The following is a 144,179-nucleotide window of genomic DNA, read 5'->3' on the forward strand; positions in this document are numbered from 1 at the left end:
AGAAACTATCTACCTCCGCCTTAAAAATATTCAATGACCCCACCTCCACAACTTTGAGGCAGAGAATTCCAAAGACACACAACCCTCTGAGTGAAAAAAACTCTCATCTCTGTCCTAAAAGGATGACCCCTAATTTTAAAACAGTGCCTCCTAGTTCTGAACTCACCCACAAGAGTAAACATCCTTTCCACATCCACCTTGGCAAGACCGTTCAGAATCTTATATACTTCAATCAAGTCTCCCCTCACTCTTCTGAACTCCAGTGAAAACAAGACTAGTCTGTCCAACCTTTCCTCATAAGACAACCCGATCATTCCGGGTATCAATCTACTAAACCTCCTCTGAACCGCCTCCAATGCATTTACGTCCTTCTTTAAATAAGGAGACCAAAACTGCACACAGCATTTTTGAGATTTGGTCTCACCAATGCCCTGTATAACTGAGCCATAATATCCTTACTTTTATTTTCAATTCCTCTCGTAATAAAGGATAGCATTCCATTAGCCTTCTTCATGACTTGCTGTACCTGCATAATATGTGACTCATGCACTAGAACATGTAGGTCCCTCTGCACCTCGGAATTCTGTAGTCGTTCTCCATTTAAGTAATACTCTACTTTTTTTATTTTTCCTGCCAAAGTGAACAACTTCATATTTTCCCACATTATACTCCATCTGCCAAATTTTTGCCCACTCACTCAACCTATCAATATCATTCTGCAACCTCCTTTTGTTCTCTTCACAACATACTTTCCTACCCATCATTGTGTCATAGTTTGGCAAGATGGCTCCTGGGCTGGAAGCTCCCGAGGAAGCTCCCTTGCTGTTCAACTCTATCCATGGCCATCTGCTCCCATCCCTAACGTTTTCTCCCCCAATCTGCCCTCTTAAACTGTTTAAATTCCCCTGGCTCTTTAAATCAGTTCATTTTAGCCCTATCTAAAAGTTAACAGTTAGTTTAGTGTATGTTACCTGGGCCCACTGCCCTCCCCCAGCCACACCTGCTCTTTGTTTTCTCAATGAAATTGATCCGGATGAAACTGACGAGCACAGCTGCCGATACTTCAATCTCCGATCCTGCTGTCTTCACAGTCCAGAGTGTCTGCAGCCACGGCATGCGGTAAGTCCATTGAGGTGAAGAAGGAGCTGCGGGACCCGAGAGAAGTCCTGTGAAAAGGTGCCCCGAACACCCAAAACATCCACGAACGGCCCCCCCGGCCGCAACTTCAAAGCGCCCGCGGGAGATGGCTCGGAGAGCATCTGCAGCGCACTGTCGGCAACGCTGCATGCCTTTATTTAAACCACTGCAAAAAAAAAACCCTTAGCAAATGTAATCACCTCTAAGTCTGCCAAATGATGCTTCACCTCCCGAAGGACGTGGATGAGCTTTCCGGACGTCGATGGTGGGCACTGAGGAAATGGCTTATTACCTGCACCAGATTCCACCCCCCCTCCCCCCCCCTTACCCCCCTTCCACCCCCCCCCACCCCCGTCCCCTTCCCTGCTCCACCCTCTCAGCTCACCCCCTCACAACCCCGTCCCAGCCCGCCCCCCCCCTCACCATCTTCACCCCCCCCCACCCCCTCCCTCTACCCCTCCCCCTTGCATCCCCTCCTCCCACCGGCACCATCCTACACCTGTGTAGGGGCCCCAACAACCCCACTGCCTTGTGGGCGTCTTGGGAGAGACCAAGGCTAAGGGAGTAAACCCTAACAGAAAATCCGGAGCGGAACCCCGTAGGCGGTCATGTGTCACCTTTGGCATGTTTCCGGCAGTTCCTGCAGCCATACTGGTGCCAAACGTCGTGTCCTGCACTCCTTTGGACCCCACCAGAAAGGCCGAGAGGGGGGTTTTGACGACTGGGCAACTCTCAACCTCCATAAATTTGCCCAGGCATGCGCCATGGAGAGGTCACTCCATAGTTGCCTCACAGCGACTGAAACAACACGGAAGGCAGCAGTTACGGGTTATAAGTCCAGATAAATTGGCGTAGAAACTGGGCGCCACGGGTTGCCTTTGTCGGTGGGAGAGGTCATTGCACCTCACTGGACAGCTACCGCCCGCCTCAAACCGGGCAGCCCCCGGTCAATAAGGTTCTGTCCCGCCACAGTCTGCCTGCTTCAATGGGTGCTTGGAGCTCAGGGTCATTGCCCGAAAGGTGGACTGATACACCGCACCAAACAACATGAAAAAAGGAAAGAAGGTACCAGCCCTTCGCTTTGCAAGCTGGAACGTCAGAACTATGTGTCCTGGCCTGTCGGAAGACCTTACACAAATCAACGATTCTCGGAAGACCGCCATCATTAACAACGAGCTCAGTAGATTCAATGTGGACATTGCAGCACTTCAGGAGACTCGCCTCCCCGCGAGTGGCTCTCTAGCAGAGCAAGACTACACCTTCTTCTGGCAGGGCAGGGATCCTGAAGAACCAAGACAGCATGGAGTGGGCTTCGCCATCAGAAACTCCTTGTTCAGCATGATAGAGCCTCCCTCAAATGGCTCAGAACGCATACTGTCCATCCGACTGCTCACCACCTCTGGTCCAGTACACCTACTCAGCATCTATGCTCCAACACTCTGCTCCGCACCTGAAGCTAAAGACCAGTTCTATGAACAACTCCATAACATCATTAGCAGCATCCCCAACACCGAACACCTATTCCTGCTGGGGGACTTTAATGCCAGGGTTGGGGCCGACCATGACTCATGGCCCTCCTGCCTTGGGCGCTATGGCGTTGGAAGGATGAATGAGAACGGGCAGAGACTGCTTGAGTTGTGTACCCATCATAACCTCTGCATCACCAACTCGTTCATTCACACTAAACCCTGTCACCAGGTTTCATGGAGGCACCCAAGATCACGTCGTTGGCACCAGCTAGACCTCATTGTCACAAGGCGAGCCGCCTTAAACAGTGTTCAAATCACACGCAGCTTCCACAGTGCGGACTGCGACACCGACCACTCCCTGGTGTGCAGCAAGGTTAGACTCAGACCAAAGAAGTTGCATCATTCCAAGCAGAAGGGCCACCCGCGCATCAACACGAGCAGAATTTCTCACCCACAGCTGTTACAAAAATTTCTAAATTCACTTGTAACAGCCCTTCAAAACACTCCCACAGGGGATGCTGAGACCAAGTGGGCCCACATCAGAGACGCCATCTATGAGTCAGCTTTGACCACCTACGGCAAAAGTGCGAAGAGAAATGCAGACTGGTTTCAATCTCATAATGAAGAGCTGGAACCTGTCATAGCCGCTAAGCGCATTGCACTTTTGAACTACAAGAAAGCCCCCAGCAATTTAACATCCGCAGCACTTAAAGCAGCCAGAAGTACTGCACAAAGAACAGCTAGGCGTTGCGCAAACAACTACTGGCAACACCTATGCAGTCATATTCAGCTGGCCTCAGACACCGGAAACATCAGAGGAATGTATGATGGCATGAAGAGAGCTCTTGGGCCAACCATCAAGAAGATCACCCCCCTCAAATCTAAATCGGGGGACATAATCACTGACCAACGCAAACAGATGGACCGCTGGGTTGAGCACTACCTAGAACTGTACTCCAGGGAGAATGCTGTCACTGAGACTGCCCTCAATGCAGCCCAGCCTCTACCAGTCATGGATGAGCTGGACATACAGCCAACCAAATCGGAACTCAGTGATGCCATTGATTCCCTAGCCAGCGGAAAAGCCCCTGGGAAGGACAGCATTACCCCTGAAATAATCAAGAGTGCCAAGCCTGCTATACTCTCAGCACTACGTGAACTGCTATGCCTGTGCTGGGACGAGGGAGCAGTACCCCAGGACATGCGCGATGCCAACATCATCACCCTCTATAAAAACAAAGGTGACCGCGGTGACTGCAACAACTACCGTGGAATCTCCCTGCTCAGCATAGTGGGGAAAGTCTTTGCTCGAGTCGCTCTGAACAGGCTCCAGAAGCTGGCCGAGCGCGTCTACCCTGAGGCACAGTGTGGCTTTCGTGCAGAGAGATCGACTATTGACATGCTGTTCTCCCTTCGTCAGATACAGGAGAAATGCCGTGAACAACAGATGCCCCTCTACATTGCTTTCATTGATCTCACCAAAGCCTTTGACCTCGTCAGCAGACGTGGTCTCTTCAGACTACTAGAAAAGATCGGATGTCCACCAAAGCTACTAAGTATCATCACCTCATTCCATGACAATATGAAAGGCACAATTCAACATGGTGGCTCCTCATCAGAGCCCTTTCCTATCCTGAGTGGTGTGAAACAGGGCTGTGTTCTCGCACCCACACTTTTTGGGATTTTCTTCTCCCTGCTGCTTTCACATGCGTTCAAATCCTCTGAAGAAGGAATTTTCCTCCACACAAGATCAGGGGGCAGGTTGTTCAACCTTGCCCGTCTAAGAGCGAAGTCCAAAGTACGGAAAGTCCTCATCAGAGAACTCCTCTTTGCTGACGATGCTGCTTTAACATCTCACACTGAAGAATGCCTGCAGAGTCTCATCGACAGGTTTGCGTCTGCCTGCAATGAATTTGGCCTAACCATCAGCCTCAAGAAAACGAACATCATGGGGCAGGATGTCAGAAATGCTCCATCCATCAATATTGGCGACCACGCTCTGGAAGTGGTTCAAGAGTTCACCTACCTAGGCTCAACTATCACCAGTAACCTGTCTCTAGATGCAGAAATCAACAAGCGCATGGGTAAGGCTTCCACTGCTATGTCCAGACTGGCCAAGAGAGTGTGGGAAAATGGCGCACTGACACGGAACACAAAAGTCCGAGTGTATCAGGCCTGTGTCCTCAGTACCTTGCTCTACGGCAGCGAGGCCTGGACAACGTATGCCAGCCAAGAGCGACGTCTCAATTCATTCCATCTTCGCTGCCTTCGGAGAATACTTGGCATCAGGTGGCAGGACTATATCTCCAACACAGAAGTCCTTGAAGCGGCCAACACCCCCAGCTTATACACACTACTGAGTCAGCGGCGCTTGAGATGGCTTGGCCATGTGAGCCGCATGGAAGATGGCAGGGTCCCCAAAGACACATTGTACAGCGAGCTCGCCACTGGTATCAGACCCACCGGCCGTCCATGTCTCCGTTATAAAGACGTCTGCAAACGCGACATGAAATCGTGTGACATTGATCACAAGTCGTGGGAGTCAGTTGCCAGCATTCGCCAGAGCTGGCGGGCAGCCATAAAGACAGGGCTAAATTGTGGCGAGTCGAAGAGACTTAGTAGTTGGCAGGAAAAAAGACAGAGGCGCAAGGGGAGAGCCAACTGTGCAACAGCCCCAACAAACAAATTTCTCTGCAGCACCTGTGGAAGAGCCTGTCACTCCAGAATTGGCCTTTATAGCCACTCCAGGCGCTGCTTCACAAACCACTGACCACCTCCAGGCACGTATCCATTGTCTCTCGAGATAAGGAGGCCCAAAAGAAAGAAAGAATTGTGTCATCTGCAAATTTAGCTACCAAACCATTGCTCCCCTCATTTAAGTTATTGATATAAATTGTAAGAAGTTGAGGCCCTGGCACAGACTCCTGCGGGACTCTACCTCAGCACATCCTGCCAATCAGAAAAAGACCGATTTATGCATATTCTGTTTTCTGCCAACCAGCCAATCTTCCATCCATGCTAATATGTTACCCCCTCCAGCATGAGCTCCTACTTTGCGCAATAACCTTTTACGTGGCACCTTGTCAAATGCCTTCTGGAAATCCAAGTACACTACATCAACAGGCTACCCCTTATCCACAGTTACTCCTTCAAAGAACTCCATGGTTAAACAGGATTTCTCTTTCACAAAACCATGCTAACTATTCCCGATTACCTTGCGTTTTTCTAAGTGACCAGCTATAGCCTCCTTAATGATCGATTCCAACACCTTCCCCATGACAGACGTCAAGCTAACTGGCCTATAGTTACCTGTTATCTATCGCTCCCCACCTTCTTAACTAGAGGGGTTATATTAGCTACTTTCCAGTCTGGTGGAACCTTTCCAGAAGCCAGCGAATTTTGAAAAATTAACACCAATGCATCTACTACCTCAGTAGCCACCTCTTTTAAGACCCAAGGATGAAGCCCATCAGGACCCGGGGACTTGTCAGCTTCGCAGCTCCATCAGTTTGGTCAGTACCACTTCCCTGGTGATTGTAATTTCACCAAGTTCCTCTCTCCCTCCCACCTCTTGATTTTCAGCTATTACTGGAATGTTTTTTGTATCCTCTATAATGAAGACAGAAGCAAAATATTTTTTTCATTTCATCTGCCATTTCCTCACTATCTACTACTAATTCCCCATTTTCACTCTCTAGAGGACCAACCATCACTTTACTTACTCTCTTTCTTTTTAAATACCTGTAGAAACTCTTGCTATCTGTTCTTACATTTCTAGCTAGCTTCCTCTCATACACGGATTTCTTTCTCCTGATTAACCTTTTAGTCATGCTCTGCTGCTCTTTATATTCTGACCAATCATCTGAACTGCCACTCATCTTTGTGCAATTATATGCTTTTTCCTTAAGTTTGATGCTTTCCTTAACTTCTTTAATCACAGATGGTGGGTCCTCCCCATAGAATTTTTCTTTACAGTAGGAATATACTTATTCTGAGTATTCTGAAATATCCCCTTAAATGTCTGCCACTGCTTCTCTATTGATCTATCTTATAGCCTAGTAACAGTTCACTTCAGCTAGCTCAGCTTTCATGCCCACATAGTTGCCCTTATTTAAGTTTAAAATATTAGTCTTAGACCCACTCTTCTCTCTTTCAAACTGGATGTAAAATTCAATCATATTGTGATTGCAGCTACCTAGAGGTGTCTTTACTCGGAAGTCTGTCACATTACACAATACCATGTCTAACATAACCTGCTGTCTAGTTAGTTTCTTAGACCAACACTTTCTGGAATCTTCTCGAAAGCATTCTATGAACTCATCATCATGGATACATCTGATTTTTTTTTCAGGTTATATGTAGATTAAAATCACCCATGTTTATTGCTGTCCATTTATCACAAGCACCCAATATTTCTTCTTGTATATTTTGTCCTACATTGTGATTACTGTTAGGCAGCCTGTAGACCACTTCCACTAGTGACTTCTTTCCCCCAGTATTCCTCATCTCCACCCATACTGATTCTACATCCCGATTTCCTAAACCAAGGTCATCTCTAACTATTGCACCAATGCCATCCTTGATTAACAGTGCTACCCCTCCACATTTACCTAGCTTCCTATTCTTCTTGAATGTCATATGCCTCTCAATATTCAGGACCCAATCCTGGTCATTCTGCAGCCACGTCTCCATAATGGCTATCAGATCATATTTATTTACTTCAATGTGTGGTATCATTTTGTCTAATTTGTTATAAATGCTATGTGCATTCAGATAGAACCTTTAGTTTTGTCTTTGTAACATCTAGTCTTGACTGTTTGTGTGGTCTTAGGTTTTTTCTCTCTGTCCATTCCTGCCATTCTCTGACCTTCATTTCCCTTACTATTCTGCTCTCCTCCCTGATTCTACCCCTTGATTTGCTACATCTACCCAATCTTGATCCCTCTCCACTTCCCTAGTTATACGGTTTGCTAGAACACTGTTCCCAGCACGGTTCAGGGACAAACTGTCCCAACGGTACGGCCCCCACTTTCCCCAGTACACGTGCCAGTACCCGGCGAACCAAAACCCACTTCTCCCACACCTGTCTTTGAGCCACATATTCATTTCACTAATCTTACGTGCCCTCTGCCAATTGTCATGTGGCTCAGGTAATAAACCAGAGAATATAACCCTTGAGATTCTGCTCTTCAATTTGGTGCCTAGCTCCTCATACTGACTAAGCAGAACCTCTTTCCTTGTCCTACTTATGTTGTTGGTACCTACATGGACTGCAACAACTGGATCCTGCCCCTCCCACTCAGTTCCTGTCCAGCCCTGAGTAGATGTCCCGAACCCTGGCACCGGGTAGGCAACACAACCTTCTGGATTCACTCTCGGCTGCACAGAACAGGGTCAATCCCCCACTACTACTAAATCCCTTTTTGCTCCCCCCACTTGAATGGCTTCCTGTACCACAGTGCCATGGCCAGTGCCTGTTCGTCCACCTTGCAGACCTCACTTTTGTCCACACAGATAAAGAGCACCTCAAACCTGTTTGACAATTGCAAAGTCTGAGGCTCCTCCACTACTGTCTGCTCAGTCCCATTATCTGCCTCACTCATGGTCACAGCCTCCTGTCCCTCACTGCTGACCAAAAACAGATGACCCTGTTCTAAGAGGTGTGACCATCTTCCAGAACAGGTATTTCTGTCCTCCCTTATGTTGCCCAGAGTTTGCAGTTCAGCTTCCAGATCAATACTCCTGACCCAGAATTCCTCTAACTGCTTACACTTTCTGCAGACACGTTTGTCCTGGATCGCCTTGGCATCCAAAAGCTCTCTCACACCACAGATGCAACATAATATCTGTCCTGCCATTGTTACTTATGCCACTTTAATTACTTTCTTCATTAACTTAGAATAATTCCTATGTATAGCAGAATTTACTGGGTTTATTATATGCTAGTAACACCTACAAGTAAAGTTAGACTTTTCTTGAATACACAGATATGTAAACCTTCCTACTGGGAATAAACCTTGCTAATAAAGTTTTGCCAATACTAATAAACCTTACTACTACTAGTATAGCTTACGAATACTGATAAATCCTAATAATTGAATTTTATATTTGATTGCTTTAGATGAAATTAAATTAAAAGCTTACCGGTATACTCACCCCAACCAGCTTTCAGTCTTACTGCTCTCTCTCTTGATTTTGCCATCACTCTGCTGTCACTTTTCGATTTCATTTTCCCTGCTTTGCTCAGCTGCTCTCTCTCTCCAACCTCTGAAATTTTGGTGCACTTTTTAAATCTCTGTTCTGCCTCTCTCTCCCTATTGCCTATGCATTCACAGGTATAGGCACTGCTGGCAAGGCGAGCATATATTGCCCATCCCAAATTGCCCTCGAGAAGATGGTGGTGAGTTCCCTTCTTGAATTGCTACAGTCTACGTGGTGAAGTTACTCTCAGTGCTGTTTGGGATGGAGTTTCAGGATTCTGACCCAACAATGAAGAAGGAATAGAGATATAGTTCCAAAGCAGGATGATGTATGACTTGGAGGGGAGCATGAAGATGGTGGTGTTCCCATGTGCCTTTTGGCCTTGTTCTCATCTTTCCAGGAGGTAGAGATCCTCAGATTGGAATGTTCTGTCAAAGAAGTCATGGTGAGTTGCTGCAGTGCATCTTGTAAATGGTACACACTGCTGCCACAGTGTGTGCCTATGGTGGAGGGAATGAATGTTCAAATCTGTAGCTGGTGTGCAAAGTTGGAGCTGCACTCATCCAGGCTCCTGATTTGTGGCATGTAGATTGTGGAAAGGCTTTGGAGAATTAGGAAGTGACCTGCTCTTGTAGCCATAGTATTTATATGGCTGGTGCAGTTACATTTCTGGTTAATGGTAATTCTGCACCACCACCCCCCCCCCCAACCCCATTTCAGGATGGTGAGCACAGGGTATACAGCGATGGTAATGCTTTTGAATGGCAAGGGGAGATGGTTAAACAAATAGATCGTTTTAATCAATTTGGGGTCTGTGCTTACTCGTCCTTGGTATTTTTTTTATTTTGCATTTGACAAGTGTTTTTAAAAAGATGCTTAATTTATTATTAATTTTTTTTTTCAAATACGTTTTCAGTTTAAGCTCATTTCTCATCCCTTTGAAGTTGGCTCTATTAAAAGGTACACATTTGGTTTCAGGTTGATCTTAGATTTATTTTGCTTATACAGAGTATAATAGTTAATAATTGGATGATTAGTTGTCTTTTCTCTGTCAGAAAGAGCTGGCAAATTTGATCAAATTTGATTCAAAAACACTTGGCTTTTGCCAGTTTATATTTGGATGATTGAAGTATTCCTTTAAAATAACTTTCCAGTTCCCTCACACTCTCCTATCTCTTCATAAAAGCAAAAGGTGTAATAAATACCAATGCTAAAAATCATGAGTTTGTCATGTACACACTGTCCTCACTTGTCATTTATTTAAACAATCCCAAATGAGCTAAAGCACAAATAAAACTTCAGACATCCATCACCATCGTTATTAAAACTTATGTGACACTGTTGAGTACATGCAGACCTGCAAATGTTGTCCTGTGATGGAGAGCATTCACCTATTCTGTAAACTCATACAGACATGGACCTTTATTGAGTAAAGGAATTGATGAATGGGGTCCATCTGCCCACCATGAATAGAGACATCCATCCATGCCTAGCTCACTGAACAGAACTGAACTCAGGGAGAAAAGAGACAAATGTTGGCCAGCCTCCCCTGCTGCTCGGACAGGGAAAGGAAGTGGGAGAAGATTTTTTTTTTAAAAAAGTGCTGAAGAATGCATTTGGAGGAAAAATATGACCATGGGACCAATACACCTGCTAGCCAGGGGAACAGAAAGAATGTTGCAATAAATTGAATCGACCCACAGAGCACAAACATTTTTAGGACAACATCCTCATAATGCTGTTTTTGTACTAGGAGGCAAACATGGTCAACCCATGCACATAACACACACATTTCACTTTATTCTAAACACCAAATCATCCAAACAAGCCTTAAAAATAAAACCCTGATCTATCCCTACGGCAGATGTGGTGACATGGTCATCGATATTAACAGGGAATCAGGGAGACTGTAATCAGCCAAAGCACCTGGTAAGGCTGGGGATGTGGAGACCAGACAGGAGCAGAAGAGTCCAAGCATAGATTGGGACTACTGGGACCGAAGCCTTTTTTGAGAGACATGCGGCGAGCATTCCTGCTTCTCTTGGCCTACGAGGAGTTCTAAAAGAGCAAATCTTCAGCACTTCCCTTTGGGAGCTGGCAGCTCCTGCCTTGTATCAGCTACCAGCAGCAAAAAGCTTGGGTCTCCGCCTCACCTCCTTAGTTTAGTTTAGAGATACAGCACTGAAACAGGCCCTTCGGCCCACCGAGTCTGTGCCGACCATCAACCACCCATTTATACTAATCCTGCACTAATTCCATATTCCTACCACATCCCCACCTGTCCCTATATTTCCCTACCACCTACCTATATGAGGGGAAATTTATAATGGCCAATTTACCTATCAACCTGCAAGTCTTTTGGCTGTGGGACGAAACCGGAGCACCCGGAGGAAACCCACGCAGACACAGGGAGAACTTGCAAACTCCACACAGGCAGTACCCAGAATTGAACCCGGGTCGCTGGAGCTGTGAGGCTGCGGTGCTAACCACTGCGCCGCCCTGTTCAATTCAAGTTGCAATGCCAATGACGTCATCAGGCCATAACTTTGGGATGTTACTTAAGCCTCCTATCTGTGTTTTGTGGGAGCCTAATCAATGGCCTTATCTCTGTATGTTAAAATTTAAAGGGATAGGAATGGGGTCAGGTTGCTCAATTCTGATATTTTAACCCACCCACCTCACTAACCCTCTCCTACACATGGTGGTTGGAGGGGGTAGGCAGAGAGTTGTTAAAAATCAAGGCAATGGAATTTTTAGAGATACATTACCAAGTCTGGCCAATGTCATGAGAGATTGGGTAGGCCAAACACTTACCCCACTTTCCTCAACCAAGAGCAGAGGAATGGCCATGTGTAACTGGAACCTCCTCTCTACTCTGGAGCAAAAAAGCCACAAGAGAATATTAAAAGTCCCAGCCAAAATATTCTAAGACTCAGACCATTTCATCTCCAAGATCTTCTTGCAGGCAAAAGACTGCAAATAATTCAGGTATCTTCAGTTCTAAAAGCAAGGCACAATCTCTCAAACATAAGACACCAAGGTATTCCCACCAACTCTTCTACACAAATATACATTCCCAGAAAAGACACGCATGAGCCTATATCTCCCCACCAGCTTTCTCCTCAATGAGATTGAACAAGGAACATTCACTTCAAGTGTGTTCATAATCTGGTACAAGAATGCATGCGACTTACTCTCAAGGACCCACTAGACAGAATCCACTGCCTCCCAAAACCACCTGATGAGAAGAAAGGAGACTAGCATATAGGAGGAATAAGCCAACAATCTTAACATGACCCCCACTGGGTAGAATTTCCATATTCCCTGATCCAACAAAACCACAGGCTCTGATAAACAAGTTGCTGCAATCCTAGATCCTGAGCTGCTCCGCATACAAGAACAACCACACTAAGGTACTTTAAAAATATCACCACACATAAATGTACTCCTGCCATGACTGTAATCCAAATGTACAACTGTTTCATAGTACAGAAGAAAAAAAAAACACAACATATTGTACAATGATTATAGCTTCTCAAAGTGTTGAATGCCATTTTTTCAATTTTCACGAGCAGCACTGGAAGCAAGGGGACTTGGACAGGCTAAATGACTGGGCAAAAACAAGGCAGATGGAGTATAATGTGAATAAGTGTGAGGTGATCTATTCAGAAAGGCAGAGTATTTCTTAAATGGGGAGAGATTGGGAAGTGTTGCTGTCCAAAGGGACCTGGGTGTCCTTGTTCCTGAGTCACTAAAAGGTACTATGCAGGTGCAGCAAGCAATTAGGAAGGCAAATGGGATGTTGACCTTCATTGCAAGAGGATTTGGAGTACAGGAGTAAAGATGTTTTGCTGTAATTGTACACAGCCTTGGTGAGACCGCACTTGGAGTTGTGTACACAGTTTTGGTCTCCTTATATAAGGAGAGATATACACTTGCTATAGAGGGAGTGCAACAGAGGTTCGTCAGACTAATCTCTGGGATGGTGAGATTGTGTTATGAGGAGAGACTGCAGAAACTGGGTCTGTATTCTCTAGCGTTTCAAAGAATGAGAAGTGATCGCATTGAAAATTACAAAATACTGACAAGGCGTGACAGGATAGATGTGGATAGGATGTTTCCTCTGGCTGGAGAGTCTAGAACCAGGGGACACAGTTTCAGAATAAGGGGCAGGCCATTTAAGACCAAGATGAGGAAGAATTTCTTTACTCAGAGGGTGGTGAACCTGTGGCACTATCTACCCTAGAGAGCTGTGTAAACACTATCATTGAGCATGTTCAAGACAGAAATCGATAGATTTCTAGATACTGTCATCAAGGGATATGGGGATTGTAGGAAAAAATGGCAGAGGCAGATGATCAGGCATGCTCTGTTTCAATGGCACAGCAGGCTCAGCAGGCCAAATGGCCTACTCCTGCTCCTATTTCCTATATTGCTAAGCTTCAAGATTTAAAGTTCAGTAACTGAGTAAGGGCAAGGTGGTTCAAATACAAAATCAGTGCCTCAGGATAAAAAACACAGAATTAGTTACATGAAACTGCCATCAATAGTTCAAAAAGCAAACATGCTTCAGATTCCAAATTCACAGACAATACTTATGATGCCAAGTACTGTACATATTTCAGAATGCATTAATACCTTGCATAGAACTACATAATTTATTGCAAGTGCTGTGACTTATCAGTTGCTATGAAGCTCTGTTTTGTAAAATAAACCACGATGAAAAGTAATTATCGTTGTACATTGTCTAAAAAAAAAGCAAATATTTCTTGCAAGGTATTTAGGCAAAATTCTCTACAATTTTTCTTGAACATTACCCAAAATAGTGTTAAGGCACAGGAGGATCAAGCATGCATTAGTAGCAATAATTACTATGTTTAATTGGAGTACAAATTGATTATTTTTCCACTGGATTAAATGTTAGACAAATATTTAAGCTATTATAAATCTTATTTGAATAGTATGAAGCACAATTTTGGTACATCCAGACAAGTCCTGAAGTACAACAATTAAGAGCAAATAAATGTAGCCCAGAGAACATTGGAAAATGCAAGTCTAATCATATATACATATATAAATGTACATCTTCAGAGAAAGAACATTAAATCATTTGCATTTCATTGGTAATAAAGTTAATGCAATTGTAATTTTCAGATTCAACCTCAGTCTTGTCGATTGAGAACAGAACAAAGAAATTGAACCTAAAAACATCATTCATATAATACGCTGTTGAGAGGGTCATCCAAGTTCTCACTGCCAATCAATTTTCAGCATTTCGCAGCTTACTGCCCATAATTCCTTCACTTTTTCTTCATCAAAGGCATTTCGTGAACAGGTTGCACGATCACAATCACTGGTTTGAAAAAAAAAATTGAATAGGAAGATGTTGAAATTTCCAGTTTATCCTAAACTGGGAAACAACTTCATTACAATTCTTCTTTTAACATCCCTGTAATCCCGATTTCTGAACTTGCTCCCAACCCTCCATCAATGGTGCTCTCAAATTGGAGACAAGGAAGCATATAGTCTGGTCCAGATCTAGGGAGAAAAAGTTCCTGCTTTTTTCCATTACCTTAAAAGGAGATCGCACTATTCAGCTTGGATGCTCAATGTGTGGAACTTCACAATCAAACCTTCACCTCATTGCATCATGGCACAGTGCAGCAAGATACCAACATGCAGTACAAAGAACACGTTAACCTTCCAAATTTGTCCTTTAGATATGCTTTTCCCCATTCTTAGCTACAGTTCCATTCACCCAATTGAAAATGCTGCAGCCCTGCACTCAATAGCTATACTGATTTACCCCGTTAAAACAATATGTATTGCTTTCTCTTACAAAAAAACCAACTGATAATGCGGAATACCCAATTCAATGTGGGTGTCAATTTTAAATCAGTTGCACCTCATTTAAGGGGGAAATTTTTCATCAAAATAAAACCAATTACTATTTTCAAATCAAGTTAATTTTGTATTCATGAACCAGCCCCACTAGGTCAGATAACATACTTAATTTTTTTTTTTTAAAAACAAGAAAAAACAGCTCCCTTAATATGTATCTATTCATTTAAATAGGTAATTATAATTTTCTCCAAGTGTGAGGAAAACCAAAAGTTGACCAGGTACTCCACTTCTCCTCAGCCACCGACTTAAGCTAAACCAGATTGTGCAAAATATTGGCATGCTGTTCGACAACAAGAGCTTTCTATTTATAAATAACATCCAATTCCCAAGACTGCCTACTTCCAACTCTGCATACCCCTTCTTATCCAGGTTTTTTAAAATCACCTCTATTTGATTTCTCCAATGTTCTCCTTGCTAGCCCATCAACCTTCATTTAACTTCACAACTTGTGAAAACTCAGCTGCATGTAACCTGCCCCACATTAAGTCTCACTCACTCTTCACTCCTGCCCTTGCTGACCAGGATTAGCTCCCAATGCATCAAATTTAAAATCCATGCCTTTAAATCCCTTCATAGTCTTACCCATTCTCCCCATCTGTGCAGTCAACTCCAGCCTTGCAACACCTCCTGTATACTATGCTCCAATGATTCAAATTTTGAGATATTCCCCTCCATTCATCCCATCATTTGAGAGATCATTTGACAACCCACCCTAATCTCATCCTCCCTGCTTAAAACTCCCCATCTTTGCAAGGTTCACAGCCTTTAAAAATCTTCTCAAAATCCATCTTTTCTACCAAGCTCTCAGTTACCTCTCCTATCTCAGAGTCATAGAATCATAGAGTTATACAGCACAGAAACAGGCCCTTCAGCCCATCGTGTCTGTGCCAGCCATCAAGTACCTAACTATTCTAATCCCATTTTCCAGCACTTGGCCCCGTAGCCTTGTATGCTATAGAGTTTCAAGTGGTCATCTAAATACTTCTTAAATGTTGTGAGGGTTCCTGCCTCTACCACCTCTTCAGGTAGCACATTCCAGATTCCAACCACCCTCTAGGTGAAAAAAAAATTTCCTCAAATCCCCTCTAAACCTCCTGCACTTTACCTTAAATCTATGCCCCCTGGTTACTGAACCCTCCGCTAAGGGAAAAGGTTTCTTCCTATCTAACCTATCAATGCCCCTCATAATTTTGTATACCTCAATCATATCTCCCCTCAGCCTTCTCTGCTCTAAGGAAAACAACCCTAGCCTTTTCAATCTCTCTTCATAGCTGAAATGCTCCAGCCCAGGCAACATCCTGGTTAATCTGCTCTGCACCCTCTCCAGTGCAATCACATCCTTCCTATAGTGTGGTGACCAGAACAGTACACAGTACTCCAGCTGTGGCCTAACTAGCATTTTATACAGCTCCATCATAACCTCCCTGCTCTTATATTCCATGCCTCGGCTAATAAAGGCAAGTATCCCATATGCTTTCCTAACCACCTGTGCTGCTGCCTTCAGTGATCTATGGACAAGTACACCAAGGTCCCTCTGACACTCTACTTCCTAGGGTCCTACCATCCATTGTACCATACCATCCGTGCCTTGTTAGTCCTCCCAAAATGCATCACCTCACACTTCTCAGGATTAAATTCCATTTGCCACAACTCCACCAATCTTACCAGCCCATCTATATTGTCCTGTAATCTAAGGCTTTCCTCCTCACTATACGACACCACCAATTTCCATGTCATCTGTGAACTTACTGATCATACCTCCTATATTCACGTCTAAATCATTACTGTACACTACAAACAGCAAAAGGTCCCAGCCCCGATCTCTGCGGGACACCACTGGTCACAGGCTTCCACTCACAAAAACAACCCTCGACCATTACCCTCTGCCTCCTGCCACTAAGCCAATTTTGGATCCAATTTGCCAAATTGCCCTGAATCCCACGGGCTCTTACCTTCTCAACCAATCTCCCATGCAGGACCTTATCAAAAGCCTTACTGAAGTCCATATAGACTACATCAACTGCTTTACCCTCATCTACACATTTCGTCACCAACTCAAAAAATTCAAGTTAGTCATACACGACCTCCCCCTGCCAAAGCCATGCTCACTATCCCTGATTAATCCCTGCCTCTCCAAGTGGAGATTAACCCTGTCCCTCAGAATTTTTTCCAATATTTTCCTACCACTGATGTTAGAGTCACCGGCCTGCAAGTATCTGGTTTATCCCTGCTACCCTTCTTAAATAATGGCACCACATTCACTGTCCTCCAATCCTCTGGTACCTTTCCTGTGGCCAGAGAGGATTTGAAAATTTGCGTCAGAGGCCCTGCAATCTCCTCCCTTGCCTCACATAACAGCCTGGGATACATCTCAATGGGTCTGGGGATTTATCCACTTTTAATCCCGCTAAAACAGCTAATACTTCCTCCCTTTCAATGCCAATATGTTCAAGTGTATCACAATCCCCCTCCCTGATCTCTACAACTACATTGTCCTTCTCCATAGTGAACACAAATGAAAACTAATCATTTAAAACCTCACCTATGTCCTCCGGCTCCACACACAGATTGCCACTTTGGTCCCTACTCTTTCCCTGGTTATCCTCTTGCCCTTAACACACTTATAAAACGCCGTAGGATTTTCCTTGATCTTGCCAGCCGTTGTTTTTTCATGTCCTCTCTTCGCTCTCCTAATTACTTTAAGTATCCCCCTACACTTTCTATACTCCTCTAGTGCCTCCACCGTTTTCAGCACTCTGAATCTGCCATAAGCCTCCTTTTTTTTCCCCCTGGTCCAATCCTCTATATCCCTAGACATCCAGGGTTCCCTGGACTACCCTTCACCTTAATGGGTACATGTTAACTCTGAACTCACTATTTCCTCTTTGAATGACTCCCACTGATCTGATGTCGACTTTCCTACAAGTAGCTTCTCCCATGTCAGTTTGGCCAGATCCTGTTTTATTATCTTAAAATCAGCCTTCCCCCAATTCAGTACCTTTATTTTTGGTCACCATTTCTTGGTGACCAGTCCTATAATGTTATTTTTCCATCTGCTCTTTCCCTCACTTTGCACAGCACCTTGGGATTACTCTACATTCAGGCAGCATAAACATGTAAATTGTTGTTGAAACCAGAACAGAAGTTTTAGCTTGCTGCAAGACCAAGACTTGCATCATTTTACAAAATCTCTATGTACATACACACATTCCATTCATTTGCAAGTTCAAGTACAAACTCTCAGCTATAAGGCTCACATAATGCTTTTAATTTACAACTATTGAGAATATTTTGCGTCCATCTTGAGTACTGAACAAATCTTTTTGTAAATGAGTGCTTGATGGTAATAAAAAACTGACTTATCAGAATGCCATTTATGAAACCATCTTTCCCGACAGTCAAAACTAAACACCATCTTGCACAAAACAAATAAAGTATATTAAATTGGGTTTGACCGATGGTCTTGTGCATTTATGTCATCAGAACGTGGTAGAGCTATGCTGTTCTATAAAGTGTCAGCCATGGCTTTGTTGGTAGCACTCTTGCTACTGAAATCACAAGATTCAGGGTTCAAGTCCCATTCCAGGACTTCAGCACAAAAATCTACGCTGACACTCCAGTGCAATACTGAGCGAGTGCTGCACTGTTGGAGGTCCTGTCTTTCGGACAAGATGTTATACTGAGGCTGAGTCTGCCTTCTCAGGTGAATATAAAAAGATCCCATGGCACTATTTCGAAGAGGAACAGGGGAGTTAACCCTGGTTTCCTGTCCAATATTTATCCCTCAATTACCATCACAAAAAAAAAATTATCTGGTCATTATCAAATTGCTGTTTGTGGGAGCTTGATGTGTGCAATTTGGCTGCTGTGCTTCCTACATTACAACAGTGACTACACTTCAAAAGTGCTTCATTGGCTATAAAGTATTTTGAGCCATGCGGTAGTTGTGAAAAGTGCTTTATAAATGCAACTCTTTTTTTGTTTTTCCTTCCAATAGAAGAAAAAGTACAAGGGCATTCTTCAGTAAACACCTAACTTTGCTTATTTCTGCCATTTTCACGACTGATCTATTTCAGCAATTGCACATATCACGAGAGACCAGCAACAATCAGTAATAGCATGGTTACATTAGAACAATTCAACCAGTCAGATTTGTATTTTTCTTCTGCAAATCTTGGTTAATAAAATAAAGTATTGGAAAGGCGTACCACTGAATACCAAGGTGAAGCTAGAGAAAAAGGTATAGGAAACATTGATTACACATCATTGTTTTCGTTCAGCAAAACATTGAAACACGTCTTAGTGGAAAACAACTAAATCAATTGATAGTAGTAGTTGTAAAAATTTAAGAGGCAGAAAAATGTAGGGCTTGGCAAAGAAAGAAAAGATTTCCTTAAATGCCACCAAAATGTAGTAGAATTACATCTTATGGCATAGGAAGAACAAAAAAAATTGACAATGTTATAACAACTTTAGAATCATCATGTGAGGTGATGGATATCGGTGCAATTTCCCCCCAGAACTAAATTAACTTGCTGCAAAGTTGCTTGCTTTAAAGATGTTTTGTATTTTAAAGTCGAGACAGAGCGAAGGAGTGGCAAAAGGGGTGAGGGGTGAGGGGTGAGGGGGGGGGGGGGGGTGGAAGAGGGGTAAGAGACCAGCACATCTGTGATCTGTACAGGTTTGCATTTAACAAAAGTCATTGGAGGAGTTAATGTCATTCTAACATTTTAAGAGCCTTCACAAACATAACAGTCAGGAAATTTTACTGGAAAATGTTTGTTTGCTTTTGAAATCAATGTGAGATCTATGCCTTATGAAGTTTATATATAAAAATTGAGTTATCGAAGTCTACTACTTAAAAGCATTTCATTAGCATCACCACTTAGAAAGAATCTAATACATATTTGATCACATTGCATTTAAAATTAATGGTTTACCTCTTTAAATGTTAACACAGGTTTCTTTCTACTTTTACCTGAAATATTGCCCACTTTCCTGCTCCAATCCATGAGCCACGGCACAATAAATTGTAGTTTCTGCACCATTTGATGGAGATTTGGTAAATGGTCGCAGCATTGCCAGCCCAACCCGAGCTGCAATATTCAGATGTCTGGACAGTTCAGTCCGGACCACACCAGGATGCAAAGTAAAGACCAACACATCTGTCCCTATTAGAAAAGTGAAATTAGGGCACTTGTTCCAAATATACCTTGCAAAATTATTTTCGCTCCCATTTTACAAGCTTAACTCAAATCCAACGTCTTTTTTTTTTCGTTCATGGGATGTGGGAGTCACTGGCTTGGACAGCATTTATTACCCAGCCCTAATTTCCCTCGAGAAGGTGGCTGTGAGCTGCCTTCTTCAACTGCTGCAGTCCATGTGGAGTCAATACACCCACAGTGCCGTTAAGAAGGGAGTTCCAGGATTTTAACCCAACTACAGTGAAGGAATGGTGATATAGTTCCAAGTCAGGATGGTTTGTGCCTTGGAAGGGAACTTGCAGGTGGTGGTGTTCCCATGCATTTGCTGCCCACTGACTGGCCGGCGGCTCTTGGAGGCATGACTTCCTGCCTCAAATGGGCGGAGGTCCCGCCTGAGGCCAATTAAGTGCCTGGGCCATGAAAATCACGGTATGGCTTCCAGGCCCGGTTGAGGCGGGCTCGCGACCGACGTTTTCTGCTAATGGGCAGGGCTTTCGGCCCTCCGTAAATTTACGGCCTGATTTCTTGCCAAACTCACCTATAAATACTCTACTTCAATAGAAAGGATCTCTCTTGGACAAATAAAGTAGAAAATAAAATAGAACACATTTCATATGGGACTGTTCAAATTGATTGGGTTAAGTTGAGAATGGTAAGAACTCATAAATCATTCTACATCAGACTATTGTACTTATATTCACATGCACACAGTTGTGAATTGGTGACTGCCCCAAACCATAAATCCATCATTTGGTACCACATCAAATAAATACAACTTTTAAACTTTCAATTGGATTTTGTACTTCAGCATGCTTTACATATGGCAAACAATATTGTCGTACATAAATAAAAACAGAAAGTGCCAGAAATGCTCAGCAGGTCTGGCAGCATCTGTGGAGAGAGAAACAGTTAATGTTTTGGGTCGGTGACCTTTTTATATTGTAGTACAATATATTGAATCTATAAAGAAACAGGACTTTTGTATCTACAAAAAAAGAAACTAAGAAAAATGCAATTTAACTGCCAGAAAAATTGTGCAATGCTATTTCATAAAAACAGACTTTGAGAACTGGCATATTTTGGTAAATACTGTTTTAAAAAAAGAGGAACAATGCAATTTTAAAAGGACTTTTTTGTAACTAAACAATGGTTTGTTATGACAGTGCTTCTATATTTAAGTTTTTTTTGAGGATTTATGTATTTTAGAATTACGGGCATGTTATTTGGGAAAACTGAAAAGGATTCTATGGATTTATTTAGGGCGGCACAGTGGCGCAGTGGTTAGCACCGCAGCCTCACAGCTCCAGGGACCCGGGTTCGATTCCGGGTACTGCCTGTGTGGAGTTTGCAAGTTCTCCCTGTGTCTGCGTGGGTTTTCTCCGGGTGCTCCGGTTTCCTCCCACAAGCCAAAAGACTTGCAGGTTGATAGGTAAATTGGCCATTATAAATTGTCACTAGTATAGGTAGGTGGTAGGGAAATAAAGGGACAGGTGGGGATGTTTGGTAGGAATATGGGATTAGTATAAATGGGTGGTTGATGTTCGGCACAGACTCGGTGGGCCGAAGGGCCTGTTTCAGTGCTGTATCTCTAATCTAATCTAAAAAAAAATTTCCACTTGAGTCATTGAAAATGGTCATTGGAAGATCTTTTGGGCTTGGTTTGTAAACAACCCTTACTGGAAGTCACCTTTCTTCAGATAAATACCCAGCAGGGGCTTTTTGACTTGGTGGAGAAGTTGAAGGAGAAGTGACAGGTCAAGATTTATAGGGATCAGGAGGCTTGAATCTTGAGATATTGTTCTGGTTTCACTTTGGATAGTCATTTGGAGTTTGGACAGTGTTTTTAAAAAGATTTTTTTTTTTTTTTTTTAATCAATCTGCCAAGGACAAAAGCCCAGCTCAGCCTTTTTCCATCTCTTTGAAAAGGCTGACAGTTTTTCCATCTCTTCGAGAAGCTCTTAGCAGCAAGTGTAAGAAAGAGTGTAATTTATGCTGTATTCCTCCAGAAAGGCCTGCCAGAAATCCCTGTTGCTGCACCTCTCCTGGAACGCCTACCAAACTGATGCTCAACGTCACCAGAAAAGAACTGTTCCAGGAAGATTTCAGTGACAGCTGTCTATGCATATTTGGGACGCCAGAATTAAGGGACAAATGACATCTCTTCAGGGTAGGCAGTGGCGTAGTGGTATTATCACTGGACTAGTAACCCAGAGACCCAGGGTATTTCTCCAGGGACATGGGTTCGAATCCCACCACAGCAGAAGGTGGAATTTAAATTTAATTAATAAAATCTGGAATTAAAAGCTAGTCTAATGATGGCCATGAAACCACTGTCGATTGTTGTAAAAACCCATCTGGTTCACTAAAGTCCTTTCGGGAAGGAAATCTGCTGTCCTTACCTGGTCTGGCCTACATGTGACTCCAGACCCACAGCAATGTGGTTGACTCTTAGATGCCCTCTGAAATGGCCTAGCAAGCCACACAGTTGTACCTAACCGCTACGAAGTCAATTATAAGGAATGAAACTGGACGGACCACCTGGCATCGACCTATACACCGGCAACGACAACGGCAAACCCAGCCCTGTTGACCCTGCAAAGTCCTCCTTACTAACATCTGGGGGCTTGTGCCAAAGTTGGGACAGCTGTCCCACAGACTAGTCAAGCAACAGCCTGACATAGTCATACTCATAGAATCATGAAACCTTACAATGTCCCAGACACTGCCATCACCATCCCCGGGTATGTCCTGTCCCACCGGCAGGACAGACCCAGCAGAGGTGGTGGCACAGTGGTATACAGTCGAGAGGGAGTTGCCCTGGGAGTCCTCAATATTGACTCCGGAGCCCATGAAGTCTCATGACATCAGGTCAAACATGAGCAAGGAAACCTCCTGCTGATTACCACCTACTGCCCTCCCTCAGCTGATGACTCAGTACTCCATGTTGAACACCACTTGGAGGAAGCACTGAGGGTGGCAAAGGCACAAAATGTACTCTTGGTGGGGGACATCAATGTCCATCATCAAGAGTGGCTCGGTAGCACCACAACTGACTGAGCTGGCCAAGTCCTAAAGGACACAGCTGCTAGACTGGGTCTGCGGCAGGTGGTGAGGGAACAACATACTTGACCTTGTCCTCACCAATCTGCCTGCTGCAGATGCTTCGGTCCATGACTGTATTGGTAACAGTGACCACCGCACAATCCTTGTGGAGACGAAGTCCCACCTTCACATTGAGGATACCGTCCATCGTGTTGTGTGGCACTAGCACCGTGCTATATGGGATAGATTTCGAACAGATCTAGCAATGCAAAAAACTGGTCATCCATGAGGCGGTGTGGGCCATCAGCAGCAGCAGAATTGTACTCAACCACAATCTGTAACCTCATGGCCCGGCATATCCCCCGCTCTACCATTACCATCAAGCCAGGAGACCAACCCTGGTTCAATGAAGAGTGCAGGAGGACATGCCAGGAGCAGCACCAGGCATACCTCAAAATGAGATGTCAACCTGGTGAAGCTACAACACAGGATGATCTGCATGCCAAACTGCGTAAACAGCATGCGATAGACAGAGCTAAGCGATCCCATAACCAAAAGGATCAGATCTAAGCTCTGCAGTCCTGCCACATCCAGCCGTGAATGGTGGTGGATAATTAAACAACTAACTGGAGGTGGCGACTCCACAAATATCCCCATCCTCAATGATGGGGGAGCCCAGCACATCAGTGCGAAAGATAAGGCTGAAGCATTTGCAACAATCTTCAGCCAGAAATGCCGAATTGATGATCCATCTCGGCCTCCTCCTGAAGTCCCCAGCATCACAGATGCCAGACATCAGCCAATTCGATTCACTCCGCATGATATCAAGAAACGACTGAAGGCACTGGATACTGCAAAAGCTATGGACCCTGACAATATTCTTGCAATAGTACTGAATACCTGTGCTCCAGAACTTGCCATGCCCCTAGCCAAGCTGTTCCAGTACAGCTACAACACTGGCATCTACCCTGCAATGTGGAAAATTGGCCAGGTATGTCCTGTACACAAAAAGCAGGACAAGTCCAACCCAGCCAATTACCGCCCCATCAGTCTACTCTCAATCATCAGTAAAGTGATGGAAGGAGTCATCAACAGTGCCATCAAGCGGCACGGCTTTGCAATAACCTGCTCAGTGACGCTCGGTTTGGGTTCTGCCAGGGCCACTCAGCTCCTGACCTCATTACAGCCTTGGTTCAAACATGGACAGAAGAGCTGAACTCCAGAGGTGAGGTGCGAGTGACTGCCCTTGACATCAAGGCAGCATTTGACCGAATATGGCATCAAGGAGCCCTAGCAAAACTGAGGTCAATGGGAATCAGGGGGAAAACCCTCCGCTGGCTGGAGTCATACCTAGCGCAAAGGAAGATGGTTGTGGTTGTTGGAGGTCAATCATCTGAGCTCCAGCACATCACTGCAAGAGTTCCTCAGGGTAGTGTCCTAGGCCCAACCATCTTCAGCTGCTTCATCAATGACCTACCTTCAATCATAAGGTCAGAAGTGGGGATGTTCGCTGATGATTGCACAATGTTCAGCACCATTCGTGACTCCTCAGATACTGAAGCAGTCAGTGTAGAAATGCAGCAAGACCTGGACACTATCCAGACTTGGGCTGATAAGTGGCAAATAACATTCGCGCCACACAAGTGCCAGGCAATGACCATCTCCAACAAGAGAGAATCTAAACAACTCCCCTTGACATTCAACGGCATTACCATCACTGAATCTCCCACTATCAACATCCTAGGGGCTACTCATTGACCAGAAACTGAACATGTGCAGCCACATAAATACCATGGCTACAAGAGCAGGTCAGAGGCTAGGAATCCTGAGGCAAGTAACTCACCTCCTGACTCCCCAAAGCCTGTCCACCATCTACAAGGCACAAGTCAGGAATGTGATGGAATACTCTCCACTTGCCTGGATGGGTGCAGCTCCAACACTCAAGAAGCTCAACACCATCCAGGACAAAGCAGCCCGCTTGATTGGCAGCCCATCTACAAACATTCACTCCCTCCACCACCAACGCACAGTGGCAGCAGTGTGTACCATCTGCAAGATGCACTGCAGCAATGCACCAAGGCTCCTCAGAACGCACCTTCCAAACCCGCAACCTCTACCAACTAGAAGGACAAGGGCAGCAAATGCATGGGAACACCACCACCTGCAAGTTCCCCTCCAAGTCACACACCATCCTGACTTGGAACTATATCGCCATTCCTTCACTGTCGCTGGGTCAAAATCCTGGAACTCCCTTCCTAACAGCACTGTGGAGCTACCCACCCCAAATGGACTGCAGCGGTTCAAGAAGGCAGCTCACCACCACCTTCTCAAGGGCAATTAGGGATGGGCAATAAATGCTGGCCTAGCCAGCGACGTCCACATCCCTAAATGAATAAAAAAAATCTTTTTTTTTCAAGAATTAGTATGTATTTGGCCTAAGTATTCTTTTAATTTTATTTTGTAACAGAGCTCCCAGGAGAAAATCGCTATTTTTATATTAACCAGTGTGTGTGCGTGAGGGACCAAGGTAAAAAGGAAACTCTCATATTTCAATCTGTGTGTTAATGTTTTGCTTCATTACTGGTTTTATAATAAACTGATTATTGAAGAAACTAACAAAAAACTTAGTTGGTCTACTTTTTCTGGGATAAAGAGTAGAGTCTATCATTGACTGTATTTTTAACTGGGTAAACATCTCAATATATGTTGTGACCTGTGGAGAAGTGGAACTAGAAAAGACAGTGCACTGCTTAAAGCTTGGTTGTAACAGGTTACAAAATCCGACTGCTTCCATTCATGCAATTCAGTAATTTCTTAGACTACTTTAAACTGGGCTTTACCTTGGAGTTTTCGAGCCAGTTCCCTTGTAAACATAATATTGGCTAGTTTGCTCTGTGCATAAGCTTTTACTGAATTGTAACTCTTTTCACTATTTAAGTCATCGAAATTAATGCTTCCCATTTTGTGCGCAGTAGAGGAGACATTGATGATACGAGAGGGAGCAGATCGTTTTATCAAATCAATCAGTAAATAGGTTAATAAAAAGTGACCTGAAAAAAAAAAATACAAAACATTCAATTTCACCATTTCAAAAGCACTTGGGAAACTGATATACAAACTCCTCACAACAGCAGTTTTTATTTACATAGTGCCTTTAATGTAATGAAATATCTCAAGATGCTTCACAGGAGCATTGTAAAACAAAGCAGGACTCCAAGCCCATAAAGGAGCTTTAGGACAGATGACCAAAAGCTTGGCCAAAGAGGTAAGGTTTAAGCAGCGACTTATAAGGAGGAAAGAGAGGTAGAGAGATGGAGGGGTTTAGAGTGGGAATTCCATGGCTTAGGACCTGCACAGCCACCAATGGCGGAGCAATTGAAGTCGGAGATACTCAAGAGGCCAGAATTAGATGAGCGCGGATATCTTGGAGGGTTGTGGGGCTGGAGGAGGTTACCAAGATAGAGAGGGGTGAGGCCATGGAGAGCTTTGTTACAAAAGGATGAGAACTTTAAAACTGAGGCGTTGCTCAATTGGGAGCCAATATATATCACTGAGCACAGGGGTGATGACCGAATGGAATTTGGTAAGAGTTAACAGTTTTGAATGACAAGTTTACAGAGGATACAATGTGGGAGGCCCATCAGGCATACACTGGAATAGTCAAGTCAAGGTCACAAAGGCACAGATGAAGGTTTCAGCAGCAGATAAGCGGAGGCAAGGGCAGAGCAGATGACGTTACGATTTCACGTTGCCATTTGGCACTTCGAGGTTCTCTCTTTTATCCCTCTCCTAAAAGAGCATGTACACGTTTTTTGTACTTTTTGATTCTGCAATACATTTCTTTTTAAGTAACAGGACCCATCTCTTTTCCTCTTCAGAAAGCAGCTCATATGATCGCGATCGCTTTCAGTCTGCTCCAGCCAAACCAATTTTTTCTTCAATACTATTCAGGGTTTATGACAAGGTGAAACTAGAACTAAATCAGATCTTTTGATGAAGAAAAATGGTAAAGATCATTTTTAAACATTTTGCCTTTGCAAAAATGTAGGGTCCAGCACTCAACAGACAGAAGTAATAATGCAATAACACCCATAAAACTGCAAATCCAAATTTGTACTATGAGGGAGATAAAGGGAGATAATAAGTTTTTGCTTCTTTGATTTATCAAACTATTTATCAAAGAATACTTTAGAAAACCAGGATGATTTTCTGTACTTAAACTCACCTAAATGATTGACCCCAAATTGCAGCTCAAAGCCATCTGCTGTTTTGGAATAGGGGCACATCATTACTCCAGCATTGTTGATCAAAATGTTAAGCTCTTGGTATTCTGATAGAGAAAGAGAGGAAATGTAGTCAGAAGCCACTGTATTATCTTTTAGAATTTAACATTAACCTACTGATTATTGTAATGGAACATTTTACTCAATATTTTAAATCTGGTTACCCCTTTAAAAAAAAAAGCATGCAGTGGAAACATTTTTTGATGTACTACTCAAAAGCATGCACATGAAGAAAGTGTAATGTGGAATGATAATATCTAAATATTGTCAGTAATATACTTACACATTCACAACTAATTAGAGATGATTCTGATGAGAGGACATCAACCTGAAATGTTGGGCTGAATTTTCCCAGCCCTTTGAAGACAGTCTGGGAGGCGGGAGGGCTGGCAATTGGGTGAGTGAAGGCATCTGGAGGGGAGACAGATGTGTTCCCACTGCCATAGTATATTGCCAGCGGGTTTACTGAATTTCTGCCTTCTTCTTGTGATTTCTAACGCCCCTATGGTCAATATCAGCCTGTGACTGGAACATGGAGAGGTGGGGGTTGGGGGCAGTATCAGCTGCACTGTCAGGCAGCACCTGTTGGGAGCTAGATCCTCCGCCAGAGAGGCTCTGCAGGTTAAGTTTGAAATTGATTTTTCAGGTTTTCGCGTGGGCCAGGAAAAGCAGATGTATTCCTCTGGGCCTCGCAAGGAAGTTCAGGGACTGCCTTGAATCAGTCTAAAGGCCATCCCTCCACCGCACCGCCACCAGCCCCACCACACCGCCAAATTGTTGACACTTACTTTGCACCATGTGCCATCCAAGCACTGAGATCCACACGGCCTCCAAATCCCTGGGTTTGCTGGGTTTTACGGCCTTGCCCACAGCTTCCTTGCAAATATTGAGATGTATGACTCTATGAGGATGGACTCCCACTCGTAACACTATAAACCATTGTGTTCATTCTTCTAACTGTGCAGATTTGTAATCTGCACTTTTTTTTGGAGGGGTGGAAACTTTTCACAAAATGGCACACCGAAATAAAATGAGAATGTATTACAATGACAAAAAAAAAGCATACCTTCGTTGATTTGTGCAGCAAACTCCCGAATAGAATTGGTGTCAGCTAAATCCAACCTCTTCACTGTTAGTTTACTATTTCCTGTTTCCTCCATTATTTCTTTAACTGCAGCCTCACCTTTCTCTATGTCTCTGCAAGCCATGATAATCTGGGCTCCTATGTGTAAAAGAACATATAATACAAGGATAAGAATAGAAAATAAAACCAAAGATGGCCACTGAACTTCTGCTCAGGATTCCCACAGATATTATCATCATGTTTCAGCGAACAATTTATATCGTTGTTCGATTCAAGATTTATCTTTTTAATAAAATACAAAATTAAGTACAACAAAAACAAACAAATACAAGTCCAAATTGGGAAAAAAAAAGAAATAAGAACCTATCCTTAATGGGTTTGACTTTAACTCTCCTTGCCTGGTGAAAACCAGGCTGGGCTCAATGGGTTAAGTGGGGAAAATGCCCACTCTTGCCCCAATCTAGCCAACTACAATTCTGAACTGCAATTGGCAAGGACATCCACCCCAAGTCAGAAGAATCCTATTTTTATATGGCCTCCAATGACATAAGTGGGGGCCTGATAGGTCATTTTAATCTGAGGCATGAGTGGGGGAGCAGCAATGGTCACACAATACCGGTCAACAGCAGCCAGCGCCATTGGAGATCCAGGAAATAAACACTGGGAATACAAGATAAATGGTTCTGAGTTACAGAACAACACTGAGGATCTGGGTCAGTGGCATGTTGGTGTTTGTGGGTAGTGTACTGAAACCAACTGCAGTGTGGCAGCAGTAAGTAAGGCTTGTGGGATGTATCAACATAGGGATAGAACACAAATTCCAGGAGGGGAGAAGCAGTCCAAGCATTAGAGACAGTACAAAAAAAAGGGTGATCAAACTAACACTTAGTTTAAGACACATGAACTAAGAGAGGTTGAAGAGCCTGGAATTGCTTACCCTGGAGAACAGATGGCTCAGAGGAGCTATTGCCCTAGTATTCAGCAGTAGTAGTGGAACAGCTAAACTGAAATTCTGTTATATGTTTGAGATTGCCATAAACTCAATCTGGGGTAATTAATTTTATTTTTAACCTACAGTTGAAATTTGAGTCACAATTTATGCTTCGCTGACAAACATCATCCTTTATGCAGCAACTCAAAAGTCACAGTATAACTCCACCAAAATTTCCTATCGTGGCACTTAAATTATGTTTGAATAACCCTATGAAATTGCCTCCAGCTCATTTCTTAGTAGATTTCAAACATTTATCTGCAAAAACATTTTTTGATGCCTGTTCCATTACTGCAAATGATCATTCCTCATGTTCATTCATCTAGAAATTCACCCTATCTCTTCCAGAAAAATCACAAACATCTTTATCTGACTGGAAGGATATTTTGATGAAGGTAAAGTTAGATCAACTAACAAAAATTATTTCTACAAATATTACTGTGCAGTGAGATGATCTCAACATATGATTTTAAGGAACTACAGATTTTGAACTGAACTACATCTATAATCAGAATTCTTCATACAAAATGCAACAACCCAAATTAACAATAATTCACTTGTAACTGTATTGCTCACGAGTTAGCAATTTATTGAACTAATCATATCCTCTATATTTTACAATAAAATTAGTTACCATATTGTAGCTATTTTAAATATTTATATGTTATGCAAGATATGTAGGGTTAGGAATAAAAACAGAAAATTCTGCTGACAGGTCACAGACCTGAAAACTTAACTCTACTTTTCTCTCCACGGATGCTGCCAGACCTGTTAAGTATTTCCAGCATCTGTAGTACTTTGCTTTTGTATGCAGGATTAGGATTTGGTTTAATCTCATATGATTTAAGTCTTTTTTCTTTCTTTTTACTTAAGAGTATCTTGTAAATTTGTATTGAAATTAGAAGTACTGAAATGATTAAAGTTGTTCTTTCTCGGAATGCTTTAGGGTCTCATTTATAAGGGTACTGTTTAGTTGACACTGTGCTTTAATTATTTGCTGAAACATAGGATATAAGATTTGTCTTTTGAAGCAGTTGGCCAGATGGAACAATGGGAGAAGAAGCTAAAAACAGCTGGTATCTGTTGTTTTGTAGAAAATACATCCTATGAGCCTTGTTCAAAATAACCAGGCCATGTCATAATCATGTATCAATGACAATGTTTTGTGAGAAGCAGACTATAAGATCTCAAGCTTTACTTTAACAATTTATTTATTTATATATACAGCACTGAAACAGGCCCTTCAGCCCACCGAGTCTGAACCGACCATCAACCACCCATTTATACTAACCCTACAGTAATCCCATATTCCCTACCACCTACCTACACTAGGGGCAATTTACAACGGCCAATTTACCCATCACCTGCAAGTCTTTGGCTGTGGGAGGAAACCGGAGCACCTGGTGAAAACTCACACGGTCACAGAGAGAACTTGCAAACTCTGCACAGGCAGTACCCAGAATTGAACCCAGGTCCCTGGAGCTGTGAGGCTGTGGTGCTGTGGTGCTAACCACAGCGCTGCCCGAAGGTGATGCCAGGAGTGGTGAGTGCAGAGAAGAGCAGAACTGGAAAGGTAGAACAGCAACAAATGTTACTTCTCTACTGAGGAAAGCGAACACATGGTCGTTTAGTTTTATTTCTCTTATTACTACTGTTTAAAAAAGGTACCAAGCTGAACTTTCCTAGACCCGTGGAGGCGGGTTAGGTGGCAAAAAAGGGAGCAAAGTTGGAAAGTAGCCAAGAAATCTTGCCACAGCTGGGGGTCAATGCAGCACAGGCTACCTACCCATTAATGGGCCAATTGGAGGCAGATCGATGGTGCCAGTGGGATCTTCCTGACAGCGGATGGTGGGGGCCATCAATGCCTCCTCTCAATCAGCCCAGCATGGACCCACTGGGAAGCTAAGTTGTGTGTGCACCACAGTACCACCCACAGAGACAGAAGACACAGAAGTGATCAGAAGATGAAACATCAGAGAGAAAAAGAAAACAAAAAGCAATAGAGGCATCAAGGACAAAACTTCCTTGGACTCACTACGAACAATGGCATAGAAGCTTCACTAATGCAAAAGTACTGGCAAATAAATGTGAAAAATACAGTGTACAACTATTAAAAAAGTCTACCAAATAGGGGTCAACCACTCATATTTCTGCATGTAGAATATTTATTCAATTGAATTATTCTTTCCAGAGTCAATTAAACAATTACTGGTTTTCTTGCAAATCTTTACCAACTGCATGAAGCATGGTTAACAAAACATTCAAAAATTCTCTCTTTCTGCAAGCACAGTAATTTTGAAAGAAAAACAGCAATGAAACAATCTATGCTGACCGATTCTTCTTAGTCATCTTGTTTTAAGTTTAAAACACATTATAGTCCCATGTTGTTCAGCATTGGCACTGAGAACACCTAACTCTATCACTCCACCAGTGTCGTGATCCCTCTACTGCCTCCACTTGTCCAACATCGAATAGTGAATGAGCCAAAATTTACTCCAGTTGAACACTTGGAAAATTGAAACCATTGGGCTGAATTTTGTTGAGGTCCTGGCATCAGGATCCATGGTGGGGGGTCCGGAATATCATACTGGCAACGGCCCACCAGAAGCCTAAAGCTGGGAGTGCTGGCCCCGATCTTCCTTGCGGCAGCGAGGCTCCGTGGTGGTCCCACCCCCGGCCACTCAGCGATGGGATCCGATTTTAAATATTTAAAATTAAGCAAATGAATACATTTAAATAAAATTGACACCAATCTTGTTGGCCGCCTGGGATCTTCCGTGCAACAGCTGGCACTCACGTGCCTTCACTTTCCCGTCAAGACGCCAAGGTGGGGAAGGCGGGAGCTTAGGACTTTTAGTGTAGTGTGTGTGGGAGAAAAACGGGGTCAAATCAGCATTTATAGTGTGTGGGGGGGGGGGGGGGGGAGGGCGGGAAAAGGGGTGACCTCTGCACTTTGAAGAGTATGGGGATGGGAAAAGGTCAAATCTTGCATGCAAGTCCTTTGGCAGGTGAGGGAATGAGGGTAACTATTACATACAAGTGTTATTGGTTGGGGGGAGAAAGAGAAAGAAAAAAAGGAGCGATTTTTTTTGTGGTGCACTGGGGGAGGTACGGTTTTAAAATATTTACATTTAGCGGCAGGTCTGGCTGCCCTTTAAAAATGCGCCTGCAGAGGCAGCTGATGCATTGCTGGTGTCGCAGAGCCTGCCCCCACCATGTGATTGGTGGGGGAGGGTGGTGACCCGACCAGTGCATCATCCTGAGCCGCCGTGCGTTAGATCGCAGCCGCATTGTAGAACGCAGGCTACCATTTCTTTCCCTTGCTGCCACTCCTAACGGCAGGAACATTAAATCCAGCCCATTGTTTGTGACTCCCACCATAATCCCCATAGCTTCACCACTGATGCCATTCCTCCTCCTGGCCACAGTCTCAGATTGAATTAGACTCTTCGCAATCTCAACATCCTAATTGACCCCAAGTTGAATTTCCAATCCTATATTCTCTTCATCACAAAGACCATCTACTTCTACCTCTAATATCACCCATCTCAAACCCAGGTTCAGCTGACCATCCACGTTCATCCTGCTTAAACATCAATTCATCCAAAACTCTGCTGTCCATATCCCATGCTACATTAAGATTAGCTCTCCCATTACCATTGTGCTCACCAACATACCTTGGCTCCCAGTTTCCCAATACCTCAAGTTTAAAATGTTCTGTGTATTCATATCCCCTTCATGGCCTAGTCCTTCTCCATCTATGTAATCTTCTGCAGCCTACAAACCCTTCAAGAACTTTGAGTTCCTCAGACTCTGGGCTTGTGCATTTATCAATGGCGGTCATGCTTCCAGCCATCGAGGCTCTAAAATTCCCTCCTTAGACCTCTCTAAATCCATTATTGCCTGAGTCAGAAGGTTGTGAGTTCAAGTCCCACTACAGAATTTGTGCAAAAAAGACAAGGCTGACACTTTAGTGCAATACTGAGGGAATGCTGAACTGTCAGAGGTGCCATCTTTCAGATGAGACATTAAACCGAGGCCGCATCTGCCCTCTCAAGTGGGTTGAGAAAAACCCTTGGCACTATTTCGAAGAGCAGAGGAATTATTCCCACTGTCCTGGCCAATTGTTATCTTGCAATCAAAAAGGTACAAAAACAAATTACCTGGTAATTATCACATTGCTGTTTGTGGGAGTTTGCTGTGCACCCAACAATAACTAGACTTCAAGAGTGCTTCATTGGCTGTGAAGTCTTTGGGATGACCTGTGGCTGTGGAAGGTGCTATATAAATTCAAGCTTTTCTTTTCTTTCCTCCTTTATCCAATCTTTCAGTGATCCCTCCTAACATCATCTACAGTTTGGGAGTGATTTTTGTCAGATTACAATTCTGAGAAGCCCTTGGGATTTCATTTTAAGGTGCTATATAAGCGAAAGTTACTATATTATGGGTCTGATATTCCAACATAAAAATTATACTACTTCGCCTTAGGTGAGCTTTACACATTAAATTTATTCATTAAAACAGATATGAACTTGTATTTTCTGTGGTTACAGATACAGTCTGACAGTTTAAGATATTAAAATGTGTACAATAAATGCATATTACAAGACACAGAGAAGTTAGTCATTTCAGTAGCTTACTACTTAAAACAAGCTGTGCTCAAAGAATCAGTGTAGGGAAATGAACATTTTGCACATTAGTATTAAACATCCCTAGATGTGTTTGTGAAAGTTCAGTGATGATGGGGACGAGCTGCTCCTTGGTCTCTTTTTTCTGCTGTTTCAGCCTCCACTATTTGGTTCTTACTTTGGTAGAGGGGAAGAAGCTGATTAGCAAGTAACTGATAAGTGTAGTAAGTAGAATAACTTATTACACTAACAATAATTAGTTTGTAAAGCTAAGGTACAGCAGGGCAGCTCAGCAGAGTGGAATGTGCCTCCTGTGGCGTGTGGGAAGTCGTGGACACACCATGCGTCCTTGACAATCACATCTGCAGGAAGCATCACTGACTGCAGAAGCTTGAGCTCCGGGTTTCAGAGCTCGAGCGGTGATTGAAATCACTGTGGTGCATCCGCGAGGTAGAGAACTACGTGGATAGCATGTTTAGGGAGGTGTTCACACCTCAGGTTAAGAACGTGCAGGCAGAGAGGGAATGGGTGACCTCCAGGCAGTATAGAGAACCAGGCAGGTAGTACAGCAGTAACCCAAGTCAATCTTGCTTGCTAAATGGTTTTCCATTTTGGATACTGGCAAAGGCGAGGGTTCCTCAGAGAAATGCAGCAAGAGCCAAGTCCGTGGCACCATGGGTGACTCAGCTGCACAGGAGAGGAAGAAGAGTGGAAGGGCAGTAGTGATAGGGGATTCGTTAGTTAGAGGAAGAGACAGGCATTTCTGTGGCCGCAGACGTGACACGTTGCATCCCCGGTGCCAGGGTCAAGGATGTCACAGACCAGCTGCAGGACGTTTTGCTGGGGAAGGGCAAACAGCCAGAGGTCATAGTCCACAGAGGGGTACCAGCAACACAGGTAAGAGGGATGAGATGCAGAAAGCAGAGTTTAAAGAGTTAGGGGAAAAAAATATATAAAAAGCAGGACCTCAAATACAGTACTCTCAGAATTACTCCCAGTGTCATGTGCTAGTGAGCATAGGAAAAGGAGGATTAAGTAATATAACATGTGGCTGGAGAACTGGTGCAGGAGGGAGGGCATCAAATTTCTGAGGCATTGGGATCTGTTCTGAGGTAGCTGGGATCTGTACATGATAGATGGGTTGAACCTTAGCAGGACCGGGACTAACATCCCATTCCCGCAGGGAAATTTGCTAATGCTGTTGGGGAGGGTTTAACCTAAATTGTCAGGGGGTTGGGAACCTAAGAGGGAAGTAAAACTGGTATCAGGAAGTAGAGAAGGAACAAGAAAAACTGGAAGGCAGATGAGATGAAGGCAAACATCAAATGGGATTGTAATGAGGAATAAGGTTAAGAGTACTCTGTCTGAATGCACACAGCATTCACAACAAGATGGATGTTTTGAAGGCACAAATAGAGGAAAATGGATTTTTTAAATATTCATTCATGGGGTGTGGGCGTCGCTGGCTAGGACAGCATTTATTGCCCATCCCTAATTTCCCTCGTGAAGGTGGTGGTGAGCTGCCTTCTTGAACTGCTGCAGTCCATGTGGGGTAGGTATACCCACAGTGCTGTTAGGAAGGGAGTTCCAGGATTTTGACCCAGTGACAGTAAAGGAACGGCGATATAGTTCCAAGTCAGGATGGTGCGACGTGGAGGGGAGCTTGCAGGTGGTGGTGTTCCCATGCACTTGCTGCCTTGTCCTTCTAGTTGGTAGAGGTCACGGGTTTGGAAGGTGTTGTCTAAGGAGCCTTGGTGCATTGCTGCAGTGCATCTTGTAGATGGTACACACTGCTGCCACTATGTGTCGGTGGTGGAGGGAATGAATGTTTATAGATGGGGTACCAATCAAGCGGATGCTTTATGCTGGATGGTGTCGAGCTTCTTCAGTGTTGTTGGAGCTGCACCCATCCAGACAAGTGGAGTATTCCATCACACTCCTGACTTGTGGCTTGTAGATGGTGGACAGGCTTCGGGAAGTCAGCAGACGAGTTACTCGGCACAGGATTCCTAACCTCTAACCTACTCTTGTAGCCACGGTGTTTATATGGCTACTCCAGTTCAGTTTCTGGTCAATGGTAGCCCCTAGGAGGTTGATAGTGGGGGATTCAGCGATGGCAATGCCATTGAATGTCAAGGGGAGATGGTTAGATTCTCTTGTTGGAGATGGTCATTGCCTGGCACTTGTGTGGTGCGAATGTTACTTGCCACTTATCAGCCCAAGCCTGGATATTGTCCAGGCCTTGCTGCATTTCTACAAGGACTGCTTCAGTATCTGAGGAGTAATGAATGGTGCTGAACATTGTGCAATCATCAGCGAACATCCCCACTTCTGACCTTATGATTGAAGGAAGGTCATTGATGAAGCAGCTGAAGATGGTTGGGCCTGGGACATTACCCTGAGGAACTCCTGCAGTGATGTTCTGGAGCTCAGATGATTGACCTCCAACAACCACAGCCATCTTCCTTTGCATTAGGTATGATTCCAACCAGTGGAGAGCTTTCCCCAATTCCCATTGACCTCAGTTTTGCTAGGGCTCCTTGATGCCATACTCGGTCAAATACTGCCTTGATATCAAGGGCAGTCACACTCACCTCACCTCTTGCGTTCAGCTCTTTGTTCCATGTTTGAACCAAGGCTGTGATGAGGTCAGGAGCTGAGTGGCCCTGGCGGAACCCAAACTGAGCGTCACTTAGCAGGTTATTGCGAAGCAAGTGCTGCTTGATGGCACTGTTGATGACTCCTTCCATCACTTTACTGATGATTGAGAGTAGACTGATGGGGCGGTAATTGGCTGGGTTGGACTTGTCCTGCTTTTTGTGTACAGGACATACCTAGGCAATTTTCCACATTGCCAGGTAGATGCCAGTGTTGTAGTTGTACTGGAACAGCTTGGCTAGAGGTGTGGCAAGCTCTGGAGTACAGGTCTTAAGTACTATTGCCAGAATATGGTCAGGACCCATAGCCTTTGCAGTATCCAGTGCCTTCAGTCGTTTCTTGATATCACACGGGGTGAATCGAATTGGCTGAAGTCTGGCATCTGTGATGCTGGGGACTTCAGGAGGAGGCAGAGATGGATCATCAATTCGGCACTTCTGGCTGAAGACTGTTGCAAATGCTTCAGCCTTATCTTTCGCACTGATGTGCTGGGCTTCCCCCCCCCCCACCCCATCATTGAGGATGGGGATATTTGTGGAGCCACATCCTCCAGTTAGTTGTTTAATTATCCACCACCACTCATGGTTGGATGTGGCAGGACTGCAGAGCTTAGATCTGATCTGTTGGTTATGGGACTGCTTAGCTCTGTCTATCGCATGTTGCTTACGCACTTTGACACGCATGTAGTTTCTGTTGTAGCTTCACCAGGTTGACACCTCATTGAGGTTTGCCTGGTGCCACTCCTGGCATGCCCTCCTGCACTTCATAGAACCAGGGTTGGTCTCCTGTCTTGATGGGAATGTAGAGTGGGAAATATGCCGGGCCATTAGGTTATAGATTGTGGTTGAGTACTATTCTGCTGCTACTGATGGCCCACAGCGCCTCATGGATGCCCAGTTTTGCATAGCCAGATTTGTTCGAAATCTATCCCATTTAGCACGGTGGTAGTGCCACACAACACGATGGATGGTATCCTCCGTGTGAAGGCGGGACTTCGTCTCCACAAGGACTGTGCGGTGGTCACTCTTACCAATACTGTCATGGACAGATGCATCTGCGGCAGGCAGATTGGTGAGGATGAGGTCAAGTATGTTTTTCCCTCTTGTTGGTTGCCTCACCACCTGCCGTAGACCCAGTCTAGCAGTTATGTCCTTTCGGACTCGGCCAGCTCGGTCCGTAGTGGTGCTACCGAGCCACGCCTGGTATGATTTAATTGCCATTATGGAGGTGTGGGTGCAGAGTAACCAGGACTGGGAACTGAATATTCAGGGATATTCATCATTTCGGAGGGATAGGCGGAGGTGAAAAGGAGGTGGGATAGCGCTGTTAATAAAAGGGACGAGATCAGTACATTAGAGAGAGAGGTTCTTAGATCGAAAGAGCAAGATGTAGAATCAGTTTGGGTGGAGTTAAGAAACAGCAAGGGGCTGCAAACATTGGTGGGAGTTGCTTATAGGCCAAACTGTAGTGGTAATGTTGGGCGCGGTATAAATTGGAGATTAAAGCTGCATGTAGCATGGGTAATACAGTAATCATGGGCTACTTCAATTTACAGATAGATTGGGTAAACCTAATTAGCATGAATGCTGTGGAGGATGAATTCCTCGAGTGTGTAATCGATGGGTTTCTGGAATAGTATGTTGAAGAATCAACTGAGGATTGGGCTATTCTAGTTTTAGTATTATGCAATGAGAGAGGACTAATTAATAACCTTGCTGTAAAGGAGCCATTAGGAAATAGTGACCAGGATATGATGTAGAATTCTACATTAAGTTTGAAGGAGATATAGTTCATTCTGAAACTAGGGTCTTAATTCTGAACCAAGGAAACTATGAAAGGTATGAGGGGCAAGTTGGCTATGGTGGATTACATTAAAAGATTGGACATTAGACAAACAATGGCTAGTATTTAAAGAGGTATTACATGTTTTATAACAAATATACATTCCTGTAAGACACAAAACCCCAACAGGAAAGGTGAATCAACTGTGGCTAACAAAAGAACTTAATGATTGCATTAGGTGAAAGGAACTGGTTTATTAGAAAGTCAGAAAAAGTGGTAAATCTGAAGATTAGGAGCAATTGGAAGTCCAGCAAAGGAGAACAAATAAACTGATGAAGAAAGGAAGAGATTATGAATGTATGCTAACTAGAAACAAAGGCAGACTGTAAAGGCTTCTTTAGGTTTGTGAAAAGGAAACATTAGCATGGATGAATGTGGGTCCATTGCAGGCAAAGACAAAAGTGTTTGTGCAAGTGGAGGAAGACACAGAAAATGTCCCAGAAATACTAGGGAACCAAGGGACTTGTAATAATGAGGAACTGAAAAGTACTTGGTATCAATAAAGAGGTAGTACTCAAAAAATTAATTAGATTGAAAGTTGATAAATCCCCTGGACCAGATGAGCTACATCCCAGAGTAATGAAAGAGGTGGCTATAGAGAAAGTAGATTGGTTATCATCTTTCAAAATTTTATAAGTTCTGTAAGGGTTCCTGTAGACTGGATAGTAGCAAATGTAACCCCACTATTTAAGAAGGGAGCAAGAGAGAAAATGGAGAACTACTGACCTGTTAGTTTGACATCAGAAGTAGGGTAAATGTTTGTAATAGATTCTAAGGATGAGATAACTGGACACTTGGAAAATAATGATACAATTGGGCAGAGTCAACATGGATTTGTGAAGGGGAAATCATGTTTGACAAACCTGTTGAAGTTTTTCTGAGGATGTTACTTGCAGCATAAATAAAGGAGAGCCAGTGGATGCGGTGCATTTGGATTTTCAGAAGGCTTTTGATAAGATCTGACACAGGAGGTTAGTAAACAAAATTAGAGCACATGGGATTGGGGGCAATATACTGGTATGGATTGAAATTGGTTAACAGACAGAAAGCAGACAGTAGGAACAAATGGGTCACTCTCAGGATGGCAGGCTGTTACTAGTGGGGTACCGCAAAGATCAGTGCTTGGGCCACAGCTGTTTAAAATCTATATAAATGATTTGGATGTGGGGACCAATTGTAATATTTCCAAATTTGCAGATGACAAAACTAGGAGGGAACGTAAGTTGTGAGGAGGATGCAAGGAGATTTGGACAGGCTAAGTGAACATGGGATATAATGTGAAGTGGTCCAGGGGATTTATCAACTTTTATTCTAATTAATTTTTGGTACTTTGGTAGAAAACAAAAGACAGATAGGTAGAGTATTTCTTAAATGGAGAGAGGCTGGGAAGTATTCATGTCCAAAGGGACCTGGGTGTCCTTGTTCATGAGTCCCTAAAAGCTAGTATGCAGGTGCAGCAAACAATTAAGAAGGCAAATTGTATGTTGGCCTTCATTGCAAGGGGATTTGAGGACAGGAGTAAAGATGTCTTGTTTCAATTGTATAAAGCCTTGGTGAGACTGCACCTGGAGTACTGTGTACAGTTTTAGTCTCCTTATCTAAAGGAAGGATATACTTTCCATAGAGGAAGTGCATCAGACTAATCCTTGGGATGGTGGGATTATTTTATGAGGAGAGATTGCAGAAACTAGGCCTGTATTCTCTAGAGTTTCGAAGAAGAGGTGATCTCATTGAAACTTACAAAATTCTTACAGGGCATGACAGGGTTAATGTAGATAGGATGCTTCCTCTGGCTGGTGAGTCTCGAACCAGAATTATCAGAATAAGGGGCAGGCCATTTAAGACTGAGATGAGGAAGAATTTCTTCACCCAGAGGGTGGCAAATCTGTGGACTTCTCTACCCCAGAGAGCTGTGGAAGCTCAATCATTGAGCATGTTCAAGATTTTGGAATACTAACGGCATCAAGGGATATGAGGATAGTGGGGAAAAATTGGTGTTGAGGTAAATGATCAAGCATGACCTGGCTCGATGGGTCGAATGACCTACTCCTGCTCCTATTTCCTATGATCTGGTGATCAGAAGGCAGGTTAGAAACATGGTGAAACTTTCTCTGTTCCATTGTACCTTTTCCAAGTTTTGAGTCAAATTATTTAGACTTTGGTGGAAATTTGTACAGTTGTCCCTTTTTTCCCCCAACCAGGTCTGCTGTGCTTCCCATCACTAAATTTACCAATGGTCTTGAGATCACTTTATTTATGTGCCACTTTTAAACTGGAGTGACAATTTTAAAAAAAATTATTGATAGTAAAGAAACAGCTTGAAAATATTACATTTAATCCCAGAAAATTCAATTCATAAAACCATCACCAGTGAATTTCAAGGCATTAAACTATAAATTAAGTACTTTACTTGTACCTCTTCTTGCCAGCTCTCTTGCAGTTTCTTTGCCAATTCCAGTGTTAGCACCAGTTATTAATATAGTTTGATCATCCAGTCTAGTTCCTGACAATCCATCAGTTTTGCTGTTAAGAAATGAAAGTTCACAATAAAATGAAAAATTATAACTGATATTAGCTGAAGACTAACATATTATCACAAATTGGAGTTTTCACTATGTTTTATTATGCCTCCTCTACTTCTGTAACCTCCTCCAGCCCTGCAATCGTCCAAGAACATTGCATTCCTCCTATTCTGGAAATGTGCACCTCCTTTGCCCCACAATTGACAGTCACGCCTTCAGCCATCTCGTCCCAAGTTCTGGAAATCCCTTCCTTGACCTCAGTCTTTCCAACTCACTCTCCTGCTTTAAGACCAAAAACTTTCAGTCACCTGTTCTAGGATCTGCTCCTTTAGGTCATTGTCAATTTCCATCTTACGTTCCTGTGAAATGCCTCGAGACATTTTCCTACATTGATAAGAACACAAGAAATAGGAACAGAGGTGGCTCAATAGTCCCCTCGAGCCTGCAAATCCATTCAATAAGATCATGGCTGGTTTTCTATATCAACTCCACTTTCCCGCCCTATCTCCAGATTCCTCGATTCTCTCAGTGCCCCGAAATCTATTAATCTTGGTCTTGAGTCTCATCGACTGAGCAGCCACAGCTTTCTCGGGTAGAGAGCTCCAACGAATTAAAAAGGCACTGTACAAATGCAAGTTATTTACTGAATTCCTCATGAGAATAAAGGTTTTCTAACATGAAAAATGAGCTTAGACTGGCTTAAAACCTTTGGGTTGGAGAATGGAAGCAATCCAATTCCATTCACTTCACAACATTAGAGAAAAAAAAAAATTTAAAATGCTGGAATTCTAAAATAACTGTTTTGATGAAGAGTTTTCAACAGAAATGTTAACCCGTCTTTACAGATGCTTAAAGACCAGCCATGATTTCCAGTATTTACTCTTTTTAATCTGTTCAGATTCAGAATTAAGTTTTTAACTCAACCCTACCTTATTCCTTCAACATTTTTTGTATGTTTGGGGGGTTAGTAATGTGAAATGTTAGTAAATTTTGTGCCACTCAAGAGATTTCAGAATTTGAAAACCCAGATCGAGCACACAGTAAAGTGGAAGTTTCCTTACTAAGTTTCCTAACAATCTGCTTTCACCTCAGTAATTATTAAGAATTATCTGAATCAAGAAGGCAAACTATATGGACACATGTCCTAGATGTCACAAGCTTAACATGCATCTTAATTTTACTGTCAAAAATGAAGAAGCATGCACAAAGCGGTATTTACCTCTTCTCAACATGGGTCTAAGACTGAAGTGGATTCAGGCTGATGTTGCTATCCCCCAAAACACTAACTGCCACTACCAACAACCTATATTTTGTGCCTTGAATGTAATAAAAATCCCTAAGGCACTTCACAGAAGCATTAGAAATTGACACTGAGCCACATAAGGTGATATTAGGGCAGATGACCAAAAGCTTGATCAAAGAGGTAGGTTTTAAGGAGTGTCTTAAAAAGGAAAGTGAGGAAGAGAGGTGGAGAAGTGTAGGGAGGGAATTCCAGAGTTTAGGGTCTCAGTAACTGAAAACACGTTTGCCAATGGTGGAGCGATTAAGATTGGGAATGCTCAAGAGGTCGGAATTATGAGTGCAGATATCTCGGAGAGTTGTGGGGCTGGAGGAGATTAGAGATTGTAGCAGGGGTAAAGTGATTGCAAAGCCACAGAGTGATTTGAAAACAAGGATGAGAATTTTTAAATCAAGACGTTGCTTGATTGGGAGCCAACGTAGGTCAGCGAGCACAGAGGTGATGATGAAAGGGATTTGGCAGGAATTAGGACAAGGGCAGAAGAATTTTGGATGGCCTCAAGTTTATGGAGAGTAAATGTGGGAGACCAGTCAGGATTGCATTGGAATAGTCAAATCTAGTGTTAACAATGGAATGAATGAGGGTTTCAGCAGCAGATGAGCTGAGGTAGGGGTGAAGTTCTGGAGTGGAAATAGGCAGTTTTATTGATGACGTGAATGTGTGTTCAGAAGCTTGTCTCAGGGTCAAATATGAAACAGTCTAGTGAAGTCTCTGACAGTTGCTAGTGGGAGGGATGGAGTCTGAAGGCCGTGGTGGAAACAATGGTTTCGGCCTTGCCAATATTTAATTAAAGGGAATTTCTGCTCATCTAGTACCGGATGTCTGATAATTTAGCAACAGTGGAGGAGTTGAGAGGGGTAGAGCTGGGTGTTGTTAGCATACATGTAAAAATTAACCATTTCTGATGATGTTGCCAAGGGGCAGCACGTAGATGAGAAATAGGAGGGGGCCGAGGATAGATCCTTGGGAGACACCAGAGGTAACAGTGTGGGAGCAGGAAGAGAAGATATTGCAAGTGATATTCTGGATACAATTAGTTAGATAGGAAGGTAACCGTAACAGAGCAGTCCCACCGAGCTGGAAGACAGTGGAGAGACATAGGATCAGAGGAAATAGGAGGAATGGCCATTTGGCTCATTGAGCCGGCTCCGCCATTCAATTAGATCATAGCTGATGATCTATTTCAATGTAACTTTCCATGCTATCCCCATATCCCTTGATATTAGTATTCCAATATCTAATCGATTTCTGTCTTGAACACGCTCAACGATTGAGCTTCCACAGCCTCCTGGGGTAGAAAATTCCAAAGATTCACTACCCTCTGAGCAAGGAAATTGTTCCTCATCTCAGTCTTAAATGGCCTTCCCCTTATCCTGAGACTGTGTTCCCTTGTTCTAGATTCACCAGCCAGAGGAAACATCCTATCCACATCCACTCTGTCACGCTCTGTAAAAATGTTATAAGTTTCAACGAGACCACCTCCCATTCTTCAAACCTCTCGAGAATACAGGCCCAGTTTCTGCAATCTCTCCTCATTCTGATGATCCTCAATCCTGTCATCCCAGAGATTAGTCTGGTGAACCTCCGTTGCATTCCCTCTACAGCAAGTATATCCTTCCTTAGATAAGGAGACAAACTGTATACAATAATCCAGATGTGGTCTCATCAGTGCTTTATTTATACAACTGAAGCATCTTTACTCCTGTACCCAAATCCCCTTGCAATGAAGGCTAACATACCATTTGTCATCTTAATTGCTTGCTGCACCGGCATACTAGCTTTATATTCCCCTATAGCATTGTGTCATCCGCAAATCTGGAAATATTACCATTGGTCCCCATATCCAAGATTTTTATATAAATTGGAAACAGCTGTGGCCCAAGCACCGATCCTTGCGGTACCCCATTAATAAAAGCCTACCATTTATTCGTACTCTCTGCTTTCTGTCTGTTAACCAATTCTCAATTCATTGCAATATATTACCCCCCAATCGCATGTGCTCTAATTTTGTTTACTAACCTCCTGTGTGGAACTTTATCATAAGCCTTCTGAAAAGTCAAATGCACATCCACTGGTTCTCGTTTATTTATGCTACAAGTAACATCCTCAAAAAACACTTAACAGATTTGTCAAACATGATTTCCTTGTCATAAATCCATGTTGACTCTGCCCAATCATGTCATTCTTTTCCAAGTGTCCAATTATCTCATCCTTGATAATAGATTCCAACATTTTCCCTACTACTGACGTCAAACTAACAGGTCTGTACTTCAGTTTTCTCTCTCGCTCCCTTCTTAAATAGTGGAGTTACATTTGTTAGATTCTAGTCTATAGGAACCCTTCCAGCATCTATAGAATTTTGAAAGATAACTGCCAATGCATCCATTATCTCTATAACCACCTCCTTCAATACTCTGGGATGTAGCTCATCTGGTCCAGGGGATTTATCAACTTTCAATCCAATTAAAAAAAAAATTAAGTACTACCTCTTTATTGATACTAATTTCTCTCAGTTCCTAATTTTTTTTTTTAAAAACAAGTCCCAGAAGTATTAGGGAACCAAGGGCCATTTTCCTGTATCTTCCTCCATGAAGGCAGACACAAAATAATTGTTTAGTCTCTCCACCATTTCTTCATTCTCCACCACAAAGTCTCCAGTCACTGCCTGCAATGGACCCACCTTGAAGGAGGATGCTCTAGTCAACTACGTCAAAAGTTGCAAACAGGTCAGGAAGGGATAGTTTACCAATACAAAAACAATTGGAAAAATACCTCCATCTTCAAATGAATGATTCTATGAACAGCTCTGAAGTCTCCTCTCGTAAATTACTCCATTTGGGGAATTCACTAGCACAAAACAAAACCAGGTACCTAACTGAGTCTGCCAACAACACAGTATCATTTGCAATATTTTCAGTAACGATTGAAACAGAGATTCTAACTGTACTCCTTATGGTGCCCAGCAACACACTGTGGATAAAGACCTTGAATAAACCAGGTAGTAGATAACGTTGTCTCACTCTGCTGTCGAGAAAAATAGGTTCAGCTCCTCATTCATTACACCAACCAGAGAGTTGAAGTACACATCTTTTTTTGGCATGAAGGAAAAGAAGATTACCATTTAAGTGTTGACACCAGAATACATAAGTTTGAAAGGGCTAGTTGATAATCTTCATTATGTTTAGATATTTGCATAGTTCAAGTAGATCAGATTTACATTTTTTTTTTTAAACTGTCACTTGCATCATATTTTTTAATACAATACACAAAAGTTAAAAGAAAATATTCTAGTGTGTGTGCGAGAGATATATCTTAAGAGTAGGGAAACCCAAACATTGTAAATATGTATGTAACTTTATAGTTTGTGTCACAGAGGGGAAATTCAAGTTGTTAGTGGGGAGAAAACATTCCTCTAAAAACATAATACACTGACAAAATCATTTTCCAATAAACCGCAAAAGAAAATATAGTTAAAACAATTAAAGCGAAAATGTTCGTCTCCCCATGATTCTGTTCATAAATAAAATGCCTCATGTGGTTCAGTCATACCAACCAAGGACATCCCAGGGCGAGTGGTCATCGATGTGAAATAATTACTGTTTCTCTTCCCACAGATGCTGCCTGACCTGTTGAGCATTTCCATCATTTTCTGCTTTTATTTCAGATATTCAGCATCCACAGTATTTTGCTTTCATTTTTGCAAATCATTGTCTGTGTGGAATTAGCCGATTTCAACCAGCCAAGGGAAGATATTGAAAACCGCCGCCCTATTAAAAGCTCTGCGCTAAACACTAGCACTTGATCAGGTGCTGTTCCACTCCAAGTTACATAAAAGCATCTATTCTGACCCATTGCTTCATTCTTTGACATGATATCAGATAGTACTAAACACGGAGTCTGCAAGCAAATTCAAAAAGTTCCAGAATTAAAATGTTCCATGGTGCTTTGGATTCAAGAGAAAACTGAAGTCTAAGAGGGAAGGAACTTTGTGTATGAACATTAAACCGCTCTCAAAGAATGCGGAAGTCCACATTTTATTAGGTAATTTAACATCCTTCCTCACACTGTGCAAAGCTCAAGAAGGGAGACAAAAGAAACTCTTAAGAAAATGCACAGGCTAAGCTGATCTTCAGTCATACCAAAGTGCCTATCCTATCAGGACAATAAACACTTAATAAAAAAAACCACCCAATTAATTTTAATTAGCTCCTTTGCAAATATAGTGTTGAGAAATCTTTAGCACATTACCTGATAAAGTGATCATAACACAACAGAATTTGCGTTAACTTTTACTACTGGTTCTTGGTCAGCAAGGAGATACATTCTGCAACCAAGTGCGTTGACTTCTACTTAGTCGTGGATTTAGCTAAATTTTTGTTCACGTGGGAATCAATTACCTAGACAGTGGATCTTTTTCTTTATCTTTGGAATAAGTCAACATTTAATTCAAAGTATGACTACCTTTCAAAAGGAAGAAAAATATTGTGCTGGTAAAAACTCAACCAACGCATCTAGACATGAATTGTTTTGTAATTGTTCTATTTATACACTGAGCAACAATAACTTGTATCTATATAGCATCTTTAACATAATAAAATGTCCCAAGGTGCTTCACAGGAGCATTATCGAACAAGATATGACATGGAGCTGCATAAGGAGGTATAGGGTAGATGACCAAAAGCTTGGTTAAATTAGTACATTTTAAAGAGCGCCTTAAAAGGAGGAAAGTGAAGTGGAGAGGCAGAGGGGTGTAGGGAGGGAATTCTGGAGGGAGGGGGAGGTGCCTATGGTGGATACCAATAGTGGAGCGATTAAAAATCAGGAACACACAAGAATTAGAGAAGCGCAGATATCTTGGAGGGATGTGGGATGGAGGAGATTACAGAGATAGGGAGGGGTGAGGCCATGGAGGTATTTGAAAACACAGGGTGAGAATTTTAAAACCAAGACGTTGCTTGACTGGGAGCCAACATAGGTCAGTGAGTACAGGGGTGATAGGGGAATAGGACTTGGTGCGAGTTAAGACATGGGCAACAGAGTTTTGAATGAACTCAAGTTTACAGAGAGCAGGAGACCAGCCAGGAGTGTATTGGAATAGTCAAGGCTAGAGGTAACGAAGGCATGAATGAGGATTTCAGCAGATCATCTGAGACAAGGACAAAATCAGGCAATGTTAGAGGTGGAAGTAGACAGTCTTAGCGATGGCACAAATAGGAGCTCGGAAGCTCTTCCCTGGGCCAGATGTGACATCAAGGTTGTAAACAGACTGGCTTAATCTCAGACTGTTGGCAGGGAGAGGGACAGAGTCAGTAGCTAGGGAACGGATTTTGGAGTGGGGACTGAAAACAACGGCTTCAGTCTTCCCAATAATTAATTGGAAGAAATAACTGCTTATCCAGTACTGGATGTCAGATATGCAGTCTGACAATTTAGAAACAGTGGAGAAATTGAGGGAGGTGGTGAGGTAGAGATGAGTGTCATTGGTGTATGTGAAAACTAACGCTGTGCTTTCGGATTCGGATGATGTCGCCAAGGGATAGCATGTAAATCAGAAATAGGAGGGGGCCAAAGATAGATCCTTGGGGGATACCAGAGGAAATGGTGCAGGAGCAAGAAGAGAAACCATTGCTGGTGATTCTCTGGTTACGATTAGATAGATGGGCGGCGCAGTGGTTAGCACTGCAGCCTCACAGCTCCAGCGACCCGGGTTTGATTCTGGGTACTGCCTGTGCGGAGTTTGCAAGTTCTCCCTGTGACTGCGTGGGTTTTCGCCGGGTGCTCAGGTTTCCTCCCACAGCTAAAGACTTGCAGGTGATTGGTAAATTGGCCATTGTAAATTGCCCCAAGTGTAGGTAGGTGGTAGGGAATATGGGATTACTGTAGGGTTAGTATTAAATGGGTGGTTGCTGGTCGGCACAGACTCGGTGGGCCGAAGGGCCTGTTTCAGTGCTGTATCTCTAAATAAATAAACAAAGTAATTCATGACAACGCTAAGTCATCGCCAACGTCATCAGGATGCGCCGCAGTGCGCACATGCGCAGATGTCTCATGCCCTATGCGCATGCGCTGCGGTCCGGCTTGCCAGGACCGTTTTGCGCGTGCGCAGATGACGTCATCGCGTTACGTCGTCTTCCTCGGGCAACGCGCCAGGTTGGCCTCTGCGCATGCGTCAAAGCTTCGGCGTGACTTTTTGAAAGTGGAAGGAGAAGAGGTTTCATCGGGCATTTTCTCGCATTTTATCTGAATTATTTATTCGTTTTGGAGACTTGCTTCATTTTTATTTGACACAGGAGATTGTTCCAAGGTAAGTTGCTCTGCCTTTGTAAGTTGCTTTGAAAACATTTCCATTGTCTGGGCCACCGCATGTTCTCCGATCTCTGTTGTGAGTTGCTGTGTGCAGGCAGTACATGTGCTGCAACCTACCGTCTTAACGGTCACTTTTGTTTTTGTAACGTTTTAATGGAATGCATTCTGTATTTCTCATCTCATCTTTCCCGTGAGGAGACTGGACTGGCTGCGGCAACAGACTCTCCGCTGGCAGCAAGGACTGGCTGATGAGATGGAGCCATTTACTATGTCCAACAATTGCCCGGATGCACCTTCGGATGGAGGTGGCCACGCGCTGGACATCAGTCATGTGTCACAAACCCTGGATCCTGAGCGTCTCACCCCTTGGCCTAATGATCTGATGGACCATACATATGCCTGCCTGTTCAAAGCTCCACTTCCCCTACCTGCGGTACCCTCTCCTTGCTGCTCAGTTACACAGTCACCTGTTCCTGCACCATCAGGGCAGTGCACATCGACACACAGCCACCTGTTTCCCCATCCGCCTTTGAAACAACCATGCACGGCCTTGTGAGACTCCACAATTGCCAGCTGCTGCCTGTCAAGCAGAGAGGGCGTCCAAAGGGGTCAAGCACTTGGGGAACATTCAGCAAGAAGAGACTGAGCACTAAAAGAAACAAGCATGCTGTGTCCAGTGGTAGCAGAAATGTGAATGCTCTTGCTGTGAACACAACTGGTGATAATAGTAGGCAAGATTAAATGGGAATGGATGGGAAGACGCACGAGTAACATAACCACTAGCAGGGAACTGCTGGGCTAAATGACCAGCTTTATGTTCATAGCCCAAAAGAAATGTGCTTCTTTTCCAGCACCCTCACATCATTCATGTTTTCCCTGAGAGCAGCATTGAACCATCAAGAGATAGGGGCAGTAACATCATCCTGCCTCCTACAGCTGAGGTGGGTACTAAGTGATTCATTGGCCTTTACCGCAGAACACAAAGCATGCTCAACAGTAATTTCATTGGAGGGAGGGAAGCTCTGACACTGATGTTCTTTCCTTATTTCCTTTCATGTAAAACGTGCCCTTGAGAAAACAATCCTTGACGCTTAAGGACGGCATTCAAGCAAAGGAGGCAGTGCAGGAGAGGACGCAAGGATGTGCTGATTCCTGCATCTGAGGTGGGTAATAAGTGCTTCATGAGGAGCTGGCACAAAAGAGGAGTTGAGGTCTGGGGCAGATCAGCCATGATCATATTGAATGGCGGGGCAGGCTTGAGGAGCCAAATGGCCTGTCCCTATTCCTTATGTTCTTGTGTTCCAACAGCCAGGGTGAGAGATTGATCTTTTTATTGGAGATTAGTGCATAAAAGCTGGAGGTGAGGGTGTAGTTGACCAAATTAGTAGCTGTAGAAATGCTGTAGTGAATGGAGAGACAAATACTAGATAATTGAGTTTTTGAAACTGCAGTTGTAAGTGAATAGGGGGGGAAAGTTTTTTCAGGGACAGATACAGAATGAGGTAGGGTTGGGACGCAAGAGGAGGATGTGAGTGGAGATTGATACAAGGAAGTGATCAAAGATGGCTTAGGCAGCTTACGGCATGGCCACTAATGGTGGAACAATTAAAAACATTTTTTTTTTTAAAAAAAGAATGCTTAACAGGTCTATCAAGAGACTGCAGATATCACGGAGAGCTGAGAGGTTGGAGGAAAGATAAGATAAAACAGATAAATAAAAGCAAAATACTGCAGACGCTGGAAATCTGAAATGAAAAAAGAAAGTGTTGGAAATGCTCAGCAGCTCAGGCAGCATCTGCGGAGAGAGAAACAGTTAACTTTTCAAATCTGTGGCCTTTCATCAGAACTCAGATAAAACAGATTAACTAATAAGATATGAAGATGTAGCATAGCTGTAGTCCAAGGAAAGGGGATAATTTCCTCCCTCAAGTGATTTGAGTATCTGAACTAAATGGCAGTATATTTACATGCAGAAGCAGATGACATTGACCAAATAATGATAGACTACTCGACCTGAAGACTTTGATAAAAGAAACTATTAACCAGATGGTCTCCTGACTGAGGGCATTGTATATGAAGTCTTTTGTACTCATTATAGCATGCTACCTTTCCAAGACTCCCACAGAATGATGGCTACAACTTTTTAAAAAGTGTGTACTGATAGATTCCTTTTTCCATGATGTCAATGTAACAAGAGGGAGTCTCTAACTAAAGTGGTCTTTAATTGCTTCAATGCAGTTCTGTTACAGTAAGGTACTTAAGGTTAGTAACTGTTCACCTAAGTGAGTTGCCAGAGAAGTTGTCTATCTGGAAATAGAAGGTGGTGTTAATTTCACACATTTAATAACCAAGAAAGGCACCAGAAAGCAATTTAAGAAGTTGCAATATAGGTTTAGGTTAAATTAAAATGACAGTTTGCTGCAGACACAGGCCAGTGGTGGTTCCCTATAGTTAATGAAAAGGGCAATGCCTAACACCACAGGCTTCTACTCCAAGGAGAGATGATATGATTTTATATTCACTTCACCAAGAGACAGCCTTAACATTGGAAGCCCATCAATGGTGAACTTAAATTCATCAAAGCTGATTGTAATCTTCAACACTGGAAAAGATAGACAGCAGCACGCATCTACAGTTCCTTCAGTTTACTCATCAAAAATACCATCTGACTGGTTAGCAGGAATAGATTTTCATTCTAATGAAAATTGTAAATGATTGTGCTGCCTATTAAGGGAAAGAAAATTCAAAATTTTGTTTCTGCACACTAGATATAAATTCGTGCAGAATCTAACTTGCTTTAGTCCAAGAGTTTAATGAATTTATTATCTCAGATTAGAGTACAACATGGGTAAATAACAGAAATAAAAGCAAAATACTACAGATGCTGGAAATCTGAAAACAAGAAATGCTGGAAATACTCAGCAGGTCTGACAGCATCTGTGGAGAGAGAAGCAGAGTTAATGTTTCAGGTCAGTGACCCTTCTTCAGAACTGGCAAATATTAGAAATGTGAAAGGTTATAAGCAAGTAAAGCAGGGGTGGGGCAAGAGATAACAAAGGAGGTGTAGATAGGACAAGGTCACAGAATAGCTGGCCAGAAGGTCATAGAGCAAAGGCAAACAATATGTTAATGGTGTGTTGAAAGACAAGCATTAGTACAGATAGGGTGTTAACGGACTTAAAATTGAACAGCCGCAAGTACAAACATGAAAAAAAAACGTGGGTAAGCAAACTGAACAAACTAAGATGAAATAAAATAAACACAAAACAAACAAAAAAAATTTAAAGGAAAAAAAACTAAAAATAAAAGTAAAATGGGGGGCCCATCATGCTCTGAAATTATTGAACTCAATGTTCAGTCCGGCAGGCTGTAGTGTACCTAATCTGTAAATGAGATGCTGCTCCTCGAGCTTGCGTTGATGTTCATTGGAACACTGCAGCATCCCAAGACAGAGATATGATCTTGAGAGCAGGGGGGGGGGGGGGGGGGGTTTGGTGGGAGGTGTTGAAATGGCCGGCAACCAGATGCTCGGGGTCCTGCTTGCGGACTGAGCAGAGGTGTTCCGCAAAGCGGTCACCCAGTCTGCGTTTGGTCTCCCCAATGTACAGGAGACCACATTGTGAGCAACGAATACAGTATACTACATTGAAAGAAGTACAAGTAAATCACTGCTTCACCTGAAAGGAGTGTTTGGGACCTGGGATAGTGAGGAGAGAGGAGCAAATGGGCAGGTATTACACCTCCTGCGATTGCAGGGGAAGGTGCCATGGGAAGGGGACGAGGTGGTGGGGGTAATGGAGGAGTGGACCAGGGCGTCATGGAGGGAACGATCCCTTCGGAATGCTGACAGGGGAAAGGAGGGGAAATGCTTTCGGTAGTGGCATCACGCTGGAGATGGTGGAAATGGCAGAGGATGATCCTTTGGATATGGAGGCTGATGGGGTGGAAAGTGAGGACAAGGGGAACCCTGTCGTGGTTCTGGGAGGGAAGGGAAGGGGTGAGGGTAGAGGTGCGGGAAATGGGCCAGACACAGTTGAAGGCCCTGTCAACCACAGTGGGGGGAATCCTCGGTTGAGGAAAACATATCAGAAGCGCTGTCATGGAAGGTAGCATCATCAGAGCAGATGCGTTGGAGACAGAGAAACTGTGAGAACGGAATGGAGTCCTTGCAGGAGGCAGGGTGTGAAGAAGCGTAGTCGAGGTAGCTGTGGGAGTCAGTGGGCTTATAATGGATATTAGGAGACAGCCTATCCCCAGAGATGGAGATAGAGAAGTCGAGGAAGGGAAGTGTCAGAGATGGACCATGTAAAGGTGAGAGAAGGGTGGAAATTAGAAGCAAAGTTGATAAAGTTTTCCAGTTCGGGGCGGGAGCAGGAAACAGCACCGATACAGTCATCAATATACTAGAAAAAGAGTTGGGGGAAGGGGCCTGAGTAGGACTGCGTAAATAACAGCATCTGCATTTCTAACTAAAAGGAATAACTTGTACTGTCCACCTTAGCCTTACATTACATATATTCTACTCTTAGGTGTCAATTTTCACCCAGTGGTAGCGTTCTCACCCCAGTTAAAGGACTGTGGGTTGAGGCCGCACTTCAGGATTTAAGCACACAATCTATGCTTACACTTAAGTGTAGTACTGTTGGGGACGTTTAATCGAAGTCCCGTCTGCCCTCTCAGATGAATATAAAACGATCCCACAGCACAATTTGGAGAACAGCAGAGAGATCTTCCAGGATTATACAATACACGCAAAGAGGCAAAAAGGGCCTGGTTTCAAGTTCCATCCAAAAGACCACACCAACAACTTTTTACTGCTGCACTGAAGTGTCAACCTAAATTTAGGAGCTTAAGTTCTGGAGTAAGCCTTGAACCCAAAAGCAAGTACTACCAATGAGTCAAACGGGCAGAAAAACTAGCATTGCAATAAAACAAATACAAAGCGCTGGAATAGTGTCAAAACTGCAATTAAAAATTGATGTGTTTACAGGAAGTTGTCACTTTGGGAATAATGCGGCGAACTGGTGCGAAGGTAACAAACGTTAAAAAATTCTACTAAAACATGAAAAATGACCCTTTAAATTCCCCTTTAACTTGTGTTAACCTACCACACTGAGACCTCAAGTATTACTGGTGGCCTTTTTAAAAAAAATGAATGTACTTTTCTTAAAGGGATTTTCAAAGCCCCATTGCCACCCTCAGGTTATAGGAATGAAGTGTATCAAAGCTTTTACCTTTTGTCACACATGTTAGCAGAATGAACAGGACGTGAGTAGTCAGGTAGTAGACCTCGGATCGAATCCCCTATAACTGGCAGGAGACGTCTTGCTATTTCACTCTGTCCGTCACGGAAGATGAGAAGATTATCACACTTATGGCTCTCACAATCCACCAATCACATCTTGCCATTAAGGCGGATCCCTGTAGGTTTTTATTCCGAATATGCAAAGTCAGGGTGGGTGGGGTTTCATTTAGTTTGCAGGTTTTGATTTCACGCACTTGTCGTGAACCGTTTAGTTTTTGTGTGTTTCTGTTTTTAAATGTTCTTTCATTCAGCTGTTGAGATACGTGAGTCATTGGAGACACAAAGACGCCTTGTTGTAATTACCCATTTGCCACGTGACCGGCTTTTATTACAAAACAAATTACGGGGTCACAGTTTGCGTTGTGAAAATGACCGAGGCAAATGTTTGGGGAGGGAGTTCAGCTTTGAACGACTGCAAAGTGTCACTCGTCAATTTGCTGGAGATGGATGTGAGCACACCCTGCAGGTATTGCAGCTCCGATTAGATTCGGAACCTTCCGTGCCCTGAAAAACTGCTCGGACAAGATAGATTACATTCCTGTCTCTCCAGACAAACAGCATGTTCGTTCATGATCGCTGGGTCAACATCCTGCAACTCCCCACTGAACAGTTCTGTGCAGACAAGGATTTAAGCATTTTGAGGACAAAGTCAGCCACCACCTCCAGGCAATCCTGGATGGGTGTCACATGCAGCAGAGCCAACATTCTAAGAAAATATTAAAAATAATAATACAAAAGCAAATAATCTGCGTGTGGGTGCTGGACGTACTCAGCAGGTCTAGCAGCATCCGTGGAAAGAGAACCAGAGTTAACGTTTCAGGTCGATGACCTTTCTTCAGAACTGGGGAAAGTTAGAGATGTAATAGATTTTAAGCAAGTGAAAAGGGGGCAGGCAGAAATAAGGACAAAGGGGAAATAATAATGCAGTAATAAAAACAAACTTCTGGAAGTACATAACAAATCTGCTATTATTTGAGGCATACTTTTCTTTTTCTTTTGGGCCTCCTTATCTCGAGAGACAATGGATACGCGCCTGGAGGTGGTCAGTGGTTTGTGAAGCAGCGCCTGGAGTGGCTATAAAGGCCAATTCTGGAGTGACAGGCTCTTCCACAGGTGCTGCAGAGAAATTTGTTTGTTGGGGCTGTTGCACAGTTGGCTCTCCCCTTGCGCCTCTGTCTTTTTTCCTGCCAACTACTAAGTCTCTTCGACTCGCCACAATTTAGCCCTGTCTTTATGGCTGCCCGCCAGCTCTGGCGAATGCTGGCAACTGACTCCCACGACTTGTGATCAATGTCACACGATTTCATGTCGCGTTTGCAGACGTCTTTATAACGGAGACATGGACGGCCGGTGGGTCTGATACCAGTGGCGAGCTCGCTGTACAATGTGTCTTTGGGGATCCTGCCATCTTCCATGCGGCTCACATGGCCAAGCCATCTCAAGCGCCGCTGACTCAGTAGTGTGTATAAGCTGGGGGTGTTGGCCGCTTCAAGGACTTCTGTGTTGGAGATATAGTCCTGCCACCTGATGCCAAGTATTCTCCGAAGGCAGCGAAGATGGAATGAATTGAGACGTCATACAATAGAATGATAATAGCCACATCCAGGTAGAAGACTCTGGAGGGCAGAGTTCCAGACCTGTAAGTATAAAAAACATTTTTAAAAACTGAAGTGATGTCATAGGAAAACTGTGACCTGATTGGCTGGTAGGGAATTTGTACTGAATTTGAAAATAAAACATTGATAAAAATTGATTAAAACCCTAATTAACTAATTAATAAGTAGAGTAACTAAACCAGAGGGAGGAGATTACTGTACTTAGTTAGCATTTAATATTTAACACACTACTGAGTCAGCGGCGCTTGAGATGGCTTGGCCATGTGAGCCACATGGAAGATGGCAGGATCCCCAAGGACACATTGTACAGCGAGCTCGCCACTGGTATCAGACCCACCGGCCGTCCATGTCTCCGCTTTAAAGACATCTGCAAACGCGACATGAAATCCTGTGACATTGATCACAAGTCGTGGGAGTCAGTTGCCAGCGTTCGCCACAGCTGGCGGGCAGCCATAAAGACGGGGCTAAAGTGTGGCGAGTCGAAGAGACTTAGTAGTTGGCAGGAAAAAAGACAGAGGCGCAAGGGGAGAGCCAACTGTGTAACAGCCCCGACAAACAAATTTCTCTGCAGCACCTGTGGAAGAGCCTGTCACTCTAGAATTGGCCTTTATAGCCACTCCAGGCGCTGCTTCACAAACCACTGACCACCTCCAGGCGCTTATCCATTGTCTCTCGAGATAAGGAGGCCAAAGAAGAATATTTATAGTAGAAATCTAGTACTAGGGACCATATAGTTAATTGTAACATAATTTAGTAAGGATTTAATAAGTATTTATTTTAAATTAATTTATTAATTAGTGCTAGAAATGTCAATTAGAGGGGTAAAGTGCTTCACCTGTGAGATGTGGGAGGTCCGTGATGCTTCCAGCGTTCCGGACGACTACATCTGCAGGAAGTGTACCCAATTGCAGCTCCTCACAGACCACATGGATCGGTTGGAGCGGCAACTGGATGCACTTAGGAGCATGCAGGTGGCAGAAAGCATCATACACAGGAGTTATAGGGAAGTGGTTACACCCAAGGTGTAGGCAGATAGATGGGTGACTGCAAGAAGGGGCAGGCAGTCAGTGCAAGAATCCCCTGTGGGGATCCCCTCACTAACAAGTATACCGTTTTAGATACTGTTGCGGGGGATGGCCAATCAGGGGAAAACAGCAGCAGCCAGAGCAGTGGCACCACGGCTGGCACTTGTTCAGCAGGGAGGGACAAAGCGCAGAAGAGCAATAGTTATAGGGGACTCTATAGTCAGGGGCACAGATGGGCGCTTCTGTGGATGTGAAAGAGACTCCAGGATGGTATGTTGCCTCCGTGGTGCCAGGGTCAAGGATGTCTCTGAACGGACAGGGGGCATTCTGAAGGGGGAGGGTGAGTAGCCAGCGGTTGTAGTACACATCGGTACCAACGACATAGGCAGAAAGAGTGACGAGGTCATGCAGGGGGAGTTTAGGGAGTTAGGTAGAAGGTTAAAAGACAGGACCTCTAGGGTTGTAATCTCGGGATTACTCCCTGTGCCACATGCAAGTGAGGCTAGAAATAGGAAGATAGTGCAGCTAAACACGTGGCTGAACAGCTGGTGTAGAAGGGAGGGTTTCAGATATCTGGATCATTGGAATCTCTTCAGGGACAGATGGGACCTGTACAAGAAGGACGGGTTGCATCTAAACTGGAGGGGCACAAATATCCTGGTTGCGAGGTTTGCTAGCGTCACTCGGGAGGGTTTAAACTAGCGTGGCAGGAGGTTGGGAACCAGAGCAGTAGGACAGCAGGTGAAATAAATGAGGGGGAACTAGTAAATAAGATCACTAAGACAAAGAGGAATAGCAGGCAGGGAGATGTTGCGGAGCAGAGCGGGACTGGTGGTCTGAAGTGCATTTGTTTCAATGCGAGAAGTATAACAGGTAAGGCAGATGAACTTAGAGCTTGGATTAGTACTTGGAACTATGATGTTGTTGCTATTACAGAGACTTGGTTGAGGGAAGGACAGGATTGGCAGCTAAATGTTCCAGGCGTTAGAAGCTTCAGGCGGGATAGAGGGGGATGAAAAAGGGGTGGGGGAGTTGCATTACTGGTTAAGGAGAATATCACAGCTGTACTTCACAAACCACTGACCACCTCCAGGCGCGTATCCATTGTCTCTCGAGATAAGGAGGCCCAAAGACTGCGAGAGGACACCTCGGAGGGGGTCATGCAGCAAGGCAATATGGGTGGAGCTCAGGAATAGGAAGGTGCAGTCACGATGTTGGGGGTTTACTACAGGCCTCCCAACAGCCAGCGGGAGGTAGAGCAGCAGAAATGTATGGACAGATTTTGGAAAGATGTAAAGGTAACAGGGTTGTAGTGGTGGGTGATTTTAACTTCCCCTATCTTGACTGGGACTCACTTAGTGCTAGGGGCTTGGATGGGGAAGAATTTGTAAGGAGCATCCAGGAGGGCTTCTTGAAAAAATATGTAGATAGTCCAACTAGGGATGGGGCCCTACTGGACCTGGTATTGGGGAATGAGCCCAGCCAGGTGGTCGAAGTTTCAGTAGGGGAGCATTTCGGGAACAGCAACCATAATTCCATAAGTTTTAAGGTACTTGTGGATAAGGATAAGAGTAATCCTCGGGTGAAGGTGCTAAATTGGGGGAAGGCTAATTCTAACAATATTAAGCAGGAACTGAAGAATTTAGATTGGGGGTGGCTGTTTGAGGGTAAATCAACATCTGACCTGTGGGAGTCTTTCAAACGTCAGTTGATTAGAATCCAGGACCGGCATGTTCCTGTGAGGAAGAAGGGCAAGTTTGGCAAGTTTCGGGAACCTTGGATAACACGGAATATTGTGAGCCTAGTCAAAAGAAAAAGGAAGCATTCGTATGGGCTGGAAGGCTAGGAACAGACGAAGCCCTTGAGGAATATAATGACAGTAGGAAGGAACTCAAGCAAGGAGTCAGGAGGGCTAAAAGGGGTCATGAAAAGTCATTGGCAAACAGGATTCAGGAAAATCCCAAGGCTTTTTATACACATATAAAGAGCAAGAGGGTAACCAGGGAAAGGATTGGCCCACTGAAGGACAGAGGAGGGAATCTATGTGTGGAGCCAAAGGAAATGGGAAAGGTACTAAATGAGTACTTTGCATCAGTATTCACCAAGGAAAAGGACTTGGTGGATGATGAGCCTAGGGAAGGGAGTGTAGATAGTCTTGGTCATGTCGTTCTCAAAAAGGAGGAGGTGTTGGGCGTCTTGCAAAGCATTGAGGTAGATAAGTCCCCAGGGCCTGATGGGATCTATCCCAGAATACTGAGGGACGCAAGGAAAGAAATTGCTGGGGCCTTGACAGAAATCTTTGCATCCTCATTGGCTACAGGTGAGGTCCCAGAGGACTGGAGAATAGCCAATGTTGTTCCTTTGTTTAAGAAGGGTAGCAAGGATAATCCAGGAAATTATAGGCCGGTGAGCCTTACATCAGTGGTAGGGAAATTATTAGAGAGGATTATTCGGAACAGGATTTACTCCCATTTGGAAACAAACGAACTTATTAGCGAGAGGCAGCATGGTTTTGTGAAGGGGAGGTCGTGTCTCACTAACTTGATTGAGTTTTTTGAGGAAGTGACGAAGATGATTGATGAAGGAAGGGCAGTGGATATTATCTATATGGACTTCAGTCAAGCCTTTGACAAGGTCCCTCATGGCAGACTGGTACAAAAGGTGAAGTCACACGGGATCAGAGGTGAGCTGGCAAGATGGATACAGAACTGGCTTGGTCATAGAAGACAAAGGGTGTCAGTGGAAGGGTGCTTTTCTGAATGGAGGGCGGTGACTAGTGGTGTTCCGCAGGGATCAGTGCTGGGACCTTTGCTGTTTGTAGTATATATAAATGATTTGGAGGAAAATGTAGCTGGTCTGATTAGTAAGTTTGCGGACGACAAAAAGGTTGGTGGAGTTGCGGACAATGATGAGGATTGTCAGAGGATACAGCAGGATATAGATCGGTTGGAGACTTGGGCGGAGAAATGGCAGATGGAGTTTAATCCGGACAAATGTGAGGTAATGCATTTTGGAAGGTCTAATGCAGGTGGGACGTATACAGTAAATGGCAGAACCCCTAGGAGTATTGACAGGCAGAGAGATCTGGGCGTACAGGTCCACAGGTCACTGAAAGTGGCCACGCAGGTGGATAAGGTAGTCAAGAAGGCATACGGCATGCTTGCCTTCATCGGTCAGGACATAGAGTATAAAAATTGGCAAAGTCATGCTGCAGCTGTACAGAACTTTAGTTAGGCCACACTTGTGCTCAGCTGTTGACCCCACATCATCACCACAAGAAAGACTGCTTACTGCCACCTCCATAATATCACTTTTCTCTTTCACTGCTGTGTGGTCTATCAGTTGCTGAAAACTCATTCATGCTTTTGTTATCATCCGACTCGACTTTTGGGCCTCCTATTCAAAGCCTTCCATATTCTTGAGCTCATCCAAGTCTTTTCTCTCTGTATGCTATCCTGCACTTGATCTCACTCATGTCATTGCACGGCTTACAATTTAAAATTCTCATCCTTGTGTTTAAATCCCATTTTGGCCTCAGCCCTCTCTATCTCTGTAATCATCTCCAGCGCTACAAACCACCCCAAACCCGCCATTGCTCTGAGTCCGACCTTTTGTACCTCCCCTCTCACTTTACCCCACCATTGGTGGGCATGCATTCAGTGGTCTAGGCTCCACCCCTTGGAATTCTGTCCCTAATTTCTTCTGCCCCTCCTTTAATGTCCTTCTTAAAACCTTTTTAGTCACCCTTCTTAATATCTTTTTTGGTTTGACATCAATTTTTATCTGATTACGTCTCCACGAAGTAAGTACCTCGGGATAAAAGAAGAGAACAGAGACAGTGGTATGGTGGTGATGTCACTGAATTAGTAATCCAGAGGCCCAGGCTAATGACCTAGGGACACAGGTTCAAGTACCACCATGGCAGCTGATGAAATTTAAATATAATTAATAAATTCAATTCATTAATTAAAAAATCTGGAATTGAAAGCTTGTCTCAGTAATGGTGCCATGAAGCTATCTTTGATCATCGTCCAAACCCATCTAGTTCACTAATGTCCTTTTAGGGAAGGAAACCTGTTCATATCCAGTCTGGCTACATGTAAGGTGCTGTAAGTAGGAGCGAGACCCGGAGACCTGTGTGCTTCCATTGTGTCTGAGAACTGACTGCTGGAAACTATGGGGAAAGCCTGGAGGGTTAATCAGAGCACACCCACTCAGTAAAGGAGAAGGGACCCTGTTGGAAAGCACAGCAGAACAAGCTGTGGCTTTAACTGCAGCTGTAGTTAGGCACAGAAAATATACTGCTGTAGCTGCAGGAAAATTTAATAGGGTCCCTGAAGGTTATCAGGATTTTGTGTCTGAAGGGAGAATAACCCCATACCCCTCGAGTGGGGCAAGCAAGCCCATAGTAATCCTCAAGTCACAGGGGCCACGAGATCCCATTTACTGGGAAAAGGTCTGACCTTTCCCCCAGAGAGTGCAGTAAATACCAGAATGATGGTGAATGGTATTGGAGGGCAGTGTACGCCTGCACCTTTACACTGGGTGCACTTGGAGTGCGACCTGGTTTCGGGACTGGTGACTGTAGGAATTATCCCTAGTTTGCCTGTGGATGAGGTTGACCTGCTGCTAGGTAATGACCTGGCAGGGGCGAAGGTGGTAGCTTCCCCAGTAGTGAAAGAGAGACCGCAGGATGTCAGAGAGACAGGGCAGTCTTAGGAGATGGTCCCCCGCAGTTCCCCTGAATTGTAGTGAATTGGGCTATGATCAAACCAGATCCACCAGAGGAGACTGAATTGGTACTGCAGGTGGATGACCATGAGGTCTGTCTGTCTGAGACTTTGTTTGGAAAGTTAGAGGACTCGGAATGGATTAAATGAATCTTCCCTAGCTGAGCCTCAGCGAGCCGACCCAGTATTGAAAAGGTTAACACAGGCTGCCCAGTCTGAAATTGAAACAGTGGGAGTCCCTGATCACTATTATTTAAAGAATGAGGTACTGATGAGGAAATTGAGTTCTCCTCACAGACCTGAGGACAAAGTGAACAGTGGTTCACCAGTTAGTGGTGCCGCAGAGGTACCGGAGAGAAATATTAAGAATGACCCATGAAATTACAATGGCTGTACATGTTGGTTTACAAAAAAACAAAGCCCACATAAGACAGCAGTTTGAATTTTGATCAAGAGACATTGAATGTGTAAAAGCCAGCATTCCACCCCCGCCCCCCCTCCCCCCCCCCCCCCTCCACTGAGAGTGTCTCGTAAGCTTGGGGGAAATCCACAAACCTCGCTGGAGAGGTTGTTCTGAATAAGGAGCTGGTCACATGACTAACCTACTGGCAACCTGGGGGGTTTCTGAACTGTGCTCACAGTTCAATTTTTATTAGAAGACACTGCAATTTGAAGACATAAGAGAAGGAAGATCTCTCCCTGTCTCTCTCTCACACAAAGTTCCAGCAACCCACAGAAGTAACTCAAGCCTCAAGACAGAAAACCAGCGAAACAAGTTTGAAAGCGTGCACTGGGCCCCAACGAGAACTGCAAGACTTAACTTCAATCAAAGACTTTACATCAAACCCAAAGCCAGTAACTGAACACCAGCTACTGCTTCAAACCTTTCCCCTTTGTTCTCCTCCTCTGTCTCTATTTACGTGTGTGTTTATCACATATGCATGCTAGCGTGATCGCAGCGTGTATTTTTTAGCAGCTTTAACTGAATTAGAGTCTTAAGGTTAATAAACTTACACCTTTCTTGTTTAAATCTGAGAAAACCTGTCTGGTTGATTTCTCTGCCATTACAATTAAAGAGCAGTGAGCAAGGACTCACTGAGAGGGAAGCTAAAACACGATGTTATAAAAGTTAAACCCTGTTCTGGGCAAACCAGAAAAGACTTGTTTCTGGCCTGGTCATAACAAAAATTTGGGGGCTAGCATCCCGGATTTGACCAGCAGACAAATGAGAAATTGCAAGTGGGAAGCCAAATTGATCCCAATCAAAAAGAGAAAAGATTTCAATACTGGACTTCTTGTGGTTGTTTGTGGAAGAATACTAACATGTCTGCAACTGAAGCCAATAACTCCCCAAGCCAGGGTGAAGTAACTTGGGAGAAGTCAAAGGCACTGTCTATGGAAGAGTTGAGAAATATGGCTGAGCAGTGTGGGATCATTTTCCATGCCAAGGCTAGGAAATTGGAACTCCTAAGACTAGTGCCCAACCATTTTTCCCTCGAACCTGAAGAATCAGAAACAGGGTTAGAAATAGTCTCCGACAGGGTATGCCTAGCAAAGATATAATTGGAACAGAGGAAACTTGAATTAGAAGACAGGGAAAGAGAGAGAGAAAGGGAGAGACAGGAGAAAGAAAAAGAGAGAGGAGAGAGAGGAAGAAAGACAGGAGAGAGAGAACGAAAGAACCTTCCAGAACAAAAGTAAGGAAAGAGAGCTGAGGTGGCTTGAGTTAACTAGGAGGCGACAGAGTAACCCCAGTGAAAGCATAGCCAATATGGAGAATAGTAATGTGGGGCTGTGTACTGAATTGTTAAAATTTTCCCAACTGATCCCAAAATTCAATGAGGGAGACATGGAAGCACTTTTTGTAACTTCTGGGAAATTTGCAAAGCAGTTAAAGTGGGTAGCTGAGACCTGGACTCTTCTGTTGCAAAGTAAGCTCACAGGAAAAGCCCATGAGGTTTATTCCCTGTTGCCACATGAGAGTTCATCAAATTATGAACTGACAAAAAATGCTCTCCTCTGGGCATATGAGCTAGTACCGGAAGCCTACCACCAAAAGTTTTGAACCCTCAGGAAGCAGGCTGATCAAACTTACTTGGCGTTTGAGAGAAGTAAGCAGCGTGATTATAAAAAGAACTAGTTGGACAGGTTTTCTTGAGTTTAACAAAGAGAGAGAGGTTAGCTTTATTGTACTTAAACTGTTCTAAATAAAATGGTAAAATATGCTCTGACTTTCTCACACACACACACACACACACACACACAGACAAACACACATAGACACACACACACACACACACACACATCCAGGACAAAGCAGCCCGCTTGATTGGCACCCCATCTACAAACATTCAGTGGCAGCAGTGTGTACCATCTACAAGATGCACTGCAGCAATGCACCAAGGCACCTTAGACAGCACCTTCCGAACCTGCGACCTCCACCAACTAGAAGAGCAAGGGCAGCAAATGCATGGGAACACCACCACCTGCAAGTTCCCCTTCAAGTCACACACCATCTGAACTTGGAACTATATCGTCGTTCCTTCACTGTCGCTGGGTCAAAATCCTGGAACTCCCTTCCTAACAGCAGTGTGGGTGTACCTATCCCACATGGACTGCAGCGGTTCAAGAAGCCATCTTTTCAAGGGCAATTAGGGATGGGCAATAAATGCTGACCTAGCCAGCGATGCCCACATCCCATGAATGAATTTAAAAAAAATACACACACACACACAAATAGGCTACAGAGTGGGAAAGGATAGATCGGTCCGATTAGAGTCCAGAGAAATAAAAGGGGTATACGGTCTGTGGCCTGGTGATTTGGTTGGCTTCAGGCTGAATTCAGTGGTCTTGCAATTTTCCTTTGGTAGTCCTGAGACTTCCAATTTGGAGATGTGGATGGCTGATTTGGTGGTTCTCCTGAAGTCTGTCTGTAGAAGGGTCATCCCTGGGTGGCCACGGTCAGCAAGCAGGGTTCGAAGCTTTTAAGGTGGATTGAAGAGAGAAAGAAAGGAAGGAGAGACCCTACTCTCAACATCTGAGTCTGGAGAATTTGTTCAGCAATTGGGCACAATCTGGATTTTCTCCAACACGTTGAATATTCAGATAATGGCCTTGATGCCTTGCTAATGGGAACAGGATAGGTAGTTCACTCAGATTCCCCAGGTCATTGTTCTTGATGGGTTTTTGTTACGATGCTTCGAGCAGATATGCTGTCTCCATCTCAATGCATTGGAATGGAGAAAGCACAGTGATACAAATTGGAGTGGCCATCTTTAGCTGCCAGCATCGAGTCACCTGAAGACATTTTTGCATATTACCAGACTGTATTTGTAGACAAAGGACCATTCCCTGACCCACCCTATACACAAAGCCAGAAGTGGTTATACCAGTTCAGTTCAGTTCAGAGATACAGCACTGAAACAGGCCCTTCGGCCTACCGAGTCTGTGCCGACCATCAACCACCCATTTATACTAATCCTGCACTAATTCCATATTCCTACCACATCCCCACCTGTCCCTATATTTCCCTACCACCTACCTATACTAGGGGCAATTGCTAATGGCCAATTTACCTATCAAACTGCAAGTCTTTTGGCACATGGGAGGAACTGTGTGCTCACAGTTCAATTTTTATTCGAAGACACTGCAATGTGATTAATTCCACAAGCCGTAAGAGTCACTTACAAAATCTCATCAACTGTCTTTTGAAAATGCAAGCAACTTCTATTCAGTGGATGTCTACCAAACGCGGCACAGTGGCGCAGTGGTTAGCACCGCAGCCTCACAGCTCCAGTGACCCGGGTTCAATTCTGGGTGCTGCCTGTGTGGAGTTTGCAAGTTCTCCCTGTGTCTGCGTGGGTTTCCTCCGGATGCTCTGGTTTCCTCCCAGTCATGTGACTACCCTTCTGGCCAACTTGGGAAGTTTTAAATTGTAGAGACAGTGTTTGAACTGGCAGAAAGCTCTTTGCTCCTGGATTGAAAAGACCTCCTCTCTGCCTGTCTGCTCCCATCTCTTTATCACAGAACTGAAACCCACTGAAGACACATGGACCCAAGAGAGAAAAGTCTCCTACAGCGAACAAGGTTTAAAAGGAATACTGGGCCCCCCAAAAAAGCAAGAACTACCTATAATCAAGGACTATACAGTGAGCTCGAAGCATCGTAACAAAAACTCTTCAGTTATTGCCTCAAACATTTCCACTTTATTTTTCTTCTGCTCTTTTCTGTCTCTATTTGCATGTGTGTATCACGTATGCATGCTAGTGTGGGCACATTGTGCATCCGTAGGCATCAACCGAATTAGAAGTTTAAATTTAAGTTTAATAAAGTTTCACCTTTCTTCTTTAAACCTAAGAAAACCTCTCTGTGCTCATTTCTTTGCCTTATAATTGGAAAGTGGTGAACAAGGATTCACCAATGGGGAGCTAAAACACAGTGTGTTTAAAAATAAAACCCTGTTACAGTAAGACCAGGTGAAGGCTGAAAGGGAACCCTAGACCTCTTTCTCACCCGGTATCAATCTTACACTGCCATAGCTATACTCTGGTTTAGTTTTTTATTCGGGATGATTCTGTGCTGAGTTTTTCCCTGCAATGTGGGTAATCTTTAGGGTGGTAAGCTTGCACAAACAAGTTCCATCGAAATAGCCTTGCATTCTGGGTTTTGAATTTCTCCTCAAATCTCAAAGGATTGTGGTCAGTATAAGCTATGGTCTCTCTATATCCATTTCAGACATATACTTCTAAGTGCTTGAGAGCCAGCAACAGTCCCAGGGTTTTCTTCTCCACAGTAGAGTATCTCTTTTGATGTCTGTTTAATTTTTTGGAGATATACCAAACTGGTCTCTCAATGCCTGACTCATCATCTTGGAGCAGGACGGCACCTACCCCGAGGTCACTAGTATCAACTGCCACTTTAAATGTTTTGTTAAAGTTCGGAGCTGCCAGCACTGGTTCATTGGTTAAGTTGGCTTTCAGACTCTCAAAAGCTGTTTGGCACCTCCCTGACCACACTAGCTTCGATCTTTTCTGTAACAAGTCTGTCAGTGGGGTGGCTATAGTGCTGAAGTTTGAGAAGAACTTGTGGTAGAACCCACATATCCCCAAAAATCACATTATTTCCCGTTTGGTCATGGGGGTGGGAAAATCTATCAAATCTAGGGCGGCACAGTGGCGCAGTGGTTAGCACCGCAGCCTCACAGCTCCAGGGACCCGGGTTCGATTCCAGGTACTGCTTGTGTGGAGTTTGCAAGTTCTCCCTGTGTCTGCGTGGGTTTTCTCCGGGTGCTCCGGTTTCCTCCCACAAGCCAAAAGACTTGCAGGTTGATAGGTAAATTGGCCATTATAAATTGTCACTAGTATAGGTAGGTGGTAGGGAAATATAGGGACAGGTGGGGATGTTTGGTAGGAATATGGGATTAGTGTCAGATTAGTATAAATGGGTGGTTGATGTTCGGCACAGACTCGGTGGGCCGAAGGGCCTGTTTCAGTGCTGTATCTCTAATCTAATCTAATCACCTGTACCTTCACCGCTCTGGGCAGCACCCATCCTTGACCCACAACATGCCCTAGATAGGTTACCTGAGCTTTAGCGAACTTGCTCTTTTCAAGATTTACCACAAGGCCTGCTGACTGTAACCTTTGGAAGAGATTTTCTAACTGCTGAAGGTGGTCCATCCAGGTGGCACTGTATACTAACAGATATCCAAGCACACTACACAGTTGGGTAGGCCAGCCACTATCTGGTTCATCAGCCTTTGGAAGGTGACTGTGGCATTTCTTAATCCAAATGGCATTACCCGGCACTGGAATAAGCCGTATGGGGTGACAAAAACTGAGATCTCTTTAGATCGGGTGGTTAAGGGAACCTGCCAGTATCCTTTTAACAAGTCTATCTTGGTTATGTAGGTGGCGTTTCCTATTCTATCAATGCATTCTTCCAGGCGGAGAATTCGGTAGGAATCAGCTCTGGCCTCTGTATTAAACCTTCCCGTAATCAATGCGGAGCCTTGTTGAGCCATCGGGCTTGGGTGTGAGCACAACCGGGTAACTCCAGCTGCTCTGACTTGTGCTCAATCAGCTTGTGCTCCAGCATATACTGAATTTCCTCCCGAACCTGGGTCAGTTTCCCGGACCTAGGCGATAGGGATTTTGCTTTATGGGAGGGGTGTCCCCTATATCCACTTTGTGTAGGGTTAGGGTTGTGCACCCCTGTTTGTCCCAGCAGATCTCTTTAAATGCTGTGAGTAGCCTTGTTAGGTCTCCTCTCTGTTCTGCATTTAAATAGGAGGGTACAGTGTCTAATCTCCCTAACATTTCAGTGTTAGCTAACCGGATGTTAGGGAGTTTGATTTGGGAATCCTCCAGGCCTTCCTGTAACTCACCATCACTGTCCCTTTCACCTTCCTCTTTCCTGACTGCCTGACAGACCTCTGCTTGTTTGTCCCCTTCCCGGCTATGATACTGCTTTAACAAATTGATGAGGCATAGCCTTTGCTTTTTCCTATGGTTTGGGGTAATTAAATAATTCACCCCACTAATCCTCTTTACTACTCTGTATGGGCCACTGAACTGGGCTTTCAGTGGTTCACCCTGTATTGATAGTGGCACTAACACTTGGGGCTGGATTTTACAGCCCCTCCACCGTGACATCCGGGGTCGTGGAGGGGTTGGGGGCTGAAAATGCCTCCGGGAGAGGCGTGCACATTCCCCAACGCCGGGAAGGCCCGGCCTCATATTGCAGGCGGTGGCGAGGCCTCGTGGTGCCCCCTGCCCCCCACCCCCCCACCCCTCCGCTCGGCAATGGGAGCCCAATTTACATATTGAAATAAATGCAAATGAAGGAATTAATGACTTACCTGCTCCCGTCATCTGTTCCATTCCGATATTGTTGCCGGTGGCTGGATCTCCGTCCAGCCCATGCTCTCCGGGGCTTAAATGTTCTAGCCTTGGCATGTTTATCTACCTGCCTTTTCAAAGCTGTCTGGAAGGTTTTTAGGTGCTCCTGAGCCACCACACAGGCTCTCAGGAGATGTAGTCGTACATGGAAGATTTTTCCCTGTGTCCTAAAAACCTCTCCTTGATTAGTTTTAGAGGACCTCTAACCTCGTGCCCATAAACTAATTCAAAGGGACTAAAGCCAGTGGACTCACTGGGTGAGTCTAGCAGCAAACAGAAGAAATTCTATCGTTTTGCCCCAGTCATGGGGGTACTCATGGCAGTATGCCCTGATCATTGTGATTACAATGATCTGGTGGTACTGTTCCAAAGCTCCTTGTGACTGTGGATGGTAGGCTGAGGACTTTAGCTGGGTTACGCCCAGATTACCCATGACCTTTTGAAAAATATTGGATGTAAAAGTTGTGCCCTGATCCAACTGGATCTCAGCAGACAGCCCATATCGGTGAAGAATTGAATTAGCCCTTCCACTACTAGTTCTGAGGGGGATAGCCTCTGGAAGTTGGGTAGCCACATCCATAATGGTGAGGAGATACTAGTAGCCCCCTCTTGTTTTCGGCAGAGGCCCCACACAATCCACCAGCGCTCTGCTGAATGGTTCCCCAAAAGTTGGCATAGGAATTAGGGGTGCAGGTTTTATTGCAGGTTGGGGCTTCCCCACAACCTGGCACATGTAGCAAGTTTTACAGAACTCCACCACATCCTTGTGGAGTTGTGGCCAGTGAAAATGCTGTCTTATGTGAGCCCGGGCTTTTCAGATACCAACATATCCAGCCATTGAAATTTTGTGGGCTATTCTCAATATTTCCCCATAGTACCTCAGCAGCACCACTACCTGGTGGACCACTGTCCACTCTTTGTCAGCAGGTCTGTGAGGAGGTCTCCACTTCCTCATCAGCACCTCATTCTTTAAATAGTAGCATTCTGGGACTCCCTCTGCTTCAAGCTTCAATTTGGGCAGTCTGTGCTAGCTTTTTGGCTGCACCTTTAGGCTGAGCCTCGACCAAGGAAGACCTGCTTAACACTTCCTTTGGTTCCTCTAAATTTCCAAAGAAGGTTTTGGATAACCAGACAGCAGGGTCATTGGTCTGCAGTGCCAGTTCAGCCTCCTCTGACAGAACTTGTTTGGCCATGGCCTAGGTCACTACACAATCAGGGAAATGCCAGGGACCTTCTCCTGTAACTACAATGTCTCCCTGACCTCATTCAGGCTCTTTAAGATCACTGGAGAAGTTACCAACTTTGCCCCCGCCAGGTCATTATCGAGGAGCAGGTTGACCCTGGCCACAGGTAAATTACAGACAATCCCCACGGTTACCGGTCCCGAAATAAGGTCGCACTCCAGGTGCACATACCTTCCCCCTATACCATTCACTAATCTTTGGCATTCATTGCGCTCTCTAGGGGAAAGGTCATGCCTTTGCCCAGCAGAAGGGATTGGGTGGCCCCTGGAACTGTAAGTATGACTATGGGCTTACTTGCTTTACTTGAGGGATATGGGGTCACTTTTCCTTTAGACATAAAATCCTGGTAACTCTCAGGGATTGTGTTAAGTTCTCCCGCACTCACAGCGGTACATTTACAGGGACTTCCTGCTGCGGTTAGAGCCACAGCCTGGTCTGCTGTACCTCCCATCAGGGCTCCTTTTGCTACACTGGTCTGGTGTACTGTGACTAATCCTATGAATTTTTCCTGTAACTTCCAGCAGTCGACTCGAAGGTGACCAACCTTGTTGCAAAGGAAACATACAGGCTTTCAGGCAGCACTCCTGTTCTCAGCACCTTCCTTTTTAGCTTGAGGAATGCCCCCAGTGTTTCCAGCTTTCCCTTCTCGCCCATGGCTATTCATCCTCCTATCACCCTCCAATCATCTATCCTTGTCAGGTTTTTGGAGGTGACTAGGGAAGGATCTCCCTTGGGGTAACGGCTTGTGGACAAGTGCATAATCATCAGCCAGAGTTGCTGCCTGCCTGGCTCTTGGAACCTTTTGTTCTTCCATGTGGGTTTTTATAGAAAGGGGAAGTGAGTTTCTGAACTCCTCGAGGAGGATCACCTCTCTGAGGCTTTCATAGGTGGGCTCTATCTTAAGTGCCCCTATCCATCAGTCAAAAGCGAGTTGCTTAAGCCTTTTGGACTCGATGTAAGTTTGTTCAGGCCATTTTCGGAGAGTTCAGAATTTTTGGTGTTCTGCCTCCGGTACCAGCTCATATGCACTCAGGATAGCATTTTTAGTCATCTCATAGTCTAATAATTCTCATCAGACAATAGGGAATAAACCTCATGGGTTGTTCCTGTTAATTTGCTTTGCAATATCAAGGTCCAGCCCTCTGCTGGCCACTTCAACTGTTTTGCAAGCTTTTAAAATGAGATGAACAATGTTTCCACATTCCCTCATCAAACTTTGATATCAGTTGGGAAAACTTTAACAGCTCAGCACTCAGTCCTGAGCTTTTTTTTTAGAACATTACAGCGCAGTACAGGCCCTTCGGCCCTCGATGTTGCGCCGACCTGTGAAACCATCTGACCTACACTATTCCATTTTCATCCATATGTCTATCCAATGACCACTTAAATGCCCTTAAAGTTGGCGAGTCTACTACTTTTGCAGGTAGGGCGTTCCACGCCCCTACTACTCTCTGAGTAAAGAAACTACCTCTGACATCTGTCCTATATCTATCAAACTTAAAGCTATGTCCCCTCGTGTTTGCCATCACCATCCGAGGAAAAAGACTCTCACTATCCACCCTATCTAACCCTCTGATTATCTTATATGTCTCTATTAAGTCACCTCTCCTCCTCCTTCTCTCCAACGAAAACAACCTCAAGTCCCTCAGCCTTTCCTCGTAAGACCTTCCCTCCATACCAGGCAACATCCTAGTAAATCTCCTCTGCACCCTTTCCATAGCTTCCACATCCTTCCTATAATGCGGTGACCAGAACTGCACGCTATACTCCAGGTGCGGTCTCACCAGAGTTTTGTACAGCTGCAGCATGACCTCGTGGCTCCGAAACTCGATCCCCCTACTAATAAAAGCTAACACACCATATGCCTTCTTAACAGCCCTATTAACCTGGGTAGCAACCTTCAGGGATTTATGCACCTGGACACCAAGATCTCTCTGTTCATCTACACTACCAAGAATCTTCCCATTAGCCCAGTACTCTGCATTCCTGTTACTCCTTCCAAAGTGAATCACCTCGCACTTTTCCGCATTGAACTCCATTTGCCATCTCTCAGCCCAGCTCTGCAGCCTATCTATGTCCCTCTGTACCCTACAACATCCTTCGGCACTATCCACAACTCCACCGACCTTAGTGTCATCCGCAAATTTACTAACCCACCCTTCTACACCCTCTTCCAGGTCATTTATAAAAATGACAAACAGCAGTGGCCCCAAAACAGATCCTTGCGGTACACCACTAGTAACTAAACTCCAGGATGAACATTTGCCATCAACCACCACCCTCTGTCTTCTTTCAGCTAGCCAATTTCTGATCCAAAGCTCTAAATCACCTTCAACCCCATACTTCCGTATTTTCTGCAATAGCCTACCATGGGGAACCTTATCAAACGCCTTACTGAAATCCATATACACCACATCCACTGCTTTACCCTCATCCACCTGTTTGGTCACCTTCTCGAAAAACTCAAAAAGGTTTGTGAGGCACGACCTACCCGTCACAAAACCGTGCTGACTATCGCTAATGAACTTATTCTTTTCAAGACGATTATAAATCCTGTCTCTTATAACCTTTTCCAACATTTTACCCACAACAGAAGTAAGGCTCACAGGTCTATAATTACCAGGGCTGTCTCTACTCCCCTTCTTGAACAAGGGGACAACATTTGCTATCCTCCAGTCTTCCGGCACTATTCCTGTCGACAATGACGACATAAAGATCAAGGACAAAGGCTCTGCAATCTCCTCCCTAGCTTCCCAGAGAATCCTAGGATAAATCCCATCTGGCCCAGGGGACTTATCTATTTTCACACTTTCCAAAATTGATAACACCTCCTCCTTGTGAACCTCAATCCCATCTAGCCTAGTAGCCTGAATCTCAGTATTCTCCTCGACAACATTTTCTTTCTCTCCTGTAAATACTGACGCAAAATATTCATTTAACACTTCCCCTATCTCCTCTGATTCCACACACAACTTCCCACTACTATCCTTGATTGGCCCTAATCTAATTCTAGTCATTCTTTTATTCCTGATATACCTATAGAAAGCCTTAGGGTTTTCCCTGATCCTATCCGCCAATGACTTCTCATGTCCTCTCCTTGCTCTTCTTAGCTCTCCCTTTAGATCCTTCCTGGTTAGCTTGTAACTCTCAAGCGCCCTAACTGAGCCTTCACGTCTCATCCTAACATAAGCCTTCTTCTTCCTCTTGACAAGCACTTCAACTTCTTTAGTAAACCACGGCTCCCTCGCTCGACAACTTCCTCCCTGCCTCACAGGTACATACTTATCAAGGACATGCAGTAGCTGCTCCTTGAATAAGCTCCACATTTCGATTGTTCCCATCCCCTGCAGTTTCCTTCCCCATCCTACGCATCCTAAATCTTGCCTAATCGCATCATAATTTCCTTTCCCCCAGCTATAATTTTTGTCCTGCGGTATATACCTGTCCCTGCCCATCGCTAAGGTAAACCTAACCGAATTGTGATCACTATCACCAAAGTGCTCATCTACATCTAAATCTAACTAGCTAGGGCTAGTTCCCTCACTAGTGGTGCCTTCACTGGGTACATTGGGTCTTCCCCTATTCAGTTTGAGCTGCCTTAACTCTCTTTCCCACCTCTCCTTCTGGAAAGCTCTTTCTTTCTCCCTTTCCTGGAATTTGCTCTCCTTCTTCCATTCCTGTCTCTCCCATTCTTTTTCTTGGAATTCTTGCTCTGGTCTCCACTGTTCCAGCTGTATCTTGGCTAATGCAAGTCTGTCCCTTTCAGATTCTATACCTAGCTCTGGTTCTTCAGTTTCAATTTCAAAATGGTTGGCCACAAGTTTTAGGATTTCGGGTTTCCTAGCTTTTGGATGGATATTTATCTCTAAATGCCTAGCTATACTCGGGGTTCCAAAGAAGGGTCACTGACCCGAAACGTTAACTCTGCTTCTCTTTCCACAGATGCTGCCAGACCAGCTGAGTGGTTCCAGCATTTCTTGTTTTTATTATAGCTATACACCTTAACTCTTTGACAGCTTTTAAACTGTCCCAAGTTATTTCACTCTGTTCTAGGAAGGTACTGGCCTCGAATGTGGACATACTCTAGCACTGCAAACCACAAGAAAACCTGTATTGAAGTTTTAAAATTATTCTAGGTATCAATTTGGTTTCCCACTTCCAATTTCTCATTTGTTAGTGGGTTTGATTCCGGACGAGCCCCCAAATTCCTGTTACGATTCAGTGAGAAGGGGTCAAAGGGCTCCCCTTTTTTCCCTCCTTGTTTGACTGCAACAGGTTTATTTCTTTTTGAAGTGGATATACTTGTCAATTCAGTGAGCATTTAACTGTTTAGATGCCATGATCATAAAAAGAGCCAATCAGACAGGTTTGCTTGAGTTTAACAAAGAAAGATGTTAGCTTCATTTACTTAAACTGATCTAACTAAAATAATAAAACACGCTCCAATTAAAAATCATAATTCGGCATAGCATGTTTTCATGACAATATGATTCAAATGCATCAAACACCTACTTCAGATCAGTAATTATTAATATCTCCATTTGTTTGTACTTTGCTGCCATGTAAAGATGAGGTGCAGATGACTCACAACCACAGCAATGACCTTTCATTTCATCCATGTGTCCTTGTTCTGGCACAACAAGTATTCATTGTTGTGTATAATTGCACAAATACACCCTGCTGACGGGATCTATTGACTTTGATCAATATTTTCCTCTCAGTGGAAGAATTCTCATACTTGGCAAGTCTTCCAACTCAGTTTTTCCTTATAGCAAAGCTTGAGAAAACAGTTTCCAAATTGTTTTCTTTCCTCTTTTCGCCGCTGTATTTTGGAATGAAACACATTTGAATTAATAATCAGCATAAGTTCTACAATATTCCATTTTATGTAGAGTCATTTACAGCACAGAAGGAGGCCTTCAGCCCAACGAATACATGCCGGCTCTCCATGGAGCTGTACAGTCAGTCCCACTTCCCCGCTTGATCCCCATAGCCCTGCAACTCTATTTCTCTCAGTTGGCCATCAATTTCCTCTTGAAATCATTGATCATCTCTGCTTTTACCACCCATGTGGACAGCGACTTCCAGGTCATTACCACCCGCTATGTAAAAAAGTGCTTCCTCATATTCCCCCCGCATCTCCACCGACACTGCCAGATTTTTTGTTGAATGGGCGGCCATCACATGCCGTCCCATTCACGATCTGAAAAGCCGGCAGGTCCTCACAGGGAGGAGGGAGGGGGGCTACACAGGGGTCTAACTCTGCATTCTGGAAGGGAGAATGGAGGGGGGATACACAGGGGTCTAACTCTGCATTCTGGAAGGCATGAGGGAGGAGGGATACACAGGGATCAAACTCTGCATTCTTAAAGGGAGGAAGGAGGGGGGATACACAGGGATCGAACTCTGCATTTTTAAAGGGAGGAAGGAGGGGGGATACGCAGGAGTCTATCTCTGCATTCTTAAAGGGAGGAGGGAGGATACACGGGGGTCTAACTCTGCATTCTTAAAGGAAGAGTTAGATATGCAGAGGTCTAACTCTGAATTCTGGAAGGGAGGAGGGAGTGGGGAATATGCAGGGGTCTCACACTGCATTCAGAAAGGTAGGTGGTCTGGGATTACTGGAGGGAAAACTGTGCTGGCATGAACGGAGGTCACATGTACCATCCCTCCGTTAACAGTGAGGGAGCAATGGCACAATAGGCACCCTGTGTGTGGGGAGGGTACCAGAAAGGGCAGGAGCATTAAGGTTTTATGGATGGTGGGAGCAATTGATTCAGCTGGTAGGATCTTGATGTGGTCATGCTGTGCCACTTTGAGTGTTGGCCAAGATGGGCAATGCAATGGCACGCCACATAGTTGATCCAGGAAAGCTGCTGATGTACCCGTCAACACCAATCCATGCCCTGTTAGGACCCTCGAATACATGCAGGGTTCAACTTTATTTCTCATATGGAAATAGGTATAGCTCATCCTTCATTATGTGATCCTCTGCACGTGAGGATCCGTATGCGTCAGAGGCAATAACAACAGGCAGGTGTAATCCATGTAGAGGCCCCCGGTCGTGAGCAGCAGCCCCAAAGGGGAGCCCGCTATTACGGTTGCCGTGCATCCACAGGCCCCCCCCATGACATGCCATTGGATGTCAGAGCACCAGTGTCAGAGGAGATTGTGCATATAGAGAGGGTGGTGACATGTCTCTATGCCCTGCTCAAGGATGACCTGCAGCCCATGGGCTCCGGTGGACATCCCATGCCTTTGTTCCTCTTAAAAGCAGCAGTTCTCATGCCTGATACCTCTGCAGCCTTTTAGGGGCCAACCAGAGACCTTTGTGGCATCACACACTCAGCAGTGCACCGCTGCATCAGGGAGGTCACCAATGCCCTGCACCGGAGGGCCAGTGAGTATATCTGCTTCAGAACGGACTCTCACAGCCAGGCCCAGAGGGCCAGTGGTTCTGGTACCATTGCCGGAGAATCATAGATTGTAATGTTCATAGACTGCACTCGTGGCCATCAGGCCTACTGCCAGGCTACCACCTGCAGATATCACCATTAAAGGAGCCTCTCAATCGAGGTGAAGCTGGTATGTGAACACCGCGGCTGCTTGCAGCGAATGTGTGACCGCTTCTCAGGCAGCTGCCATGACACCTGGGTTTTGCGCCACTCTCAGCTGCCACCGCTGTTCAGTGAACTGGCTCAGATGGAGGGGTAGCTTTTTGGAGATAAGGGCTATCCTTTGCAGACATGGCTCCTAACACCAGTGAGAGACTCCACCACTGCTGCAGAGGAGAGATACAATGCCAGTTACTGAGCTACATGAGCCACCATTGAGCAGGAGATCGGCATGCTGAAAGAGTGCCTCCAATGCCTGTATGTATAGGGTGATGCCCTGTATTGCGGGCTGAAAAGGCCAGCTCCTTTCTTTGCTGCTCTGCATAACTACGCACCCAATAGGGGCCAGGACTGGCATGATGAGGAGAGATGTCAACAGGATCCCTCCTCGGACTATGAGGACACTGAGGACCTACAACATGCAAGATGCATGGGAGGGCAGATGACACCCAGGCTCTGCACGCAGGGCTAGCAGTGAGCTAGGGACGTACGGAAGTGGCTTATCAGACAAAGGTTGTGTGCTCCATAGGAACCGACATGAGCTCTGCAAACCACACATCACCCTCGCTCACCTGCTGTCCACCAGTCCACATCTGCAGCATCCCTGTGTAAACCATTGGAGGCAGCAGCTGACTGAGCCAATGTCCATTGCACTGCATCCGTGGAGACGCTCATGTGTAATGGTGACATGGCAATGCTATTATTGCATACGTTGGCTCTGCTGAAGGGCCAATGGAGCAAAGGGATGTGACATTGGTGCTACATGCTGACACACATCATTCCCACAGAGAAAAGGACACACATGTTCGTGAGGAACATTTAGTGAAAGACATATTTACATTGCTGTGACACCTGTGCATTCCCATTTGTGTCAGTGTGCTCTCTGTTAACCTCTGTGATACCTTTTATGGTGTATTTAAGTCTCACGTCCTTAAATGTGCAAAATTAAGATTATTCACCCAGGTGCAGCACGCCTACAAGAAGGAATGTTACACTTGAGTGGGAGAAGAGGATCGCAACTTCACAGGACACTGGGACACAGCAGGGTAAGTATGTGGCAGAAAAGTGCTGGGCTAACTCAGCAGATCAGGCAGCATCTGTGGAGAGAGAAGCAGAGTTAACTGTCAGGTCTGTGAACTTGGACAAGTTAACTCTGCTTCTCTCTCCACAGATGCTGTCCGACCTGCTGGATTTCTGCAGCACTTACTGCTTTGCTGCCAGATTGACAGCAGCCCCATTCTGCAGCAGTCAGGTAAATATTCTTTGACAGCTGTCAGGAAGCAGATGCTGGGGCGCTTAAAATAGGGCCCCAGCACCTACTGCACAGCTGTCAAAGACTCTCTCACTGCGCTGAATGTCCCGCCTCTCCACACGTAATATGGGTTGGGGGGTGGGGGGTGCTGCTCGGCACAGTGGTTCTAATGAGCCCCTGCAATTAATATTGCGGGTGCTCGGTGGCGGCTGGCGAATGCAGGCCCCCTGCCGAATTCAAAGGGCGCCGCCGCAAACAAAGGCGCCCCAATAAAATTCAGCCCATAGGGTTATACTCCTACATGAAGCTGCTCGAAGGTGTAAGTCTTCTCCAAAAATCTTGCAAGCTACAAAAGGTAATATTTTGCAAGGAGTGCTGCATTGCTTGTGTAATCAGGATGATGTGTTGATCACGATCTCAACAGAGGAAGCGAATCTTCAAGTGTTGGATGAAGTGTTAAAAAGGCTCAATGATCACAATGTGAAGTTGAAAAAGAGCAAGTGTGTTTTCATGCAATTTAAGGTAGTGCGCCTTGGTTTGAAAATCAATGAGAAAGGACTACAGCTAGTGAAAGAAAAGATAGGGGCAATAGTCAATGGCCCAAGCCAAAAAAGGTGTCTGAACTACCCAAGCCAAAAAAGGTGTCTGAACTAAGACCTTTTCTAAGCATGGTTCAATACTACTTGCGATTTCTGTCTGAGCTTGCAACCGTGTTAGCTCCACTACATGAGTTGTTGAAGAAAGATGCGAAATGGGAATGGTATAAAGCACAACAAGATGCTTATGATGCATGTAAGAGAAACTTGACCAATGGTGCACTACATGTTCTTTATGACACAAATCGTGACCTGAAATTAACATGTGATGCTTCAAACTAAGGAATTGGAGAAGTGATCATGGATGTTGTGGATGTTGATCAAGAGAAGCCCATAGCGTTTGCATCACGTACTCTGACCAGGGGATTACACAACTACATGAAGATAGAACAGGAAGCACTTGAATCATCTTTGGAATCAAAACGTTTTGCCAGTTTTTGTTGGGTAGAAACTTTATGCTAGTAACAGATCATAAACTCCTAATAGCTATTCTGAGATCAAAGTCTGCAATACTGACAATGGCAGCATCAAGGATGCAGCGATGGGCTGTACTTCTCTCACAGTATGACTACAACATTGAATATCACAGTTCGAAAAAGAATGCTATCGCTGATGCACTGTGACATTTGTTGCATGAAGACTCAGAAGTAGGTGCATTCTCCACTATAGGGGTAGTAGATGATGACTTTCCAATCACTGCAACTGAAATTGAAGCTGAAACTCAGAAAGACTTAGGGCTGGATTTTATTCTAGCGACAGGAGTCCCAGAAGTGGTGGCCACTGCCGGTTTTACAGGAGGTCTGGAGTACTGAGAACACCGGAGACCCTGAGATAGATGAGTGTGGTCGGACAGGCCCTGGCGACAGGGTGGGAGGGCTGCTGGTGAGGGGGTTGGGGGTGCAGGTAGTCTTCCCAGGGTGAGGGGCAACCATCACTGCTGGAGGGGCTCTCCAGGGACCATGGATTGCCCCAAAAGGAGGGACACCCCCGACCCTGCAAGGAGGCCGGCAGGTGTCACTTGGCAGCATCTTCACATAGCGGGTGGGAAGGTGATCCTTGGCTTTCCCTGTGCCGGACAAAATAGCAGAGGGCCTGGACAACATCAGGAGTGGCACCCCTTGTCATTTTGTTTGTCCCCCTACCTCACCTCTATTCCCATTTCCAAAGGCAGAATAAAATCTGCCTTCAGTGTTGAAAAGAGTGTACAAACTGACATTGAATGGACGAACAGAATTGGACAAGTGTACAGACAAGGAACTGAAACCTTTCCACACTCATTGGAATGAGTTGTCATGTGAACAGGGCTGCATTAAGTGGGGCCATAGAGTTGTACTATCTAGTTCTTTGCGAGGTGTTTTTTTTGGGCAGAACTCCATACTGAACACACAAGAATAGTCAGTATGAAATCCATAGCAAGAGGTTTTGTTTATTGGCCTGGTCTAGGCAGTGAACTAATCATTGGTTATCAAATGGTGTATCAAATGGTTATCTGCCAAAACTGTAGAAACAAGCCACAAAAAACTCCTTTGCAATCGTGGTCAACCTGACCATTTCAAAGAGTTCATACAGACTTTTATGAGAAGGAAAATGACAATTTCTGAATACTTATTGATAGCCCCTCGAAGTGGATCGAAGAAAAGAATATGACTCAATGCACCAATGCTGAACAGAAAATAGACATGTTATGGTCTATTTTTTTGCTTGTCATGGACTACCAGAGGAGCTTGTCTCAGATTATGGCCCCCAATTTCATCTTGCTCCATTCCAAAATTTCATGAAGCAAAACGGTATCAGCATACCCTCACATCCTTGTCAACTGGCATCAAATGGAGCAGCTGAAAGATCCATGAGGATAGTTAAAGATGCACTCAAGAAACAGTGATGTATGGGTTTTCAAATTTCAGTATGAAACAGCGTTTGGCTAATTTTCTGCTTAAGTATAGAACAACCCCATACTCTACTACAGGGTATACACGTGCTAAGCTTTTGATGAAGCAGGTTAAGGACACATTGAGTCTGGTCCTATCTAACTTGATTGCAAATGTTGAACACAAATAGTTCAGTCAGAAATGTCAGTTTGGCGCAAACAAAAGGGAACGCAGTTTCAAGCAGGATGAGCACATTTGTGTTTTTATTCCCCCTCATAAGTCACGCAAGTGGGATGTTGGAAATGTAGTAGAAGTGTGTGGAACCAAAAGATACTTGGTTGAGATTGATGATAAAGTGAGAAATGTTCGTGTAGATCGCAGGATCCCAGTAAGGGATGAACCAAAACATGACCATAATCTGCTTGATCACGGGTTCACATCAGAGTTTGAAGCAGTTCAGACTTCAGTGGCTGGTATACCAGTTTTTAAGAAAGGAACAAGATCTTCCCCAAGTCCTGACCCTACACCAAGCAGTCCAAAACCTGATTCTACACCAAAACCTGCAAGGAGATCAGAAAGACTTTGTATACCAGTTATTAAACTTGATTGGTAAATATAGTTCATTGTAGCAATAAACATTTTTCTTTTGAAAGGAGAAGCAATGTAATGTATTTGGATAATATGCTAATGATGTAATGGCATGATGATGTCATGATGTAAATAAACACTTCCTTGAATTGGCCAAGCTTGGTATCCATCTTGTCCATTAGTGCCACCCAAGTATATCACACATGAAAAATAAAATCACAAATGCTGTCATATAATCATTCACACCTGTATCTATTATCCTTCAATCTATTACTTGCTGCCCAAATGGGCAGAATCGCAATTGAATAGTAATGCACAGGGGGCAACCTGTAATGGGCTGGGAATCTAATTGCAATTGAAATGGGCTTGGCCATTCAGTTAATTAATTTAATTCAGCTATAGCATTAGCATCCCACTTCTGGGTATCCCAGTCAATTAGAGAGGGCAGGTGGGATGGCGTACTGAATCTGTCAGAAGAAGGATTTTTAGTTAAAAGGACTCCAGCAGGGGCCAGAATGGCTGAACAGTACATTTATTCCTGTGGCTTCACCATCTACAGGAATGGAGAGGAGGCCTGGGTCTTGGACTCTTACCTGGAGGTCCTGCTGTGGGATCTGAGGGACTGAAACAAAGTGATATTTGTCAAGGATGGGACGAAGAGGCCCACCTCTCCAACCAAGCAGGTTTGGATGGAAGTGGCTGAGAAAGTGATCAGCAGGAGTGTGGTCCCTTGAACCTAGAGATAGCGCCACAAGAGAACATAAGAAACTAAGAAATAGCAGGAAGATTAGACCATATGGCCTCTCAAGCCTGCTCCGCCATTCAATACGATCATGGCTGATATTATGATCATCTAGTTCATGCTTTATATTAATATTTTTAGAGGTCACTTTTAGTTTTGTGGAAATTAAATTTGTCAATGTAAGATAATTGAACCTTGGCATTTAAAAGTTTCCAGACCACCCAGGTATTTGCACTTCAAAGATCTTTCCATGTGTACTTGCACTTTGAGAGTTAGAGGGGTGAGAGCCATAAAACAGCAGGTAGGCCTTTTAATTGGGGAACTGAAGCCAGTAAGTGTGAAGAGAATTGACCTGTCTTTGTCAGCAATAAAAATTATTCATATGATTTCCCAGAAAAAAGGGAAGGTTTGCAGTTGGAGATAACTCATTTAAATTTCTATCTGGGGCATCCAAGATGTACCACATTGCTAGGGACATAGATTATGCAGGGAGATGCCTTTTTGGTCTTGGGTTTTTATCTCTGATTTCTCACAGAAAGTCAGTCTGTGTTTTGGAGCAGCTTAAACCCGGTGGAGAGAGAATCTGCCAGAAGCTGGGGCAAGGAGCAGAGAGGCCATCAGGAACCAAGGGGTGTTTCTGATTTCAAGTTGCTACGCATGGATGCAAGTGTGACCCATGCTGGATGCTAGAGGGAGAATCTCCAAGAAACACCTCACTTGGGAAGATAGCTGGGAAACTCAAGGAGAATCAAAGTAAATTCTGAGAGCTGTGGCATGCCTTGGATTGGTCCGAGGAGAAGTGAATGAACCCTCAAGATCCTGAAATGTATAGGAGACTTGGGTGGAAGTAAAAATCAAATGGGGAGTGTTCTGTTGAGATTTTCAGGTTTAAAGTATAAGACTTTACGTTCTGTTATGATCTTGAGTTTGAAGTATAAGCGATTACAAAATATAGTGCTAAGTTAGTAGTGCTTGCTTTGTTTAACACTTGTTCAGTAAAGGTTTTTGTTTAAAATGTGAAATCTTGTGGCATAATTCTTTCAGTTAATAACTGGGGATTCAAATTTCTTTTTCAAAAGTTACTGGTCTCTAACAAGATCGTAACACTGATCTTCTGCCTCAACTTCACTTTCCCACCTGCTCCCTATATTCCTTCATTCCCTGAGAGAATAAAAGTCTGTCTATCTCAGCCTTAAATATATTCAACAAAGGAACATTCACAACTCTCTGGGGTAGAGAATTCCAAAGATTCACAACCCTCTGAGTGGAGAAGTTTCTCCTCATCTCAGCCCTAAATGATCAACACCTTATCCTGAGACTGTGCCCCCAAGATACAATTTCCCCAGCCAGTGTCTCTCAGTGTCTACGTGTCAAGCCCCTTCAGAATCTTATATGTTTCAATGAGATCACCTCTCACTCTTCCAAACTCCAGAGAATAAAATCTCAATTTATTCAGCCTCTCATCATAAGAAAACCCCCTTATCTCAGGAACCAATCTAGCAAACCTTTGCCGTACCACCTCAAATGGAAGTATATCCTTCCTTAGAGAGGGAGACCAAAATTGCAAATTATGGGCCCCCACGAGATGTGTTCAGAGGTGGGGGGGGGGTGCATAGAATTGCGACAGGAGGTGGCGGGGGTGGGGGGGGGGGGGGTGCGCGGTGTGCAGAGGGCCCTTTGCCTCCCTGTCATAACACAATTTTCATGCTTTACATTAATATTTTTAGAGGTCACTTTTAGTTTTGGGGAAATTACATTTGTAAGTGTAAGGTAATCGAACTTTGGCATTTAAAAATTGCCAGACCACTCAAGGTATTGACACTTCAAAGATCTTTCCATGTGTATTTGCCTATTAACAGCCACTTAAGGGCCTCTTCCTGCTGCCACTGGGATTTAGCCAGTGGCAGGAGGGGCCTCCGTTACATGGGGAGGTTGCCCTTCTCCATGGACAATCTGTGGCCCACTGAAGGCTCCCACTGGGAAAACCTTCAACTTCCTGAACCACCCACCCCCTGCGCTAAATGCCCACCTCACCTTGCCAGGATAGCCGGTCTGGCCCTAGCGACCCTGCCTCAAAGACCTTGGCATGGATTTTACGTTGTCGCTGCGATAATTAGCGGTGACCGTAAAAAATAGCAGCCTGCACGTGCAGGCTTCACTCTGTGGAGCCGCCACAATATTAAACGCGGCGGCTCATTTACATGTCTGGGGCAGACTACCCCCTTCCCAACCCCCGGATGAAGTGGAGCGGGTGGGAGGTCCGTCCCTGGCAATGGTGTCTGGCGCCACTGCACAGGCGCCGAGGCCATTTTTAAAGGGCTTCAAGCCCTTATATTTGACTTGAATTTTTAAAGTTATAAACAATATAAATTTAAATTAAAAAATGTAATAAAAGTTTCAAGCCCCTTTCCCACCCCACCAATGATTAAACAATTCATTACTTTCCCTCATCCCCCCCCACAAAATACTTATCTTGTGCACATCACCTTCCTCCCCACAAAGTTCACAAACTTTAATCTTTACCCCTTTCCACCACCCCCTGGACCAACGAAATTAGTTTGACCTTGCTCCCCCCCCCCCCCCCCCACCACTCCCCCACTGAGGAACTTACCTACTCCCGCCTCCCCACCAGTGTTCTGTCTTACATCACTGGTCGGAGATCCGATGACGCAGAAGTGCCAGCCACTGACTGCAATATCGGAACGGGACAGCTGGCGGGATCAGGTAAGTCATTAATTCATTCATTTACATTAATTAACATATTTAAATTTTCATCCTGTCACTGAACGGCGGGGGGCAGGGGGGACGCCACAAGGCCTTGCCGCTGCCGGCAATATGGGGCCAGGCCGTCCCAGCATCAAGGCCTGTGCCGGGCTTCTCCCAGAGGCATTTTCCAGGCCTCCCCACCATGACCTGACATCGGGGGGTCGGTAAAATTCTGTCCCTTGTGTCCATGCTCCCGCACTGGACCTGGAATCAAGGCCTCTTGCAGTACTGGCAGTGGCCACCACTCCCAGTGGCACTGCTGATACTGCTGAGCTGCCAGTCCTGTGATTAGCGGGCAGCTCATGGAAGTGAGATCCCCATCTTTAAAGGGACGGAAAACCCGGAACCAGGCTGTTAATTGGCCTGGCGCGTAGTATCACGCCAGGGTTGGGGGGGTTGGGGGGCTCCAGCTGTCTGAGGCGGGAATTCCTCTGCCTTTTTGGCCCGACACCGGGTGCCCCACTATGGACACAAAATTCAGTCCAGTATTCCAGGTGTGGTCTCACCAAAGCCCTATACAACTGTAACAAGATTTCCTTGTTCTCCAAACCCCTTGCTATGATGGCCAACATGTCATTTACCCTTCAAATTACTTGCTGTACCTGCTAACTTTCTCTGTTCCTTGTATGAGTACACTCGTCTTTGACTAACATTTAGAAGTTTTGTGCCTTTTAAAAATTAGTCCTCAGGCGGGCAGGAAATGTGAGTGGCATAATACTTTCAGGTGCCAAGCCCCACACTCTAACTTAACCAGAATTCTCCCGCTCAGCACTCCACAGACCAACACACCTTTCAGCTCCACTCACTCCTCCCGCTCCAGATACCTCACATCCCCATCTAAACTAGCCCAACATTCACACTCACCCTCATGTTTGTACCATCTCACACCCCTGCCTCACAATCAGCCTTCGCAAATAATGTCCTTCCCTCCTCTCCACACAATCTATTTCTCACACTCACAACCTTCTGCCTTTTCTCCTTGGAGGAGAAGAGAGTGCACAAATTTGGGGAGAGGCAAAGACCTGTGGATATGGGTGGGGGGGGGGGGGGTGGACCTCCACTAATAGCCACCTTGAAGGCCACTGCCAATGCGTTCCCAACAGCTCCAGTGGGAAGGAAGTCTTGTTGCAGGAGGCTGCAGATGCCAGCAATGACCTGCCATGGAAGCTTGAGCCTCCTCAGGCACTGGTGCTCAGACATGTTGAGCGAGCTGATCCTCTGCCCGTAGACCCTATATTGGAGGTATTGCTTCCTTCGAACTGGATCTCTGTGTTGATCCTCTCCATCCTGTGCAGCCACATGTGGCTGCAGAGCACACAGCTGATGCAGCTGCTGATGTTGGTCCTGCTTCTGGTGCTTTTGGTGTTGTTGTTCCTCTTGTTGTTCCTCATCAGAGGTGCAAGGTAGAGCTGTATAAGCTCCTCCCACGGCTGACAGCAGGGAAGTGCAGATTAAGGCAAGTGAAATGCAAGGCAGGTGAACTGACTTCCAAGAAGTTGGAAATCATCTGTCAAGCAGCGAAAGTACTCTCAGAGGAGAAGTGCTGTGAGCATCAGCCTGTCATCTGGCCATGGTTTCAGTTCTTCAATTGCACTGTTTGAAGGGCTTCCCAACTTGTCAGTTTCATTGAAGAAACAGTCCCCATTCTGCACTCACCTCAGTGACCCTGGCGAGATGCAGAGAGCTCAGGAAACCTCTGATGTAGCCAGGGTTAAATTCAAAGTTATTATTTTTCAAACAGCTGCACGGGGTTCCCTGCTCGTCTGCAAATCCACCCAGATCAAACTTAGGATTTGGCAGCATCATGTTGGGTTCCCAGCCCAACACCATTTTTCGTGGATTTAATGCCACGTCTACACCTGAATCTGTGTCCTCTGGCACTTAAAATTCTGCCCAATGGTTCTATATTTTGCCACAGGAACTTTTCATTACGCTGCAAGATGAAGATATGTAAGTTCCAGAAAGGAAAAAAAAAAGACTTGTATTTGTATATCACCTTTCATGATCACTGGATGTCTCAAAGCACTTTGCAGCCAAAGAAGTTAATCACTTTTGTAATGTAGGACACACGGTAGCAGCAAGTGATAAATGCTGGTCAGGTCACCAGGGATAACTCATCTGTTCTTCTTCAAGATAATGCCATGGTATCTTTTTCACCCATCCAAGAGCAGATGCGGCCTCAGTTTAACATCTCATCCAAAAGAATGCACCTCCAGCAGTGCAGCATAGAGCAGTTTTCCCTCAGTACTACACTGAAGCATCAGCCTTGATTTTTGAGCTTAAGTCCTGGCATGGCAGTTGAATGCAGAACCTGCTGACTCAGAGGCAACAGTGCTACCAACTGAGCTACAGCTGACACTGCATATCATACATAATAATCCAAATCAGAATTAAAAATTGTGTTTCATATCAACATGAAAGTCTCACAGTTATGGCTTGAATGTTCCATAAAATCATCCATGTGTTTCAATAATGCACAATATTTTTTCTGTATTGTCCATCTCTTCCAAACTTATGAACATACAAATACATGATCAAGATTGATTGTTGAGAATAGACATGGAACATAGCCACATCCAGATTGTTAGGACATGAGTAGATGGAAGATAGAGTCCAATACACTTCAATGTTTGTCTTTGTAATTTTTTGATCATCAAAGCAAATGCAGACTGGACAGGGAATAGCTTATACTTCAAGCTAGCTGACAGCTGAAACATATTAACATCAAAAAGAGAACAGGGATATTTGGATATTTACCTCTGTAAAATACCAATAGCAATCTCAGCATTAATCACAAGTGTAAACTATTCACAACAAATTAACCATATACCATTACAAAACACTTGCAGAATTTAAATTACACAGCAGCATGATTAGTGAACTTAATTTCCAGGCAAGTCAGTATAATGGGATACTAGAAGATGACAGTGTTAATGAGTTCTAACAGATACACAGCAATCTGAATCTCATCAGAAACAGAATCAGCATTACGATAAACTTTCTCTTCACTAGGATATTATTCTATAGCTTCCTTATTGATACCATCAAGGCAATCAGTCTTGGGAATGAGAGTTTTTCTGTCTGTCAATGTTCCAATTATTTTAAAGATCCACTGCTGGTGGCAAAATTGTAAAGTAATGGCAACAGATCCTTCAAAATTAGACATCACTATTTAGAAAGGCACCATAAAAAGGCAGCGGGTTTGGTCAATACAAAATATTTCTGTAAATATAGGCCTAGATATTTCATGTGATGTCTTGCAACAATGAGTTGTGCCCACAGATGGCCTGGAGAAGTATTTACATTGTGATTTTCTGGGTCAGCTGCTTTGCATAATTGGAGTAATGATTGATGTAAAACCTATCCGTGGTTCAGTTCATGAATGGCTTTCCTTGCTACTTCAGAGGACAGTTAAGAGTCAAATACATTGGCGTGGGAAAGGAGTCACATATAGGCCAGGCACCTATTCAAGTCTGCACAGCAGAGAGTTGGTGAGAGAGCGCTACTGTTGTGCCAAGCAATAGGTGGAGGACAGGGATATAAAGTGTGGGTATGAACAATGATGGTGCGGGAATAAAAGAAGAGTGCTGGTTTTACTGTAAGGCTTCTCATTTTATTTCAGATGGCATGGAGCAGGTGTATGATAGTTAGAGGAAAGATTATTGAAACATATGCTAGTTCAGAAGAGGGACTTAAAAAAAATTGTTTTATTCATTCATGGGATGTGGGTGTCATTGGCTAGGATAGCATTTATTGCCCATCCCTAATTGCCCTTGAGGAGTTGGTGGTGATTTTAGACCCAAGTAGACAATTTCTTCCATGTATGAAATGTAGGAAAAATCCAAAATCTTGTTTTTATCAAATGCATTTCCAATTTTGCAACACCAATACATGAAAACGTCTTCTGTGATGCATTGACTGAGTAGCATTCAAAGAGGTAAATTGATTTCTGGAGTTAAAATTCAGGACGGGAGAACAGCCAGAAGTAGGAGGCATTATTTTTGACATGAGGACAATGTGAATATGATGTGATTTAATGTGATTTGCATTATTGCATGCTTTGTAAGCAAATGATAAAGGTTTGCCAAACACTTCCTCAAGAAGATATATGCATCATTAACTTTGAATGAATTTAATATCAGCAATATTTAATCTGTGGCCAAGATGTGTACTTTGAAAAAGAGCCTCAATTCTGATTGTCTGTTGGAAGAATTGCCTTTTAATTCAAAGTAGATATAACTTTTTGCCACAAAAAAGGAACCTTATCATAGTCATTAAACCTTACAGCACAGAAGGAACTATTTGGTCCTACTGCTCTTGGAAAGAACTGTCCAATTTAGTTCCACATGTTGGAGAAACTTCCAAGCCTGTTTGTGAAAAAGACAATGAGACCAGAATACTTTGGTGGAGATTGTTCATTGCTTGCCACAGAGCTTTCCTAATTGCTTGCTGCACCTGCATTTTAGCTTTCAGTGACTTACTGACAAGGACAGCCAGGTCCCTTTGTACATCTACACTTTCTAATCTGTTATCATTTAAGAAATACTCTGCACGTCTATTCCTCCTACCAAAGTGGATAACCTCATATTTTTCCACTTTATATTCCATCTGCCACATTCTTGTGCACTCACTAAGTCTTTCCAAATCCCCTTGAAACCGCTTTGCATCTTCCTCACAACACACATTCCCACCTAGTTTTGTGTCATCTGCGAACTTGGAAATACTACATTTGGTTCTCACATCCAAATCACTGATACATATTGTGACCATGCGCAAGAATACTAATGTAAGGGAAAACAACAACTTTATACTGTATGAGAAGAGAGTGCTGATTGGTTGGCAAGTGAACTCTGATTGGTAGAGGTGTTGCCATGGAGAATGCACCAGTTTATGGTGACTGACAGTTAACTGTCAAACTATTGTTACAACCAGGTGAGGAGGAGGTCTCAGGCTCGCCTCTCATCCCTTCTCTAGTTTGACCGCAACAGGGTTTATCTTTTTTAACGCACCCATTTAACTTACCACCTCAGTGAGTACTTGCTCCTGTTCCTCTAATATAATTGGAAATGAACCAATCAGACAGGTTTTCTTGTGTTTAAACACGAAAGATGTGAGTCTATTCACCTTATCACTCTAAACTGGTTAAAAATTATTAAAATATGCTCTGCATCCATGCCCCACATTCACACAAGAGCCACCCACACACATACAAATAGATTACAGAAGGAAAAAATGTGTTGGGAGATTGGAGTAGAGTCTGTAATAAATGGAATTGAAATACAGTTCAGTAGTCTCAGTGTCATTAGTTGAAATTGTAGTCCTGAAGTCCTCACTGGGCCATGTGCATGGTTCGGGCTTGCTTTTCAAATTCCACAAGGTAAAAGAGGGTCTTTGATCCTTGTTCTCCAGTTGCTGGCTCTGCTGGGATCAGTAGGCTTGGCTTCACCAGCTGCAGTATGAGGCTTCTCTGGATTTCTACTGGAGAGAGAGAGAGAGAGGGAGGGGGGAGAGAGCTGTTCCCTTGATGACTTTCAGTTACAGTCTGCCTTCTGAGTCACAATTCACAATCTCCCAGAGTTGCACAAATGGTCACATGACATGACCACCTCTGTGGTTTAATGCAGTTCGTCTGGAATTTCCTCTGAAATTCAAGGTTCACATCTCAGGCTGCCCAGATATACTTGGTGGGGGTGTTGGCTCTTTCAAAGTCAAGGGCCTTTGATCACCACATATTGACAAGGCTATCTCAGATAATTGAATCAGAGAGCACCCCATTGTTCTGGCTATGCTGAGTCAATCATGTCTGTCTCCAGTTCAATCCTTTTTTTTCACATGCAAATGTTCATGCCCATCTTGGCTGCTAGATATTCTTTTTAAAAAGTGATTTGTAACAATTTCCAGTAAAAGTCTCAGGCAAAGTTCTACATGAGGAAATTAATATTTTCCATTTGGCATGTGGGGTTTTCATCACACTATGTTTGAAATTTAAACCAGGCAGCTTGACTCTGATTAGTCAAGGTATTGTCCTGAGGAATCAACCAGTGATTGGCTGTCACTTATTTTGTTTCGCTGAAACAGGCGCAATGTGTGTACATGTTCTTTCTGTATGCAAAGAATAGGGCCCTGTGTATTAATATATGTAGCTTCCAGTATGTGCAAATCTGCCACACTGCAAGCCCCATTAACAATCTTAAATTGGTTGTCAGCGTAATTCTTAGCACAGTAAGGATTATTTTGCAAATGTTGTCCAATTGTGGAAACACATCTAATGTTGGACACTGTGTTTTGAGTTTTGCAAGCACAGGCTGGCTGGGTACGGGCCAGTCTTTGGGACATACAGCCTATATATCTAACATCACACTGGCATTGAAATTCATATATCATGTTATTCATTTGTGTGACAGGCAGGACATCTTTTTGGCTTGACGGCAGCATCCTGTTAGTGTTGCTCCTGCATAGTAACAGCGTGAAACAGCAGGCTTCACCTGTTGCTCAAACTTTTGGGATACATTACCCTTCCAGGGTAATTTGAGGTAGACTGGACACTTTTCAGGGCCGAAAATGATGACCTTAGGCTCGTTCATAAGTTTGCGCAATATACAGTGAGAAATGATCTGATCAGGGCAGCCATTGTCATGCAGGATATATTAATACACAGGGCCCCGTTCTTTGCAGACAGAATGAATATGTACAAACATTGTGCCTGTTTCAGCTCCTCAGCCCATCTGCCAGTGAGCCCAGCTCCAGCAGCTGTGATACCTGAGAAGAGTCCTTCACCACTCCAGGACATCCTCAGGCAGCCGGGGTTTTCCAGGTCGCAGGCAGCTAGAGGATGCTCGCCAAAGTCATCACAAGCCAAGGGGAGCCTGGTCAACAGCCTGCCTCCGCCCAGCTGCTGTTGCAGGGATCATACCATGAGGAGCACCCACAATATAATTAAGAACACCTGGTCACACTTGGGGGTCTTGGGGGTATAGCATATATGTTTTGTAGTAATTAATTAAAATTTCCTTTGTTCAAATCATTAGGCATCATTATGTGTGCCATTAGGCCTTAACCCCAATTAAATCTGTGGTCAGCTGATGGGGACTAATGCCCCTCTAGATCCTTCTTCCCCTTCACTTCCCTCTGACCCCACCCCTTCTGATCTGACCCCTTGCTGTGTATTCACTATACCCTCTGACCTCCCCCTCTCTGACACTGAACATTCTGTACTCAGCAAAGGTCTCAGTTTTATCCCCTTAAGCCCCCACCTCAATTAATTTCGCGCACGGCATGACGTTGAGCTCTTCTTCCATTGCCTCCGTATCCGGTCTCACTTCTTTGACCAGGAGTCCTTCCCCCGATCAGTAGACCCATTCATCCGCCTCTAGCCTTCTCCCTCTACCTGGACCCCTCCCCCTGGCCTCTTACCCGCTCTTGATCTTTTCATTGAAAACTGTCGGCGAGACATTGGTCATCTCAATTTCTCTGCCCCCCTCACTCACTTTAACCTTTCCCCCTCTGAACTTGAGGCACTCCGTTCTCTCAGGTCTATCCCCGACATTGTCATCAAACCTGCAGAGAAGGGTGGTGCTTTTGTTGTCTGGCGTACCGACCTCTACCTTGCAGAGGCTCAGTACCAACTCTCAGACACTTCTTCCTACCTCCCTCTGGACCATGACCCCACCACCAAACATCAAGCTACTGTCCGTAGGACTGTCACTGACCTCATCTCCTCTGGAGATCTTCCCTCTACAGCTTCCAACCTCATAGTCCCACAACCCCGGACAGCCCGCTTCTACCTCCTTCCCAAAATCCACAAACAGGACTGAACCGGCAGACCCATTGTGTCATCCTGCTCCTGCCCCACTGAACTTATTTCTTCCTATCTTGACTCTATCTTTTCTTTGCTGGTCCAGTCTCTTCCCACCTACATCCGTGACTCTTCTGAACCCCTATGTCATTTTGACAATTTCCAGTTTCCTGGCCCCAACTGCCTCCTCTTCACTATGGACGTCCAATCTCCCTACACCTCCATCCCCCACCAGGACGGTTTGAGGGCTCTCCGCTTCTTCCTTGAACAGAGGCCCAACCAGCCGCCATCCACCACCACCTTCCTCCACCTGGCTGAACTTATTGTCACCTTGAACAACTTCATCCTTCAACTCCACTCACTTCCTTCAAGTAAAAGGTGTTGCAATGGGTACCCGCATGGGTCCAAGTTATGCCTGTCTTTTTGTGGGATATGTCAATTCTTTGTTCCAGTCCTACTCAGGCCCCCTCCCCCAATTCTTTTACCGGTACATTAATGCCTGTATCGGTGCCGTTTCCTGCTCCCATCCCGAACTGGAAAACTTTATCAACCTTGCTTCTAATTTCCACCCTTCTCTCACCTTTACATGGTCCCTCTCCGACACTTCCCTTCCCTTCCTCAACATCTCTGTCTCCATCTCTGGGGATATGCTGTCTACTAATATCCATTATAAACCCACCGGCTCCCACAGCTACCTCGACTACACTTCTTCACACCCTGCCTCCTGTAAGGACTCCATTCCATTCTCCCAGTTTCTCCATCTCCAACGCATCTACTCTGAATGATGCTACCTTCCATGACAGCGCTTCTGATGTGTCTTCCTTTTACCTCAACCGAGGATTCCCCCCCAATATGGTTGACAGGGCCCTCAACCGTGTCCGGCCCATTTCCCGCATCTCTACCCTCACCCCTTCCCTTCCCTCCCAGAACCATGACAGGGTTCCCCTTGTCCTCACTTTCCACCCCATCAGCCTCCATATCCAAAGGATCATCCTCTGCCATTTCCGCCACCTCCAGCATGATGCCACTCCCAAGCACATCTTCCCCTCCCTTCTCCTGTCAGCATTCCAAAGGGATCGTTCCCTCCGTGACACCCTGGTCCACTCCTCCATTACCCCCAACACCTCATCCCTTCCCCTGGCATCTTCCCCTGCAATCGCAGGAGGTGTAATACCTGCCCATTTACTCCTCTCTCTTCACTATCCCAGGCCCCAAACACTCCTTTCAGGTGAAGCAGTGATTTACATGTACTTCTTTCAATGTAGTATACTGTATTTGCTGCTCACAATGTGGTCTCCTCTACACTGAGGAGACCAAACGCAGACTGGGTGACGCTTTGCGGAACACCTCCGCTCAGTCTGCAAGCAGGACCCTGAGCTTCGGTTGCTTGCCACTTCAACACTCCTCCCTGCTCTCATGCTCACATCTCTGTCCTGGGATTGCTGCAGTGTTCCAATGAACATCAAGGCAAGCTCGAGGAACAGCATCTCATTTACCAATTAGGCACACTACAGCCTGCCGGACTGAACATTGAGTTCAATAATTTCAGAGCATGACGGGCCCCCCATTTTATTTTTATTTTTAGTTATTTATTTCTTTTTCCTTTTTTATATATATATATTTTTTTGTGTTTATTTTATTTTATTTCATCTTAGTTTGTTTAGTTTGCTTACCCAATGTTTTTTCATGTTTGTACTTGTGGCTGTTCAATTTTCAGTCCGTTAACACCCTTTCTGTACTAATGCTTTGTCTTTCAACACACCATTAACATATCTTTGCTCCATGACCTTCTGGTCAGCTATTCTGTGACCTCGTCCTATCTACACCGTCTCCTTTGTTATCTCTTGCCCCACCCCCACTTCACTTGCTTATAACCTTTTACATTTCTAATATTTGCCAGTTCTGAAGAAGGGTCACTGACCTGAAATGTTAACTCTGCTTCTCTCTCCACAGATGTTGCCAGACCTGCTGAATATTTCCAGCATTTCTTGTTTTTACTACATGCAAGTTGCTTGCTGTCTCCAAGAAGGGTGGCGGGTCCACCCGATCAAAGGACCTAGCATCAGGAGGTGGGGGGGGGGGGGCGGTGGGTGCCTGCTGAGACCCATCCCCCTGCCCTTTCTTTTCATTTGTTCATGGGATGGGACATCGCTGGCTAGGCCAACATTTATTGCCCATCCCTAATTGCCCTTGAGAAACTGAGTGGCTTGGCTAGGCCATTTCAGAGGGCATTTATGAGTCAACCACATTGCTGTGGGTCTGGAGTCACATGTAGGCCAGACCAGATAAGGATGGTATATTTCCTTCCCTAAAGGACATTAGTGAACCAGATGAGTTTTTACAACAATTGACAATGGTTTCATGGCCACCATTAGACCAGCTTTTTAATTTCAGATTTTATTAATTGAATTAAATTTCACCATCTGCCATTGCCTAAGCTACCAAACCCCTTACACCTCCCTCCCCTGCGACCCCTACCCCGCGAAACCCCTCCAGCCCTGACTCACCCATGGTCTAGGTCCCTTGGCGATCCTTGGCTACCGGTGAGTCCATTACTGGCAGCAACCACCGCCTCTCTGGTGGCGCTGCTCAGTAAAAGAGCTGCTGGTCTCTGATTGGCTGACAGCTCTCAGCAGGCAGGATTTCCATTGCCAGGGTCCTTGATCCGGGGAGGCTCGCCGCTTAAGTACCTAAATTAGCATGTAATGTGGTGAGTCTTCCCCAGAAGAGGTGACGTGGGGCTCTCGCTGGCGCTATTGCTGGTGGCCGAGAACCCATCACCCGGATAAAATCCCGGCCAAAGTCTCCATCACCTAACCACCACACCACCAATGTCTCCCACTGCTCAATGCACCCCAACCCCATCACTCATCCAGCAGCACTCCCTGACAATCAGGACTCATACCTAACATTCCGGTACTCCACCTCACCCTGAAACACCTACCAACGCTGCCAGCCTCCACATACCTCCAGCTATTCAGCTATGGCTGACACATCACCCAAACACATTGCTACCAATGATATTCTGCCCTCTCTTTCAGTACAAGGTGGCCCATAATAGAAAGGAGCAAAGCAGAACCAGTAGGGGACAAGGATGTCAGCATCTTCTGAGTCCTGTGGAGGAGATGGTTCTCTGCATCATGGTGCCAGCTGCGATGGGGCTTGTAGCATCTTGTAGCATCTGAGAACATTGAGGATCATGGTTTATGTCCCTTCTGAACTGCATGCACACCCTCATCCTGCTTTCTGGCAAGATGTGGAAGCTGAGGAAGATGAGGAGCATTGTGACCATGGATATCCTATTTCCCACCCCACTGCCTTTCCCTCACACCCTTCTGAGATCCTGCTTTTGGACCCCCAAGAACTGCTGCCTGCTTGGCCACAGGCGCCTAGGAGGATGAAGAGAGCAACTGCATAGCAATAATGGAGAGGCTCCGTCACTTGATCTGACACTTACAACCACCAGCTCAGATAATGGCACTACATTGCTCTTGGAGGCTAAGGTTAGGATCAGCACATGGTGAGTCACTGGGCATGAGTGTGCTGTAGCCAGGCCAGTGGTAAAGGATGGTTTTTCTGCCAGCTCACCAGAGGGCGATGTGGCAGATGAGAACTGCTGCAGAGGACTCAGATGAGAACCTCAGTGAGGCAGCATACAGGAGAGCACTGAATGGGCATGCACACAGCAATGCTGAATGCATTGTCTGGCCTGCCAGACAGCCACCTGTCACTTTTGAGGAGCATGCAGGAGTCTGATTCCAACTAGTCAGAGGGGATCTCACAGAGCTTGCCCTCTGTGCAGCCTCTGCTTCATTTCCCTGCCATGCTGCAGACCCAGAGGCTCTGCCATTGCTGCCCCCATTCCTGTTGCAGCCTTTGTGTGTACTTGTCACCAAATCCTCTGCTATCATTGTGAGGATGAGGCAACACTCTTGGGCAAATGCAGGAACTCACTAAACACCTGCAGAAAAACTCCAGGGTACTTTCAGATATTTTGCAATATGAAAAATTCCAAAAGATTATCTTACCTGCAATTTGGGTGCCTGGACCTTTAAGTAACGCTACTGCGGGGTCATCTTGCATCGTCACGCTTCTTTTTTCATTGCTAAACAAAGCAGGCATTGCCTGCACATGCGAGGCTGGATTTAGTGCAGCTATTAGGAGTGGGAATGGTAGCATGAGGGAGACAGAGAATTGTGTCGGAAGCGTCCACCCAGAAATCCAGTGTTGTGACTTTGGTCCAGGATTTAGACAGCGGCGGGAAAACACCAAGACGGAATCGCCGTTACGTTGCAGTGGGAATGTATTTTAAATTGCTGAGCACTTACTTTTAATAGATTTGCATTTAATTCATCATGCTTCATTGGGCGGCTTGGGATTAAGTGGACAGCGGGGGGAGCTCTCGTGATGTCAGACTCCCGACCGTTAAAAGCTGGCGGCACCGAGACGAGGCTTCAGTGCCATGACAGGGAGGCAGCTTTGTCCAGCACTGCATAGAGGAAGAGGGGGGTGCAGAGGCCATCGTCGGCCTGCAGTGCTGTGCCTTCTGAAAGCAGGGTCATCGTCTTGAGGGCTCTGCAAGGGGGGGGGGGGGGGGGGGTGGTGGTCAGGTTCTCGGGTGCTCTGCAAGGGCGGTGCTTAGGTTTGGATGCTCTGCAGGGGGCTGAGGGGCTTGGGTTTGGGTGGCTGTATCAGGTGACCAAACTGCTGGGTGAGATGTTTGGTTGCTCATGTTGCTGGATGAAAGGGTCAGCTATCAGCAAGGGCGGGCACTGAGAGCCTTCAGGGAGTCTGCCAGGAGAATTAGCAAAAGCTCAGTTGCCAAGGCAGGGTCATCTCTGCATCAACAGTGCTCTGCAGGCCCACTGATCACCTGGCATGGGTCTCATACACCCTGTTTTTTTGGATACCCGTGGAATGATATGGTGCTTCCAATGGAGGGAGGGTCAGGAGGCAGCTGTGCCTGCCCAAGAAGCTCCACAACGAGAGCAGCAGCAACCAGCCATGCCAAGAAAGGCCCACCTGCACTAAAGCATGTACTGGATTTGAATCAGCTACCTCCAAATGTCTGAGCTGCATTGTCAGTTGTGACCTTTGGGATTTGGTGGTCATCCTATGCCAGTGGCCATAAAGATCACAGTGATACTAAACTTTTACCTGTCTGGATCATTCTGGGGATCCACTGGGGACATATGTGGTGTCTCCCAGGCAGCAGTCCACTGCTGCATCAAGGACGTGACCAATGCCCTTTTCAAGAGGGCCAGTAACTATGTGCACAACCGAACTGATCCGGACAGTCAGGCCAGGAGGACCATTGATTTCGGGCCCATCGCTGGATTTCCCCAGGTAAAAGGTGTGATAGATTGCACACATGTGGCCATCAAGGCTCCAATGGACCAGCCAGCACCTTCATCAACGGGAACAGCTTCCATTCCATCAACCTTCAACTAGTCTGCGACCACTGAAAGCATTTCCTGCAGGTGTGTGCCCGCTTCCCGGGAAGCAGCTATGATGCCTACGTAATTCGACAGTCCCAGGTACCAGAACTTTTCACGCCCTCAAGGGCTACCCATTGAAGACTTGGCTACTGATGCCTGTGAGGGCCCCTTGCAATTCAGCAGAGGAGAGGCAGAACACTTGTCATGGCTCCACCTGAGTGACCATCAAGCAGACCATTGGGTTGCTGAAGATGAGATTCCGCTGCCTCGATCAATCCAGTGAAGCCCTGCATAATGCCTCAGTGAGGGTCTCAGGTAACGTGGTGGTCTTCCGTGCTCTGCACATTCTAGCACTGCAGAGGGGGGAGACCTTGCATGACAAGGACATGACTGAGTGACATTCCTCCACCAACAAGAAGGATACAGAGGAGGGAGATGAGCAAGCAGCACTGGATGTTGAAGCCCTTGCACCAGAGGCCAGACAGATTGAGCGACGTGCCAAGGAGGCAAGAGACAATCTCATTCTTACCTGCTTCCAGCCACCACGATGGCCACTCAGTGAAAAAACAATAAAGACTCATCTCAATGCTTGCAGTTTGTCACCTCCTTTATATTTTCTTCCGTGTTTAGCACCCATGCACTATGGCCTATTTTAAAAAATTCATTCTTGGGATGTTGGCATCGCTGGCTAGGACAGCATTTATTGCCCATCCCTAATTACCCTTGAGAAGGTGGTGGCGAGCTGCCTTCTTGAACCGCTGCAGTCCATGTGGGGTAGGTCCACCCACCGTGCTCTTAGGGAGGGAGTTCCAGGATTTTGACCCAGCGACAGTGAAGGAACAGCGATATATTTCCAAGTCAGGATGGTACGTGGCTTGGAGCGGAACTTGCAGGTGGTGCTGTTCCCATGTATCTGCTGCTCTTGTCCTTCCAGGTGGCAGAGGTCACGGGTTTGGAAGGTGCTGTCTAAGGAGCCTTGGCGCATCGCTGAAGTGCATCTTGTAGATGATACACACTGTTGCCACAGTGCGTCAGTGGTGGAGGGAATGAATGTTTGTGAATGGGGTGCCAATCAAGCAGTCTGCTTTGTCCTGGATGGTGTCGAGCTTCTTGAGTGTTGTTGGAGCTGCACCCATCGAAGCAAGTGGAGAGTATTCCATCATGCTCCTGACTTGTGCCTTGTAGATGGTGGACAGGCTTTGGGGAGTCAGGAGGTGAGTTACTCGACTCAGGATTCCTAGCCTCTGACCTGCTCTTGTCGCCACCGTAATTATATGGCTACTCCAGTTCAGTTCCTGGTCAATGGTAACCCCCAGGATGTTGATAGTCGGGGATTCAGTGATCGTAATGCCATTGAATGTCAAGGGAGATGGTTAGATTCTCTCTTGTTGGAGATAGTCATTGTCTGGCACTTGAGTGGTGTGAATGTTACTTTCCACTTATCAGCCCAAGACTGGATATTGCCCAGATCTTGCTGCATTTCTACACGGACTGCTTCAGTATCTGAGGAGTCACGAATGCTGAACATTGTGCAATCATCAGCGAACATCCCCACTTCTGATCTTATGACTGAAGGAAGTCATTGATGAAGCAGCTGAAGATGGTTGGGCCTACCCTGAGGAACTCCTGCAGTGATGTCCTGGAGCTCAAATGATTGATCTCCAAAACCACAACCATCTTCCTTTGTGCTAGGTATGACTCCAAATAGCGGAGAGTTTTACTGCTGATTCCCATTGACTTCCATTTTGTTAGGGCTCCTTGAGGCCATACTCGGTCAAATGCTGCCTTGATGTCAAGGGAATTCACTCTCACCTGACCTCTTGAGTTCAGCTCTTTTGTCCATGTTTGAACCAAGGCTGTAATGAGGTCAGGAGCTGAGTGGCCCTGGCGGAAGCCAAACTGAGCGTCACTGAGCAGGTTATTGCTAAGCAAGTGCCGCTTGATAGCACTGTTGACAACACCTTCTATCACTAGATCGAGAGTAAACTGATGGGGCTGTCATTGGCCGGGTTGCATTTGTCCTGCTTTTTTGTACAGTACATATCTGGGCAATTTTCCACATTGCTGGGTAGATGCCAGTGTTGTATTTGTACTGGAACAGCTTGGCTAGGGATGTGGCAATTTCTGGAGCACAAGTCTTCAGTACTATTACTCAAATATTGTCAGGGCCCATAGAACTTTGCAATATCCAGTGCCTTCAGTCATTTCTTGATATCACATGGAGTGAATCGAATTGTCTGAAGACTGGCATCTGTGATGCTGGGGACTTCAGGAAGAGGCCAAGATGGAGCATCCACTCGGCACTTCTGCTGGCTGAAGATTGTTGCAAAGCTTCAGCTTTATCTTTTGCATTGATGTGCTGGGCTGCCCCATCATTGAGATGGGGATATTTCTGGAGCCACCTCCTCCAGTTAATTGTTTAATTGTCCAGCACCATTCACGACTAGATGTGGCAGGACTGCAGAGCTTAGAACTGATCCGTTGGTTGTGGGATCACTCAGCTCTGTCTATCACATGCTGCTTATGCTGTTAGGCATTCAAGTAGTCCTGTAGCTTCACCAGGTTGACACTGCATTTTTAGGTGTGCTTGGTGCCGCTCCTGGCATGCCCTCCTGCACTCTTTAATTAACCAGGGTTGATCCCCTGGCTTGATGGTAATGGTAGAGTGGGGGACATGCCGGGCCGTGAGGTTACAGATTGTGGTAGAGTACAATTCTACTGCTGCTGATGGACCACAGCGCCTCATGGATGCCCAGTTTTGAATTGCTAGATCTGTTCGTAATCTATCCCATTTAGCACGATGGTAGTGCCACAACATGGTGGAGGTTATTCTCAATGTTGAGACTGTATTCAAATGAGTGCTGTGCCGACATTGGTATCCACTAATGGGTAACAGAAAAGTCAGCAGCTCACAATTAATGCATGATAGAATAATCACTTTTACACAATGAAGGTTAATGGCTTGAACAAAAGAACTTGATATGATGCAGCGTATGTCAAATTTCAAACAGCCGTCAGCCACCAAGTGTGTCCAGGTGCTTTTCTTTATACATTTATGTGTGCTTCTACGATGTGTGAACCCATCGCTAGCAGCTGAGCAGGAGGCAGGCTGCTGATCATGTTATCCCTTGGCCTGTGATGACTTTGGTGGCCGTCCTCTGGGCGCCTGAGGCCTGGAAGGCCCCGGCTGCCTGAAGGATTCCTGCACTGGTGTGCAGGACTCTACTCAGGCATTGCTGCTACTGGTGCTGGGCTCACAAGCAGAGGGGCTGAGGAGCCAGTATCCACACTCAGAGAGCCATGAGGGGAGCCGCCACCTGGGGAATTCAGCCTCTCCTCCTCCCTTTCAAGGCTCACATGAACCTCCCTGCTCACCAGAGAAGGATGAGGAGATGGAGAAGCCTCCAGGTGTCTTTTCCTTCTCTTGCCTTGCCACTACTGTGTCAAGCTCATAGCCAAGGCGATGGTGTGCAGGTCTGTGGGCATCTGTGGAATCTGGCTCTCCATCAGGGTTGCCAACCTCTCAATGGAGGAAACCTGAGACATGGCAGCACTCATGCATGGATGGTTCCCTCCATTGTCCACTCATGGCTGTGCATTGCCTCTGGAATCTCCGCCAGATGTTTGCCTTACCTCTCTCTGCAACTCCAGCATGCCCTGCGCTGTCGACACCAGAGGCTCATCATGAGCCTCAGGCTCAGTATGGGCCTGGCCACCCACAGTCCTCCGATTGTCAGTAGCCTCGGCTGTCTCAGACTCAGCCAGCTGCTCGGGCACATGTGTGGTGTTCTCCCCAGCTTGTGATTCTGATTCTACAGCCGAGTGGAAATTCACCAAGGTGAGAGCCTTTGCGCTTGTGAAAGGTACAGGAGAGTCATGGGACCATGCATCCTCTGAGTGCTCCTCCTCCTCAGAGGTGGATGGCTGTCCCCCTTCTGGTTGAGTCTCATGCATACGCCGACCTGCATGAGAGAACAGAAGCATGTGTGGGTTAGGCTGTGCAGATTTCATCATGCCAACCATGTATGATATTGGTCTCCAGAGTGAACTGTATGTCAATGGAAGACAATCTTCATTCTCTTTGCGGAGACTCCTATTTCTCCATCTGATATGGAGCAGACACCCTGGGTCCCGCCAATTCTAATGCCTCTTCCTCTGCTGTGGAGTGTGGCCGAAGATCTGGGATGCCTCCGTCAGCCCGGGATGTCTCCCTGCAGTTGTGAGCCCTCTTGTCCTGCAAGAGGAAAGAGGGAGATAGTCATACTTTGCAGAGAGAGCAACATGACAGTTCTGCTTGTGTCAGCCCCTTGTCCCCTACTGGTGTTTCACATATAGCTTATGCTTCCATCTGCTCTCAGAGAAGGCATGGGTGTGATCTGTAAAAGAAGGTGGGCTGTGGCTGAGATGCAGCCATGCATTTGTCAGGATGAGGTGATGCCTAACCCCCCGCCCCCTGCCAGCGCAGCTATAGTGCCTTCCTCCCCATGTCCCACTTCCTCCCACTTAGCCACTTGCAATCACTAAAGCAGTGAGAGGTGTGAAGTACTCACCTTGGCAGAACGCAGGAGATCGTTGACCCTCTACAGCACTGTACCCAGTTCAGTGGGTGACCCCATGGCTGCTTTTTATTATTTCATGGGATGTGGATGTCATTGGCAGACCAGTATTTGACATTTATTGCCCATCCCTAACCTAATTCCCCTTGGACTGAGTGACTTACTAGGCCATTTCAGAGGGCAGTTAAGAGTCAATCACATTGTTGTGGGTCTGGAGTCACATGTAGGAAGTGACGAAGATGATTGATGAAGGAAGGGCAGTGGATGTTATCTATATGGACTTTAGTAAGGCCTTTGACAAGGTCGCGCATGGCAGACTGGTACAAAAGGTGAAGTCACACGGGATCAGAGGTGAGCTGGCAAGATGGATACAGAACTGGCTCAGTCATAGAAGACAGAGGGTATCAGGGGATGGGTGTTTTTCTGAATGGAGGGCGATGACTAGTGGTGTTCCGCAGGGATCAGTGCTGGGACCTTTGCTGTTTGTAGTATATATAAATGATTTGGAGGAAAATGTAGCTGGTCTGATTAGTAAGTTTGCGGATGACACAAAGGTTGGTGGAGTTGCAGATAGTGATGAGGATTGTCAGAGGATACAGCAGGATATAGATCGGTTGGAGACTTGGGCGGAGAAATGGCAGATGGAGTTTAATCCGGACAAATGTGAGGTAATGCATTTTGGAAGGTCTAATGCAGGTGGGAGGTATACAGTAAATGGCAGAACCCTTAGGAGTATTGACAGGCAGAGAGATCTGGGCGTACAGGTCCACAGGTCACTGAAAGTGGCAACGCAGGTGGATAAGGTAGTCAAGAAGCCATACGGCAGGCTTGCCTTCATCGGTCGGGGCATAGAGTATAAAAATTGGCAAGTCATGTTGCAGCTGTACAGAACCTTAGTTAGGCCACACTTAGAATATTGCGTGCAATTCTGGTCGCCACTCTACCAGAAGGACGTGGAGGCTTTGGAGAGGGTACAGAGGAGGTTTATTTATTTATTTATTTTTATTTATTTAGAGATACAGCACTGAAACAGGCCCTTCGGCCCACCGAGTCTGTGCCGATCATCAACCACCCATTTATACTAATCCTACACTAATTCCATATTCCTACCACATCCCCATTTACCAGGATGTTGCCTGGTCTGGAGGACATTAGCTATGAGGAGAGGTTGGATAAACTCGGATTGTTTTCACTGGAACGACGGAGGTGGAGGGGCGACATGATAGAGGTTTACAAAGTTATGAGTGGCGTGGACAGAGTGGATAGTCAGAAGCTTTTTCCCAGGGTGGAAGAGTCAGTTACTAGGGGACATAGGTGTAAGGTGCGAAGGACAAAGTTTAGAGGGGATGTGCGAGGCAAGTTTTTTTACACAGAGGGTGGTGAGTGCCTGGAACTTGCTGCCAGGGGAGGTGGTGGAAGCAGATACGATAGCGACGTTTAAGAGACATCTTGACAAATATATGAATAGGATGGGAATAGAGGGATATGGGCCCCGGAAGTGCAGAAGGTGTTAGTTTAGGCAGGCATCAAGATCGGCGCAGGCTTGGAGGGCCGACTGGCCTGTTCCTGTGCTGTACTGTTCTTTGTTCTTTCTAGGCCAGACCAGGCAAGGATGGCAGATTTCCTTCCCTGAAAGACATTGGTGAACCAGATGGATTTAGAACGACAATCAATGATAGTTTCATGACACCATTATTGAGACTAGCTTTCCATTCCAGATTTTTAATTAATTGCATTTATTAAGTAATTGAATTTAAATTCCACCAGCTGCCTAGGTGGGATTTGAACCCATGTCCCCAGGGCATTAGCCTGGACTTCTGGATTGCTAGTCCAGTGATATTCCATGATGCCACCATATCAGCTATCTCCATCCAGGCTTGCTTGGTTAGGCAGGGGGACCTCTTCTTGCCATTGCTGGGGAAGAGGACCTCTTGCCTTTCCGTTGTAGCCTGGAGGAGAATCTTGGGGGAGGCATTGCTAAACCATAGGGCCACCCTGTGTCTTGCCTCTATTCTGCGGGGCCTGCCTTGGGGTGTGTGTGGGGGTGGGGGGGGGGTCCATAGTCACTGCAACACAGATCTCAGTTTTGATAAGCTAGCAGCAAACAAGTGCAAGGAAGCAATGCAAGCAGGGCTGGCAGGGCTTTAGATATGCCACCAGCACCTGCTCCAGAGTCACCTGGCACCATATTCGGTGTCTTGCAGCCGCCCCCACTGTGTAATTGGATGAGCTCCGTGCCTCCATTATGCAAAGTGGCCGCCTGCCACATGATCACAGTAGGATGGCCAACCATGTGACTAGCGGTTACGGTGCCCATTTCCACGTCCGTCACTGGGACTCGCAGCAGGCTTACTAAATTCAGCCCGCTTGCCCACATTTTGGATCCTGGCGTCACATCAATCATCAGGATGTCAGGACGTCAGGATAATGCCAAATCAACATCTTCTGTCGCATGCAGGGGATGCACCTGTGTGTGCCCATATCCTCCAGTAACACTCCACCAGTCACGCTGGAAGCGACCAGCTGCATATCCTACCCCTGGAAAATGGAGGCCAGCAACAATAGTACTGCTGGAAGCGGCACTGCGCAACTGAATTTCTTGCCTTAGGTACCTTCATTGGCTCAAACACTGCCATTTCACACTTGGGACCTGGGTTTTAATCCATACTAGAATGATGAGGTGAAAGCCTCCTCACTGACAGATGGAAGCGTCATATGAAATGACTCTGGCAGTGCCAACCCAATTCCTAATGTATGCAAATTCACAGCATAAAATTGCTCATTATTTTGACACTAATTGTTACTACGTTGGCAGCCACAATTGGTGTTGCAAATGGAAATGTTATTCTCTTGCTTGTCTGAGTTTGGAATAAACCAACAATGTTGGTTGTTGTTTCAGCAAATGATTGACATGTGATCTGCCTGCCCTGAGAGCATGTAATCTTAATGTTGACAATAGATGTAAAAAATGAAAAATATTCCATTCACTGACATAGATCTCCCTCACTTTAATAAGAAAAGTAATTCACCAATGTAAGTATATAAATAGCCTGCAGCAAGTTGTATTTTATGACCATAAGCAATATAGTGTTTTTATGTTCAACCTAGGTTGATGATCATCTACTATGCTGAACACTCTTAATTTTCACGAATGGGAGGACAGTTGAGTGTCCTATTCACATGGGACCAAAAGCTCAACACATTGTCATCAGACCTCTAACAGTAGAGAGTACATTTGAACTCACTCAATAAGTGGCATATAATTAGTCCTGATTTTTTTCAATTATGAGAATCATTCTGTATGATAATTGTGGCAGCAGCTGCAGCATCTCTATTATTGCCACTACCTTCTGCAGCTGACTTCAATAGCACTGAAAACAAGTTGCATCCATTTTCATATATTTTACCTACCTCATACACACACATATACAACCATTGAGGCTTCATTGTCAGCTTATCACTTTCTTTTGAAATGAGTGTTTTATTTTGGTGAATCTTTGTGCCATACTAGGTGGCAGACATCAGTGCTGGGAAACAGAACACTATTCCATTTCAGGCATCCACTTTTAGTATGAAGCACTTCCAAAACAGCTGTTGAGAGTCAGCTGAACACTAAGCTCCCTCTACGTAGTGCTGGTGATGGGCTTTCACCCCAAGCTCACATAAGCACCTCTAGTAGACAAGTATTACATCCTTACTTCACACATTGTCCATTATTGTGTCCTCTGAGCGAATAGTGCTAACCTAGGGGCAGTTCAGTGCTGTGGGTCCACACATCAGACTTTATTTGACAATAGTGCTAATTTTGTTTGCCTAACAAAAGTAAGTTGTTACACTTGGTGAAGGTTCAGAGATGTAAACACCTTGATAGTTACGGGGTGGGGGGAGGAACAGGGACAGCAGACCAGCCGGGAAACTTGGAAATGTAGGTAATGTGGACGTCCTGCAGAATGTAATGGCAAGATTTAACATAAGAACATAAGAATTTTTTTTCTCTCCGTTTCCCAGCCAGCAGTTAGCCAGATTGAAAAGCTGGCTAGCTGTCAAGCAGGAAGGCCTACAGCCTGGGATCAGAAAGGAGGTCGGCAGAGATTGCGGATGCAAGGTTGGGAAAGATGGTGAATGGAAGGTCGGTGGGAGGGATCAGTTGCAGTGAGAAAATCAGGTTGCGGTGGGAGGGAGGTTCATTGCAGGGAGGGAAGCAGGTTTGTTTGGGATACCAGGAAGAAGCACGTCTGCTCCTCCTGGCTCAAGGGTAGCGCTAGAAAGGCAGTTACCTGCTGGATCTGGCCCTTCTCGTCTTTGTTCATCTGCTGGGAATCTCGAGTACTGGGAACCTCATGCTGGAGATGTTAAAGTAAGTAAAATTCAATGCAAAAAGACCTCATTAATGTTTCATAAAGATGTTAACTGCTGTGATATCTATCCACCCACCTGCACTAATTAACGTCCCAAATGCAATGAATACTTTATTCGCAGGCATCCAAATACACCTCTGTTAAACTCAGAAGTGCGTGCATTAGAACTGCGTAGTTAAAATACCCACATGTCCGCAACTCACCTGTTCTTGGGGGTTAAAATTCTTCCCAAAGTGTTTCCTTATTAGTCAATCTGCAGGTATAGCATGTGACATTATACCGTCATCTCTCTTATTAGAGAGTGTGCGTGGGGTAAAGCCAAATTCTGACAAAGAAGTTCAATTTTCTCTGCTGTTGGCTCATTAAGATTCGTTATTGCAAGTTGCCTTGCCATTCATTTTCATGAGGGATATAATGGAAAAAAAATACTACTTTAATCACTTCTTTGGTTTATCACCCTACAGCATAATAATAATGAATCCCTGTTGTATGAACAATGGAATCCAGATATTTGTCAGTATGAAATTTTTGAACAGAAAATAACTTGCACCTTTTATGGATTACGCATGATTATCAGCATATAGACTTGCCTTTTGACTTTCTATTTCAAAGCAAAAACCTGTCCTTTTAATAATCTGCCTCTGAATATTTACATTTCAAGGTAGCTTGTCCATGGGGGACAAAATGGGGGTTTGTTTTGCTGCCAAGGTTACAAGGAACTAATTGCTTTCACGTGGCATTGCACACAGAGTTAACACCAAATGCATTCTTCAGGTGAAGCTGCATTGAAAAGTGGTGGTTAATTGAATGAAGCAAAGAAGGGAAAGGGGAGGGGACAAGGAGACAGAGGGGGAAAGGAAGGTGAGAGGAGAAAGGAAAATGAAGGGGGAAGGGAGGGAGAAATGGGTGAGGAAGGAGAAGAGGAGGAAAGGAGAGTGCAGGGGGATGAAAAGCAATGGAATGAGGACAGGAAAGGAGGTACAGGAGAAAAGTTGGGAATCTACATTAACAGTAGAGGAGTGGGTAGTTGGTTGGAAGATATGCTTGGCACAGGGTCCTCACAAAACAAGCTTGGGAGAAGATAGAATCTGCTAGTCAGGAAGTGGGCAACAGTGGGAAATGGAAGGTGTGAATGGGACCGCATTATGCAATCTCAACGCTAGTATTGAAAGGGCCAGTCCAAAGGTGCAATCTGTAAGAGCTTGGAGTTGGAAGCAATAGAGGAAGAACTCTCATTACACATTCAGGATGATCAAAGACTAGGCTCTGTTTTAATGACATCTTGTTTGATGCGCTGCTGGAGTTGTATGGAGTCAGAGAGAGATACACTTCCCCAGCAATGTGAGAAAGAAACCTGCTGCTCATACATAGAAGGTGGTGGCTAGAGGTGGCCAGGAGGTCAGCAGTAGGAGCATTGCGCCTCACTCCTGTATTCAACGCAGCAAGTACTCGAATGACTTAACCATGTCAGGAAAGTTGAGTCTTGTTGCACATTCACCTACTTCCTGCTGTGTGCATTACCCCACCCCCTCACTCTACTTGTTAAGCCTTACTTCAATACATCATTCCTCATACCCTCTTACCTTGCAAGTGCACCCATCCTTCTCTTTCTATGCACTTCCTCACATCACCATCTATCCATCTACCAACAACATTTACCCTCATCCTTATGCAATGTCATCCCATCCCTGATAGCCACCCACACCAAATGCACTCCATCCATTGGGTGAACACATGCCATTATAATCAGTCATGGATCAGTTCTTTCCTCCGTTGCAGAAGAGAGATCAGGACATTAGGGTGAAGGACAGAACCTTTAGGGAGCGGAGAGGAACTGTACCTGTAAGGGAGCACCTAAACATCAGGAGAGGATAAATAGAGAGTGAGGCTTCAGCCTTCACTTACCTTTAGGGAACGGAGAGGAACCAGACTTGCGAGAGGAATGGCACCTAACATCAGAGCAGGCTGACTGAGTTAGAAAAAGGATTAAACAGTGGCATCACAGAAAAGCTGTAAGGTGATTGGTTGGTGAATAATTGCTGTTGGAGCTTGTCTGTAAATAGGTAGGTTAGTTACACTGCTGTTAGGGTGCATGTGTTAATAGCTGGAAAATAGAAAAATGTAAAATAAAATTACGTAGTTACCTTATAAGTAATTAAGAATGCAAGCAGAAGGGAAGTAAGAAGCTGGTGAGTGTACTGTTTTGTTTTATTTTTAAACAGTAAGGTTTATTGCATTACAAAGGTTTAAATTAATACAGTAAGCACTGGTGGGGAGAGGCATTAATAAAAAAAAATTAAGAAATTAATTGATTAATTAGTTAATTAAAACTCAATAAAGGATGGCAAGGCAGGTGATGTGTTGCAGCTGCAGTATGTGGGTGCTCGTGGGTGTCAATGTGATCCACAGCAACCACGTCTGCAGTAAGTGTCGACGGCTCGATGAGCTTCAGCTCAGAGTCAAGCTTTTCAAAAAATAACAAATAAATAAAATAAAACTCAAACTAAATTGCAATTTTCGGCATCAGTGAGGCACTCCAGCCCCTGCAGTGCCCACCGGCCGCAGAAGGCTCAGAGTCAATGAGCTGGAGGCCGAGCTACAGACATTGCGATGCATCAGCATAGTGTCTTCTGATTTGGTCAGTGGCCATGGACAGGAGGGTGTGACTGCAAGTGATACAGGAAAGGGGATCAAGAAGGCAGAAGTGGAGGAGCCTCAGCCCTTGCAATTGTTCAATAGGCTTGAGATACTTTCAGCTTGTATGGATGAGAGCAAGGGCTACAGGGTGGATGAGCAACCTGACCATGGCACCATGGTACAGGAAGCCATTCAAGCAGGGAAGTAAATAGGAATGTAATGGTAGTTGGACATGATAGTCAGAGAGATACACAGTTCTCTGCAGCCGAGAGCGAGTCCAGAAGGCTGTGTTGCCTGCCCAATGCCAGGATTCGTGACAATTTGTTCAGGGCTGGAGAGGAACTTGCAGTGGGAGGGGGAGGATCCAGTTGTCATGGTCCACGTGGGCACCAACAACATAAATAGGACTAGCAAAGAGGTTCTACATCGGGATTATGAGCACCTAGGAGCTGAATTAAAATATAGAACCTCAAAGATAATAACCTCTGGATTATTACCTGAACCATGAGCAAATTGGCATAGGGTAAATAAGAATAGAGAGAAGAACGCATGACTGAAAGACTGTGTGGGAGAAATGGGTTTCGATTCATGGGAACTGGCACCAGTACTGGGGAATGTGGGAGCTGTACCGTTGGGACAGTCTTCAACTGAACCATGCTGGGACCAGTACTCTGGTGAGTCATATAACTAGGGCAATAGAGAGAGCTTTAAACTAAATAAGGGGGAAAGGATCATGTGTGAGGAGAACTGGTAAATCAAAGGGAAACAACGAGGTAATAGAGCAGGGTAGCAATTTCGGTAATGATGACCAGAGTGTGGCAGGAAGGGACAGAGCATGTAAACAAGAGTGCACCAACAGATAAGGCCAGAGATTGCAGAAATGATAAAAAGACATATTAAAGGCTCTGTGTCTGAATGTGCGCCGAATTCATAACAAAATGGATGAATTGTTAGCACAGATAGAAATAAATATGTATGACCTGATAGCCATTACAGAGACATGGTTGCAAGGTGACCAAGGCTGGGACCTGAATATTGAAGGGCATTTGATATTTCAAAAAGACAGGAAGCTAGGAAAAGGTGGTGGGGTAGCTCTGTTAATTAAAGATGTCATTCATACAGTAGCAAAAGATGACTAGCTTGAAAGAGCAAGATGTAGAGATAAGAAATAGGAAAGGTAATAGGTCACTTGTGGGAGTAGTTTATAGACCCACTATCAGTTGCTACACTGTGGGACAGAGTATACAGGAAGAAATAAATGGGGCATGTAAGAAAGGTACAGCAATAGTCATGGGTGACATTAATCTACGCACAGCGGCACAGTGGTTAGCACCGCAGCCTCACAGCTCCAGGGACCCGGGTTCAATTCTGGGTGCTGCCTGTACAGAGTTTGCAAGTTCTCACCGTGACCGTGTGGATTTTCGCCGGGTGCTCTGGTTTCCTCCCACAGCCAAAGACTTACAGGTGATAGGTAAATTGGCCATTGTAAATTGCCCTGTGTTTTAAAGGTAATTACAGGGTATGAAGGTACAGCTAGCTAAAGTGAACTGGGAAACTAAGTTAAAAGTGCAAACTTTTAAGGAGATATTTAATAACTCTCAGCAAAAATTTATCCCAGTGAGAAAGAAAGATCCTTTGAGAAGAATGCATCATCCATGGCTAAATAAGGAAGTTAAGGATAGTATCAAATTGAAAGAAACACTGTACATGTCTGCAAAGATTAGTGGTAGGTCAGGAGATGAGACAGATTTTTAGAACCAGCAAAGAATGACTAAAAACAATAATAAAGAGGGAGAGTGTGAGAGAAAACTAGCTGGTAACATAAAACAGATAGTAAGACTTTCTACAAGTACTTAAATAAGAGAAGAGTAACTAAAGCTAGTGTTGGTTCTCTGGGGAACTGATAATGAAAAACAAGGAAATGGCGGAGGTGTTGAACAGGTATTCTGTGTCTGTTTTCACTGTAGAAGACTTAGAAAACTTCCCAAAGATACTTGAAAATCAAAAGGCGAAAGGGAGGAAGGAACTTAAAACAATTACCATCACCAGGGAAAAGATGCTGAGAAAACTATTAGATCTAAAGGCTGACAAGACCCCAGGACAAGATGGTCGGCACCTTAGGGTCTTAAAAGAAGTGGCTGCAGAGATAGTAGAGGCATTGGTTATAATCTTCCAAAATTCCTTAGATTCTAGAAGGGTCCCATTGATTGGAAAATTGCAAATTTTATTCAGGAAAAGAGGGAGACAGAAAGCAGGAAACTATAGGCCAGTTAGCCTAACATCTGCCATAGGGAAATTGCTAGAATCCCTTATTAAGCAGGTTATAGCAGGATACTTGGAAAATCATAATGGGATCAGACAGAGTCAAAATGGTTTTGTGAAAGGGAAATGGCGTTTAATTTATTAGAATGTTTCAAGGAAGTAACAAGCAAGGTGGATAAAGGAGAACCTGTAAATGTGGTGTACTTTCAGTTCCAAGAGGTATTTGATAAGGTGCCATATCAAAGGTTATGACACAAGAGCATATGGTGTAGGAGGTAACATATTAGCACGGATAAAGGACTGGATAGCTAACAGGAAGCACAGAGTAGGGATAAATGGGTCTTTTTCAGGTTGGCAAGCTGTGACAAGTGGAGTGCCACAGGATCAGTGCTAGGGCCTTAACTGTTTACAATCTATGTGAATGACTTGGATGAAGGGATCGAATTTACGGCAGCTAAATTTGCTGATGACACCAAAATAGGAAGGAAAGTCAGTTGTCGAGAGGAGGTAAAGAGGCTACTAAGGGTTATAGATAGGTTAAGTGAGTGGCCAAAATTTGGCAGATGGAGTATAATATGGAAAAATGTGAATTTGTCCACTTTGGCAGGAAGAATCGACAAGCTGTATGCTATTTAAATGGAGAGAGATTATAGAACTCAATGATACAGAGGGATCTGGGTGTTCTGGTACATGAATCACAAAGTTAGTATGCAGGTACAGCAAGTGATGAGGAAGGCAAATTGAATGTTGGTGTTCATTGCAAGGGGAATCGAGTAGAAAAGTGGAGAAGTTTTAATGCAGCTGTACAGGACCTTGGTGAGACCACATCTGGATTATCGTGTCAAGTTTTGGTCTCCTTATTTGAAAAAGGATATAATAGAAGCACTTCAGAGAAGGTTAACTCGACTACTTCTGGGGATGAAGGGCTTATCTTCTGAAGAAAGGTTGAACAAGTTGGGTCTAAACCCGTTGGAGTTTAGAAGAATGAGAGGTGATCTTACTGAATCATATAAGATCCAGAGGGGACTTGACAGAGTGGATACTGGGAGGATGTTTCCTCGTGTGGGGGAGACTAGAACTAGGGAACACAGTTTAAGAACAACAGGTTTCCCTTTTAAGACGGAGACGAGGAGAAGTTGTTTTTTCTGAGGGTCGTTAGTCTGTGGAATTCTCTTCCCCAGAAAGCAGTAGAGGTTGGAACATGGAATTTATTCAAAGCTGAGTTAGATAAATTTGTGATAGTCAACGGAGTCTAGGGGTTATGGGGGGGCAGACAGGAAAGTGGAGTTGAGACCACAACCAGATCATCCATGATCTTATCGAATGGCGGAGCACGCCCGAAGGGCTGAATGGCCTACTCCTGCTCCTAGGTCCTATGTTCCTGTGTTCCTAGAACCGGAGGGGCTCCTCCACAGATCTCACAGCTCACAACTGCAGAGGAGGAGGTGCTGGAGATCAGTGACATTTTGGCATCTCTAGCCATCGGATATAGGGAATTAGGCTCCTCCCAGCTACCTGGTGACACAATTAAACGTTAGTGACATGCATGTCATACAATGCTCAATCAGGTTGACTTGATTTCAGCAGCGAGTGAAATATGATAATGTTCATAATGATAAGTTGTAACATTCACAGCTTACTAGTACTAATTCATACTTTTTCTCTTTACCAGGGCCTTCAACGCGTGCTGCAGCAGTCAAAAGAACTTGTGGGTGACGCATCCTCAGAGGAGTGAGTCCTTCTGAGGGCGCACTGTCACAGGACTCCTGCTTACCATGGAGCAGCTCAGATACTCGCACTTCAGTGGGTCCAGTTAGATAGATAGTTGGGTTTTCACCTGGTGACTCATACTTCAGAAGTGAGCAAGAGCGGAGAATGGTGGCAAGGATAGCTGTGGAGAGTTCATGTAAGAAGGCACAGCCTTCTCCAAGCCCTGATCAGCTGGATACAGATGCTGTACTCCAGGCGTCACTGATTAAAAGGATAACCATTTAGCAGTCGCAGAGAATGTATGATGTACTGACAGGCTTTCCAAGCACACTGACCATGATTGCAGAAAGAATAGAGGAGTCTGCCTCAAACATGAGTGGGATGATGTTACAAGACATTGTGATGTGTCTGCTTTCATGGAGTGGCCAACTCCATGCAATATCAAAAGTGGCAATGTCATCGGTCCATGCATGCCTTGATCACAGTTAGCACACTTTGGATGCTAACATGTCTGCTGCCTTAAATAAGATGATGGTTACCTCAGCTTTGGTCTTGCAGGGCCGCACTGATCTGCACCAAAGTGTTTTCCAGCAGAGTGATAGCAGTGAAGTACACTTGGTCCATGAGAGGTATGACGGTGAAAGGGGACATGGAAATGGGGACTCAAAGCCTTCTACTAACTTTTACTAACTTGATTGAATTTTTCGAGGAGGTGACTAGATGTGTAGATGAGGGTGAAGCAGTTGATGTAGTCTGCATGGTCTTCAGTAAGGCTTTTGATAAGGTCCCGCATGGGAGATTGGTTAAGAAGGTAAGAGCCCATGGGATCCATGGTAATTTGGCAAATTGGATCCAAAGTTGGCTTAGTGGAAGGAAACAGAGGGTAATGGTCAAGGGCTGTTTTTGCGAGTGGAAGCCTGTGACCAGTGGTGTACCACAGGGATCGGTGCTGGGACCCTTGCTGTTTGTAGTGTACATTAATGATTTAGACGTGAAGATAGGAGGCATGAAAAGTAAGTTCGCAGATGACGTGAAAATTGGTGGTGTCGTAAAAGTGAGGAGGAAAGCCTTAGATTACAGGACGATATAGATGGGCTGGTAAGATGGGCGGAGCTGTGGCAAATGGAATTTAGTCCTGAGAAGTGTGAGGTGATGCATTTTGGGAGGACTAACAAGGCAAGGGAATATACAGTGGATGGCAGGACCCTCGGAAGTACAGACGGTCAGAGGGACCTTGGTGTACTTGTCCATAGATCACTGAAGGCAGCAGCACAGGTGGATAAGATGGTTAGGAAGGTATATGGGATACTTGCCTTTATTAGCCGAGGCATAGAATATAAGAGCAGGGAGGTTATGATGGAGCTGTATAAAACACTAGTTAGGTCACAGCTGGAGTATTGTGTACAGTTCTGGTCACCACACTATAGGAAGGATGTGATTGCACTGGAGAGGGTGCAGAGGAGATTCACCAGGATGTTGCCTGGGCTGGAGTATTTCAGCTATGAAGAGAGACTGAAAAGGCTAGGGTTGTTTTCCTTAGAACAGGGAAGGCTGAGGGGGGGCGTGATTGAGTTATACAAAATTATGAGGGGCATTGATAGGTTAGATAGGAAGAGACTTTTTCCCTTCGCAGAGGGGTCAATAACCAGGGGGCATAGATTTAAGGTAAGGGGCAGGAGGTTTAGAGGGGATTTGAGGAAAAACCTTTTCACCCAGAGGGTGGTTGGAATCTGGAATACATTGCCTGAAGTGGTGGTCGAGGCAGGAACCCTCACAACACTTAAGAAGTAGTTAGATGAGCACTTGAAATGCCATAGCATACAAGGTTACGGGCCAAGTGCTGGAAAATGGGACTAGAATAGTTAGGTGCTTGATGGTCGGCACAGACACGATGGGCCGAAGGACCTGTTTCTGTGCTGTATAACTCTATGACTCTATGACTTCTCATCCGCTGCCTCTTCCCCTATCCACCCCTCAGTATGTAGCCCACATGCTGCCCCGTGTCCCACAGGTGAGGATGGAGCAGTCAATGGCAGGGCCGTCACGGGCTCCAAAACACAGAGGTTGTCAGCCATCTTAGCAGTGAGAACAGGAAACTGAGCAGCCTGCTTCTACCTGCTTGAACCCAGAAGCTGCTGACTCAGAGGTGATAGCGCTATCAACTGAGTCAAGGCTGACAGGACAAAGGTGGCTGGGATTAAAGAGCAGTTAGATACTGCCAACAGCTGAACCATTATGTTTTGGCCTTTTTAAAAGAGGGAACTGCTTTGACAAGCCCTGACTTGGTGACATGGCAGTTGCCTCATACAGCCCGAGAGAGAAACAGAGCAACACTGAGCAGGAGTCTGTTAGTCTGATAAAACAGGGAGAGAACTGCAATCTGGAGGATAGAAAGAAGTTATTTTAAGAAGTAAAATTAAAAAGTCTGAAATTAAATTTAAAATGATTTTATCTCAAAGGTAAGATCAGCTTTCAAAACAAACAAGATGGACTGAGAGAGAGAATTATGTGGAGCGATTCAGCTAGCTGGGTTTGTTCTTTTCAGAGCAGAGAAACCACAGAGGTTGTATCACATTGTAGGGGTAGGAAAAGGAAGAGGAAAGCTTTGTCATTGAAGAAGAGTTTCCCAGTCGGGCTGCTGGCCAGCCAGTGCTGTGGGCCCTCTGATTGGGCCCCCTGCCTTGGGAACCCACCCTCCCACCCTCTTTAATTGAATATCACACACAGAAGCAGTCAATTATGAGCCCATTTCACGCAATGTTGTGTCAACAGGCACCTTGATGACAAATGTGATCTCAGACCCGCATATGGTCCTGACGTCGGATTCCTAACGCCCCTGTGAAGATTCAGCCCAATGATCTGATGAAAGGTCATCGACCTGAACCACAGCTCTCTTTCTACCTTCACAAATGCTAGCAGACCAGGGAGAGCTCCCTGCACTTCTTCAACTAATGCCATGGGATTTTTTGCATCCACTTTCGAGAACAGACAGGACCTCGGTTTAAAATCTCATCTGAAAGACGACAACTCTGACAGTGTACTACTCCTTCATTACTGCACTGGGGTGTCAGCCTAGATTTTGTGCTGAAGTCTTTGGTGTGGGATTTAAACCACAACCTGCTGGCTTCACGATGATAGTGTTATCAACTGAGCCAAGGTTGGCAGGACAAAGGTGGCTGAGATTAAAGAGCAGCTGGATAGGGCCGTCAGCTGAACCACTATGTTTGGCCTTTTTAAAAGGATGCAATCGAGGGAACTGATAAGACAAGCCCTGAGCAGGTGAGTTGGTCGTTGGCTCTTACAGCAGGAGAGAGAAGCAGAGCAACACTGAGCAGGAGTTTTATTGTTGTGGCAAAACAGGGGGAAAATTACAATCTGGAGGAAAGATAGAAATTATTTTAAGAAATAAAATTAGGAAGTATGAAAATAAATTTAAAATGATCTTATCTCAAAGGAAAGATGAAATTATATAGCGAGATTGGAGAAGCTGGGATTGTTCTCCTCAGAGCAGAGAAGGTTAAGAGGAGATTTGATTGAGGTGTTCAAAATCATGAATGGCTTTGATAGCATAAATTAGGAGGAACTGTTTCCAATGGCAGAAGGGCCGGTAACCAGAGGATATAGATTTAAGGTGATTGGCAAAAAGAACCAGAGGCAACATGAGAGAGAAGTGTTTTACGCAGCAAGTTGTTATGATCTGGAATGCACTGCCTGAAAGGGTGGTTAAAGCAGATTCAAAAGGGAATTGGATAAATACTTGATAGAAAAATATTTACCGGGCTATGAGTACAGAACAAGGAATCAGACTAATTGGACAGCACAGACACAATGGGCTGAATGGCCTCCTTCCATGCTGCATCATTGTTTGATTCTTGATTCTATGCGACAGATAGAATAGAAAATTGTTCCATAGTGTCACCCAGTGGCGAGAGCCTGCAACTGTATGCAGTTCTTAAAGTTTTCCAGCATTACTTAACTGGGAAAATCCTGATAAATATGTGACAGGGCAGACATCTTAAGATGCATCATGGGTATGGGAACAATCACCATTGAAAAGACCACAGGAACTTTTGACAGGATTTAAACATGGAAATAATAACAGAGAAATGTATAGATAGATTGTGCGAAAGTCCAGCTTAATTATTGATGTGATTTAAATGATAATCACAATAAGAGCAAAAACAATGCTGACACATCTGTTGCCGTTAAGAAATTTTCGAACGTGCTCCAGTATTTCAGTCGTAGCAAATATTTTCTCTCACATTTTATTGCTTTAACTCTTATCTGTGTCACTCATGCAGAACATCATAACAAATTGAAATCAATTGAACAAAATCAGTTTAACAAATATGCCATTAAGCACTGAGGCTTGTGAGTGGAAGTCATTAATTTTCATCTTGCAGATTGCACTAGTATGGAACGCATTGGTTAAAAAAATGTTTTCAATCCTCGGGGTTATTAATATCCAATGTTTCAGCAGGCTAAAAGTTGGTCAGCTTCCAAATGAAAGATCTTAGCTAGTAATTTCTTTGGTACAGAAATTAGAATTTTTATTTTATCTGATTCAAGATATTTTCAAGAGGGGCCTATGATCATGTGTGATGATAAGGAAAGGGTTTTGTGAAAGTTTTTGAAAGCAGGGAGAAAGCTGGCAAGGCAAAGGAATCTAGAGAGAGAATTCCAAAGGACAGCGGCACAGTTTTTTTATTCTTTCATGGGATGTGGACATCGCTGGCAAGGGCAGCATTTTGTTACCTATCTCTAATTGACCTTGAACTAAGTGGCTTACTAGTGTTATGGCTAGCTGAGACAGGGGGCTAGGGGTCCCCTCTGAGCCTTTGCCTGGTCTAACTGTAACAGGGTTTAATTTTAAAAACCATGTTTTTAGCTCCCCCTCAGTGAATCCTTGTTCACTGATTCCCAATTGTAAGGTAAAGAAATCAGACAGGTTTTCTTAGATTTAAAGAAGAAAGGTGTAAGTTTATTAATCTTAAACTCTAATTCGGGTAACGACTACGAATACGCGATACAACCACGCTAGCATGCAAAGGCAATGAACACACACGCAGATAGAGACAGAAAAAGTAGATGAATAAAGGGGAAAGGTTTGAGGCTATATCTGGCTTAACCACTCCCAATATACATTAATGATTTAGATGAGGGAACTAAATGTAATATGTCCAAATTTGCAGAGGACACAAAACTGGGTGGGAGGGTGAGTTGTGAGGAGGATGCAGAGAGGCTTCAGGGTGATTTGGACAAGTTGAGTGAATGGGCTAATGCATGGCAGATGCAGTATAATGTGGATAAATGTTAGGTTATCCACTTTGGTAGCAAATACAGGAAGGCAGATTAATATCTGAATGGCTATAAACTGAGAGAGGGAATATGCAGCGAGACCTGGGCTTTCTCAAACATCGCTGAAGGTAAGCATGCAGGTGCAACAGGCGGTAAAAAAGGCAAATGGTATGTTGGCCTTCATAGCGAGAGGATTCGAGTACAGGAGCAGGGATGTCTTGCTGCAATTATACAGGGCATGGGTGAGGCCACATCTGGAACATTGTGTGCAGTTTCGGTCTCCTTATCTGAGGAAGGATGTTCTTGCTATAGAGGGAGTGCAGCGAAGGTTTACCAGACTGATTCCTGGCATGGCGGGACTGATGTATGAGGAGAGATTGAGTCGGTAAGGATTATATTCGCTGGAGTTCAGAAGCGTGAGGAGGGATCTCATAGAAACCTATAAAATTCTAACAGGACTTGACAGGGTAGATGTAGGAAGGTTGTTCCCGATGTGGGGGAGTCCAGAACCAGGGGTCATAGTCTAAGGATACGGGGTAAACCTTTCAGGACTGAGATGAGGTGAAATGTCTTCACCCAGAGATTGGTGAGCCTGTGGAATTCGCTACCACAGAAAGCAGTTGAGGCCAAAACATTGAATGTTTTCAAGAAGGAGTTAGATATAGCTCTTGGGTCTAAAGGGATCAAAGGGTATGGGGCAAAAGCCGGAACAGGCTACTGAGTTGGATGATCAGCCATGATCATAATGAATGGCGGAGCAGGCTCGAAGGGCCGAATGGCCTACTCCTGCTCCTATTTTCTATGTTTCCTACATTTGTGGATTCCAAAGCTCTCGGTGGGGGGGGGGGGGGTGTAGTGCTGTCTCCCACCCCAACAAGATGTGGATCTCCATTGCCCAGCTCAATCTCCGTTAATTGAATCAGTGAGCAATTCTTCTGTCTCTCCAAGCATTGTCTCTTAGTATGCAAATATCCTCCAGCCATGTGTCTGGTGATCTCTTTTTAAACAAGTAATTTCATCACTCCAGCAACAGTTTAAAATTAATGTTCATATGATGAAATTAATATGCCTCATTCTTGGCAGGAGGGGATTTTCATGACACCTCCACACCCAGCAGAATGAAATGCAGTTTTTTAAAAAAAAAGAGCATTTCATTAAAAGGGACTTCTTTGGCCTCCTTATCTCGAGAGACAATGGGTAAGCGCCTGGAGGTGGTCAGTGGTACGTGGAGCAGCGCCTGGAGTGGCTATAAAGGCCAATTCTAGAGTGACAGGCTCTTCCACAGGTGCTGCAGAAAAATGTGTTTGTCGGGGCTGTTACACAGTTGGCTCTCCCCTTGCGCCTCTGTCTTTTTTCCTGCCAACTGCTAAGTCTCTTCGACTCACCAGACTTTAGCCCCGCCTTTATGGCTGCCCGCCAACTCTGGCGGACGCTGGCAACTGACTCCCACGACTTGTGATCAATGTCACAGGACTTCATGTCACGTTTGCAGACGTCTTTAAAGCGGAGACATGGACGGCCGGTGGGTCTGATACCAGTGGTGAGCTCGCTGTACAATGTGTCCTTGGGGATCCTGCCATCTTCCATGCGGCTCACAAGGCCAAGCCATCTCAAGCGCCGCTGACTCAGTAGTGTGTATAAGCTGGGGATGTTGGCCGCCTCGAGGACTTCTGTGTTGGAGATACGGTCCTGCCACCTGATGCCAAGTATTCTCCGGAGGCAGCAAAGATGGAATGAATTGAGACGTCGCTCTTGGCTGACATACGTTGTCCAGGCCTCGCTGCCATAGAGCAAGGTACTGAGGACTTCTTTTTTTGGGCCTCCTTATCTCGAGAGACAATGGATACGCGCCTGGAGGTGGTCAGTGGTTTGTGAAGCAGCGCCTGGAGTGGCTATAAAGGCCAATTCTGGAGTGACAGGCTCTTCCACAGGTGCTGCAGAGAAATTTGTTTGTTGGGGCTGTTGCACAGTTGGCTCTCCCCTTGCGCCTCTGTCTTTTTTCCTGCCAACTACTAAGTCTCTTCGACTCGCCACAATTTAGCCCTGTCTTTATGGCTGCCCGCCAGCTCTGGCGAATGCTGGCAACTGACTCCCACGACTTGTGATCAATGTCACACGATTTCATGTCACGTTTGCAGACGTCTTTATAACGGAGACATGGACGGCCGGTGGGTCTGATACCAGTGGCGAGCTCGCTGTACAATGTGTCTTTGGGGATCCTGCCATCTTCCATGCGGCTCACATGGCCAAGCCATCTCAAGCGCCGCTGACTCAGTAGTGTGTATAAGCTGGGGGTGTTGGCCGCTTCAAGGACTTCTGTGTTGGAGATATAGTCTCCAACTGAGGACTAGAGAGAAGATAAGTACAGGAAAACACATATGCATCTCTCTCATTCATTCAGAAACCCTAACAGTTGTTACAGCCTGTCTTGTCTTGGTAGCAGTGCTGCTTTAAACTGCCCTTTTTGGCATCCCAATAAACCTGTGGTTTCTGTGGAAATTTTTCAGTTTGCACATTTCCATGACTGCCTAGGGTGTCTTTGTTCTTGTTGAGGTCTGCAGGGAGAGGGTTAGATTTGATTAGCCCTAAGTGGCGTTCTGCCCATGGGCATCGGCTCATGGGCTCTCTTTCAGTGCTTTGATGAGTCATGCAAGGGCTTTTCACTTTAGGAGATGGTTTGTTCCCTTTTCTCCTGACTGTTGGGATGGATTCCTTGCTAATCTGCCCTTTGTCCTCTGGACCATTCCTACTTGCAGGTAATCGTCCAGATTCTGCCGCATTCCCCTGCGGCACTTCGACTAGGTAAGGCATCACCCTCACGGTTTCTCTGCCCTCTTGAGGACTTTCTTTGTCTTTGTAGGTTCCTGTAAATACTGTTAGCAACTCTGGTGCGGTGCTTCTAGTGTCAGCATTTACATAGGAGGATGTGGGGTCCAACTTTTCAAATATTTTTGAATTGGCTGACCGGACAGTAGGGGTTTCCATTTGGAATTCCTCCCGGACTTCCTTTAACCTGCCCTCTTGGTCCCTTTTACCCTTTCCTTTCTAAACTTTTGCCAGCTTTGTGCCTGCCTGTCCCCTTTTGTTCTCGGCAGGGGCCCCTTACAGTTCACCAGCCTTCTGCTAGACGGTCCTCCAAACACTGATACAGGGGAGCAGATTTCTCTGAAGGTTGGGATTTCCCTCAATCTGACACATGTGGCAACTCCTACAGTACTCCACCACATCTGTGTGGAATTTTGGCCAGTCAAACTGCTGTCTTATGCAGGCTTTGGCTTTTCGTATACCGACGTACAGCCACTGTAGTCTTGTGGGCCCTTCCTAATATTTCTCTTCGGTACCTCTGCAGCAACGCTAACCGGTGAACTGCTGTCCACTCCTTGCTCACAGGTCTGTGAGGAGAACTCCACTTCCTCATCAGTACCTCATTCTTTAAATAGTAATAATCAGGGACTCCCTCTGCTTCAATTTCAGACTGAACAGCCTGTGCTAACTCTCTCAATTTTGGGTCAGCTCGCTGAACCTCAGCTAGGGAAGATTCACTTAATTCATTCCCTAAGTTTTCTGACTTTCCAAAGAAAGTCTCAGACAGACAGACCTCATGGTCATCTGCCTGCAGTGCCAATTCAGTCTCCTCTGGGGGAGCTGCTTTGATCATGGCCTGATTCACTCCATATTCAGGGAAACTGCAGGGGACCGTCTCCTGCCATGGCCCTGTCTCTCTGACCTCCTGCAGTCTCTCCTTCACTACTGGGGAAGCTACCACCTTCGTCCCCGCCAGACCATTACCTAAGAGCAGGTCAACCCTGTCCACAGGCAATCTAGGGACAATCCCAATGGTCACCGGTCCTGAAACTAGGTCACACTCCAAGTGCACCTGGTGTAAAGTTACAGACATACACTGCCCTCCAATACAATTCACTGCCATTCTGGTGTTTACTGCACTCTCTGGGGAAAGATCAGGCCATTTCCCAGTAAAAGGGATCAAGTGGCCCCAGTGTCCCTGAGAATTACTATGGGCTTGCTTGCCCCACTCGACAGGTATGGGGTTACTTTCCCTTCAGACACAAAACCCTGATAACTTTCAGGAAACCAATTAAATTTTCCTGCACTTGCAGCTCTGAGATTCCTGGATCTCACTCTTGTTCCGTTGTGCTTTCCATCAGGGTCCCTTCTCCTTCACTGAGAGGGTGTGCCCTGATTAACCCTACAGGTTTTACCTTTAGTTTCCAGCAGTCAACTATTAGATGCCCTGCTTTATTACAATGGAAGCACACATGTCTCCAGGTTTCACTCCTACTTATAGCACCTTCCTTTTTGGCTAGAGGAGGACCCCAGTTTCTCCTGCTTTTCTTTCCCTCCCAGGACTGCTTGGGCTTCTATCACCTTCCCACCATTTGTCCTTTTCGGATTTGTGGGGGTGATTTGGAAAGGTTTTCCCCTGGGAAACCGACTTATAAATGAAAGCAAACTCATCGGCCAGAATTGCTGACTGCCGGGCTCTATGAACCTTCTGATCCTCTACATGGGTCTTTATGGAAAGTGGGAGAGTGTTTTTAAATTGCTCTAGCAAAATTACTTCTCTGAGATTTTCATTGCTGAACTGCATTTTATGAACCCCCAGCCACTGGTCAAAAGCCAGCTGCTTAATTCTCTCAATCTCCAGGTAAGTTTGATTAGCTTGCTTCTTGAGGGTTCTAATCTTTTGGCAACAGGCTTCAGGTACTAACTCATATGCCCCGAGGATAGCATCTTTTGTTAGTACATAATCTGATGAACTCTCATCTGACAACATGGAATAAAACTCATGGGCTTTTCTGGTGAGCTTACTTTGCAGCAGGAGTGTCCAAGCCTCAGCTGGCCACTTTAACTACCTTGCCAATTTTTCAAAAGACAAAAAACGCTTCCACGTCTCACTCATTAAATTTTGATATCAGTTGGGAAAGTTTGAACAATTCTGTACCCAGCCCTGTATTACGATCTTCCATATTGGCCATGCTATCACTGGGGTTACTCTGGCACCCCCTAGTTAATTCAAGTCGCCTCAGCTCTCTCTCTTCACATTCTTTCTGGAAGTCTCTTTCTTTCTCTCTCTCCTGTCTCTCTCTTTCTCTTTCCCTTTCCCTGTCTTCTAATTCAAGTTTCCTCTCTTCCAATTGTATCTTTGCTAACAATACCCTGTCAGAGTCTATTTCTAACCCTGTTTCTGCTTCTTCAGATTCAAGGGAAAAATGGTTGGCCACTAGCCTTAGGAGTTCAGACTTCCTAACCTTACCATGTACAGTGATCCCACACTGCTCAGTCATTTTCCTCAACTTCTCCATAGACAGTGCTTTTAACTTATCCCAAGTTACTTCACCCTGGCTTGGGGAGCTACTACCTTCAGTCACAGACATGTTAGTATTCTGGCACACACAACCACAAGAAAACCTGCATTGAAATCTTTTCTCTTTTTTGATTGGAATCAATTTGGCTTCCCACTTCCAATTTCTTGTTTGTCTGTGGGTCAAATCCAGGACGCTAGCCCCAAATTTTTGTTACGACCTGGTAAGACAGGGGTCTGGGGGTTCCCTCTCAGCCTTTGCCTGGTCTAACCATAACAGGGGCCAGAATATGACGTCCCCCTGACAAGCAGGATGGTGGTGGTGGGGGGGGGGAGGGTGGGGGTGGGGGGTGGCGTAAAAAAGAGCGTGAGTCACCAGGAGACCTTGCTGACCTGCTCCCGCCTCCGCTGTCACTTCATGTAGGGCGGTGGAAGCGAAAGATGGCCCACCAAACTCAGGCCAATCAAGGCCCTTAAGTGGTCACTTAACGGAATTTTACGTATGGCAAGCAGGCATCCTAGAGCCGGGAGAAGCCACCTAATGAAACCAGGCAACTTCTCAGTGTCCCTGGGTAGCCCTCACGATAGAGCACAAGATGCCTGGTCATGAGGGCCACCTGTGCTACCCAAACTACCCCCAAGACCCAACACGCCCCCTCTACCCCCAAATGACCACCCTTGCCTTGCCGGGGCCCGACCGATTACCTCCGGTGAGGCAACCAAAACTTACTTTCCTTCCCGGCTCCCAGGCATCTTCTAGTCATGCTGGGCTACAGTCCCAGCAGTGGCCACTGCTCCCAGTGGGGCTGCTGGAACTAGAGCTTTCGGCTCGCTGATGGGCTGCCAGCTCTATTAGGCGGGACTTCTGACCTGAAGTTGGTGGAAGTCCCGCCTCACACCAATTGAAGCCCGGGGACCCGCAAAATATCGGTCGGATCCCCAGGTGAGGTGGAAGTGGGTGCGCCACTGACTTTTCAGTTGGTGGTCGGCTCCCGTTTGCCTCGAGTAAAATTCCAGCCAGGGTTTAATTTTAAAAACACCGTGTTTTTAGCTTCCACTCAGTGAATCCTTGTTCACTGCTTTCCAATTGTAATGCAAAGAAAACAGACAGGTTTTCTTAGATTTAAAGAAGAAAGGCGAAAGTTTATTAATCTTAAACTCTAATTCGGGTAACGGCTATGAATGTGCATACGCGATAAACACATATACAGATAGAGACAGAAAAAGTAGAAGGATTAAAGGGGAAAAGTTTGAGGCAATATCTGGTAGTTCTTTACGGTCCTTTTATGTTCAATGTGGAGTCTTTGGTTGCCAGTTAGTCTTGCTGTTCGTTGGTGCCCAGTGCACACTTCAACTTGTTTCGATGTAGGAATCTTTTCTCCCTTGAGGTTTACGTGTCTTCAGTGGCTCTGGAGGCTTGTAAGAAAGCAAGAGAGAGACAACGAGGAGAGAAGCTCTCTTGTTCCAGGTTCAGTTGCAATCAGCAGTCTGTGTCTTCAAACAGTCCTGTGTCTAGTTCAAAAAGCCTGGACCAGCCGGTTAGTCATGTGACCAGCTTGCTTAACCACTCCTGTGTTTGTGGATTCCAAAGCTCTCGGTGGGGGGGGGGAGGGTGTGTGTAGTGCTGTCTCCCACCCTGACAAGATGTGAATCATCATTGCCCAGCCCAATCTCCGTTAATTGAATCAATGAGCAATTCTTTTGTCTCTCCAAGTACTGTCTCTTAGTATGCAAATGTCCTCCAGCCAAGTGTCTGGTGATCGCTTTTTAAAAAAGTAATTTCTTCACTCCAGCAACTGTTTAAAATTAATGTTCATATGACGAAATTAATATGCCACATTCTTGGCAGGAGGGGGTCTTCATGACTCTAGACAATTTCAGAAGGCAGTTAAGAGTCAACCATGTTGCTGTGGATCTGGAGTCACAGGTTGAAAGAGTAGCTACCTTTGGAGGTGCTCAGGGATGGAAAAAGGAGTAACCTTGTGTCAGAGGAGCAGAGAGTGCATGCATGGACATAGTGCAGGGGATCGCTAAGGTAAAATGTGGAAAGGCCATGGAGTGCTTTGAAGGTGAAGATAGGGATCTTGAAGTAAATTCAGTGGGGCACAGGATGTCAGTGGAGTTAGGAAGAGATGGGGTGATGGGGGTTTTAGACTGTGCATGGGTGAGGCTGTGGAAGGATGGAGGTGAGGAGCCAGCTAAGAATGTGAGAGAAATTGAGGTTAGAACTGATAAAGGTACGAGCGATGAATTCAATAGAATGAATGGGAAAGAGAGGGAGGCGGGGCCAGAGGTGTTCAATGTTGCAAAAATGGAGGAAAGTGATTTTGATAATCTTTGCAAGGCAAAATCTTAGCGCAAGATTCAGTCGTACACTTACGTTCTGAACCTTCTGACTTTTTGTAAGGTGGCAAGTCAGGAGGTTGATGAAGTCAAAGACAGGATTATGTATACTCTGATAGGAGCCAAAAAGAATGGACATTTTGAGTTATTCATATTTTAATGATGACCAGGCAGTTGGAGAGCATTGTGACAGCCTTTGGACAGATAGTAGAGGCAGAGAGAAAAAGCTGTGCGTCGTTGGTAAATGTGGAAGCTGACTCTGATTCTAAATGATATTAGCAAGATGTAGCAAGTAAATGATGAAGAGGAAGTGAACGAGGATGAAGCTCTGGAGCACATGAGTTGCTGTATGACACAGCACAAAAGAACATAAGAAATAGGAGCAGGAGTAGGCAATTCAACCCCTCAAGCCTTTTAATAAGATCATGGCTGATCTAACCCAGGCCTCAACTCCTCTTTTGGGCCTGCTCTGCATAACCCTCGACTCTGCGAGACTTCAAAAATCTATCTACCTTCTCCTTAAATACATTTAGTGACCTAGCCTCCACAACTCTCTGAGGTAGAGAATTCCAGAGATTCACCACCCTCTGAGAGAAGAAATTCCTTCGCATCTCAGTTTTAAATCCATCACCCCTTACTCTGTAACTATGTCTCCTAGTTCGAGATTCCCCCACCAGTGGAAACATATTCTCAACATCTACTCTGTCAAGCCCCCTTAGAATTTTACATTTTTCGATAAGGTCACCTCTCATTCTTCTAAAGAACAAAGAACAAAGAACTGTACAGCACAGGAACAGGCCATTTGGCCCTCCAAGCCTGCGCCGATCTTGATGCCTGCCTAAACTAACACCTTCTGCACTTCCAGTCCCCATATCCCTCTATTCCCTTCCTATTCATGTATTTGTCAAGATGTCTCTTAAACGTCGCTATCGTACCTGCTTCCACCACCTCCCCCGGCAGCAGGTTCTAGGCACTCACCACCCTCTGTGTAAAAAACTTGCCTCGCACATCCCCTCTAAACTTTGCCCTTCGCACCTTAAACCTATGTCCCCTAGTAACTGACTCTTCCACCCTGGGAAAAAGCTTCTGACTATCCACTCTGTCCACGCCACTCATGACTTTGTAAACCTGTATCATATCGCCCCTCCACCTCCGTCGTTCCAGTGAAAACAATCCGAGTTTATCCAACCTCTCCTCATAGCTAATGCCCTCCAGACCAAGCAACATCCTGGTAAACCTCCTCTGTACCCTCTCCAAAGCCTCCACATTCTTCTGGTAGTGTGGCGACCAGAATTGCACGCAATATTCTAAGTGTGGCCTAACTAAGGTTCTGTACAGCTGCAACATGACTTGCCAATTTTTATACTCTATGCCCCGACCGATGAAGGCAATCATGACGTATGCCTTCTTGACTACCTTGTCCACCTGCGTTGCCACTTTCAGTGACCTGTGGACCTGTACGCCCAGATCTCTCTGCCTGTCAATACTCCTAAGGGTTCTGCCATTTACTGTATACCTCCCACCTGCATTAGACCTTCCAAAATGCATTACCTCACATTTGTCCGGATTAAACTCCATCTGCCATTCCTCCGCCCAAGTCTCCAACCGATCTATATCCTGCTGTATCCTCTGACAATCCTCATCATTATCCACAACTCCACCAACCTTTGTGTCGTCTGCAAACTTACTAATCAGACCAGCTACATTTTCCTCCAAATCATTTATATATACTACAAAGAGCAAAGGTCCCAGCACTGATCCCTGCGGAACACCACGAGTCACCGCCCTCCATTCAGAAAAGCACCCATCCACTGATACCCTTTGTCTTCTATGACCAAGCCAGTTCTGTATCCACCTTGCCAGCTCACCTCTGATCCCGTGTGACTTCACCTTTTGTACCAGTCTGCCATGAGGGACCTTGTCAAAGGCTTTACTGAAGTCCATATAGATAACATCCACTGCCCTTCCTTCATCAATCATCTTCGTCACTTCCTCAAAAAACTCAATCAAATTAGTAAGACACGACCTCCCCTTCACAAAACCATGCTGTCTCTCGCTAATAGGTTCGTTTGTTTCCAAATGGGAGTAAATCCTGTCCCGAATATCCTCTCTAATAGTTTCCCTACCACTGACGTAAGGCTCGCCGGCCTATAATTTCCTGGATTATCCTTGCCACCCTTTTAAACAAAGGAACAACATTGGCTATTCTCCAGCCCTCTGGGACCTCACCTGTAGCAAATGAGGATGCAAAGATTTCTGTCAAGGCCCCAGCAATTTCCTCCCTTGCCTCCCTCAGTATTCTAGGGTAGATCCCATCAGGCCCTGGGAACTTATCTACCTTAATGCTTTGCATGACACCCAACACCTCCTCCTTTTTGATAATGAGATGACTGAGACTATCTGCACTCCCTTCCCTCGGCTCATCATCCACCAAGTCCTTCTCTTTGGTGAATACTGATGCAAAGTACTCATTTAGCACCTCGCCCATTTCCTCTGGCTCTACACATAGATTCTCATCTCTGTCCTTGAGTGGGCCAACCCTTTCCCTGGTTGCTCTCTTGCTCTTTATATATGTTTGCCAATGACTTTTCATGACCCCTTTAGGCCCTCCCAACTCCTTGCTTAAGTTCCTTCCTACTGTCTTTATATTCCTCAAATGCTTCGGCTGTTCCTAGCCTTCCAGCCCTTACAAATGCTTCCTTTTCCTTTTTGACTAGGCTCACAATATCCTGTGTTATCCAAGCTTCCTGAAACTTGCCAAACTTGTCTTTCTTCCTCAGAGGAACATGCTGGTCCTGGATTCTAATCAGCTGATGTTTGAAAGACTCCCACATGTCAGATGTTGATTTACCTTCAAACAGCCGCCCCCAATCTAAATTCTTCAGTTCCTGCCTAATATTGTTATAATTAGCCTTCCCCCAATTTAGTACCTTCACCTGAGGACTACTCTTATCCTTATCCACAGGTACCTTAAAATTTATGGAATTATGGTCACTGCTCCCGAAATGCTCCCCCACTGAAACTTCGACCACCTGGCCGGGCTCATTCCCCAATACCAGGTCCAGAATGGCCCCATCCCTAGTTGGACTATCTACATACTGTTTCAAGAAGCCCCCCTGGATGCTCCTCACAAATTCTACCCCATCCAAGCCCCTAGCACTAAGTGAGTCCCAGTCAATATAGGGGAAGTTAAAATCACCCACCACCACAACCCTGTTAGCTTTACATCTTTCCAAAATCTGTCTACATATCCACTCCTCTACCTCCCGCTGGCTGTTGGGAGGCCTGTAGAAAACCCTCAACATCGTGACTGCACCCTTCCTATTCCTGAGCTCCACCCATATTGCCTCACTGCATGACCCCTCTGAGGTGTCCTCCTGCAGTACAGCTGTGATATTCTGCTTAACCAGTAATGCAACTCCCCCACCCCTTTTACATCCCCCTCTATCCCGCCCGAAGCTTCTAAAGCCTGGAACATTTAGCTGCCAATCCTGCCCTTCCCTCAACCAAGTCTCTTTAATAGCAACAACATCGTATTTCCAAGTACTAATGCAAGCTCTAAGTTTATCTGCCTTACCTGTTATACTTCTCGCATTGAAACAAATGCACTTCAGACCACCAGTCCCGCTGTGCTCAGCAACATCTTCCTGCCTGCTCTTCCTCTTACTCCTACTAGCCTTAGTTACTATGTCCTCCTCATTTATTTCATTAGCTGTCCTACTACTCTGGTTCCCACCCCCCCTGCCACACTAGTTTAAACCCTCCCGTGCAACGCTAGCAAACCTTGCAGCCAGGATATTAGTGCCCCTCCAGTTTAGATGCAACCCGTCCTTCTTGTACAGATCCCATCTGTCCCTGAAGAGTGTCCAATGGTCCAGATATCTGAAACCCTCCCTTCTACACCAGCTGCTCAGCCACGTGTTTAGCTGCACTATGTTCCTATTTCTAGCCTCACTGGTACGTGGCACAGGGAGTAATCCAGAGATTACAACCCTAGAGGTCCTGTTTTTTAACTTATGACTAAACTCCAATGAATATCCTTTCCAATCCTTTCTTAAATACAAGGACCAAAACTATACACAGTACTCCAGGTGTGGCCTCACCAACACCCTGTACAGTTGTAACAAGACTTTCCTATTTTTAACTCTAACCCCTGAGCAATAAAGGCCAAAATTTGCTTTCCTAATTACTTGCTGCACCTGCATGCTAACTTTTTGTGTTTCATGTACAAGAACACCCAGATCCCTCTGTACTGCAGTATTTTGGAGTCTTTCTCCATCTAAATAATAATCTGCCTTTTTATTCTTCCTACCAAAGTGGATGACCTCACACTTCCCCACATTGAACTCCATCTGCCAAGTTTTTGCCCACTCACTTAACCTATCTATATCTCTTTGCCGATTCTAAATGTCCTCATCACAACATGCCTTCCCACCCATTTTTGTAACATCAGAAAATTTGGATACACTACACTCTGTCCCTTCCTCCACGTCAATAATATAGATAGAAAATAGTTGAAGCCCTAGGACCGATCCTTGTGACACCTCACTGGTCACAGTTTTCCAATCTGAAAAAGACCCATTAATCCTGACTCTCTGCCTTCTGTGTGTTAGCCAATCCTCAATCCATGCCAACACATTGCCCCCAATACCCTGAGCTCTTATTTTGTGTAATAACCTTTTATGTGGCACCTTAAAGAATGCCTTCTGAAAATCCAAATACAGTACATCTACCACTTTATCCACTCTGCTTGTTATATCCTCAAAGGACTCTAACAAATTTGTCAAACATGATTTCCCTTTCATAAAATCATGTTGACTCTGTTAGATTGTATTATGTTTTTCTCAATGTCCTGCTATATCTTCCTTAATAATGGACTCTAGCATTTTCCCAATGACTGATGTTAAGCTAACTTGTCTGTAGTTTCCTGCTTTCTGTCTCCCTCCTTTCTTGAAAAGGGGCGTCATATTCGCGGTTTTCCAATCCACTGGTACCATACCGGAATCCAGTGAGTTTTGGTATATTATGACCAATGCTTCCAGTATCTCTGCAGTAAGAGGAGTTATTTCAGGCAATGTCATGACTTTTGTTCGGAAAAGTTAACAGACTGGCTATGAGCTCAGAGCAGTGCTTGTTATATGGAAACAGGATGGGTGTGGTACAGTGATACATGCTGAATTGAAGAGAACAATTTGAATTCAAGGGAACAGTTAATCGCAGCAGACTGATCAAAACCAGACAGGTAATCACAGCGGGACAGGAAGAAGCTGGATATGGTTAAGCCAATGGAAGACAAGTTGGGAATATGCTAACCAACAAACAGCTGATCATGCACCCAACTAACCAATCCACATCCAGAAAAGGATGGTGCATGAGCTTTTTCAAAAACTGTACTCTGTATGTAAACCCCTGGAAAGTCCCCCACGCTAGCGCTCAAGAAAGAAAACAGAAGATAGGTATCAACAGGAAGAGTCCCGGTGAATCAAGCAGGAAGGTCTCAGTCAAAGATCACCTCTAATGACCATCAGAGGGGTAACTGTATGATTTGACTGAAACTGTTTTGTTTAAAATTATCAATGAAAGTGTTGGCGTTTAGTGTGAGATTGTGTCAATCATGATTCTTGGTCTCCAACTTTAAGAAAGAGGTAAAATCACCGACAATTTTGGCAAGGCAAGTAGGAGACTGAGTAATTGACACAATGGCTAAAGCGAATAAAAGTATGGAAGAGTTAGTGACTAAATGTATGATTGAAAAAATTAAGTTTTTAGAACCTTGGGTTATGGAGATAACCAGAGGTGAGAATCTGGTGGAAAAGACTGGCAAATGGACTGAGAGTTTTTTCATCAAGCCACAATTATTGAAAGCTGTATGGCTTCTGGCATACAAGGTACAAGTTCACAAACAAGAGGAGAAAATCAGACAACTGGAGTTAGAGAGGGCGGAACTCTAGTGGAAGGTTAATGACAGGGGGTGAAGAGGTTAATGAGAAATCTCACGGAGGAACATGAGAAGTCAGAATGCGAAAGGGACAAACGGGAGTGGATGAAATCGTTGTACCAATGTCAGTTGAAACAATGTAAGTGGGAGTGTATTGAATGGGAGGAGGCGAATAAGTTTAACATAGAGAGTGCGGAGAGAGCAGAAAAGGAAGTGGAAAATGTAAAAACAGTTTTAGGGTGTTGTGAAATAAGTCACACAGTAAAGTAAGCCATCAGCAGTATGAAACCCAAATTTGGGAATTGAGGCAACAGTTGAAGTACAGCAAGGGGGACCCTGCATTTAATGAGTCCAGGGGATAGGGAGCTCAATGATGGACCCCAGCATGGTGGCTGTAGGCCCCTGCCACAAGCCCCTGACCCTCCAGATCGAAATGGGTTGGGACCGATAGCCCCAATAAAACAACAAACGTTTACTGTAGATGCACAAGGGACCTGAAAATTACACAGTGATTACAAGGTCCCTTATACTAATGCACAATTGAGAGAACTGGTAAGAGACGTGCTAAGTTGGGGGTGGGAGACAAACCCACCGTCATGTTCGCGGTGGTACCACTGGTATTTGGCTTCAATGAATGCAGTGATGCAGAACATATTATGTTACTGGTGTTGGCATTGAAGCCGGAGGTTTATAATGGTCTAACTAGGCAGGGTGAGACTACCCTGTCAGGTACAAAAGATCAAATCCTCGAGGCCGTGGGATACAGGACCGGGAATCTTTATGAGCAGGTAATAAGAACCAAACAGAAGCTGGGTGAGTCTCAGGAGGTGTTTGCTGATCATCTCTGGCCAGTTTACGCCAGAACAGCAGTGGAGCCTTGGTTAGAAATACCCTTGATGGGGAATCCCATTGGCATTGGTTAAGGGCGGTGATTGCGAGAAGCCTCCTGTTTATTAAAGCCCAAGCTAGCGCATGATTTGAACCGCAAGGAGATCAGACAGGGGTGGTAGTTTTGAGGACAATGACCCTTACCTTTGGCACTCACAGGGAGGAGGAAAAGAAAAAGTGGACCAGTAGTTCAGAAAGTAAAAATGGGGGTAGGGGGTCAGGAAAAGAAAAAGGCAAATTGCATGAGGCCAGCGGACCCTTGAAGGAAGAACCCCACAGCTCCCCCCCACCGCTCCCCCCCACAGTAAGTAGTGGAAACAGCAGGGAAAGGAGGCTAGCTACTCCTGAGATAGTGGAAGCTATAATTGTGGCAGAGCGGGTCACTGTGCCCGAGAATGTAAAAGACCTAAGAAGGGAACACAGGGAAAATCGGGGTTTTGGGGGGGTGGTGGGTGCAGACGGGAAGAAAGGCTCACCCTGAACAGTCCCAAGAACAGCAAATGTTGGGGATGCTGGTAAAGGCGCTCCAGCAAGTGGCCAAAGGATCAATAAATGTAACCACTGCAGAAGGAGAAACGGCAGAGGGTCAGAAGCCCCAATGAAGAGGCCGTGCCCAGCCTGAGTATTTGTGCCAGCTCGGGTATGACGACTGGGGGAGACCGTGTATAGAGATTTGGGTAGAGGGGAAGAAGGGGAGGTATCTGGTGGATACTGGAGCCTTTAGTATGGTAGTGGACACGCCGGATTCCACACAGTCAGCCTGGATTTATAGAGTATGAACAGATTGGGGCAGTATGAAAACCCCTAAACTTTCAGGTCGGACCCTTAGAAACAAAATGGAAATGCATACATCTCAGCTGGGATTAGCCTGGCGTGGGGGTGTTGGGATCAGATTGGATGTTAGCCCATAATGTAATATTAGACATGGGAAATAACTGCCTCTGGGGTGCGGTAGAGAAAAAGGATATGGGGAACATCTGGATAGCTTCTGCAAAACAGGAGGGAACCGTATGTTCCTTCCAAGTCACAGGTCTGCATGATTGGACCACGCTCTGGGAAAATGTTTTGCCAGAATTTCGGGCAATATTTGGCAGAACAGGGGAGTGTTTGCCATCCATAAGCATGATTGTGGGAGAATGACCACAACAGAGGTGGAGGTTGAGGGTGAGCTCTTGACCAGACCTTAGAAACAGTATACTTACCCCCGAGAAGCCAAGAAAGACCTAGAAGAGATGGTGGCGGACTTAGTAGAACAGGGAGTCTTGCATCCCATAGCAACTCATGTAAATTCCCCGATATGGCTGTTAAAGAACTCAGATGAGTCCCGGAGATGTTGTATGATCGCTTTAAGAGTGATGTCCCTTTAAGAACTCAGTATGCTAATGAGCTAAGTACCAGGACATAGTCAAGTGACTAGAAGCCATATTCACTCTGCACTGTAACACCCTGGACAATGGTTCTGTATATAGTTTTCTCTGCATTGTGTGTATTAGTTTAACTGTAAATAAACCTTCTAGAGATCTTCAAGGAACTGGACTTCACATACCTCACTGTGTTGCTTAAGGTAGCATAAAGAAACACATGATAGGAGAATGACCATTGATTACTGGGTTTTAAATTGGAACATACTGGCCTACGCACCTACATTGGCGGCAGACGCCAATCTGATTGCTGCAATCCCCAGTGGCACCCAGGTTTTCACCGGATTCACACCTAAAACGGATTTTGGTCCATAGCAGTCCAAAGGAAAGACCAGTACAAATTTGCATTTACCTTCAAAGAACAACAGTATACATGGAACTGCCTACCAGTAGATTTCCACAGTAGTCCCTTCCACCAGCGTTTGGCCAAATGCTTGAAGGAGTTTAGTCAGCCTGACTGTCTCATTCAGTATGGCAATGAACTGCTTCTATTCACTGAGGATGGGAGAAAACATGAAATCCTCCTCTGTGAATTATTACATCTTTTGGAGGCAGCCAGGTTAAAAGAGAAAGGCTCAAGTAGGACAATAGGCAAGTACAGCTATTGGGCTTAGTGATCAGGTCGGGAGAGCATGCCATCAATGAAGAAAATGGAATGCGGTTCAGGGATTACCAGGATCCAATTCTCTGCACTTGTTCTTAGGTCTAGCAGATTGTTGTAGGGAGTTTAGAAGAGGACTATGCCACCAAGAAAGCGCCTCTATTCCATTTGTTGAAAAAGGGGGTGGACTGGGCCTGGAGCTAAGTTAAAGCAAGAGCTCCAAACAACACTCACATTAGAGGCCGTGGACTCGGACAAGGAATTCTACTTAGAGAGAGCAGCCACAGACGCAAACCTTAGTGCAGTACTGTTACAAGAAGTGTATGGAAAATTGAGACCATTTGCATATATTTATTTTTTATTTTTTTATTTAGAGATACAGCACTGAAACAGGCCCTTCGGCCCACCGTGTCTGTGCTGACCAACAACCACCCATTTATACTAATCCTACATTAATCCCATATTCTCTACCACATCCCCACCATTCTCTTACCACCTACCTACACTAGGGACAATTTACAATGGCCAATTTACCTATCAACCTGCAAGTCTTTTGGAGGTGGGAGGAAACCGGAGCACCTGGCAGAAACCCACACAGACACAGGGAGAACTTGCAAATCTGCACAGGTAGTACCCAGAACTGAACCCGGGTCACTGGAGCTGTGAGGTTGCGGTGCTAACCACTACGCCACTGTGCCGCCCATATACATCTAGGATACTCAGCCAAGTTCAGAAAGGGTACTCGGCGTGTGAAAGACACCTTTTGGTGACCTTCTGGGTGGTGAAGCATTTCAGGCTGTTCACCGGAACTCAATGGGTAACCCTTTTAACTCACCATACCCCCATCATACTATTAGTAGATGGGCAATGAAGGATGGCACAGTATCAAGTCAGAGAATCTCTATCTGCATCCTCCTCCTGAGGTAGGAACGTATTAAAGTGCAATGTTTAGAGGAACCTCGGTTGGCCGCTAGTATGGCTTATGAAGGAGAACAGCACATGTGCTCAGTTAATGGGGCTTGGGAGACTGCTGTGGGACTAAAGTCTGTGTCAGGCAAACCCCCCCACCTGCCAAGGCTGATTTCGCCACATGAACATTAAAACTTAAAATTGCAAGTCCCTGACTGGAAAGACATTTGCATAGTAACCAACAGTGTTGGAACAATGTAAACCCAGTCTTTGCTTCCCCAATAAACAGAAAAAGTGGTCAGACCAGTTTTGGTCACATGACTGACTGTTGGAGGTTTTGAATTTGAACTTTCAACAGAGGATTTGAACTCAGTAAGCCATGTGCTCCCAGTTGGAACAGAACCTTTCTCTCCAGTCCTGCCTGCCTCCATCTCTTTCCCATGGAACTGAATCTTGTGAAAACACGTGAACCGCAAAGAGAGAAAAGTCTCCTACGTGAACAAGGTTTAAGAAGAACACTGGGCCCCGACGAACAGCAAGACTACATACAATCAAGTGAGCTCAAAGCACAGTAAACAAGAAACTCTTCTGATATTGCCTCAAACCCCTCTCTACAATATTTTTCTCTCCCTTTTCTATCCCTATTTGCATGTGTGTATCGTGTGTACATGCTAGCATGGGCACGTCGTATATCTGTAAGCATTAACTATATTAGAGTTTAATTTTAAGGTTTAATAAATTTCATTTTTCTACTTTAAACTAAAGAAAGCCTGTTTATGCTCATTTCTTTATCTTATAATTGGAAAGCTGTGAACAAGGATTCACAAAGGGGGAGGCTCAAAACACAGTGTGTTTAAAATTAAAACCCTGTTACAGTAAGACCAGGTGAAGATAGTAACAGACTCCTAGACACCTTTCTCGCCTGGTTGTAACAGAAATTTGGGTGCGAACGTCTGGAATTTTATCCACAGAAGAACAAGTGAAATTGGAAGTGGGAAGCCAAATTATTCCCAATAAAAAGAGCAAGATTTCAATACAGTTTTTTTGTAGTTGTGTGTGATTGAAAACTAACATGTCTGCAACTGAAACTAGCAGCTCTCCAAGCCAAGGTGAAGTAATTTGGAATAAGTTAAAAGCACTCTCTATGGAGGAGTTGAGGAAAATGGCTGAGCAATGTGGGATCACTGTACGTGGCAAGGCTAGGAAGTCTGAACTCCTAAGGCCAACCATTTTTCCCTTGAATCTGAAGAAGCAGAAGCAGGGTTAAAAGTAGACCCAGAGAGGGTATTACTAGCAAAGATACAATTGGAACAAAGAAAACTTGAATTAGGGGACAGGGAAAGAGAGAGAGAGACAGAAGAAGGAATGAGAGAGAGGAGAGAAAGAGAGAAAGAATATTCCAGAAAGAATGCAAAGAAAGAGAGTTGAAGCAACTTGAGTTAACTAGGGGGTGACAGAGTAACTGCAGTGAAAGCATTGCCAATATGGAGGAGCAGAATTCAGGGCAGGGTACGAGATTGCTAAAACTCGCTCAATTAATTCCAAAACTCAATGAGGTATATGTGGAAGCGTTTTTCATGTCTTTGAGAAACTGGCAAGACAGCTAAAATGGCCAGCTGAGATCTGGTCTATTTTAATGCAAAGCAAACTAACCAGAAAAGCCCATGAGGTTTATTCCTTGCCAGATAAGAGCTCATCAAATGATGAACTGACCAAAAATGCTATCCTCGGGGCATATGAATTAGTACCCGAAGTCTATCGGCAAAAGTTTAGAACCCTCAAAAAGCAAGCCAATCAAACTTATCTGGAGTTTGAAAGAAGTAAGTAGCTGGCTTTAGACCAGTGACTGAGGGCTTTAAAAATACCGTTCAGCTATGAGACTCTCAGAGAAGTAATTCTGTTAGAGGAAATTAAAAGCTCTCTCCCACTCTCAATAAAGATGCATGTAGAGGAGCAACAGGTTCAGGGAGCTTGGCAAGCGGCCGTTCTGACCAATGAGTTTGCTTTAATTTATAAGTCAGTTTACCAGGGAGAACCTTTCCTAATCACCCCCACAAATCCGAAAAGGACAAAGGATGGGAAGGCAGCCTGGAAGAGAAAGGAAAGCAGGAGACATAGGGGGCCCTCCTCCAGCCAAAAATGAAGGTGCTATGAGCAAGTGTGAGATCTGGAGACCTGTGTGCTTCCATTGTAATAAGGCAGGGCATTTAAAAGCAGACTGCTGGAAACTAAAGGGGAAACCGTGCAGTAATGAGAGCCTCATGCAAAACACAGAACAAGCTGTGGCTTTAACTGCAGTAAGACTACAACCCAGGAAGCTTACTATGGCCAGTGTACGAAAAGTTAATAGGATTCCTGAAGGTGATCAGGGTTTTGTATTTGAAGGGAAAGTAACCTCATATCCCTCGAGTGGGGCAAGAAAGCCCATAGTAATTCTCAGGGACACAGGGGCCACCAGATCCTTTTTACTGGGAAAAGGTCTGACCTTCCCCCCACCCCCCAGAGAGTGCAGTGAACACCAGAATGGTGGTGAATGGTATTGGAGAGCAGTGTATGCCTGTACCTGTGCACCTGGAGGGTGACCAAGTTTCGGGACCGGTGCCTGTAGGGATTGTCCCTAGTTTGCCTGTGGACGGGGTTGACCTGCTTCTAGGTAATGATCTGGCGGGGGTGAAGGTGGTAGCCCCCTTTAGTAGTGAAAGAAAGACCGCAGGAGATCAGAGAGACAGGTCAGTGGCAGGAGATAGTCCCCTGCAGTGTCCCTGAATATGTTGTGGATCAGGCCATGATCAAACCAGCTCCCCCAGAGGAGATTGCATTGGCACTGCAGTCAAATGACCATGAGGTCTGCCTGTTCGAGGCTTTCTTTGGAAAGTTAGGAGACCCAGGGAATGAATTAAATGAATTTTTCCTAGCTGAGGCTCAGTGAGCTAACCCAGTATTGCAAGAGTTAGCACAGGCTGCCCAGTCTGAAAGTGAAGTAGAGGGAGTCCTTGATTGCTACTATTTAAAGAATGAGGTGCTGATGAAGAAATGGAGTCCTCCTCACAGACCTGAGGGCAAGGAGTGGACAGTAGTTCACCAGTTACTGGTGCCACAGAAGTACCGGGGAGAAATATTAAAAAGGGCCCACGAGACTACAGTGGCTGTACATGCTGGTATACGAATAACCAAAGCCCGCAGAAGACGGCAGTTTGACGGGCTAAAACTCCACAAAGATGTGGTGGAGTACTGCAGGAGTTGCCACACGTGCCAGGTTGAGGGGAAACCCCAACCTACAGTGAAACCTGCACCCCTAAGTCCTGTACCAGTGTTAGGAGGACCCTCCAGCAGAGGGCTGGTAAACTGTAAGGGACCCCTGCCGAGAACAAAAGGGAACAGGCAAAAGTTTTGAAAGAGAAAGGGAAAAAGTGACCAAGAGGCCAGGTTAAAGGAAGTCCAGGAAGAATCCCGGATGAAAACCCCTTCTTTCTGGTCAACCAACCCAGGAAAATGTGAAAAGCTAGACCCCACATCCTCCTATGTAAATGCAGACTCTAGAAGCAGCCCACCAGAGTTGCTAACAGCATTTACAGGAACCTGCAGAGACAAAGAGAGACCTCTAGAGGGCAGAGAAACTGTGAGGGTGATGCCTCACCTAGTCAAAATGTCACAGGAGAATGCAGCCAAGTCTGCACAAATACCTGCAGGTAGGAGTGTCCCAGAGGACAAAGTGGAGATTAGCAAAGACTCCTCCCCCACAGTCAGAAGTAAAGGGAACCACCCATCCGTTGAAGCCAAAAGTCTTTACATGACTCAAAGTTCAGGATAGACCTGCCCCCTACCAACTAGCCTGAGAAAAAAAGAGAAAATTAAATCAGCCCTGCTACCCAGAACAGATCATTTTTAATAAGCTATAAGATTGGTGAATGAATAGAAATGAATGCGAGAAATGCACGGTATTTCTTTCTGTATCTTATATTTCTCTCAAACTCTGTAATGAAATGTGCTGTTTTCTTCAAATCACATTTCATTCCCCTGCGTGTGGAGGTGTCAGTCAAACCCCCCACCTGCCAAGACTGAGGCAGACATGATTTTGCCACATGAACTTTAAAACTTAAAATTGCAAGTCCCTGACTGGAAAGACATTTGCATAGTAACCAACAGTGTTGGAACAAAAGGGATCCAGTCCTTCCTTTCCCAATAAACAAAAGAAGTGGTCAGACCAGTTTTGGTCACATGCCTAACTGACTGTTGGAGGTTTTGAATTTTAACTTTCAACAGAGGATTTGAACTCAGAAAGCCGTGTGCTCCTGGAACTGAAGCACAACCTCCGGTCCTGCCTGCCTCCATCTCTTTCCCACAGAACTGAATCTTGTGAAAACACGTGAACCTCAAAGAGAGAAAAGTCTCCTACGTGAAGAAGATTTAAGAAGAAAACTGGGCCCCGACGAACAGCAAGACTACCTACAATCAAGTGAGCTTGAAGTACAGTAAACAAGAAACTCTTCTAATATTGCCTAAACACTTCTCTACTATATTTTCCTCTCCTCTTTTCTGTTCCTATTTTCATGTTCAATTTACATTTGGTGTATCGCGTGTGCATGCTAGCATAGGCGTTGTATATCCATAGGCGTTAACTGTATTAGAGTTTAAGTTTAATAAATCTAATTTTTCTACTTTAAACCAAAGAAAGCCTGTTTATGCTAATTTCTTTGTCCTATAATTGGAAAGCTGTGAACAAGGATTCACAAAGGGGGAGCTCAAAACACAGTGTGTTTCAAATTAAAATCCTGTTACAATAAGGCCAGGTGAAGATAGCAACAGATCCCTAGATACCTTTCTCACCTGGTTGTTATATCTGGAATCCATCCAAAGGGAGGGATGTCTATGTGAATGGGTCCAGCTCAGTAGTAGAGGGAAAAAGGCAAACTGGTGCAGTATCTACAACCCCAGGAGGGGAGTGGAATTGGCCTTGAAATTGCCGGCCCATCTGATTGCCCAACAGGCCGAGTTGACAGCCGTAACCTATGTGGTGAGTCATCCTATTGAATTGCCACCACCTTACACCATTGCTCAGACTCCATGTTTACCTGTAAATTTTCTACAGAGTACCTAGACATGTAGGAATGCTGAGGGTTTAAATTGGCATACAGAAAACCCCTGGTTACTGCTCCGTTGTTAGCATCAATTCTTGAGGCAGTACAGAAAAAGCCAGATCCATATTATATCGACAAGGTTAAGGTCCACATAAAGATGGAACCCAGAATGGAAGGTAATAAGAGGGCTGATGAGTTGGCCAAGCAAGGGGTAGCTGAGAGCACCCCTAGGATTCCTTTCAGTAGTGGTGACAGCGGTCACTCGTCGGATGCCGCTAGCAGAAGCAGTCCCTTACCCCCAGACCTAAAGGACTTTCAGAACTGGGACATAGTGTTACAATCAGTCTTGAAGGCCAAAGGGGAAGGGACATCCAGTGAGGGTCCCTTTGGAGCAAGTGATGTGACAGTAAAGGAAGTGATGTTGTTTAAAGGAGAGAACTGGGTAGTACCCAAGGGATATCAGGAAGAAATCTTACAGGGCACATGGAGGGCCAGGGCAGGGCACCTGGACTCACAGCAATGAAGAGCAGAGTTCAGGAAGTGGGGTGGTGGCCCTACTTGGGAGAGGATGTGATAGATTACTATGAAAACTGTCACATGTGTGCTGCCAACAACCCTGACCTGCACCATGACAGAAGGCCCTGGCTGTGTGTACAAACTGATTTTATTGGACCACTACCCAACACATGACAAGGTTATAAATACTGTTTGGTGTTGTTTGATGTCTTCTCTAAATGGTTAGAGACATTTCCACTTAAGTCCAATACTGCCCTGGCAACGTTGAAGGCGTTGATGAAAGAAGTATTCTCCAGGTGGGGGCTACCGTGAGAGGTGGACCACAACCAGGGAACCCACTTCACTGGACAGATCATGCAGGCTACCTTGACATTGTTGGGAACTAAAGGGAAATGGCACATTTCTCACAATACTCAGTCCTTGAGAATTGTGGAAAGGATGAACAGAACTCTGAAGGAAAAACTGAGGAAAGAACATAGGAACATAGAACATAGGAGCAGGAGTAGGTCATTCGACCCTTCGAACCTGCTCAGCCATTCGATAAGATCATGGCTGATCTGGTTGTGGTCTCAAGTCCACTTCCCTGTCTGCCCCCCATAAACCTTGACTCCCTTATCTATCAAAAATCCATCTCGCTCAGCCTTGAATAAATTCAATGACCAGCCTCCACTGCTTTCCGGGGGAAGAGAATTCCACAGACTAATGACCCTCTGAGAGAAAAAAAATTCTCATCTTTGTCTTAAAATGGAGACCCCTTATTTTTAAACTGTGTCCCCTAGTTCTAGTTTCCCCCACAAGAGGGAACATCCACTCTATCAAGTCCCTTCAGGATCGTATATGTTTCAATCATATCACCTCTCATTCTTCTAAACTCCTATGGGTATAGGCCCAAGCTGTTCAACCTTTCTTCATAAGATAAGCCCTTCATCCCAGAATCAGTTGCATGATCCTTCTTTGAACTGCTTCTAATGCAACTATATCCTTTTTCAAATAAAGAGACCAAAACTGTATATAGTACAAAAACAAGAAATGCTGGATTCACTCAGCAGGTCTGGCAGCATCTGGAGAAAGAGAAGCAGAGTTAACGTTTCGGGTCAGTGACCCTTCTTCGGAACTGACAAATATTAGAAAAGTCACAGATTATAAACAAGTGAGGTGGGGGTTGGGCAAGAGATAACAAAGGAGAAGGTGCAGATTGGACCAGGCCACATAGCTGACCAAAAGGTCACAGAGCAAAGGCAAACAATATGTTAATGGTGTTTTGAAAGACAAAGCATTAGTACAGATTAGGTGTGAATATACTGAATATAGAACATCAGCAAGTGCAAACCTGAAGAAAAACAACCTGAAAAAAACACTGTATATAGTACTCCAGATTTGGTCTCACAGAGTTGGGGACAATCCTAAGAACTGGGATGTGGTACTGCCACTGGTTCTAATGAACATTAGAGTCACTCCTTCAAAGGGGACAGGCTATTCCCCCCATGAATTGATGACAGGGCGACAAATCAGAACCCCAACTCATCTGTTAGCCCCCACTCTTACCAAAACTCAATTGAGGGAAATGACCAAGGACCAGTGTGTAAAAGAACAGTGGGAAATCCTGAAAGGGATGTATTGGCTGCTGCTAGGAAAATTGGGAAACAGCATGCAGGGAACAAGATGCTCTTAGAACCCCAGAAACCCCAGGAGTGAGACATTTGTGACCAGGTCATGGTAAGGAACTATGCCTGAGTAGCAACTTTTGAACCCTTGTACAGGGGACCATATCATATTGTAGATAAAGCCAGCCCCATGGTGTATGCAGTCCAATAGCCGAAATGAGTGAAAAGGTATTACATCAACCAGTGTAAATTGCACCAGGGAAAGGGAGAGGTGAAGGCAGTATGAGGCCAGGGAACTGTCCTTTCTATAGTCTACTATCAGTATCATATGTTCTGGGATGATGATGAGGACCAACCCCAGGATGGGAATCCAGAAAACCAGGCTTGACAGGGATCCATAGGCCAACCCAATCAAAGGGTGCAGCCCGACTAAAATGCGAGTCATCACCATCTCAAGGACCAACACCGGTCAGGATTAGTGACCAGAGCAAGAGGCCAACAGACAGATACACTCCACCACTCACTCCACCACCCAGATACCGGGAGAAAGGGGAGCGATGGAAACTCAATAATTAATCAGGTCTCTGCTGCCCTGCCACAGAACCATTATTATTTTTGTCTCCTATAGGTGCTGAGATGCAGAGGTGGCTGTGGTGGATAGACTTTATCTGGATGTTAGCGGAGGCTGCAGGAGGCATGAAAGGGAGCCAACCAGCTAAGAATATTCAGTATAGAGTTATCCAAGGGGGCTGGGGAGGATATGGAGATTTTAAGTATTTTGGGAAGGAGGGTGTAAATTGGTGAAGATAATTACTGCATCACTAATGGACAATGTGGCACTAAATGCTAGAATATATCAGGTGAAGGAAGGATGGAGAGTGTGTGTGGTATGTGCCCCAGGCAAAGGGAGACACAAATTAGCCACATTTTTCACAGAGCCTGACACAAGGTCCGGTTCTCGTGAAGGAAATAAAACCTGTGGGTATAAGTTATGCTGCAGGAATTTCTGGAAACGAAATGAGGGTCTTTACCAATGCACAGATGATTTAGATCAGCAAAGGGCAAGGTGCAGGGGGTAAGAGTTGCGGTTCAGGTGAAAAGGCCACGAGTATCTCAGAATGATAGTCACCTCTCAGATAAACCCTGATTTCCAACACATAGACCCGGACCAAGGAATGGGCTGGTTCTAATCTGAATTGGGAAGGTTTTGTACCATGGTGTGCACTATGAAGTAATCCCAGTCATTCTGAACTTGACTAATGTAGGACTGCCGGCTTGGTGCCTAGTAAAAACTAAACAGTTGTATGCGGAAATGATGCATTCCATAGTGATAAAACAGCGATGGATAAATCAGGAGGACTCTAAGTTGCAGGAGATCTATGGGAGCTGGATGGGAAATCAATCGACTTAATCAACTATGGGGATGAGACGACGGAAACAAAGTTTGATTACTGACGGATTGTCAATTTTTAATACTGGCATGTTGGCGATCAATCACCTCGACCTGCTTGCACTATCCATCGAGATAGAGTAGATCCAGTGACAAGTGAAGGAAATTCCGCAGGGAGCAAATGAAGGGAGTCAAAATTGGCTGAAGAGATTGGGCCCATGACCATACATTTGCAAAATACAGTTATGGCAATAGAACCCCATGCCAGTACCATAAATAAGTTAATTAAGAAAGATCG

The 144,179-nt window shown here is 45.0% G+C and overlaps 1 protein-coding gene across 1 annotated transcript; it reads right to left on the reverse strand.

Annotated features, from left to right (window-relative positions):
• Positions 1 to 9,788: 9,788 nt before the first annotated feature.
• On the reverse strand, positions 9,789 to 54,114 carry LOC137347249 (retinol dehydrogenase 12-like). The gene is made up of 7 exons (XM_068011555.1): positions 53,806 to 54,114; positions 40,860 to 40,966; positions 28,307 to 28,462; positions 27,183 to 27,287; positions 25,798 to 26,007; positions 19,690 to 19,882; positions 9,789 to 14,160 (listed from the first exon to the last, which is right to left on the reverse strand). The coding sequence occupies exons 1-7, from the start codon at positions 53,817 to 53,819 to the stop codon at positions 14,058 to 14,060; spliced, it is 888 nt and encodes a 295-aa protein (XP_067867656.1). The 5' UTR covers positions 53,820 to 54,114; the 3' UTR covers positions 9,789 to 14,057.
• Positions 54,115 to 144,179: the final 90,065 nt, after the last annotated feature.

Source organism: Heterodontus francisci, chromosome 2 (genome assembly GCF_036365525.1).
Source record: "Heterodontus francisci isolate sHetFra1 chromosome 2, sHetFra1.hap1, whole genome shotgun sequence".
Classification (NCBI taxonomy): Eukaryota; Metazoa; Chordata; class Chondrichthyes; order Heterodontiformes; family Heterodontidae; genus Heterodontus; species Heterodontus francisci.

Bases quoted from the DNA above. Each gene is read 5' to 3' on its own strand.
- LOC137347249 (XM_068011555.1), bottom strand. The intron at 28,463-40,859 runs GTACAAGTAAAG...TTTTACACATAG, and splicing joins AAGAGAGCTGGCAAGAAGAG to GAGCCCAGATTATCATGGCT. The intron at 26,008-27,182 runs GTGAGTTTAAGT...TTTTTTTTTCAG, and splicing joins ATTTGGGGTCAATCATTTAG to GTCACTTTTTATTAACCTAT.